The 144,179-nt window shown below is 37.3% G+C and overlaps 1 protein-coding gene across 2 annotated transcripts; it reads right to left on the bottom strand.

The window, feature by feature from the left end:
• Positions 1-10,800: 10,800 nt before the first annotated feature.
• Positions 10,801-69,173, bottom strand: GABRA1 (gamma-aminobutyric acid type A receptor alpha1 subunit). Of its 2 annotated transcripts, none has more exons than XM_027545756.1 (10): positions 68,553-69,173; positions 66,151-66,239; positions 62,705-62,817; positions 49,786-49,853; positions 41,427-41,647; positions 39,233-39,315; positions 34,244-34,387; positions 23,293-23,445; positions 17,532-17,734; positions 10,801-13,694 (listed from the first exon to the last, which is right to left on the bottom strand). In XM_027545756.1, exons 2-10 carry the CDS (start codon positions 66,222-66,224, stop codon positions 13,383-13,385), a joined length of 1,371 nt encoding a protein of 456 aa, XP_027401557.1. In that variant the 5' UTR covers positions 66,225-66,239; positions 68,553-69,173; the 3' UTR covers positions 10,801-13,382. The 2 variants fall into 2 exon arrangements, with proteins under 2 accessions (XP_027401557.1, XP_027401558.1); XM_027545757.1 differs by lacking the exon at positions 68,553-69,173 and adding an exon at positions 68,430-68,520.
• Positions 69,174-144,179: the final 75,006 nt, after the last annotated feature.

Below are 144,179 nucleotides of genomic sequence, written 5' to 3' on the forward strand. Positions count from 1 at the left end.
CTAGGTCCATGTATGTTGCTGCAAAGGGCATTATTTCATTCTTTTTTATGGATGAATAATATTCCATTATGTGTATGTATGTGTACATACATATATTTATATATCACATCTTAATCCATTCATCTAAATGGATGAACAACCTAAATGTCCAACCTCAATGGACATTTAGACTGTTTCCATTTTGTGGCTGTTGTAAATAGTGATCATTGGGGTGCATGCATCTTTCTGAATTATGGTTTGCTTCAGTTATTTGCCCAGGAGTGGGATTGCAGAATCATATAGTATCTCTATTTTTAGTTTTTTAAGAAACCTTGATACTGTTCTCCTTGATACAGAGTGGCTATACCAATTTACATTCCCACCAGCAGTGCAGGACGGTTCCTTCTTCTCCATACCCTCTCTAGCATTTATTGTTTATAGACTTTTTGATAATGGTCACTCTGACCAGTTTGAGGTCATACCTCATTGTGGTTTTCCTTTGCATTTTTCTAATATTTAGCAATGTTGAGCATCTTTTTGTGTGCCTTTTGGAGTAATGTCTATTTAGATCTTCTGCCCATTTTTTGATTGAGTTGTTTCTTTATTTGATATTGAGTTGTATGAGCTGTTTATATATTCTGGAAATTAATCTCTTGTTGGTCACATCATTTGCAAACATTTACTCCCATTCTTTAAGATGTTTCATTCTACTTCTATCTCTAGTGAGCATCACATCAAAGAGAGCCTAATAGATTCTCCAAAAATGTATTACATGACCAAAAACTTAACAGTAACAATAATTCCTGAATAATTCTATGTGCTGGGCAATGTACTTAATTTTTCCATATATTACCTCATTCAATTTTTCTAGTCAATCTGGAATTTAAATACTATATCCATCCTAAATCGGAAAACCTAGGCCTAGTGAAGATACGGAGTTTACCATTTTTCACACAGGTCATTAGTGCTGGAGGACATTCGAATTTTGGTTTCTCTAGAGTAGAGTCCATGCCCATAAGCACTTTGTTTTACTATATCCCTTCATGAATGGAAATAATACAAACATCAAGACACATGGTCTCACAATGCAGGTTTTACTCTTGCTCTCCCATTTTTCTCAATGTTCTCATAATATGCCCCAGCTGTTTCTAACTTGGTACATTTGTCCTTGTGCAGTCCTTTTTGTGATCCTCATTACTTCTGATTTACTTATTCAAACCTAACCTAGCCACTTGGGAAGAAGGAACATCCTTCCTGATGTTTTGAGCTCAAAGGGCTATACTTACCTCTGAACTCACAGTGCATTTTGTCTCTTCTATTTAGTCCTTGGAGTTTTAGTGAAATTCTGTTGAGGATACGAGCAGAGTCTTTGGGTAAATAGGAATTGAGTTTATCAGTGACTCAAATCACACTGGCTTTACCTTTAGGTTAATGTTGATTTTACATGTTGGATCCCTCCTTGGTGAGTCGCTGGGGCAGGAACAGTCTCAAGATCCTGGGATGGGGAGGAGTGAGCAAATAGTGAGGCTGTGGGTGCTGGCAAGGCACATGAAGGCTGGGTTGTCAGCAAAGAGAACAAGGAGGAAAGTGAAAGACAAACTTGCAATTACACGGGACGAAGAGTTAGAAATCTTTCTAAAACAAAATTCCTGCCGCAGAGGTTGAGGAAGAATTTCGGGTGGTTGAAGTGTAACCTTTAATTCAGATACTCATAGGAAGGCTAAGTTCAGTCCAGAGACGTAACCAAGCCCATGCAGGAGGCAGTCCTCTCCAGGGCAGGGAAATGTGTGGAAACCACACAATCTTTTTGTAAAAGCTGTAGAAAATCTTTGCCTTGTGATTCTCTGCCCTTTTCAGCTTCTGACAAACAGGCTCTTTTTGTTATTTTGCTTAATTTTCCCTTTTAGGTTTGTATTTATTTTTTTCTTACAAATACACACGTGCTCAGTTGCTCAGCAGTATCCAACTCTTTGCGACCCCATGGACTATGTAGCCTACCAGCTTTCTCTGTCCATGGAATTTTCCAGACAAGAAAACTGGAGTGGGTAGCCATTTCCTACTCCAGGGAATCTTCCCAACCCAGAGATTGAACCCACGTCTCCTGCATTGGCAGGTGGATTTTTTACCATTAAGCGACCTGAGAAGCCCCATTCTTACAAATGAAAAATGGAAGTATTCGAATTGTCCTTAAAAGCAGGTTCCCTTTGCTCCTGGGGACATTTGTATGGGATGAAAAAAGGCCAAATGGAACAGGTGGAAAGGGGATATTCACTTATTTCTCCCGTGTTATACTAGGATGCCCCAATCTCCACACCACCTGCATCGTTTAGCAGTCCTGATTAAAGAGCACAGGGCCTGGCAGTCTGTGGAAGGCTGCTCCCTGGCGCTGCCTGGACCGCCACAGGCTGCTAGCAGCCTACGGTCTCCAGACAATCTGTCATTTCTGCTTTGTCCCAATAACCTTTTGGCAACAACAAAAACAAACAGGTACCTGAAAACCAAGGATGCCAATGTAGAGAGTTTGTTCTTTATTTTAAAAAATGCAGGTGTCATTGTACCACAAGAAGTCATTAGCTCTTGAGAAAGTTCATTTAGAATCTAGATCACCTATGGGGTTGTTATATTTCTAGATACAAAATAAATAAACCAGCATATGATCACCATCTTCTTTATACTATTTACCCTCTCTTCACCAAATTCTGCAAATAGGAGCAAATATTTGGGGAGATAATAACTACCTATGTATATATGTTTGTGTGTGCTTCTCTTTTGATCTCTCTCCTTCTGTATTTATCTAGCTACAAATGGAAAGAAAGGGAGAAATACAAACAGACACACACACACTGCATGACATATGTTAAAGTACACATACATATGTATTATTTCCCCAAAATGTAAGAACGAGGAAGTTAAAAATCCCAGATAATTGAAGAGGGCAGTGCATGAGAAAGTCTAACAGCTCAGTTTCCATTGAGATGTGGAGTTTTATAGTCCAGGGGCCTCCAAGTGCCTATGCAGTTGGGAAAGATAATATCAATGAATGAAGCTGAGTCTTGATTTCCTACAACCCTCTGGTAAGCCCCACTGGTTTTCAAACCAACCATCTCATCTTCTCAGTGCCAGACCCCAAGCCTGGGGCACCCGATATGGAACTTGACCTCCTTACCTCTTAGGCAGGATTCCTTAACCTGTGATATGCTCCTTCTCTTCTGGGTCACCCAGCAAGGATGTGGGTCTAGACTAGATTGCTTCTTTCCTCCTACCAGGCTCTCTGTGGCTCTTTCTTTATAACTTTGGTTGTAGAAGAGCTGTTTTAGTTCTCAGAGAATGTGGCTCCCTATGAGATGGTAGTTTTGATATGTTTGTGGGGCAAGGTGAGCTCAGGGTTTTCTAGTCCATCATCTTGATTTCACTTCCACAACTGGCCCTTCCTAATTCACTGTTGGCAGTTTTTCTAAGAAAGACTAAGTTTATAACAAATTGAATCTGTATCTACAGTTTTCCATATATCCATTGCCCTTCTCACCACTTACACCCATCTCCTAATATTAGACAACCAATAGGAAATGAATAAAATTCACATGGTAAAACATACCTAAGCAGAAGACACTGGTTAAATTATTGTTCCAGGAAAATTAGATTTCATAGTTAGATGCAATAATCTTGGGTTTTTCAAACTGGAAAATAGGCTTGTTTTGTTTTGTTTTCTAAGGTGGCATTAAAAAATGTGCACTATAATCTTGAGTCTACCTTTAGCAGAGAGTTTATCCATTATGACTTTTATTATGTATTATTTATAAAGTAAAATAATTAATTTATATAACCTTTTAGGTCCTTTTAAGTTCATAAAAAGTGACCTAGTTTCAATCCTGTTTTGAATCCTGGTTTGGCATATTATAGCTGCACAGCAGTGGGTTAGTTCATTAATGTTTTAAAACCTCACTTTTCTCATCTGTAAAATGGGATTTTCATCACAACATCACAGAGATATGAGAATTAAATAAAATAATATATGAAAATGATATAGTGTAATTCCTCTCACTATGACAGCAGTAAGCTGCTGCCGCTGCTGCTGCTGCTAAGTCGCTTCAGTCGTGTCCGACTCTGTGCGACCCCATAGACGGCAGCCCACCAGGCTCCCCCGTCCTTGGGATTCTCCAGGCAAGAACACTGGAGTGGGTTGCCATTTCCTTCTCCAATGCATGAAAGTGAAAAGTGAAAGTGAAGTCGCTCAGTCGTGTCCGACTCTTCGCGACCCCATGGACTGCAGCCTACCAGGCTCCTCCGCCCATGGGATTTTCCAGGCAAGAGTACTGGAGTGGGGTGCCATTGCCTTCTCTGATGACAGCAGTATAGTAATTTTTAATTTTTTAATCAGAGTATAATTGCTTTACATATTGTGTTAGTTTCTGCTGTACAACAATGTGAATCAGCTATATGAATACATAATACCCTCCCTCTTAAGTCTCCCTCCCACCTCCCCCATCCCACCCCTCTAGGTCATCACAGAACACTGAACTGAGCTCACTGTGCTATGCAGTGGCTTCTCACTAGCTAGCTATTTTACACATGGTAGTGTATGAGGAAAGCTGAGCACCAAAGAATTGATGCTTTTGAACATGGTATTGGAAAAGACTCTTGACAGTCCCTTGGACCAAGGAGATCCAACCAGTCCATCCTAAAGGAGATCAGTCCTGGGTGTTCATTGGAAGGACTGATGCTAAAGCTGAAACTCCAGTACTTTGGCCAGCTCATGCAGAGTTGACTCATTGGAAAGGACCCTGATGCTGGGAGGGATTGGGGGCAGGAGGAGAAGGGGACGACAGAAGATGAGATGGCTGGATGGCATCACTGACTCAATGGATATGAGTTTGAGTGAACTCCGGCAGTTGGTGATGGACAGGGAGGCCTGGCGTGCTGCAATTCATGGGGTTGCAAAGAGTCAGACACGACTGAGAGATGAAATGAACTGAGTGTGTATATGTCAGTGAGACTCTTTCACTTCGGCCCGCCTTCTCCTTCTCCTCACTCCCTGGTGTCTGTAAGTTCATTCTCTACATCTGTTTCTTTATCCTTGCCCTGCAGAAAGGTTCATCAGTACCATTTTTCTAGATTCCATATATACTCGTTGATATACAATATTTGTTTTTCTCTTTCTGGCTTAACTTCATTATGTATGACAGACTCTAGGTTCATCCACATCACTACAAATGACTCAGTTTTGTTCCTTTTAATGACTGAGTAATATTCCATTGTATATATGTTCCATATCTTCAATTTATCTGTCAGCAATACATTATTGGGAGCTATAAATTAATTTATTTTCCTGTGGAAAGTTTTCTTTAGGATCCACAGAACACACAGATGTGACTGAATATCAAGATTTAACTTTATAGGGGCACACCAACCAAAATTTGTTGGGGAGAAAAATCCCTTTTTGGGGGGCCACATAGCATATTAGTCTTACCTTTGAATCATTCTTTACTTAAGAAAAAGTTTTTGAACCACATATGTTCTTATGAATACCTCTTTAGAATACTACTTTGGCCTTGAACTTAAAAATAGTTTTGATATTTCTGTTTCTTTCTATTTTTGTGGTGGCCATGAGAAAATAAAGCTGAATTTATGTGGACGACTGACATACAGATATGTGAGTTCAGTTTCCACATTGTTAATATATCAACTCCCAGTGGTGGTCTGTGCAGAAATGGGGTTTATGAGGAGCAGAGACTTACCAATATTAACAAAAGCAATTTTAAATACTTACCTTTTAATAATTGAATATCTTTGTTAAAGAGAAATACTCAACAATATTTTGAGTACCAGATCCTAATGAGTACTCAACTATATTTTGAGTAAGAAACCCTAATGCACCCCTCACAGTGAGATAATTGTGATGCCAGAAATCCAAATTATATTCAACAATGTAGTTTTGTAGGTATCAGTGTTATAAATGTCTAGGCAGTGTTTTTGTTATTACATGCCAGGCTCTAAAACTAGACCATTCTGAGCAGAAACTATACTTCATCTTTCAAGATGATACAAATTTATAATAATTATAATATCCACAGAGTTTTCCCTGCTCTTCTATCAGTTGGAAAACTAGAGCTGGTGGCCAAAATAAAGACAGCTACAAACAGCAGGAATGAATGTTTCTGCTTGACCTACAAATTGCTGTGCTATAATGTAGGGGGAGAGTATAGTCTCATTTATGATGTTTGAAATTGAGTTCCCTCTTTAAAGGACAAAGCAATTTAACTTTCCAAAATATTTGAGTTTTACATAAATGCAAAACACTCTGATTTAACAGGTTCATTGAATTTTGTTTTTTCATTGAACTTGTACTCACTCTTCCTTTTATGTTGGAAATTTATTATAGTTACTGGTTTTATACTGAATGAGGAAAAATCTCCAAGATTTATTTTAATGAAACTTTGAATTCCTTATCATTGTCAGTAAAATGTATAGCCTTTCCCTAGTAATGCTACAGTTACTGTGTATATCTCCAGTCTTCCCTCCTTTCCTACTCGCAAGTATTGTTACTTTAGTTTCTGAAATAAGACCAATGAATCCATAAACATATATGTGGGTAAATGAAATCTCAAGTCTGATTTTGAGCTCCTCTAGTAAAACTTAATCACTTCAATCATTCTTATTTCTAAATCCAGATTTTTCCTTTAGATTTACTTTTCTAATGATATCTATCTCTGCTGAGATTCTGTATTTAATAGAATTTTTTTTTAAAATGTATTTATCTTGGTTGCACTGGGTCTTTGCTGATGTGCTTGGGCTTTCTCTAGCTATGGCAAGCAGGGACTATTTTTCTTCAAGGCTTCTCATTGTGGTGGCTTCTCTTGTTGCAGAGCACAGGCTCTAAGATGTGTGGGCTCAGTGGTTGTGGCAAACCAGCTTAGTTGCCCTGTGGCACATGAGATCTTCCAAGACCAGGGATCAAACCCAGGTCCTCTGCCTTGGCAGGTGGATTTTTATACACTACACCACAAAGGAAGTCTGAGATTCTGTATTTAATGCATCATTGTTATAATAATTTTCTTTATTATTTGAACACCACTTTTTTCATCTTTTAACACATTTTTATACTGATTTGAAATCAACCCATTATAAATGGTCTTTTTCCCTTGTTAAATTTTCTTTTCTGGCTCTTCTGCCAGTCATTTGTTTGCTTTAATAAGGATTATTAATATTAATAATAACTTCTGGTTACCCTCAGTATTGGCCTTCCTATTCATTTGCCTACAGATTAGTACTAATTTCATGGGTATAAAACTTTTGCATACTTTGCTCCAATTTACGTAAGACCCTCACCCCACCCCTGCCCCAGTGGTGACAATGCTTAGATACACAGGTTGTCCTTCACTGGTAACATTATTGTGAAAATGGATCTAAAGAGGCCATGAGCACAATTGCAAATTTTGAAACATTACATATAAACTTTCTTACAAAAGCTTTAGTAGTTTTTTTTTTTAATAAATACTCCTTACTTTGTTATTGATTTCTAGAATCTTGCAGTTATTGCTTCAGAAAATTTGTCAAGTTTTCCTATTGATTTTAAGGAGTGGAACTGCTCAGATCCTTACTGTGCCACTCTAGAAATGTCCACATTGACTACTATTATTCCTGTTTTCTTCATAAATGAAGGTAAGAAGGAACTGTTCAATGGGTCAGGTCAGTATTTACAGTGGGATACCTGACTCCAGTGGCCATGCCTTTTCTGTTACAATGGATAACAAAGAGTCTGTTCTGACCACATTCATCACCTCTAACTTTTTTCAGATGACTTTTCCTTTGACCTGAAAGGCAAATTTTTTTTTCATGTTGTTTTTCTTTATACATTAACTTTTCAAATAAAACATAGACTACTAGTTTTACAAGGAGATTTACTAGATTTACAAGGAGATCCAATGTGAGTTTTTTAAAGATGAGTTTTGAAAATTATCTTTATAATTAAGTTCAAATTACTTTTTTAATGTGACAAAATCACTTACACAGTATTTTAAACAAATCAATTGACTTATATGAATTTCTTCTTTTGTAACTAGCCTATGGTAAGATCAAAGAAGGTAATATGTATAAGTTATATTTTGATGGACTATTAATTAGGACATCATCTTTTCTATAATATAAACATACTACATGTTATAGAGAAAGGCAGGTAAATTATCAATCAGAACAAAAAGAATCTTTATATTTTACAATCCCATGGAAACTTTGACCTCTTTTTAAACTATAAATGTTTTATTGAAAAATAATATGGCTTTGAAAATGCAGTACATCAGCATTCTTTCACATAGAGTTTTAACATTTGCTAACTAACTCTTGAGAGTCCCTTGGACAGGTAGGAGATCAAACTAGTCAATCCCAAAGGAAATCAACCTTGAATATTCATTGGAAGGACTGATGCTGGAGCTGAGGCCCCAATACTTTGGTCCCCTGGTGCAGAGAGCCAGCTCACTGATGCAAAGACCCTGATGCTGGGAGAGATTGAAGGCAGGAGGAGAAGGGAGTGACAGAGGATGAAATGGTTGGGTGGCATCACCGACTCAATGGAAATGAGTTTGAGCAAGCTCTGGGAGATAGTGAAGGATAGGGAATCCTGGCTTGCTGCAGTCCATGAGTCACAAAGAGTCGGATACAACTTAGTGACTGAACAACAACAACTAATACAGAGAAGAAAAAATGAAATGAAAAACCTTCCATTTCTCTGTGAAATAATCTTAACACCAAACATAGTATAGCTGCTTAAGAAATGATTACCAAATGAACATGTGGATTTGTACAGATACTCTGAAAAAAAGAGCTCACTATTCAGGTGAATTACAAATTCAACTGGCTGACACATTGACGTGTGACAAGCGGTAGTTTCAGAATCAGAATTAAAAGGAAATTCAAAATCAAGTGTTTGGCTTTTTGTTGTTGGTACATTGGAATATGTAGCAATATGAAGCTCCTTTCCCCACAAGGCACTGAATAGCTAGAGCTGAGGCTAAAGAAACTGTACGTGTGCTGTTTTCCGTGGTTCCCAGTGCTTCCCTTAATATGATGTTCTACTTTACACATACATGTTAGTTCCCTGGCAGTAAGCTTTGGGACTAGGTTTTAATGTGTTATCATCATTGAATAAGAAATATGTCCCTTATCACAGGCAGCCTCCCCAAGACTAAAGTGCCTGATTAGTGTTGAATTATCTTTCAAAACCTAGCTCAGCTAACACTTGCATCTGAAGACCTTCCTCATACCACTTCCCAAGTAAAAACTTCCTCTACCTGGCCCATTTTTTGGTAATTGTACATCATTTTTAGTGTTAAAACTTGCAGTTCACTTGGCTTCTCTATTAAATGATGAGCTTTCCAAGAGCATACTGTTATCTTCATCTCTGCAATCTCAGTACCTGCCATAGTAACTGAGGGATTCTAGGATGTCCCAACTGTTAGTCAGTGGTTAAATGGTTAACCACTCATAGGTTGGTATTAAGTCCCAAGGCCACTGTCTTGTAGGGCAGGGCCTCTTCAATTCCTCTTATATTTCCAGTTTCATCTTAGACATTATTAGTTCCTATAGATTCAATGAGCTAACCTTATGAAGAGTGGCAAGATACCCTTGTTATGTGTTTTATGGCATCCTTTACTTTTCTTATAATATTTTTATTATTATTTTTGCCTGATTCTTTGTTTTCTTCCCCTATCATAGCTTTTATTTCCTTTAGGATAAAGAACATTCGAGATATTTATCTCTACATCCCTATCAACTAGCACAGTACTTAACACTTAACACTGCTAAGTGTTAAGACTCAGCAAATGTTAGTAGAATTTTAGTTAAATTAACATTCAGAGTTAATTTATTTGAATAAATCATGGCTGTAATGTGATCACATCAGCTGACTGTTCTTGTTGGTCACAAGAGTGGGATGGATATTAGAAAACTCGAACAGAAGGTCTTAATGAACAGGTATAATTAAATTCAAACAGATGGTCAGTCCTAATGCCAAGTCCATTCTTATTTTGATTCCTTAGATAATTATTATGGTGAGCCTTGACATGGATGTAGTTTGATAGCCAAAATAATCATCATTCGCTACATTCATTTTTATGAGAGCTAAGAAATCAATGAATGTGATTGTTCACCTAGTTTACATGGGCAAATTTATTTGGCTTGAATAAGTCATTTCATTGAACGATTTTAAAGTATTAATTTTGCTAAGTCCTGAATCATTTTTTAAGAAGATATATGTTCCATTTGTAGAAATATAAAAAAAGATACAGAAAGATTTTGCCTCACATGATCTTGTCTGTAGGGACCAGGTGCAGTTTTATGCCTATTGTTGAAATGATTTCTCCATTGTTATTCAAGTGATTGTATTTTGTACTTTAACTTTTTGCTTATAGAAATGTTAAGGGACATAATAGCTCTGGAGGAGCTTTTAAAATTATAATGCTCAGATTCTTCCCTAAAACTATTAAACCAGTCTCCCAGGAGCAGGTCAGAAGACAAATCTACTGTATTAACAATAGATATGAACAAACTACTATTGATTCAGTATGTTGATTCTTTTCTATTTGTGTTTTATAAATTTTGAGTCTTGGTGCTACTGGTGACAACAGATATTAGGTTTTCAAGAATTTCTCTTTCTGAAAGTGATTCATTTAAAATCATAGTTTAGGATCATACCATTGACATCTCTTCAAAAGTCTTCTGAGTAGCCTAGATTCATGTTAGCACTTGGCACCTTTAGGCGCTCCTACTTGAAAATGCTTTAAAACAGGGTAATGGTACTGATAATAAGAAAAGAGAGAGAGTCAAGCATTCCATTTTGTTATTGAATAATGTTAACTTTATTATTATAATAGAATACAGTATGACATAAAATTAAGAGCTTTTGCTAAACTCTGTAAAGCAATACATGCATCTGCCATAAACAACCTTGATTCATGTTAGGTTTTATTGCCACTTCACTGCACTAAGGTGCCATAAACATTCAGTGTCATCTTTTAAAATTTTTTCCTGGGAGTTAACAGGAACTGTCCTCTATAAGAGTGTATCTTTATTTTCAAGGAAGACTTAACTAGTGTTACATGGTTTAGCAAAGCACTGTAGAAAAGCTACATAGAATCATTTGTCTTTGATAAGTTGTGCAATCAATTTATACAATAGAATACTGTCCATACATACTAACAAACTAAAAAACGATAGAAATGCAGTCATTGCATAGCATAAAGCAGACTAAGAAGAAATATACACATCTAATGAGCAAAATACAGACCAAATGTTAGCCATGAGGAGTCTGGAAGATAAAATACTCTTAATAAACACTTAGATTAACACCAAAAAGAAAAAAAAGAAAAACCAAGATTAACAGCAACACAGAAATTAGAGCCATATTTTAATTTATTTTCTATACATGATATCTACACATGATACCAAAGAATGAAATCTCCTTGGTTCAGCCTTTATTGGCCTAGCTCATTGAATTTAGGCAGGACCAAATCAAACAATAAAGCACATTTAAAAATACCAGAGTTTGTTTAGGAAAACACAAACTGTATTTTCCTGCATCACTGGATAACAGCTTTTTGAGACAAACATTGCTCAAAACTTGGGTATGGATCCCAACTGTCTTATTTGGTAATTATGACGACAGGTTTATGCCATAGTATTCTAAATGTGGTTAGCCCATGACCTGTGGATTCTGGATGCTAATTTTAAATATCTCTGAAATTCTGTCAGACAAAAGGAGACTTCAAAAATACCTTCTTCATAAATATTTATCTCTAAAATATCTGGGAAGTAATGAAAGAGACTAGAATTTTCATAGGGAGTATGAATGGACCTCTTGTCATTAAAGCCCTTACGTAGTATGCCTACAAATATATTGCTACAGTATAAATGAAATGTCATATTACTCAATAAAAGCTAGTTCCTGTACATTCTTTCATGTATTTTTATATTTAATGCTACATATGGTACAACACTTATTGAAATAGTTGGTATCAGCAAAGATAGCAGTAATATACAGTTGATTTTCTAGCTCCCACTAATGCTTTTCCATTTTCTTTTTATATTATAAGAGCCTAAAATAGGGAAAAGTGGGATGACTTGAGTGGATAACAACTGATTCACTACTGTACATGGGACAACAGTTTGAATTACAAGCTTTCCCTACATAAGTAGATTTTATACCCACATATTGTAAATTCCATCTGATTCCTTCAGACTGTTCTGGTCTTAAATGCAGGCTGTAAAAGTATTTCCATAGCATTTAACAACATTCTAACAGCTAAGAGCGGTGAGTCCTACACAATATTTTAAGAACACAACTTTTAAAAAAGTAAAAAAATGTACAATCTCATGCTACATATTTACATATATAATTTATATATTCTATATTTGTTTATTAGTCATAAATTTCAATCTAAAGCTTTTAATGTACTGTTATATAAAATAATACATTCAACAATTCTAGAGCTTGCAAAATATTTTTGCCCCTCTAAAAACATCTTCAGAATGAAAATCAAGTGATTACTGGGTGCATGTGTTATCTGGATATAGAGAGGGTGGAAAATAAATATTTTAAAACTGTTCTATCTAAATTTATTATTAATTTTTTTTTTAGTTTTATTGAGTGTATATATCTGTTAGAATGATTCCTCATTGAGTCTACTGGTAAAAGCTCAGATGACAGTAAAGCAGCCTATTTAAAGCATTTGTCTCCATTGGATTAAATGTGCTCTTACTGTGAGACACTGCACCTTTGCCTATGCAATTTCCATAAATTTTAAAATAGCATTTAACAACAAAATAATGCCCTAGGTATTTCTTAAAAGAGAAAGAATGGGGATCTTGAGCTTTGGAAACAAACTGTTAAAGCTATACATAGGTTTAAAATACAAAACAGAAATGTGAGAAACACATCATCATCTGTTCAATAAAGACATAGATTTTTTTAAATGTTTCTTCATTAAACATTATATTCTTTTAAACACCTTCACATAAAAATATTTTTGACATATACAGTATCTTTTTTTTTTTCTAGAATATTTGGAAATATATATCTACAAATGACCTGGAGTTAAGTTGGATTTTTCTTCTACTTTTCCTCCTATCTTTGGATCTACTTCCCCCTCCTTTTCTCTCTCTTCCCTTCTGTCTCCTTCTGTCATGATTTTGCTCTCTGGCTCCCTCTCTCAGAATCCCGTCTCTCAGCTGTATGCTCTGATCTGCTCCGGACGGCCAGACAGGGGTCTGTTGTTCTTATATGAATTATGGAAATAAGGAAACCTTCAAATTCTCTAAGACAGAGGCAATAAAGCAGATGGGAATTACCACGTTGAGAACAGAAAGCAATTCCCAGAGCAGAGGACTGAGCAACAGAATATGGTTGACAGGACCTATTGATGGGGGGTGGGGGCTTTTAGCTGAGGCTCTCTGTTTAAATATGTTGCCCAATAGACCAAGTTAAAGATTCCGAATAACAGCGGGAAGGCTATTCTTGACAGTCGGTCAATTTTGCTGACACTGTTAAAGGTTTTCTTCGGTTCTGGTGGTTTTGTTTCCGGCTTGACTTCTTTTGGTTCTATGGTTGCACTTTTAGCAATGGTGGCTAAGCCGGGGTCACCCCTGGCCAGATTAGGTGTGTAGCTGGTTGCTGTTGGAGCATAAGTGTTGTTTTTCTTAATAAGAGGGTCCTTCACTTTCTTTGGCTGTAAAGGAAAGAGTTAAAGTATTTTGTTTAGTAAATTGTGGGAAGCAAGTTTATAAGTTCTTGAGCAAAGTGACCTTTACTTTAGAACTCAAACAAGTGCTTTATTTAACATCTAAAGAATGGAATTTATGACAGCATTTTGGGAATAAATGTAAAACGCAGACACAAAGGTCTAATTGTAAAATTGACAAGTGACCTGGTGGGACATTTGGTCCAAAATGTCCATAAGACAGTTGGTCTTTGAGACATTTGCTTTACGTCAATGGTCCTTGCAATTTGGTCCTATCCAAAATGTCTTTGAGCATACTGGATCCATGACAAATGGTTTTGGACAGGACCACATATCAAAGTCCTTTGTTATTGTTCAATTGCTAAATTGTGTCCAACTCTTTGTGACCCCATGAACTACAGCATGCCATGCTTCCCTGTTGTTCACTATCTCCTAGAGTTTGCTCAAACTCATGTCCATTGAGTTAGTGATGCCATCCAACCATCTCACCCTCTGTCACCCCCTTCTCCTCCTGCCTCCAATCTTTTTCAACATCAGAGTCTTTTTCCAATGAGGCATCTCTTCACATAAGGTGGTCAAAGTATTGGAGCTTCAGCATCCGTCCTCCCAATGAATATTTGGGGTTGGTTTCCATGGACCAAATGTCTTTGGACATTTTGGACAGCACCTAATGTCTACTAAACCATGATGACTCTAGATAACAATACTGTATCAAATACTTTAATATTGCTGAGACTAAATCTTAAATGTTTTCACCACAGAAAGGACTTTGTGACCAGTTAGAGATAGTAGCTAATACTATGGTGGTAACCAATTCATGATATATAATATATCTAATTAATTGCATTGTACACCTTAAACTTACACAATGCTATGTGTCAAATATCTTTCAATAAGGCTAGGGAAAAATGCAGACAAATATTTTCCAGGCTTTCCAATCAAAAAATGGGGTCTATTTCCCCACTTATTACATCTAGACGTGTGACTCTGGCAGAGTGATGCTGTGCCAGCTTAAGATCCTATCCTCAGGAAGCTTTGCAACCTCACTCTTTACCCTCTGGAAACATGCCACAGAAACATGAAGCATGGATTAGACACTGAGGGACCAGAGACTATGTTCAGTGAGAGATCCAGCCAGCATGAGGCCCCATACATGGGAGAAAGGCCATTGTAGATTTTCTTGCCCTGGTGCGGGAACTACGTCAGCGAGCCCATGTTCGACTAATAGAAATAACCTCAGGTTTTTCCTAGCCTCAAATGCTTGGTTACTGTTTTAGGTCACTAAGTTTTGGGGCAGTTTGTTTTGCAGCGATAAAAAATTTATGAGCCAATTATTTTTTGCTCCTTCTCCTCAGGCTTCCAGTGCACAAATGACAAAGCAGGGTCAGTCAGGATATCCTGGATTCGATTTTTGCTCAGTGTTACCTGCTCACTAATGTTATCTGTGTGGTAATTGATAACTGCAGCTTTTCTTAGTTTCTGTCATATAGACACTTCTCAAAAATAAAGTAGGTCATTGTTCAGAGCTATGTGGTCTGATATAGTTGCATATTCTTTAAGAAGTTAGTATTTAATTTAGCAGTTAACCGTACGAGGGTGGATCTTAAGAAGGCCACTATATATTCACTTGAAAATGTGATGCCCTATTGGAATTTCCTTTTTATTTTCAAGTATACCATGTCAGACATCAAAACTTTAACTCTCCTGAAAACACTTTATCTAATTACAGAAAAAAAAAAAAATGTATCCTCTCTGAATGTCAGAGTGAGATCTGGATTACATTGTGTTCACATTCCCTGTTTTAAGCAAATCAAACTGGCAAAGCCCTGTGGAAGATTTTTACAGAGACAAAAATACATTTTAGAAAATATCCTCTTTCTTAATAAGATGCCAGATATGGGCATAAATGTATTATTTATGTATATGTAGATGCCTATGTACATATGACTATACCTATATCTATATATGTACACTGAATAATGTGAACTGTAGATTGATAGAGATTGAAATATTTTATTTGAGACAACACTTAAAGACTAGTACACAGTCAGAAAGAAATCTAAACTCAAATATGAGATCACCAACACCTCAATCCAAATTCTATGCTTTCCAGATCAAGTTCAATTCATCTAACAATTCATTAACAATTGCAACTGACAAGCTACAATCAGAAAGACACTGGCTTCTTGCAGCATGCAAAGAAAGGATTAGGATAGAAAAACAACTTTTCCCAATGTTTGCATTTCATTTTTCAGTTGCATATCACTAATGTTTGTGTATCATTAGTTCTGAAGAACTTTGGTAGAGTGTACCACTAATTCTAAGATGTGGATTTTAAAAATGTCCACAGCTATGATTTTGGGCGATGTCTCACAATTTGTAGTGTCTTATGATCACACATCTTCAGGTTCACTGCTTTCCTTTGGGGTTGTCCTTCTGTTCTAGGACAAATGGAGGCCATCAATGGCTAAAGTAAGTATTGGACAAAAACTCTGTTTCTACTCTCTCACCTCTCTCTCCATCTGGTAAGTGCAGTTTCTTTTGTCTTGTTTCCTCTCTACTGATCCTGAGACAAGATTCTTGGTTTGGAAATTCAGATATGCTTTTTATACTAAGTTGAGGATGTGTCAAGGCAAGGTGAATTTTTAGGACCTGGGTCTGGTCCATTTTGGTTGGTATAGCATACCCCACACAGAACTTCCTTTGCTTTGAGTTGAGTATTCAATAGATCCACCTGTGGCTGAATGGTAAATCTCAAAGAGTTTTTACTTGGCAGCATATGTTCTTTCTTATGTACACATAAATTAGTGGTACATCTTAGAATCAGTAACACTATAGATTCTATTAAATGTGGTAGATGTTTCTACAAAGGATCCTCTTTTCTAATATATTCATGGAGCTGTGGGAAAAACATCATTAAATGAATTTCTTTACTGTAGACCCTCTCAGACTCTCTAATATACTGTGACTCTGTGAGAGTATTCAGTATTTTTCAAGTATATTTGACAACATAACTATTTTTAGAGACTGATTCAGGACACTAGTACTCTTCATTTGCTGTAGAGAAATTCCTCCTAGGTTACTTCTAGATGCCTTAGAACCTCTGGGACTCTGACTTTGCCTTTCTTTCCACCATCCCAAGACTTTCTTGCCTTTTGACATATTTTTATTTCAAACCCCAGAATCAGAAATATCCTCCCCAACCATGCTTTAAAAGTCACTCCAAAATATGTTCTAACAGAAGAACAGTGATATTCTTGACTTGCTAATTTTCTACAATGAAGAAATTTTGTGAATTCTGTGTTGTGATTCTTAAAGCAAACCTCTCTTTTGGAAAAAGAAAATATGTTTCCTGACCTTTACTTTAGTGAAAATTAGAGATAATGCATTTTGTAAGCTCAATTCAGTTGAGTCATTAAAGTAATAACATTTAGGACCAAAGTTATTAGGACCAAACACCCAAAAAACTATGATTTTCAAGTCACAAAAATTATAATGGCATAATTGCTCCCAATATCAAGTTTGTTAAAACTGTTCTCACATTAATGGGGACCATAGGAAACCATACTTGAATACAAATGTTTACCTTTGTGTTTCTCCTTTATTTCCTTCCCTTGACTCTGCACACCTATCCACAGAAACAACCTCCTTCCTTAGCAGTGAGGAAATTCTCACAGCACTTAATCATTTATGACATAAGAAAAAAACAATCTTCTTTACCCTCTCTCTGCATCCTTCAGCCATTCCCCCAAGCTCACACATTACATCTTACAGGTTTAAAAAGACATAATGGTGCAATATCACAGGAGATATTAAAGCATTTACCTTTTCTGGAACCACACTTTTCCCATCCCATGCATAACCTCTCTTGGTGAAATAGTTTACTGTGGCAAACTCGATCAGAGCTGAGAATACAAAGGCATAGCACACTGCAATAAACCAATCCATAGCAGTTGCATAAGCCACCTTAGGGAGGGAATTTCTGGCACTGATACTCAAAGTTGTCATGGTGAGCACAGTTGTGACTCCTGCAAAGAAAGAAAGTTAATTTTTAGGTTCATACTATAAACTTTCATCACTGAAGTCACCCTACTTGTATAAAATGAAACACACACAGAGTATGTTTTCCAGTTCATCCCGTTTGGTTTGGGATGGGTGAGTTTTAATTTAATCCCAATGTAGTTTGTAGTTCATAGTATGGCAGTACTGAAGGGCAGTTCTTGGAGGGATAAACTGCTCTGCTATTGAGAAGCCATTAATAAGATCGTGAACTCCCTTAAATAGGCATCTTGAACACAGTGCCCTGGTGAGGAAAGGAAATAATATTCCTTCACTGTCCCCAACTCTAGGAAAAAGAAAGCAGAGATTGTCACTGTCCAGGATCCATAAGTAATCACTGAATCCTCAGCTCTGTTTAATATTCTACAGAGATAGTGAAGGACAGGGAAGCCTGGCATGCTGCAGTCCATGAGGTCGCAAAGGGTCAGCCACTACTGAGTGACTGAACAATCCTTGAATATATAAACCATAAAACCAATAACTTTTTGATAATTGATCATCAACAGATAACTAAATTATCTTCGGATAATGTTTTATTATGTTATTAACGCTTTGTCTTTTATACTATTTTTCCTGATTCTTGAAATAGCTGCTCTTTTGAAGAAATTATTGAAATAAGTCTCAGGTGACTTGCTTGAGGTCACATAGCTCAGAAATGGCAAAACCAAATTTGCATACATTCATCAAAGTCTTACTCTTTCTGCTAATGCTGCTATATATCTTCCCTAATCTATGAATCTATCCCAACTGATTAAAATCACCTCTATTCAAAGCCATTTTCAAGTCAGTTGCTTTCAGTTTGCTTGTGTGCTCAGTTGCTTCAGTCCTGTCTGACTCTTTGTGACCCTGTGAACTGTAGCCCACCAGACTCCTCTATTAGATTTTTCAGGCAAGCATGCTGGAGTGGGTTGTCATGCCCTCTTCCTGGGGATCTTCCCAACCCAGGGATCAAACCCATGTCTCCTGCATCTCCTGCACTGCAGGCAGATTCTTCTACCACTGAGCCCAATTATAGGAGTTTGTTTTGAAGGATGACATTCAATAATATCCATTTAACAAGTTAATATTTTCAACCTACTATATATGATGCAATCTATGAGTTAGAATACTGTAAGTCTCCTTTTAAGCCATTTGAAAATTTATGGAAAAAAAAAATCACAGGAACCCAATAACTTAGACTGCATGGTGTGGAAAAAATCTTAACCTCTTCCAGTAGCTAGTCCCTCACTATTTATTAACTCTATAGCTTTGAACAAGTGAGTTAGCTCCTAAGGACCTCAGTTTCCATAACTGTAAATGTGGTGACTTACACTTCATTCCCTTGGTCGGTGTATATCATTGTTGAAATTCCAAGAAAGGAAAACTTTTACACATTCATAGGGTTAGAGGAATAAATATAATAATATGTGAAAGCATTTTAAAGATAAGTCAATTATTGCCACAGAAGATATTGTCATCCCATCTGTCTAAAACTCATACCTATGATTCCTCTTTTGATTAATTTTAGAGAATCAGTAGGGTCATGCAGCTGGTAGGCAGCTAATTTTTCCAAGGCAGTTTAAAGCATCCAATATTCCCAGTTTTCCATGAATTTCAAGGTAATTTATCTTTACAGCTCTATTAGGAAGTGATAGGATTAAGAACACTGAGATTTTCAGTATGTCATATTTCTGATACATGGTCACAGTTGTAGGGAATAGACTTACTATGAGCTTTGGAGGTGTTGCAGGACATTTTGGGGCATTATCCATATTACATATTAGCTGGGGAAAAGCCCCCAAATTTACATATTAACTTGAGCAAAGAGCAAAGTAATTAAATGTCAGTATTTGGGGAACAGAGCAATCCAGTTTCAAGCCCCAGCTCTGTAATTGCTGAGTGACCTTGGGAAGTCTGTCTCACAAGTCTGAACTTCTGGAGTTTTTTTGTAATTATTCCCTTGTAATTTAATTTGAATAAGTCTAACTCAGAGGGCTATTGTGAGTATTTAATAAAATAATGTAATAAAGTATTGAGCCTGATACTTACTAAGGGCAAAGTTAATAACTTATTATTGACAGCTTCACTCCTTTTGGATAAATCCCTGCTAAAGTGAATTCCATTTTTTTTTTTTAAATTTTGGTTTATGTGGACAGTCAACTGCTAAAAGTAATTTGGGAATAGAAGTTCTTAAACAAAATGTATCCATAAATTAAAAACAATTAAGAATAGCATAAAGAGAGGCATGCTGTGTGTGTGTGTATGTATGTGTGTTGTCATCTTACAATTCCAGCTATAGAGAAAGGGAAAAAAGTTAAAATGTGTTGAGCATCTATTAAGTTCCAAGTACTGAGGGTGACAAAATACAAATTTTATTTTATTTTTCTCACCTAATCTTTTAAATGGCACTGTTTTATTTTAATTATACTCTCATTTTATAAGTAACCAACACTTAAAAGACAAGATTGAACCCAAAACGTGGGTGTATCTGGAATCAAAATCACATGACCACACTGTCTTCAAATAAGAAAGAGCAGGGAAGGTCAGAAGATGATGTTTTAAGACATAAAATGGTTTCAGCTTTGTTGCATTCTGGATGCCATTTAATAAACTGTTGCAAGGTATAACTTTTGCTTTTTTTTTCCTTTTGATATTTTTTTCTTTAAATACCTATGACCCTCTCAGTCATCCCCTACAGCTCAGAGGAATATGCTGAGTACAAACTAAAAAGAATAAAGACATATGTATTAAATAAATTTTAAAAGGCTAAAAGTCTTGGAAAATTGCATTTGTGATTTTATTGAGCTTAAAACATTAGAAATATATAACTTGATTCACAGAAATACTTGCCACGGTTGTATTTACAGATATGTAGTTATGTTCACCAAAGGGGCATGAGTTGGCTAGGCGAGCAGACTGTTGAAACTATTAAGAGGAAGATTTTTGATTTACAAAACATTCCAAAGTGCTTTATAGGATATCCAAAAAGAAAGAGTAGATTTGTTGGGGACAGAGGGGGTGGAAAGTGAGCCTTTAAAAAAACCATTTTTACTATAGTGCTGGGCTCATTCTATAAAAATAAATGTAAAATATAAAGGAAATATCTCATTGGTTCTAATTAAAACATTCAAGTGAATAAAGGGCTCAAACTACATATATATATATATATATATAAAGTGAGCATCTGACAAGAGTTCAATCTTCAGTTCTAATAAGTGGCTTGCTGCTGCTGCTGCTAAGTCGCTTCAGTCATGTCCGACTCTGTGCGACTCCATAGATGGCAGCCCACCAGGCTCCCCTGTCCCTGGGATTCTCCAGGCAAGAACACTGGAGTGGGTTGCCATTTCCTTCTCCAGTGCATGAAAGTGAAAAGTGAAAGTGAAGTCGCTCAGTCGTGTCCAACTCTAGCAACCCCATGGACTGCAGCCTACCAGGCTCCTCCGTCCATGGGATTTTCTAGGCAAAAGTACTGGAGTGGGGTGCCATTGCCTTCTCCAAATAAGTGGCTTAAACACTAGTTAATATTTACAAATTGTGATAAGGGAAAAAAAGAGTTTTAAATTAACTAGTCTTCTGCCTGGTGGCTGGAATCATTTTGGGTCTTGATTTAGCTGGGCTCTTAGACTGATGTCACAGCAAAGATTTGGTGGTTTCCATCCCAGAAGCAACTTGTCCAGATTCTTTTCTGGGCCCTGGTAGAAGCGTCTTACTTTTTTCCTGGGATAAAGCCATGATGCCATAAGGGTCTTTGCACAAGAAAAATCCTCAGTTTAGACTGTAAGCATCTGAAGCCTTTTGTTTTGTAGTAAAGGGTTATAAACATAGCATGTGCCTATTATATATTTGAATGAACCTTGATATTTCTGGAATGAACCTTGATAATTGTAACTTTCACCAATTGAATATGTGATGGTTATTTCCAAATGAATTACGCTGCCTAAATCAACCCCATTCTTAGCCTTGTCATGGAACAGGTAATACATGGGGAGTGGTACCTCATCATCATTAAGAACACAGCCTTTAAAGCTAAGAGGCTGGATCTTATTCCAGATTCCTTCACCTCATAGTTTCTGACCTTGGGCAAGTTATTGGATTGGCCAAAAAATTCATTCAAGCTATATGACCGTTTTGGCCAACCCAGTACTTAACATCTTGTTCCTTAGCTTTCTTGTCTAAAACATAGGGGTAATATTACAGAGAATTTTTCTAGTGTTAAATAAGAGAATAGAGAGTTATATCATAGAACAGAGCATGATATAAAAACACTCAATAAGTATTCTGCAATATTTTATTGCTATTCAAATTTTAAACTCCCAAATTCATGAGAGGAGTGGGTAATGTTATGGTGACAGCTACATTAGAACACAGTAGGCCCTCATAGTAGATTTCAAAAGACAAGTCAATGACTAAATAAGTGAATGAGTCATCAAGTTTTTGTTAATGAAATCTTGTGTTTATTATTCTTAAAAGTATACTTAAGACAGTGTACTATAATACAGGCAGGAGCTCTTTATATGAAATACACAGTTCTAAATCAATGAAGAATTGATGCTTTTGAACTGTGGTGTTGGAGAAGACTCTTGAGAGTCCCTTGGACTCCAAGGAGATCCAACCAGTCCATTCTAAAGGAGATCAGTCCTGGGTATTCTTTGGAAGGACTGATGCTACAGCTGAAACTCTAGTACTTTGGCCACCTCATGTGAAAAGTTGACTCATTGGAAAAGACTCTGATGCTGGGAGGGATTGGGGGCAGGAGGAGAAGGGGACCACAGAGGATGAGATGGCTGGATGGCATCACCAACTCGATGGATGTGAGTTTGAGTGAACTCCGGGAGTTGATGAGGGACAGGGAGGCCTGGCGTGCTGCAATTCATGGGGTCACATAGTCGGACACGACTGAGCGACTGAACTGAACTGAACTGAACTGAAATCAATGAATTAGGCATGAGTTTTCCTATTAGTAAAAAGTTATTACCCTTTAAATAATTTTCCATTAGATTGACAACTCAAAGTATCTAAGGCATTTAGAATATTTTCATAGAAAAAAATATTTGTAACTCTTCAGAAGTGCACACATTAGTAAAAATAAGATATTCCTGTACTCGTATAATGGTCATCACTAAGTTATTTCTATATAAAGAATCCCTGCTTTCATATATTAAGGAAGCAGTTCTGCTGATATTTTCTCATATTCTCAAAAGATATACTGACACTTGATTATGTATTCTAAATGTATGGTTTAGGTATAAGTGTTCCTATGTGTACATTTTAATCTATCACGAAGCACATTATGCCTGCTTCATTACATTTCTTTTCAAACAGCAAATCAAGTGTTCATTAATCCCATCAATTAACATGCACTAAAACAGCTTGCTATTTTAAAAAAGAATTTTTTACAATCATGTCATAATGAAAATGGTAATACCTTGACCCTTTCTGTTGTACTAACTCCAAACTTAGTGTATAATTATTTTTTTTCATTCTATCTGCAATGTCACAGGTATGAAGCAACTTAGTGGCCCTTGCATATGTCTTGACTGGCGCTTACCAAAGACCGTCCTCGCTGGCACAGACTCTCTGTTGAGCCAGAATGAGACTTGGGAGAGAATAACTGTCATTATGCACGGCAGGTATGTTTGAATAACAAAATATCCAATCTTTCTCTTCAGGTGGAAATGAGTTGTCATAACAACATACTCTCCTAGAGGGTAAAACAGACAATAAGGTGAGCAATTTGACCTTGAAAAGGAATCTCTCAGTTTTTCTGTCAGTAACAAGAACCTGGAGGTTAGACATAGCCTTTCTCCACATAACACCTGGTTCCTAGAGAGAAAAGCTGTTATCCAGGAAAGAAAAAAGCCATTTGCCAAACACACCGGGACTTCCCTGGTGATCCAATGGTTAAGACTTCACCTTCTACTGCAGGGCTTGTGGGTTCAATCCCTGGTCAGAGAGCTAAGATTATACATGCCTGGAGGTCAAAAAACCTAAATGTAAAATAGAAGCAATATTGTAATGAATTCGGTAAAAACTTTAACAATGGTCCACATAAAAAAAATAATAATAAATCTTAATTTTAAAAATAATTCTAGTTTAAAAATAAAACACACCAGAAAGGCACTGAGGATGATACTGAGGTGCCTGAGGTCTCATTGATCTTATGTCATAATCCTGGTGACTGATACACTGAAGAGACAAATCTGAGCATATATTTACAGATTGGCGCTCGTAACCCTGAAGGCAATGAATTAGATCCTGATGACACACACCAATGCATCAGAAGACACCAGATCCCCAGTATGTCCACTGCAGGAGAGTTGGGTTGTCTAATGAAGGAGCTTTGGTGTTCAAGTCAGGGCAGCTGAATTCCAGCTCCAGCCCTTTCTTTCCTTAGCTGTCTGACCTTGAATTTGGCTTAGTCTGACCTCTGAAATGAGGACTGTGGGACAGAATTCTCAAAATTTGTTTTAAGGAATATCTTCACTAGAATCACCTGGAAAGGTTTTGAAACATGCAATTCTTCAGGCCCCACCTAAATACACAAATCCTCCTTTACAGTGGGGGGCAGGAAAATCCATGTTTGTCACTAGCTTTTGAACTTGTCCCGACTCCCAGACCAGTCTGGGAAACAACTGGGCCAGCTAGACATCTCCATCATCTTTATATATGACAGATTCTGATTTGATTAGAGGCCCAAAGAAATGAACACACAACTCAAATTGTAGGAGGTGCTTTTTTCTAAGCTGATGCTGTAGTTTCTTAACTACAAATCTTTGAAGTTTTTAGTTTTATTCACTCTGAATATATACTCAGTTATCTATGTATGGGTAGGAGAGAACTAGGTATATTCTTACTAAGAAAACATTTCTTTGGTGTTCACATCTTTCTATCTCCCTCCTTCTCTTCAACTCAAAAATTTTCTCTCTTCATCCTATGATTTACATCTCAGCTCATGACCATTCAGCTTCAGCTGCTATAATACGGTTAAAACTGCTCATGATCTCTTAGTATCCATAACTGAGCATCTCAATCTGAAAGGATATCTCAGTCTTCAAGTCCACTACCAGCTTCTTTGTAGCATTAAAAATTGAGCAATGCTGAATGTGCCTACCATCTTGACAGTACTCTGTAGAGTCACATTCTCCTTTTCTCTCTCATTTTCAGTTTCTTTTGCTAACTCACTGGTTTTTCAGCCATAGAGTACTGAGTTCCTCCTGTCTCTCTGGCACTGGTCTTCATCTTTCTGCAAAGCAAATGAAGAAGTTCCTGGTACAGTTCTGTCTTCAGCTGTCATTTCCACCTTTTTCTTAACTCTAATAAGAAATTTTCTTTCTCACCCCTGCTCCTAATGTCATTTTGATCCAGATGGCTGTGGGAATCTACATCTCTAAGTGACACTGCTTTCAAAATCACTGCATTTCCAAATATCTACTAGATGACTCATAGATAGTGATTTTTCATTGCTATACCAACTAAATATGTTCCAAAGTGATATTATTTAAACCTTTTCATAAAAAATAATGATTAGTATATAGCAGGGCTTCTTTTCCACTGAGCATCCATTTCTAAATTCATGGCACACTCATCTGTCTATCCACTCAGTCTAAAAATCTGGAATTAATCCTTGTGTGTTAAGTAAGGCTTCCAAAAGAGAGAGAAACAAATCAATTGATCATCACAATTTTAATTTCACCTGTGCACTATCTCTCAGTCTATCTCTTATCTCATGGTCAACACTTATCTCTTTAGAGATTTGTAATATAAATCTACAGTAATCTGTGAACTGCCTTGTTGGTTTCAAGTCCTAACTCCAATTTTCCCTAAGTTTTGGGGTCAGTATGATCATTTTAAACTATATATAAATATCTTAAAATACCGTAATGGATTCCCATTACCTACATCAGGGTTTCTCAACCTCAGCTCTTTTCAGAACATTTCAGAAGAGATAACTATATATTGCGGGCACTGTCTTGTATAAAGTAGGACATTTAGTCACATACCTTGCCTCTTAGCCCCTAGATGCCATTACAATTCTCTCTCCCCTCAATGTGACAATCAATGTCTCCAGTGTTACATACTAACAAGCAACTCCCTAACCAGTATTAAGACTCTCCACATCCTAACTCTGATAGCATTTCAGTACTCCATCTTGTGTCTCACCACACATTTTTAGATCTCAGTATTTTGACCTAAAAAATTCTCATTTTGACCTCTTCTATAGCTGAATATTTTGTTTATCTATGGGTGGGATTCAGTCCATAGTAGAATAGGAAGAAAGTTACTGTAGAGGAGAGTTTGTTAGCTTTGGAAGCAAATGAATTTGGGTTCAAAACCCAGATATACTACTTTCCTGTTGTGTAGCCTTAAACTCTCTGATCCTCAATTTCTCTGTTTATAAAATAGTGATAAGTATATTGCGGGGAGAATAAAGAATGAGGGCTGTAGTGAAGATCATGCTACATTAGAGTTTAAAAACACTTTGAGTTCCTTTCTCCAGTTTTTTCTCCCATTTCTCCAGTTGGAATTGGTGGAAGTATTGGTAGAAGAAATGCTCCCTACACTCTCTATAGTAGGAAATCAGCTGTGCATTCATTTGTGCTTTCATGATTGCTATTAAGGATAACACCTGCCATTTACTGATCAATATTAAGTAACTTCAAATTTATTTACAGTTTCTGTTTACACTTATATTGTATACTTTTTATTTTAGTTACTTATGTGCTTATGCTCCTCCACCAAACTGAAAGATAGTTAAGATGAGAGACAGTTCTTTACATATAGCATGGCTTTTGGAAAAAATTTATTTATTGGAAAAGTAGACCTTAGTTGTATCCTGCGAACTCTGAGCTGTGGCATGTGGGATCCAGTTTCCTGACCAGGGATCAAACCCAGGTGCCCTGCATTGGGAGCACAGAGTTTTAGCCACTAGACCACCAGGAAAGTCCCTACAGCATGGCTATACATATCCCAAATATTCAACACTTGCCTATGATGAAAAGGGATGCATGAGTTTCAAGAACACTCACTCTAGTTAACACCTACTAGCATCTCTTTTTTGAAAGGTAAATAAAATGCTATCTAATTTATTTCTATTTTTCTGTAGATAACTTGGATAATGTCTCCAAGGTCATCTGAAAGAAATAAGTGATTCAAATTTAAGAAAAAGAGCAAAAAACCAAAAAACTTTTTTTTCCTGAGATTCTGATAAACTGTAGTCTTGGATAGACACAGTCAGGTAACACCTTACCTCCTAGGAGTAGGCATTATTATTCCTAATCATTCATTCAGTTGTAGCCTGAAAAATGTCACCAGCTCAAAGAAAAAAAAAATCCCTCTCTCATGTAATGCCATAAATATGAGTGTCTGTATATTCCATTATCATCTTTTGTTGTTCACAGTGTGACATTTTGGGAAGATTCTGCAAAGAATATTTCGTGGATGAGCTGTTATTTGACTTTGTATTTATTTTATAAACCACTTCCTCTCTAACAAACTAGAGAAAGTAGAGGAAAACTTCAAATCTTTTGAAATCACCTTCCTAAATTAAATAAACTTTAAGAAGTTTTGGTATAACATGTTGATGGAAGAAATTTTCACATATTGAGGTATGGGGAAGTCATTCTGGCTTATACATGATTTGGTTTATACATGATGCTAATTAGAACAGCCTACCTTGTGGCCTATCAAACATACATTGTATATCTACTTTAACCATTAAAGAAAAGAATACATTTAAAAATTTAAATGGAATAACTGAGGTTCATACAACCGAAATGGATCTGGTTGGCTACTGTGGATGTGGTTTTACATACATTCTCATATCATTGAGAACCTGAATTTTCTGAAGTCTATCATACTTAAGGACACCACCTTGCTATTCTCAAAACAATATCTGCCAGCAGTCGCCAGCTGCAACACTATAGTCTCAAGTTCTCCCCATGTAACATTTCAGACCCCAACCAACACTAGCTTAACAGGCACCCTTACTTCTTGCCAGCTCCAACTATAATTTTTGAAAACAACTTATGTAATATTGTGGTTCTTGTCTTTATAAGCATCTCCCATTTTGCAGCCTGGCAAAACACAATTTAAGTACTTCTTGGATCTGTGTCTCCCAGGCTGTAGTCCTGGTTTGGTTCAGATAAACTCTTCTCTATCCCTATTGCAGATTGTTACTCATTATTTCCATCAGAAACATTTAAATAAGAAAAGGAAAAGTGACAAAATCAGAATCACACTGTAATAGTTTAAAACTGAAAGAAAAATACAACAAAAAAGTCACCTAAATTGGATTGAAAGAGTATCTCTAGACATCAAGTACTTATGCACGAAGCATGTCAAATTATTTCCCTCTGATTCAACAGTCAAGAAGAATTTTAATTCAAATATCCTTGCACATCATGTAACCCCAAGGGAAGCTTGTAAATTAGATGAGACAACATTTTTGATACATTACAATATAAAATTAAGGAGAGAGAAGAAAAGAAGCAGGAATGTAATTTTGTAAAGCAACACTGCAGGTTTCTTTTATATCTGGCTTCCAGCTTTTATTTTCCCAAATGTGGATCCCTTGCTTAACTTTATTTGACTTTAGTTTTCTCACTTGTTGAGTAAAAATGATAGTGTGCTAGTTGTTCCTTGGGATGCTCTAAGGATGATATGAAATAACAGATGTGAAAATTATTCTAAAAAATTCTGAATCACAGGCAGGTTTATAGTGTAAAGGTAAATCAGATAGAAATATATTCTCTCTCTAGCTGAAGAAATCCGCCATTCATTTAACAAAATTGTAGTGGACACTGATTCCTTGTAAAACTTTTCAAGTATTCTAAACTTTTGTGTTTTCCAAAGTGCTACTTTTTTCAAAGGAATGAGGAATCAAAAATATCATTGAGGGAGGGGCCCATAGTTTAATATCTGCTTCAGAGAATACTTAAATAGCAATAATGAAACCACGGTTATAGTTCTAGGCCACTTATATCTCTAGACCTGTTTCCTCATCTGAAATTAGATTAGGTTGACCAAACGACTGTATAAGTCTTCTCCCTCTCCACCTTCCCATCTGTGAATTTGTTCTCACATTTTACAGTTACATTATTTCTCTGGAGATCATGTACTAAGCTGCAGAAATAGGGGCCCTGAGGCCCCTCTGCTGAAAGTCCATCACCACTTTTGCTCCATGGTCAGGGAAAACAGTTGCTTTCCTCATTCATTTTGACCCTGCCGAGGCATCCTTAACTCATCCAGTCAAGACTGTCTCTAGGAAATAGGATCCTACAGTTTCTCTTAGTCATCTGTTCTAAGTATAAATAATAGTCATTCACAAATAAGAGACATTCTTATTAAGCAAATCTAACCTATGCTTCCTTTGATCACGTATGTGTATTGACTTAGGTAAATATGACTTTCTAGTCATCATTGTTGCGTTTTGAAAAAGCATTTTTACATCTTCTTATTTTATAGCTGTGATATTATTCTTATACCTAATGACTAATTAACAATTTTGCTTCTCTGTATAAGTTACATTGCCATGCCCTTTAATTACAATTATAATTTTTATGTGGGCTTTCCTTAAAGAATTACTTAGGAAGCAAAACATGGTGTAGTAGAATGAGATAGGGGGCCATGCATGGGGTCTAGTTTCAAACTACCTTCCCTGACATTTCAAGCAGAAATGACTTCTTAAGTGTCATCATGTAGACTTCTTATATTAACTTCATCATTATTAATAGTAATAGCTAATATTTATTATGAGTTGTGCATGTCAGAAACTCTGCTAATCAGTTTACATCCATTTTTCTCATTTCAATCTCATAATACCCCATGAAGTAGATCCTCTGATTATCTCCAAAATACAAGAGAAAAGATGAACAGAGGTCATGCAGTTAATTTGTTGTAAAACCAGCATTCAAAACCTCCCCATATACTCCAGAATCCATCTCTTATGCTCCATGATATACCATATCGTTGCATTTTCATACTTGTCTATCCTGCCTGTTACTAGTGTTTCATATGGTTGAGAACATACATGCTATAGTGAGACTTCCCGAGTTCAAATCCCAGTTCTGCCACTCCCTGGCTGTGTGACCTTGGAAAAATTATTATACCATCTTCAAAATGGAGAAAATGGTAATACATACATCCTAGGACTGTTGTGAGGATTAGACCAATTCAATGAATGTTAGCTACTTAAACCACTCAACCCTGAGCTTCATTTTTTTCCTAATTATTTATTCATTTATTCATTCGTTTATTTAACTTGGGTATGCTGGGTCTTTGTTGCTATGCACAGGCTTTCTTTAGCTGTGGAGAGCAGGGGCTGCTCTCTAGTTGCGGTGGCTTCTCTAGCTGTGGAACACAGGCTTTAGAACACAGGTTCAGCAGTTGTGGGCATGGGTTAGTTGCCCCAAGGCATGTAGGATCTTCCTGGACCAGGGATTAAACCTGTGTTCTCTGCATTGGCAGGTGGATTCTTATCCACTTGACCATCAAAGAAGTCTCAACCATGAGTTTCTTGAGAGCAGGAAGTATGTGTCCCTCGTCTCTTTCCTCTAGGTCATTCACAGTGTTAAACACAGTAAAGGAGCACATTGTTGAAGGAATAAATGAGTGGATAACAGAGAACTGCATCAGATTTGAAAGTTGACTAGACTCATCCTTCTATGTCCTTGTAACAATTTTGTTCTGCCAGGTGAATAAGTGCACTTCAAACTAAGTCTCCGACTCATTTCCCTCCACAAACTGATGGCAGATGCCAATGAAGGGACTGTCTTTCTAATATGTTTGCACTGAAACAAATACACGTGTTAGACTGAGCCTCGTATTTTCCCTCCTATGGCGCTGAAGCGATCTAGAGGCATTTGACATGAAAGAGGTCAGTAGTAGTGTTGTGAGTGTGTGTTCATGTGTGTGCTGGTTGCGCAACACCTTCTAGAACGTGACCTGAATTGCTTCTGTCCTCACAGAGAATTTTAAGGTCGCAGAAGCTGCTCTTTACTTAATGATTCTCATTGTATGTGTACTTATCTGTCACCCTTCCTCATCTTCTGGCAGAAACAGGGAGACAATAACACTCCATGTCTTTTATCTTAATGTTTTCAAGGCTCCATGTTGTAGTTGTTTAGTTGCTTATTCATGTCTGCCTTTTTGTGACCCCATGGACTGTAGCCCATCAGGCTCCTCTGTCTATGGGATTTCCCAGGCAAGAATACTAGAGTGGGTTGCCATCTCCTTCTCCAGGGGATCTTCCCAACTCAGGGATTGAATCCATGTCTCCTGCATTGGCTGGGCAGAGTCTTTACCACTGAGTCACCTGAGAAGCCCAGTAGCAGTGGATACTGTGACAAAAATTGAAATCATGTCAAGGATGCAACATTCATAGCTGTGTGCAACATGGCAAGTATCAGCTCCCTGCTCTTTCTCTTAGTAAAAAACTGACTGCTGCCCTAATGACACTTTTATTAATGGACATTCAAATTGGTCCATTTTGCTAAATACAATCAATTATGAAAAGGACTAGTGGGAAGAAACTAAGCTACTGGATTATCTGTGCATTTGGTTTGCCATGATCTTTGCATTCTCTAGGCTTCAAGTTCACAGCTGATCATATCCAGGGAACTTTGTGTTTAGCCCGCTTCCACTGTGTGGGTGACTGTGTCTGGTCTCCTATTACAAGGACATGAGAGCCCAAACAGACCTCTCCAAGTATGCTGTCATCCATGTTTTATGATACCAAGCTCAAAGCCGTAAGCTGCCTCATAGTAGACGTGAATGTGGGATTGAAGGCCTCACAAAAGATCTTTGTTTCTTCCCATGGAAATCTTTTAAGGTGGATTTTTGGGGAGCAAACGTAGAAGCAAAGGAAGTGTAGTTCAGGATTTTATTGTGGAGTGGAAAACATACATCAAACTCAGTTTGAATGTGCTCATTATTCTCCTGCCCCTCCCTCCATATGCTATAGAAATGACAAGGACAAGCTCTTACTTTGTACAGATAAACCTGCTGCTCCAACACGCAATGATGACTTTTAACGGACCTAACTTATGAGGTCCAGCAGCTTGGTGGTGGTGAATTGGACCCTTCTTTCTCCCCTGGTGTCCTTTTGTGACTCTTTATCTTTTCTGAGTAAGAAGAATGTAGGTAGGCTGGCTTAGAAAACCAGAAGGGGAAAGGTCTCCAAGTTCATCGGACTAAGCCATTTATTTTGCAGATATAGAACTAGAACATGAAGAGAGATCCTATGCTGTGTTAAGGTGATTAGCGCTAGAATAGAGTGGAAGCAGCCCTTCCTCCCAACAACCTTCATATATACTTGTCCTATTGCTACTGCACTTGAAATACTATTTCCTGGACATCATCCAACCTCCATTGTAATAACAGTAGGGAGAGAATTTCTTGAGGGGAAGTTCTAGGTCTATTATTCTGAATGCCTTGGCTTAGAACAGCGATTATTTGACTCCCAACAAATGCATAATAACAAAATGAAAGTCAACCCCTGAAGCAATCCTTCCTTGATCATCCCAGGCTGGATTCACTAATTTTTTATTCATTAGTTCAAAAATATTTACTTGGTACCTCTTCTGTTTCAGCTACTATAGTAAATCATAGGGACACAGAAGACAGGCAGGGACTTGCCCTCCCAAAAATGTTAATCACAGCACTTAACACCCATTTTGATAATTATAGTTTATGTGTTTGTCTTCCCTTAGACTTCAGATTTTATGAAAGCAAGATATGTGTCTTGTCTATCATTGACTGTAGTGCCTGTCACAATATCCAGGCAATTACAGCATTCAATGTTTAAAAGTAAACACTGCTCATTTTAGTATCTTTTCCAATATAATTTGGTGAGAAAAAAATAATTTTCACTATTTTGCACGTTCTGGGATATCTTCAGGACAATAACAACAATGACAGCATACCATTTTGAGCATCTACTGTATAATGTTCTGCTTAACATTTTATATTATCTTATCTTTAATACAAAATTAGAGGCTCCCCATCCTTAGAAGAGAACAGTTTCTAATTAGATAAATGAACTTCTCAGTGCCACCAGGCTTCTGAGTGGCAGGACTAGGACTCGAGCCCACACCTTTCTCACTGCAAAGCCTGACACATTCCCATTATGCCGAGCGCATTTCTCAGGTAGGTAAAGCACAGTGGAGAACAATCTTCTCATTTTCCAAAACAAGAAACATAAACATTTCAACTTCTAGAGTAACCAAGGATGCTATAACGTGAGCAAAAGATTAAGTCCTGTTAAGCAGCAGTTATCCAATAATCAGAGTAAGATATATTGACCTATCACTTGAATTTAGAATGATCAGATTATGACCATGGTCCTAATATAAAGTTTGAAATTTAAGAGAAAAATTTTTCTGAGATAAAGAGCAATTCTACCCTTACTTATCATTTTTTTTTTTTTAGAAATTACAAACCAAAGTTAATGAATGAATTTCAAAATTAAGACAGTTGTAAAATTGTTGACCCTTGCTAAGCTTTTAGTAATTGAACATAATTTAAAATATTGGGATTGAGGGAGTAAGTTTTCCTAATTTTCAGGATACAAATTTTATCAGTAATTATCTGGCCCTATGTTTGAGTGAACTCCTGGAGTTGGTGATGGACAGGGAGGCCTGGCGTGCTGCGATTCATGGGGTTGCAAAGAGTTGGACACGACTGAGTGACTGAACTGAACTGAACTGATGATCACATATCAGTTAGTCACAAAAGGGATACCTGAATAACTAAACTCATTATTTCTTGAAACTTCAAAAGTTTAAAATTTTGGATTTGACTACTTGATAGAAAATCTGATCTAATTATGAGTATTTCATTGGTAAAACAGTTACAACACCGAGAAAGATGGCGGTCCATCCACTTTTAATTCCAAAATAGAGTGATCAGTATAGGGTTTAGCTGGGGAAGTTTCCTGGCTAGAGTTACAAATGAAGTTAGGTGTGGAGGAAGTGAGGTGGGGAAGGTGTTTTGGCATCCTATGTGTAATGACTGCTGCTATAAATTTACCAAGATTTATTGAATCATGACAATAAAAGGGTCCTAGATGATATTAATAGCTAACATTTATTAAGAGTTTTTTTATGTGCCCAAAGTGTGATAATTTACTCTTTATGGATATAATTTATTCCTTCCAACAACCCTATGAGGTGACCACAATTAACTGGCAACTTGGAGAAGTATTCAACCCATATATTCTTCTCTAAGAGTTCACATATCTAAATACTGTGCTACCCTGATCACACAGAACCACTTCTTTATTTTGTAAACAAACAAACAAACAGATGAAAAACCAGAGATCAAAATTCAAGATCACAGGTCTATAGAGGTTACACTAGTTCCCAGCATAACTGTTCCCCAGTTTAGTGTAATTTTTCACTCTCCTTACTTCTGTTATTGAAGGACTTAACTGAATTTGCAAGTTTCTACAAAAAGTTTTTCGGCTCCTTCTTCCCAATCTAAAGTTCCCAAATAGCACTTACCTGTACTAGACTGAACAATTCCAGAATCTACTGTTTGTCCAAGAAGATCGTACTGGTTCAGGCGTGACCCATCTTCGGCTACAACCACTGAGCGTGCTGGCTCTCTGGTCCACTCATAAACAACTTCTGCTCTTGTATAAGCATCTAAAAGGGAAGAATGGAAAATGGTCCATATGTTTTGGCACACTTTTGACAAACTCTTGTTTGTCAAATGGAAGGGTCTTACCAAAGAGGACATACTGGGCTTATGGTACCTGGAATCATTGAATGTTTATGTGGAAAAACTGTAGAGTCACATTGTTTATATCCTTTTGTTTAAGTGGCTCAGTGATAAAGAATCTGCCTGCCAAGCAGAAGACACAGGAGACTTGGGTTCAATCCCTGGGTCAGGAAGATCCCATGCAGAAGGAAATGGCAACCCACTCCAGTATTCTTGTCTGGGAAACCCCATGGACAGAGGAGCCTGGTGGGCTATAGTCCATGGCATTGCAGAGTAGGACACAACTTAAGAGACTAAATCACTACCACAGTTAATTTCTGGGAAAACCAGACTAAACCACCACAGTTACTTAGTGGGATAACCAATATAAGAATATAGAACGCTATTCATTCTACTCCACTGCTGTCAATAATTTTCTAGAGAAAAAATCTCTACTATCTGCTCAAAAGCTAAGCAAAGACAATTGGTGGTCATGTAAGTAATGATGAAGCCTATTCTAGACCTGTGTCCTTTCTTGACGAATTAGAGCTCTTGTGACTTTATTGCACTATCGTTAGCAACAGTGCCTAGATCTATCTTTTTATACTTTGCCATGTGTTGCCAATGGGCTGCTACTATAGTTGCAAAGGGAAATAAAAAGTGTCACTATCAACTTATATCAAATGATTCAGTATCTCATTCCTTGCAATTTCTTAGAAACTCCACTGTGTATGAAATCCACCACAAATATGCTATTGTTGTGAAAGTGGTGGTTACTCATTGCGTTTATCTCTCAATAGAAATCTTCCAAACTGTAGAGTAAATTCACATGATGAAATTTCTTGTTTTAAATATAGAAGACAGATACACCTAAAGCCTCAACCGAAAGCTCCACAGTAGGTGATACATCTTATTAATCCTTTGTGTCAGTATCTGAGAAGTAGGACCTATAAAAACTTTTTTGAGTTGACACTCTTCAGCCTAAAGAAAAGATTAGAAAGTCTTCAACCACTTAGTCAGAACTGTTAAGCTCACATTTCAAATAAATCAGTAGATAAGAAAAAAAAATTTTTTAATGATAGGAGAAGGGACTACCGTGGTGGGTCCAGTGGTTCAGACTTCGCCTTCCAATGCATGGGGTGCGGGTTTGATCCCTGATCAGGGAGCTAAGACTCTGCATGCCTCAAGGGCGAAAAACCAAAAGGTAAAACAAAAGCTACAGTTTTTCCAGTAGTCATGTATGGATGTGAGAGTTGGACCATAAAGAAAGTGAGTGCAGAAGAATTAATGCTTTTGAACTGTGGTGCTGGGGAAGACTCTTGAGAGTCCCTTAGACAGCAAGGAGATCAAGCTAGTCAATCTTACAGGAAATTGACCCTAAATATCCATTGTAAGGACTGGTGCTGAAGCTGGAGCCCCAGTACTTTGGTCACCTAATGCAAAGAGCTGACTCATTGGAAAAGACCCTGATATTGGGAAGGATTGAGGGCAGGAGGATGAGATGATTGGATGGCATCACTGATTCAATGGACATGAGTTTGAGCAAAGTCAGGGAGATAGTGAAGGACAGGGAAGCCTTGCATGCTGCAGTACATAGGATAGCAAAGAGTCAGACATGACTTACCAACTGAACAACAACAAAAACAGAAGCAATGTTGTAACAAATTCAATAAACACTTTTTAAAAAACTGAAAAAAAAAAAAAAAAAAACAAAGACAGCATAGACAGTAACAAAAGGGCATCTGCTAATTGACACTGTCACTTAGGTTTTATGGGCCTTTGTTTTTTCATTTGCATGAGGCAGGTCCACTAAATAATTTCTAAAATTATTTATTATTCATAATTCTTTCCCTCTCTTCTTATTTATAAAACACTGCTTGGTAGTCAGTCAGGAAACGATCATTTATTAAATCTTGACTACATCTAGCACTTGCCTAGATCTTATTATCCACATATAATCTGAATCACTTTTTCTAGAATCAAAGCATTATACTGTATATTCCTCAGAAAGCAGTTAAAAGATGTCAGCTGCCTCTGTATACTATCTTCGAGTTATCTGGCCTTATACAAAGGGTGTTATCCCTAACAAGCAGAAAGTGTAAGGTAGCACTGACATTCAGAATCTCATGGAGAGTAGTAAAGAAGACATCTGCGTTTCCAAGTTTGGTTCTTATCAACATATGCATGAAGCTACTTCAGATACTTTAAAAACATTTACTACATAGTGCTTTAATAAATTATCACAAAATCATCTTGCTTATCTCTTCCTTATTCTCTTCTCTCAGATTTTGGCAAGATGTTTCCTTTAAAAGTTGAGTCAAACATTTCCAGATCACTTTTGCTTTAACTTCTTCATTTCTGAAATAAGCTGGTTAGTTCAGGTTAGAGAAATGACTATACAATAAGTGTATAACCATTGCCATTTCCCACACCACTGGCAGGTACAGCAATTCACCGTGGTCCTCTTTCGCACCAAGCATATGCCATCTGAGCCTGCTCTTCAATGTATGTCTTCTCTCTTGAGGTTTAAAGCCCCACAGTCCCTAAACTCTCTTTTTTTTGAGGCTTAAATACTGAATAGATACTTAAAACCTGATTATATTCTGTACCCATTCAATAAATACTTCCTGAGCACCTACATTATATTAGGCTCTGTGCTAGAAAATGCAGAACAAAATAGATTTTGCCCTTAAAGAGTTTACAGTCTCCAGATAACAACAATGTTAAAACTAACAATTATCTTGGTGATAAACGGTATAAAATAAATGTGTATTATGATCAGAAGACTGATGGGACCATATACACATTTTGAAAAGGACTTCACAGAAGGCCCTAGAAACTAATATTTACACTGAGATGTAAGGGATAAATAAAACCAACCATGCTAAGAAACAAGGGAAAAGTACCATGACAGAGAAAAGAGCATATGCCAAGGCTCTGAGGTAGAAAACAGCTTACTTATGTGCCTTTAAATTTCAGTTTTCTTATATAAGACACTATTTGTGTTCCACTCACTATCCATTTTCTTCAGGATGACAATGTGCCTAATTAAATGTGCCTTGTTTCTCCAGCCTCCGTTGTATTTAGCATTGGTCATGTGACACAGCTTTGATTAATGAGATGTGAGAAGATGTCTGTTAGGATTTTAGGGAAAGTTTTTTTTGATACAGGCACTACTCCTTTCTTCTCTGCTCCCTATTTTTCTTTATTTTGAAAGTGGAGGCAATGGCTGGAATAGCAGCAAACATTTTGTCTTCAGGAAGAACATCTAAGAATATCTTAAAACATCATCCTTGTTAAGATGCTAAATTAACCAGCAATTAACCAATAATCACTTACCTTCATATATCTTGTATGAAAATTTAGACTCCTTTTTTTAAGCTATGCTCACTGCTTAAAAGTATTCCTGATTAATATACTAAACATATAGTTAAATGTCTAAAACAAGATATCTCTGAAGGCAAAAGGGGATACTATTTAGTAGTTATACTAGGATTTTAGATATAAATCAGAACCATTTTAGGCAAAAAGAGTACTGATTTTGTATGATACCTTGAACTATAAGGTTATTTTGTGGATTAGCTGAGTTGATTCATATACAAATATTTAATACATCGCCTGGCATATAAGTAACACATAATACAAAATAGTATCATTAAAAATGGAACTGGTAATCAGAAAAAAAATGTAATAGGTCATGGCATAGAACATACATTACATTCGGAAAAGGATTGAGGGGGAATAGTTTTCACCAATGGGCTGTGTAGCTGACAGTTTTTGAAGTAGGTAGTTTATCCTTGGGTTTTAGTATAGAATGAGATATATAAATAGAGAAAGTTGTCTCTCCATGATTAGTACTGTTAGGAGCCTGAAGGCCCTTTGCTATTTTCTTTGCTAGCTGTCTTCCTACACTACCACTATTTTTCTTCTATGAATCATATCTTCACCAAAATAGTTGCTCAGATTGCCTGACTAGTGAGAACAGAAAGCTGGTTAGGTTAGTCCAGAAGTTGAGTCAGTCCTTATATGTAACTCCCCTGCAGAAACCAGGAATACATAATTCCTCCTCACTTTATGCATGCACGCTAATCAAAAGCAGGAAAACGGGAAGACCAGAGAGCCTAACCAGCTGGCCACTGTTCTCCAGGCTTCTCTAATGTGTGCCTGCATATTTTAAAGATGTAGAAACCTTGAAAGTTATTACAAAGTGAATTTATCTAAGATGTCTTCAGAAGCAATAATATGTAAGTACATTTCATGAGCTATCCAAACAGAGCTAAAACTGTTTTAAGACTATAATTAACTTCTTTTCTGGCATCATCCTTAGGTTAAGGCTTCATTATTAAGAAAATCTAATTATTGTCCTTTACTATCTACCAATATTTCCATCTGATAAACAAGTCGAATTATTAGGACTAAACAAATGTCAGTAATGATATAAAATAAACACAATGACCAACATTTTTTGGAAAGAAGATGATATCTATGAGGCATAAACATCCATACTTCATTTGGTTTTCTATGAATATAACTTGAAAAAAAATGGAAATTTTTCCACTAAATAGTAAAATTTATTCTTTCTAGTCTAGAGGATGGGGAATAACCCCTTCCTGAAAGGATATTAAAAAGTGAAGTAAAAGATGGTTACTTATAGAAAACACTTGCAATAAATCACTATTTAAGTTTTCTTGATACTCTTTATCTGTCTCTCTAATGTTCATAATGAATTGGAGGTTGCTTGCTTAAAGACATGCTCTCATAAGAATCAAAAATAAAATAAATTTACTCACAGCTTCCAAATTTTAGAGGGCAGGCATGGGCATCCATAGGGAAATCCTCCAAATGCATTGGACATTCGGCTCTCACCGTCAGTCTTAGAAATTAACAGAAATATAGGGTAGATCAGATACTTTCTGATAAATATGACTGGGATGTTATTAACTAGAGCAAATATATTAAGAAAGCAAGAAAGAAGAGCACAAACAGCAGTGTCATACTGAGCTGTTAATAATCAAAGGATCTGAAAAGAATTACACAGAGCACTGGGGCTTGAGCTCCCTGCATCATACAGGAAATTCCCACGGGCTATCTATTTTACATGTGGTAATGTCTATGTTTCAACACTGTTCTCTGTGGCCATCTAGTTCCCCACTCCATTCCCTAAAATAGCACCAAATGCATTAAACAACAAAGGGATATGTGAGGGAGGAACTGTCCTCAGACTTTGGGAAGCTTAGAGTCATTTAGACTCCTTTATATGTCATTTCACTCTATTCCAACTGTTTAGTTTTATTTACAAATCCACTGCCTAACGGAAGCCAGGACTCTGCAGAACTTCTTTTTAGTCCCTATGTTCTGGGAACATGAATTCTATTTATGTTTTAAAAGGGTAGTCAAGAAAGGAATTCACTGAAATATATTTGATCTCATTTGCTGGAACTATGGAAAATTTGTACCCAAATTCCTCACATAAGTTTCAGAAAATATATTTATCTATATTATTAGGTAACTCAAGAAATGTGATAAGGTGTCTTTGTAACCAGTAAAATCATGAAGTCATTATAATATTAATTAAAGTAAATATGAAACATGTAAATTAATAACTAAACTCATATCCTTAGGACAAACTATTAGGAAAGTGGTAACAAATTAGCAAAGGTGGTGAGACATTTCAGAGAAGGGTATTATGTTAGTTCCTGATGAAGAATGTTAGATACATTGGGAACCTTTAATAGATAAACTTCTTAGTCTGTGCAAATCCCTCCTCAGGTAACTGCCAGCTAGTAGAAATACACGCTAGATTTAGGCTCAAAAACAAGTGTAGGATATTTTACAAGGGAAAATATTTCAAAGTTCAAATATAAACAGATCCTGCTTGGATGATCTGGAAAGTTCTCAACATACCTGTCCACTGATTCTCTATTTTCTTTCTCTCTTTTCTGAATTTTCATTCTTTCAGTCCCATTACACGTTTACTAGTTGAGTCCAACATCTATCTCCAGTGGCACCTGAAGCATGTTTTCTTTGTTTCTTATTTGGATATTTGGGTATAAAAAGCTAGGAATTTTGGAAGCTTTCTCTAAAGGCAAAGTATCACTCTACTTTCATTCTAAACAGAATCCTCCAAGTTGAGGCATTCCCTTCATTACCTTTTCATACCAAAGGAATAACTGAATGGCCTAAATTAGCAAGTTCTGGCCAGATCTACAGAAACAACATTTCAACAAGTCATTTGGATATGAAATAACAGCTGCCTTTAAGAATAAGTACTTATTTATTAGTCCTCAATGAGTTTCTCATAAATAAAAAAAAATTTTATCTAAAAATATTCAAAAATTTTTTTGATTCATACTTCTTTCATCTAACCATAAATGAATGATTGGTTCAGATGCTGAGCTGTCCAGTAATCTCAAAATGGGGGAAATATTTATAAAGTAAAAATATACATGTAGTCTTCAGTTTAAGCAAAATTAGTAATATTTATATTCTTTCTCATTAACAACATCATTGTGAATTCATACACTTCTTCAATATGTATACTGCCACATGAATTTATGTTTAAAAATTTTGAACTTTTTCTATTTTCTGTTTTTTTCCCCACTTCTTTTTAAATAGAAACATTTTCAGATACATATAGAAGATAGCTTCTAGAAATTTAATCTACACCTTACTGTAAGGCAGGAAGTCATGAAGTAATAGTAGAGAGAAGTCCCTCTATTGAATTAGAATATGTTGGAGCTATATATTGCATTAGTTAATATACATTGTAAACATTTTCTTCATTTTTGTCTAATCATTTTACTTAACACTTTGACTTGCATAATATTTCAGCCTGTTTAGTTTTCATAGTAGAGTAAGTATTAAACTTGAAAAACAGGGAGGACAGGAAACCAGATGCTCTACACTGGCCCATCAGCTTGATGTTAATCTACACGTGGAAGAGAAGGTCTAGAAAAGTTCATGGGGAAAGCGAGTCCTCCTTACCTCATGGTGTACAGCAAAGTGCCGTCCTCTGTGATGCGCAGGAGCTTGTTCGGCATGGTCATGTTGTGTGCCACTGACTTCTTTCCATTGTGGAAAAAGGTATCCGGAGTCCAGATTTTACTTGCCATTAGGTTATTTAATCGGAGTACTGTCATAGGTCCTTTAAATTTTAACCTTTCATCCTTCCAGCTTTGACGGAAAAATACATCTATTGTGTATTCCTAGGTAATTTGGGAAAATGGCAAAGAGTTCACTGTGCTGTTTTTGTAATGCAAATGTCTTATAACGGCAATGCATCCTTTTTGAAACTTTAGAAGCAAAACACGAGCTGGATGATATTTCTACAAGTAAATTTGTGGTGGCCTGAACCTATCGGTGTCAGGTGAATCCTTGGTTGGCATAATCACTTTAAAAATAACTAAAATTTCAAACACTATTTTGTCAGAAAAATTCTGCTGAATATCTTCTCAGATATGTGAAAGGAACTTAGCACCTTACTTCCACCCCACCTCCATCATATCAGTACTCAAAGGGACAGAATATATTGCAAATAAAAACAGAACTCATGTTACAGGTTATTACATACATGAAAATGTTTAAATTAGACAATTTTAGTTCTAAAAATAGAGTATAACATTCTAGGGACCCTCTTATGGTCTCTGAAAACCCCAATCCCAAGACATCCATGATGCTAATGCTGAAATAATCTTCTTTTTGGCTAAGTAAACATTTTCCCCCACAAATAATGTATACAGACTTTCAGTTCTACACAATGAACAAGATTATGAAAATAAGAAATCCATTTCAATGGTAATTTGCATCTTTTCCAAAAAAGAGAGAGAGAAAAGAATTCCGAGTATGCAGGTGTGTGAGTGTGTTTTTGTGAGTATATATGTGTATGAGTTTCAGCTGAAACTCCAATACTTTGGCCACCTGATGGGAAGAACTGAATCATTTGAAAAGACCCTGATGCTGGAAAAGATTGAAGGCAGGAGAAGAAGGGGACAACCGAGGATGAGATGGTTGGATGGCATCACTGACTCAATGGACATGAGTTTGAGTAAACTCCAGGAGTGGGCGATGGACAGGGAGGGCTGGCGTGCTGTAGTCCATGGGGTCGCAAAGAGTTGGGCACGACTGAGCAACTGAACTAAACTGATGTGTATGAGACACATGAGAAATGGTGTGAAGCTCTTCATCATTCATAGCCAGGGAATCTATTTATTTGAATAAACACAGCATTCCTCATGGCAATACCCTGAGACAAACGTCTTCTAATCTGAAAACAAGCAATGAGATTTACCAGCTCCTAAAACTGAAAGGGGTAATAATATCAATCTTTCTTACAGGACTTGCTACACACACTAAAATTGGAACTCAGTGGTTTGAAATAAAGACTACCATATTCTCCATTAATCTTAGAATGCTCCAAACTGGAAGGAAAACTAACTTAAAAACATCATGCTCCATTTTCCTAAACCCCTAAACCCTGATGTATCAGAAAGCTGCTGTTTTTTTTTTCTTTTTTTAAATCTTATACATGTTGTCTTTAGGGCATGTAAAATAAACAGTGTCTACCTTCAGGCTTTTTGTGCATGAATTTTACTACGTCTTTTTTTCCGAGGGTTAATGCAAAATTGGGTAAAGTTTGAATGAAAATTTTCAGAGCACTAGTTGGCATTGCTGATCAAGTAAAAATTATTATTGGTTAGTCTATAATGAGGGGCTTTCCTGGTGGCTCAGTGGTAAAGGATCCACCTGCCAATGCAGGAGACACAGTTCGATCCCTGGGTTAGGAAGATCCCCTGGAGAAGAAAATGGCAACCCACTTCAGTATTCTTGCCTGGAAAGTCCCATGACTTTCCAAAGGAGTCTGGTGAGTTACAGTCCATGCGGTCCCAAAAGAGTTGGACATGACTTAGGCACTAAAGAACAACAACAAAGTCTATAATGCATCAGGCATAGTGGTAAATGCTGATTGAAATAGAAATTAAAAAAATGTAACATGACACCAGTCTGTCTTTGCACGCAAGAGAAGTTACTCTGTTTTTTCTGTCTGGAAGTGTCAGATGAAAAGCACTGGGACATGTGACGTAGGAATTTACTTAGAAACATGTGTTAAGCATCTGTTAAATTTGACAGAGGAAGAAACTGTTTAGACTCGGAAGCTATAGGAGAAACTCGTGGAGGAGTAGGATGGGCTTAGAATAGTGTTTTTCATGCGGAGAGAAATGAGGAGAGTGCCTGTGGATTGCATCAGGAAGGGATCCAGAGTAGGAGTGCTTGCCAGGGAAGCAGAATGGATGGGTTTAGTCTGGGCTGTGCATGTTCTCGTCTCTAGACAACAGACAAACTTGTAAGTCAGGGCTATGACAATGATGCTATCTATGTCTATTACTCAGGAGTCAGTCACATGAGCTCTATACTTTATTAGGCTGCAAAATTTTAGCCTGGTCAACAGTGGAGGCAAGGGTCATTTGTAAATCAAGGCTCCAAGGATGTCTAAGCTGACCATATTACTATGAATCTAAAACATTTGTTCACTTGTTTGCTTGCTCCAAGGAGATTTTTGAATATAAAATAAATGTTACCTATAAGATAAAATATATTTATCAAGTCTTTGACAAGATATATCCCAAAAGCTAAGATTAAAAAAAATGTCAAAACCTGCCAAGCTCCTAAGGCTTACAGTTTAACATATTTAAAGCTAGCTTTATTTCCCTGTGTTAATGATGGACAATGACATCCAAATTCCTTTAAGATACTCTCTCTTCAAATATTGTTCTGGTTACGCAAGCGTGCATGTACACACACATGCATACACATGCACAAAGAGCAAAATTAAATAAGCTTTAATTTTTATGTTTCCCTTTGTTAGACATAGAAAGCCAGTCCAGGTTCGATTCATGATACTGGATGCTTGGGGCTGGTGCACTGGGACGACCCAGAGGGATGGTATGGGGAGGGAGGAGGGATAAGGGTTCAGGATGGGGAACACATATATACCTGTGGCAGATTCATTTTGATATATGGCAAAACCAATACAATATTGTAAAGTTAAAAAATAAAATAAAAAAATAAAACTGATATGAAAGCAGTTGATCGTGAACACTTCTTGCCTAATCAAGGATGAAATATTTGTTTTCCCATGTTTTGGGAATGGCCCCTGCAATATTGCCATGGTAGCTGCAGGCAGCTCCCAGTCGCTACTTGTACAGCCCGACCTCTCCCCCTGGTCGAAATTCACTAGACCAAGATGTGCCAGAGCTCCTTCTTTAGGAAGTCAGAACAAGAAGGAGAGAGAAGAGCCATGGCATAAAGCGTACAAATGTAAATTATAAATCTGCTAACTAGAACTGAATTGTCCTTCTTCCAGATGAATGGCCTTAGGCAATTTTCTTATTTACTCTAACGCCCTTGGCTGCCAATAAAGTAGGGATCATTGCAATACTCATTCCATTTGCCTGTGGTCAGAAGTGAGCCAACACAAGTGAAAAACTTGCAAGAAGATCTAAAGCACAGAAGTTCTCAGTAAAAGTTAAAAGTTACTATTGGTCTCCCATTTTGTTTTTCTTTCAACACAAATTTGTATTAGATTTCAAGGTATCAGGGAATAAAAAAGTGCTATTTCTTTGGAAGGGTGGTAGGACAGGAAATGAAGAAAGTGAGAAAGTGGTCATAACTAAGTAAAACAAAAACAGAAGGCAAAAGAGAAGACTCCACAGAAGTGTGTCTGAACAAATAAGAAGTGTTGGTGAATACTTCCTTCGGGGTTCAGTGTTCCAGCCTCCACCACTCAAGCAAAAATTCTCTCCCAGTTCCCCTTTTCAATACAGCAGGTCCCTGGAGAATATGAGCCTTATTCTGAAGACAGGGACACAACATCCGTTATGTTTCTAAATAAATATTGTACTGAAGTGTTCCCACTTGCACAATTTATTACCATCTGTGTGTGCTGTGATTTAATACATTTTAAGCACTATGGAAAACAGGGCTTTCTGATTGTGCTGCCTGGATATTTTTGTCAGAACCTAGTGCCCTGGGAATGTGCAGTTTGATTGCCAATTAATGGTTTTTAAAATAAAGTTAAGGAGTTGTCCTAATTTTGTTTTCTATTCCAGATGAAGTCAGATACTTTGGGATCTGTGGAATCTCTAAGGACAGACAGCCTGAGTTTAAGTTGCTACCTAGCTGGGTTACTTTTCTACTCTGGAAAATGTGGATAATAATAACATGTAGCAAAAATTTTGGCATGGGGATTAAAAGATATATGATCTAGAAAACCCTTAGCACAGTGCCTAACATAAGCATTCGATAGTGTTTAATGTTGTTATGGTTATTATTATTTAGTTCTTTAGTAGTACTCAGTTTAAAAACTATATTTCCTGTCTTGAAAAATAGCTTTGTCATTCTGCCTTTTAATTTTGCTACCCTGTAAATCATTCCACTCTTTCTTATGGATAATTCTCCCATAATGTAGTTTAAATATTAATCTTCTCAAAGTGGTTAGGTACAGTTTCCACTAGTCACTTAGGAAATCAGTTGCATACTTATGGCTAATTTGCTTCTGTGACAGAACAATTCAAATGTTGGCTTATTTAAGAGTTTTAGGCAAAACAGTGTCACTGGTTTAGACTCTGGTCCCTTCTTCTGACCTGATTATTGACCAAAGACCATTTGTAAAAAGTAATTTATGGTAATCTTAGGGTTAATAGTGTATCCAAAATCCTAGTGAGAATCTTTTGTCTAAGAGAAAAGACATCACTGTTCATGCAAAATATTTTCCAAGAGAAAAGTGCTTGACTGTATATGGCTTTATTTGGGCACTGTCCCTTAATAATTTCTACTGAGCATCTACTCTTCCTGAGACATCATGCTAGGTGCCAGTGATAGAGAATAGTCATATTATTATTGGGCTTCCCTGATGGCTCAAACAGTAAAGAATCCACCTGCAATGTGAGAGACCTGGGTTCAATCCCTGGGTCAGGAAGATCCTCTGGAGGAAGGCATGGCAACCCACTCCAGTATTTTTGCCTGGAAAATCCCATGGACAGAGGAGCCTGGTGAGCCACAGTCCATGAGGTCACCAAGAGTCAGACACGACTGAGAAACTAAGCACATAGCCTTATTATTATTAGGAGGAGGAGTAATATCTTTATTAGTGTGAACTATTTGTAATCCTTTATCCCCTCTCTTGGTGTTCCATCTATGAGAAGAAAGCTTCACCAGTGCAAAACTTCTGAAAGTTCTCCTGTCTCTCACACTGTTCTATTCAGAGAGGGGAGAGAGGACAAGTAATTTAACTCGACAGAAGAATTTGGAAAGAGAAATTAATCTTGTCTATCTCAGCAACTTCCTCTTGTCTTCTCCATTTTTGATGGAGAAGACATCAAAAATGCGAGTCTCCATTTTAGACTCGCAAATGCTACTGTGTTCCTCCATGCTACACGTTTTACGTGGTCAGTCCCCACTCTTACAGAGGGAAGCCAACACTGCCTGCTGATTGGGTGGGTTACTCTGGCTGACCCTGGTGTTTACTCTGGAAACCACTTGTCTACAGATATAAGCCACCTTCTAAAATATCAACATTATTAGTAATAAAGATGATATCCTCCTTTTTCATGTCCTTTGCTATCTTATTTATCAAAACAATCAGAACTCAGGTAGGAAAGAGGGTGTTATTTACTGAGTCCCAGAAGACCTTAATTTTTAAAAGTTAATGTAGACTCATAAACCTTTTACCAAGTAAGTAGAAATTAAACACTTACTGTAAAACAGCAATGCTTTGATAGTATAAGAGATGTGAAACATGCTTGCCTTTATGTCATTTGGCATCACTTTAGGAAAATAAGATACTAATATAAGTAACTTAACAAAACAATGTTATATATGAGACCAAAAGCTAAATTGTATTTTACAGTCAATAAATATGATTGAATGCAGAAAGGGAAAGTTAATTTGTTATTGGGTGAATAAAAGAAAAGTTTTCATCAAGCATTTGGGTCTTGATTTGGATTTTGGGGGAAATACAAAATTTAAATGGATAGAGGTTAGAGGAAATTTCTACAAAGGGTGCATGCCATCATAAGGGGTTCAGAGACAAAAAATAATAATAGTTACTATTTATTGAGCACTGTCGATAGACCCTTATTTATGTATCTCATTTAAAATTCCTAACAGTCCTACAAGGATGCTGTTGTTGTTGAAGTCTTACAAGGATTGAGCCTTACAAGATTGATTTGCTCCAATGTCACTCTGCTGTCAGTGATGAATTTGAATTCAGCAAGGCTGAATCCTAGAATCAGAAGTTCTAGCCCCCAAGGGTATGCCTCACAGAAAGTAATACTTATGCAAATCACTAAGTAGTCCGTGGGAACAAGTGAGGACGAGTGGTAAAATCATGTATGGTTATTATGGGATATAGGCAGAGGAGCTTACATTTGACCTTAAACTGAACTGGGATATATTAAAGTTTCTTAATTAGAAAAGTAGCATGAGAGAATAATAGTTTTGTGGGAAGATTGAGTTGCAATGTGGGAGAATCACAATAGTTTTCAGACCACAATCAAGTTTGTAAAAATTATTGTATTGCACAGTATTTCAATAAAGTGGTCTACGGACTGACCACAATGGCAAAATGAATTACCAGAGGAAGAAATCCACCATTCTGGCTAACTTTGATATTTCTTTTTCTTACATAGTGATAGTGGTTGACATTTATTGAGTGCTTAGGATATGCCAATGATTTTTAAGTGCTTTTCATGTATTAGTTCATTTAATACTTGTGATAACTCCATGATGTATTATTATTATTACTCCCATTTCACACATGAATAAGCTGAGGCAAGAGACATATTAAGTAATTTCCCCAAGGACAGATACACTCTTATATAGTAAAAAGACTGGTATTATAAACCCAGGCATTCTGGTTCAGAAATTTGTATTCTTACCTACCACTCTGCTATCTCTTCTATGCTCCACTGACTCTAATCTGTACAGGTTACATTCATAACCTGTCTTAAGTGTAAAGCATCTAATTATCCTGGGGCTTCACTGGTGGCTCAGTGGTAAAGAATCCACTTGTCAATGCTGGAGATGTGGGTTCCATCCCTGGGTTGGAAAGATCCCCTGGAGAAGGAAATGGCAATCTACTCCAGTATTCTTGCTTGGGAAGTCCCATGGCCAGAGATGCCTGGTGGTCTACAGTCCATGGAGTAGCAAGAGAGTTGGGCATGACTCAGAGACTAAACAAAAACAACAAAATCTAATTATCCTAAGTCAGCATTTCCCAATGTTTGAGTTACAGAATGTCAACAAGCATCACTTGAAGAAAAGGGTTTGGGGCAAATATGATTGGAACACACTAGATTAAATGCAGTTCAGCAGTTTACCTTACCTCGGGACTGGTCAGAGCTCTAACCCTGCCATTCTGGGTGCCTTGTGAATTTCCACACTTTGGGAAATGCTGGTATAAACTGTTATTTTCTCTAACATTTATTCTGAATCATCTGAGCTATTAGGAAATCAGAAGACTTTTAAGATGGTGTAAACAAAAAGATATTTCAAAAAATAGTATTTAATTAATGTATCTTCAAAATAACTGTAATGATGTGTCTCATGGCCTCTTTATGCTTTTTTGCTTCTATAGGAGTTTGGCTGTCAAGAGTTCAGAAATATTATATAATATCTGCAGAGCTCTACAGACTTACCAATTCCCATCAGATAGAAGAGAAAATCATGTTCATTTGGATTGGGAAAAGAGAGAGCAGGTATGTATTCATTTTATTCTCACTCTTGGTAATAATTTAATGATTGCCTTTTGCAGTGAAGCCGAACCTTTCCCACAGGTGTTATTTCATCCTCAGTCTAATTCTGGTCAAGTATTTGCTCAGCTTTTATACACATTTCTCCTTTTTAACCAAAAATAATTCAGAAATTGCAGTGTTTACAGCTATTCTATGACAGTCCTGGCGATCCAGAAAGCGAACATTCTTCAATCAATATGTCCTCCTAACTGAAATATAAGGTAATTCACACTATTTGAATCACAAAACATAGACCAAGGCAAAGGAATAATTTCAGTGATGGAACAAAAGAAGACTGCAGTCGTTGATAACTATAAACAGGCCTGGCCTGAAAAGTAAATGGGTATTTTCCATTATGTAAATATTATATATACATATATTACATATATATATATTACATATGTATGATATATTGCTTATTATGCACATAGAGAAACACAAAGATATACCCAGGGCACTGCAAATTACTTCCTAAAAACCTAATCCATATTTTTCCTTTCAAAAGTTAAATTTAGAGAATACTCCAGAAAAACCAAAATTGCAGAGTCACTTACCATATCATGGTCTGAAACGGGTCCGAAACTGGTGACGAAGATGTCAGTCTTCACTTCAGTTACACGCTCTGATGAAGCAGGAAATTGGGACAGTGAATGTCTATCAACAGCCCTTATTAGATCTCACAACCATATACTCACACCCAAATGGGAAATTTATTGGCTTTGATTAGCTATTTCTAAAATTGCTCCACTGTGTAGTCCTGATAATTTACTGCTTACACATGAAATTTCACAGTGAATATTTTTCAATGGAGAAGGGAGCCTAAATATGCCACTCTGGGAGACAGATTTTATGGAGAGGTCAGATGATTCTTAATGGATTCTGTAAGAATGGACACACTTTCCTGAATGATACCAAACCATTTCATGTTGTAATAAAAAATATGTTAGCATATGGGTATGATTTAAGCTTAACTATTCTTATACAGCCTGCCAGATTCTCCAGGTATTTAGGCTACACTTGGGATGTATATAGTGTACTGTAGCAAGCTTTATTATGGCTTAAGCACTCAAGGGTGTGTTTTATAAACGATTTCTTTCTGGAATTAAATCGTAAGTGGATTATCCAAATTACTCCCTGGGAAAAAAATCTGACAACCTATGCAAGTATCTTCAATTTTGAGGACAAGAAGCACATATTATGCTACAGCAAAGTTCATTTAATAGATTCCATTTCAAGCTCAATGTAATTTTATATTAGTGGCTCTGAGGCACATATATCAACCAATAAAATGTATGTAGTTTGGTGACAACCCAACATAGATTTTTTTTTTTTAATGTTGCTTGTATAAAAGGAAACCTTTGTTGAGAGGTGAGAATGAAAAAGATGACTTTTTAATTTTCAACTTTAGCTCTGAGAAATAACAGTCCAGTATTTTAAACAATTCATTTCATTGATCAGGATATTTGTATCTTTGGTATAGTATATTAAAAAGTTGACCCAATACATGCAATAATAAGTTCATTTGAAAATCAAAAATCTGATCCCCTAGCAATTCACTTGTAAAGAGTTAAACGTTCAGTATAAATTTGGCTTGTGGAAGTCATGTTATACACATAATGTGTATCTCAAATGATAGAATAATTTTGAGGTGGAGATAGTCCCCTCCATAAACAATCCATTATTTTTTAGGTTTTGTTCCCTACCCCCCAAAATTTCATTGGCTCCAAAATGCTTAAATGAGCCTGCTGACATAATAATTATGTGGGGTTTACTGATCAGTGTTTCAAAATAAAGAACATAGCTTGAGACAAAGAGAATAGAGTTGTGGTTTTAGAACTCATTTCCAACCTCAACTTTAACATCCAACGTCCTGCAGCAACCGCGGAGCTTAAGAGAATAGCTGTCAGCACTAAGTCTGATGGACTAGCCACTTGCCTCCCACACCACGTTACTCTTCTCACCTTTTCCAGCAGTCATTCCCCAATGCATACATCTCTCTCTCTACTGCACACTTTATTTCCATATATACATATATGGAAATATATATTTGTATATCTGTTATTTCTTAAGAGTCCAGCAAGAGCTCACACTTTATTAGAATGTCAGAATGACTTTCAATTAAAAATCATAATACAATGAAAACATGCTATCTAGTCACAAAAGCTGGAATTCATCTATTCATTGGGCTCATTTTCGTCCTTTCTCTTTCAAGATTTCCCTTTCTAGATCAAGTAAAACAACTCATTTTGTTCTTGAAGTTGAATTTCAGTTCTTTCCAGATTACAAGCTATAAGGTTTATGATGAATATCTTATGGCTTTGAGTGACACTTATGGAAGTAAGATTATTTCCTTTCTTTCATTTTATTTTTATGGCAGGGACCTATCATTAAATGCACACTTACTTGGGGAAATACGTGTCCCTGTTTTCAGACTTGCAAGTGCTACGTGGCATGGGACAATTCTTTTGGACTCTTTTATCAGTATTATCTATTTCGGGAGTGTTAGGAGAAAATGAATACTCCCCGAGGTAGCTAGCTTTTCAAATCTTGGCTTACCAGATGTTTTAGGGGCAACCAATATGCTTTTTTATTAAATGCTGAGGAGGATGTGGAGAAAAGGGAACCCTCCCACCTACACGATTGGTGGGAACATAAATTAGTGCAGCCACTATGGAGAACAGTATGGATATTCTGTAAAAAAACTAAAAATAGAACTACCATATGATCCAGCAATCCAACTCTTGGGCATATATCCAGAGAAAATCATCATTTGAAAAAGATATATGCACCCCAATGTTCACTGTAGCACTATGTACAATAGCCAGAACATGGAAGCAACCTAAATGTCCATCAACAGAGGAATGGATAGAAAAGAAGTGGTACATATATACAATGGAATATTAGCCATAGAAAGAACAAAATAATGCCATTCACAGCAACACGGATGGAGCCAGAAATAATTATGCTGAGTGAAGTCAGTCAGAGAAAGACAAATATCACATGATACCGCTTATATTGGAATCTAAAAAAAGAATACAAATGAACTGATCTACAAAACATAAATAAAGTTACAGATGTAGAAAACAAACATGGTTACCAGGGGGTAAGGAGTTATGGGCTGAATTGGGGGATTGGGATTGACATATACACACTACTATATATAAAACAGATAACTAATAAGATAACTGAGAAGTTATTATATAGTATAGGGAACTCTACTCAATAGTCTGTAATGGCCTATATGAGAAAATAATCTAAAAAGAATGGTATATGTCTATGCACAACTGATTCACTTTGCTGTATATTGGAAACTAACATAACATTATAAATCAACTATATGCCAATAAAATTTTTCTAAAACTCTGTTCTATCATAAAATGCTCTGAAGAAGTGAACTTGCCAACTATACAGAATATTTCTCTCTGTTGTTTTTAGATTGTTAGCAGATGATTCCATCTGCAACCTAGGGGAAGCAAGATAATCAGAAGACTCACTTTCTATACTTTCCCTTCTAATATAGCTCCCTTGTCACATGTTAAAGTAGTTTTCTTTTATTTGTCATCAGTGAAAATATAGTGGGAAAAGAAATTACCATTGCTGTCAAACTGCTTATTATGTATGCTGCTGAAAGATATGTCTTGGACATTACCATGCTAATTTCTCTAAGAAACCATGTTTTAAATGAATGTGGTCAACGTCATCTACCCCTGTGTTTCCAAAACTCACTTGGGAATGCTACTGTAAAACATTACAAAAGCTTTAGAGTACGCATAAGCCCAATATAACATATTATGTCATTTACAAAAAAAAAAAAAACACTTAATAAAAAATATAAGTCCATAATTTAAGTTGAGACGCTTCAGTAAAATATTTTTAAAATTTAAATACCCTGAAATATCACCATCCACATAAATTCACTGTTAATATCTTGATGCATTCCCTTACATAGTTTTTTCTATTCAAATATATACTTAATGATTATCCTCAAACCACATTCTCACTCAGTTGAGTACAATTTCAGTGGCAAAGAATAGAATCCTTTGACCAAAAGCGTCCTTCATTTCAGCTCACCAGGGAGTCCTTAAGTGGCATGTGAAGTCATTCTGCTTTAAGATAAACATTTTATAATCTGGAGTGCAAAGGTTCAAGCTAGAGGGTCATTGTGAAGGAACTTCAGCCAAATTATAAATAGTGCCATGCTTAACTTGCTTTTTGACAAAATAATGGTGGTTTGAAATCCAGTCCTCTTCAGATCAACCAGGCTTAAATGGAAGATGCACTCATACTCATGTGTTTTGGCTGAGAGCTAAGGCAATTGTTGAGGAACCTTCTTTTTCCCAATTCTAGAAAAACTTTGTCATCTCCCCCCCTCCCCTCCAGTAAGAATTTTATATTTATACATATATATAAAATTTATTATTTAAGGAACAATAGAATTTAAATCACATGCTCTAATACCAGACTTTATTGACTTAGCATTAGACTCTGAAGTTATTAGAAATATCTAGAAAGTATTCAAGGCCTTTCTATGGATCACATGGGAAAAGTAAAGAATTTTATGCTTGAAATATTCTATTTGAGAGCATACAACATGAGGCAGGAACTTCTAATGAAGTTTAGCTAGGAAGATTACACACCTAACCAAAGTTATACGTGAATGAACCTCTTATGTAATGAGGAGACTGTCTGCAAGTGGAAATCAATTAAAATAACTTAGTTGGAAGAAATGTTCAGAGACTAGATTAATCAGCAAGTAATTTTTTTTCCAATCCAGTATTTTTGTCACAATAATCCTCTGTCCAGTGTAAAATAATCAACAGATTCTTTAGAATTAGTATAACTGTATAACAGTGTTCAAGTTTTCAAAGGATAAAGATGGAATAGAGTTATATAAAATGAAATTATGATGGTGGTTATTGTTACAGTGATTAAGGATATCTAAGACAGTACATCAGTGTAAATTGTTTATGATGATTAAAATCATTCTTTAAACAAGCACCCCTTTCAAAGATATGTTTCACATACAACATATACATATTATTTATATTACATATATGTGCACACATATATTCACAAACACACATATATGCATACACATATGCACATACACGGTTATAACCTCTGTAACAGCTAGACAGCAGTAGATCTGTTTTTACTAGGGATTTCCTACAATGTTGATATCCCGCTGATAAGTATTGAAGTAACAGATGTTTTGAAGTGATAATTCAAAAAGATGATTAGCGCTTGAGGCAAAAATCAGAAAAGCAGTGTAGTATAGTAAGTAGTAAGCACATTGGATTAAGAGTCAAAACACTTGGATTTTAACTCAGATTTTCCTAGAGAACAAGCTATGTGATTTTAGGCAATCCCTTAAGGTCTCTTAGACTATTTTATTACTTCTTCAGTGAAGAAATAATACGTGCACAGTCAACTCCATTCTATTGGAGTGAAAGTCAAATAGATGTATTTTCTGGGTACGTTAATTTAGTCAACAAATGTTTATTGAGAGTTTTCTATGTGCTAGGAAGGCACTTTTCTAGATAACAGTTAATACACTGGTTAACAAAAGTGCAGTTGTTCCTGTTCTTCTGCAGCATATCTCATAGTCTTAGGTAGCACATATTTTAGGTAAATAGGTTAGAAACATAGACAGATAAACAGGTAGGTAGGTAGATAGAATTATACATAGTTGTGTATAAGCATATATGCATGAATTACACTAGTTAATGTCAGATCATTATAAATGCTCTGAAAGAAGAGATGGCATTTGACTTGTGACCTAGAAGGTGAGAAAAATTCAAGGATGAACAGATCCAGGCAAAGACATTTCAAGGAGAGGGAAGAATAAAGCAAAGATCTAAAGCATAAAAGAAAGAATAAAGCAAAGATCTAAAGCATAAAAGAAAGAATAAAGCAAAGATGAGAATAAATGCTCTTTGTTTAAGAAAGTCCATGCATCTGGAACTTGGTGATGCTGATGATCATGGTATAAGATGGCACTCTAGAGGTAAGAGGGTCCACACTTAAAGAGCTCTTTATAAAAGCAGGTGACCTTTGTTCTAATGTAATAAGAAGCTTTGGGATAATGAAGTGAAATAATGTTACTTGTGGTTTAAGAAGACAACTGATACTTTGTAAAGAGTGGATTGTAAGAGTGACTAATTTTTTTTTTTAAATGGAAGAGGGAATCAATAGTGAAGAATTGTAGGTGGTATTTTGTTAGGGATTCCTATTACAACAATTTGTTTAATATGGCACTGCCCATATTTTCAATGGAAATGCTGTCTACAAAACCCATACAATATTGTAAAGTTAAAAAAAAATAAAATAAAAATAAAACCAAATGAAAGATTTTAAGACCAGATGGTGCACAAAACCATTAGCTACGCAGAACTCTAAAGGAACTAGACCTTCAGAAAAAATATACACATTGCAAGGAGGTGTACTGTAGCATTTATCGCCTTGTAGACAATACTATGGCACCCACTCCAGTACTCTTGCCTGGAAAATCCCATGGACAGAGGAGCCTGGTAGGCTGCACTCCATGGGAAAAAAAAAGAAATGCTGTCTACTAAGGAACTCAGAATAATAGGAACTCAGAATAATATTCACTGGACCCAGTTCTGTGTGCTTGTAACTTATGAAGGAGGTTTATTGCCTCCTTCAAGCTACTTTGCTGCTATTAATCCACAGAGGCAGTCACTATATGGGGTCTGAATTGGCTAGCATTAGTCATTATAATAAAGTATTTCTTAAAACCCCACTTTGAAATGGTCCTGTTTAGAAATTGAAAATATTTTGAGCTCACTACATAACCATCAATTTATATTCCTGCTGTCTATGGGGTCGCGCAGGTTCGGACACGACTGAAGCGACTTAGCAGCAGCAGCAGCAGCATTGGACAATGTTTCAGCTCCCTGCCAATCTGCCTGGAGCAGCGTTTTTACTCCTTGTCCTTCGTTTCCATTCCCTTAACTCTTTACCATTTTCCCCTACCTGCTACTGTAGAGCCACTTAAAGTTGGTGATGCAACTGCTAAATCTGGATATGGAGTAGAAAATCCCATTTTGAAATGTCTAGCCAATACCTGGTCCTTTTGTGTTTTCAGATTTCCCGAACTCAGATGATATAAGCATCTCCCAGGGAATAAAGGTAAAGCATATTACAGCAGACATTCATCTCTCCTCCACTGAGAATGTCCCTCCTTAGCTCCTCATATCATGGCATTTCTATTGGGAGAGGGCAAAGCTTTAGAAAAGGATGTGATTGCTGTATTGGAGAAATGGGTTTCTTTCAGTCTGTATAAGTCTTGATCAAAATTGCCTAATATGCAATAGCTTTGAGGCATCATACTTTCTGTTCCCATTATAGAATTTTAATTATATGAGGATAATAATCTTGGAGGGATATGCCATCCACTTAGGACTCAGTTTTAAGTTTTTCAAAATGGCAGAGTCCGTGACTATGAACAAGAAGATTCTCAACTCAGAAACACTGCAAGCACAATTTTTCAAATTCAGAACTCAAATTCAAGCTGTAAAACACCGACCATCTAAAGAATATATTTATACACACACACACACACATATATATATATTGAATAGTTCACATTCATTCTAGTATCAAGAGAGGAAATGTTAAGTATATAAAAAGGTCAAAAGTAACTGCACAAAATATAAACTGCAGTCGTTTACTAATAGTTTGGCCTTTATAACCTGAGCATAGTCTCATAGGCTACATTTTATCTTAGGAAGTGCTTGGCACAATGATCTGTACACAAAAAGGAAAAATGGAAACAGGGAGTTTTAAAACATGCTAAAACATTCCTCTGGGCATCTCATTTGGATTCATTAGACAAGCTGGCTTCATGAGCTGACTGGATCTCTTAGCCAGTAAAGGTTAAAAGGTGTTCTCTGTTCATTTTAGCAGTTCTTCTTGTGTCTTTGGTAACTGCTCTTCCTCTAAAGTTCAATTGAATTATGGACTGTCTAGATATAGTATTTTAGTGGAAATAGACTGCATTAAGCCAAAGTCTGATCATCTGCTCCACACCTTGCATTAAAAGCACCAGACAAAGCTATAGCAAATTCAAGAAGAAGAATTCTAGAGTGGAATTTCAAAAGTGAATAAGAAAAGCTATTAATTGGTAAAGTAAATGTATCAACAGCAATAACAAATACTGGAGAAGTCTAATATTTTAAATTGTTTTGGGGGTACTGTCAGTAGTTTACGATCTTTTTTTATTGAAAGTGAATATATTGTGACATAATATCTTGTCCTCTAAACTTTTGAAATTCTGGCTTTTTAATATAAATACAAAATGTATGCTTTAAGTTAGGTAAACATGGATAAAATGGTTGCCTCTGATTTCAACATCACACAGCATATAAAAGCATAAAAAAGATGATATGAATATCAGATTTCACCTTGAGATAAAGTCTAGTTACCTAAAGTTTATAAAGTTGCACAAAATTTCACAGAAGTTAATCTGATTTTTTTCCCCTTAGAGCACACTTTAGTGTTCCACCTTGAATTATTTTGACATAAAGAAACATAACCCAAGATGCCAAGTTAATTCCCCAAGGAGCCAATACCGCTTTGCCAGCAGCACTCATATCCAGTCCGGTCTCCTTGCCTGGTGGGAGACACTTATTATCTTAAAGCTGAGATCTCTTGCAATAATTAGGCTAGAGGAAGTCTAAAAGGTCTCATACAGGCATAAAAAAATCAAAAATTGGGAAAATCAAGAAGATAAGGAGTATGCTTTGAGGCATAGATTGTTTATCAAATAGTATATCAGTGCTCAAATACCTTGAGAGGAAATCCCAGCCACATTCCAGTTATAAATACTTATCTAACTGATAGCTTCAATTAAGTAAAATCTAAAACAACAACAACAACCCAATTCTGTAACACAGGAAAAAGAAGAAAATCTTAACTAAATATGTTAAGTTTATAGTAGGAATAAATAAGTAGTTTTGCTGGTGGCTCAGTGGTAAAGAACCCGCCTATAACGCAGGAGACGTGGTAGGAGCCTCAGGTTTGATTCCTAGATCAGGAAGATCCCCTCGAGTGGAAAATAGCAACCCACTTCAGTATTCTTGCCTGGAAAATTCCATGGACAGCCCATGGGGTTGCAAAAGAGTCAGACACGACTCAGTGATTAAACAACATCAGGAATAAAGTCAATTCTCTACCTACATCCCTACCTACCAATTTACTTCTCCCATCCATCTGGGTTTGTCACGTGATGAGTACACATGGGTATTCTTTCACTGCAAAGAGAGACGCAGCCTGTCTAAATGGTGGGGCAGAGAGGGCGGGAAAGATGTTACTGGAAGGACACTGCTTCTCCTTAAAAACCTGAAAACTTTCTTCAGAATGCAGTTTTGGATCTTGGTTTCTTACCCCTACTCCTAGAGTGCAGGGAAAGCCAATGTGATAGTGGCTGAAATTGTACCCAGATAGGTGTAATTGGTGGGGGGGAGCATCGTTTAATTTTTTAGAAAGTTGGAGAAAATTTAGGCTTCTTTAGTTTTAGATTCACAGCCAATAAGGAGAAACCTTGAGAAAGATTTCCTCAGAAGGTGTTTGGTTTGGTCTTGATTTAAAATGAAAAGAGGGATCTTGATTAATCAAGGAACACCTTAGCCTAGCCATACTTGGAACACAGACGCCTCTCCCGTACCAGTTTCTCTAGCTGTTCTCCTCTGCCTCTCCAGCTCTCTCACTTTTCTCTATTCTTTCTCCTTATTTTCAATACCCTCTTTCAATACCCTCCTGCTCTCCTTTCTGCTCTAACCTTTCCTTTCTTATTTTGCTTTTTTTTTTTTTTCTGGATTTTATGTCCTCTCCTTTCTCAACCATTTTATTCTTTTGTGGTAACCATGCTTTAGGCACAAGCCTTTCAAAAACATTCTTCGGTCCCTGGTTGCAAGGAAGAAGGAGCCCTCTCTACACCTTGCCCTCAAAGAAGGCAGTATTAGATGAGAATGAACTCAACAATCACTGACAATTTTGATTTTATTCTCTGGCTACAGACTATTTCAATTCAAGTTTATTTAAAGACTTCCTTTCTTAATTTTGTACTTAAAATATGAATTTGCCAAATGTTTTTCTCTTTATGTCCCTGAATAGAGGATATTACTAGAATTCCACACACTATCCTTTTTAGTGTTTTCTTTTTTAAATTAGCCTTCCAGGATATAATTTTTCATGTTGTCCTTAATTTTTTTTTCCCCCTAAGGATTGCTTTTGACCCTGAAAAGATAGTCTTTTTTAAACAGTATTACAATAATTGCAACCTCCTATCATCTGGATGAACCATGTTATATATTTGTTTCTTAATTTTTGGATCTAGGGTGTACATTTCCAAAGAGTAACGTTAAACCTTTGGATGCTGTATGTGTTTCTAAAAAACAGGTCAAGATGAAGCTGCACGTACTAGAGTTTCTTACATTAGTCTCAAGTCTTAGCTGATCACGTTTCTATATTTTATCAAGACATTCAGAACAAGATATCTCTGCCTTCTGCACAATGTTGTTATTTTTATAAAACCAGACTTTTATCATAATAAAGAAGACAGTGGGCTCCTTTCTCTTGCAAGAAAAGATTATTCCAGCTGTGATCATGAACCTACTATGAGGAAATTTTTACCCCATTTATAAGCTAATGATAATCTTTCAAGTATTGCCTCTACATAGTTTTTGCATTGAAAAGCAAATGAATCATGTAAAAAATTGATTTTTATAATGGAGAGCTACTACAATGCATGTTAAATTTAGCTTACCAGAAATCTATGGTAAAGACATAGAATTAAATAATTCTGTAGAAATGTATGTAATAGATAATTTCAATTTGTAGCATCCAAATATCATGCATGATGTTAACATTTTTTCTCTAATTCTATAGCTGATTATGTTTATAAAATATCTAAAAACCGTGTTTAATATTTAAGGTTGTATTTTTCTAAAGACAGATGAACATTCTCAAAATGTACTTAAACAAGTAAATGGCTCTGGAGATAGGGTAATAAACACTTAAAACTGAAAAGGCACTCCAAAAAATGACAAAAATTAAGTTAGTATTAAAACTTCTTCATAAATCTCAAATCCATCAGATTGAATTGCAGTATGTTCTAGAATGACACATAAAACAGAAACAGAGGAATTATTTAGGCTACTTTTAAATTTGTTTTCATGTCTAGCATAAGCTCAAAATCACCGTTTCCAGAAATCACAAATATCAGAAAATCCTTTTTAAAAAGAATAAAGCAGCCCCATTTTAAAACTTTTTCCTGAGCCCTTGAATCCTCTACTATGGTAGAGGACATTATATTCACTTCAATTAAAAAGAATATATCTTATCTATATTTAGCCTACCATTACTCTGTTCTTTACATAACTATTTTTGTTATTCTGAGGGGGTTAAATAGATAATATATTAGATTCCATGAAAATTGCTGCCTGAATTAATGTAATTGCTTCTGTATCATAAATTCACTACTATCTTGAGTCTTGAAAGAGTAGCTTTTCAACTCATTCTGAGTCTGTATTATATATTTTCCAGGTTTGTGGCTCTCCAAGATTTAGGTATACATATGAGGAGTAGGTGAAATGCTTCCTACTTACATGATATTTGATTAAAGAATTAACATACACATTTATTAAAGTTATTATACATAATTAAATTTAAATGAGCAGTCATGGGTGTGTTATCTGTACTCCAAATAACAATACGACCACATAGCTGATTATTAAAGAAGGTGTGTGTGTGTGTGTGTGTATGTGTGTGTGTAAAATTGTTTAACAAACTTAAAACTATGCACAGAACTTAAAAGAGGATACGCATATTCACGTTAAAGTATTAAACGCAATTTCCTAAACTAGAATGAAGATAAGATTTTCTAGATATATTATAAAATTCTAAAGATTTTCTATGGATTGATATGGAGAAGGAAGATGAATAAGTAAAGAAATCAGATGCATGCCCATTTGTAAAAGTTATTATCACTATTCTGACTTTCTTTTTGTCTGTTCCTCCCCTACCTGCAGTCTTTGCAATTTATTTCAAATTTTATAAACTAAGAACAATTTTCCTGAAACCACTCTAGACGTTTAGATATACACAGATTTTATATTAATACAGCACACAGACATTTATGCACTCTATTTTGTGACTGATACATTTTATTCCTTAATACTTTTTCAAAGAACTTCGTAAGGGGAAACCAAGTGGAATACAACAAACCTGGAGGAATTTGTATAGCATGTCCTAGAACGAATGCTTGAGATTGATAGGAAAGGACATCTGGTAAGACCTTTGACATATTTCTGAATTGCGCCTTTGACAAAGGAGTTTCCGTTAAACCTCTGAGACATTAATGGCATTTGGCGGCCTCAAAGCAGACCTACGACCCATACCCCTGTGATCACACTACCTAAAGTATTAAAACGAAGATTCTAAATCCATGATACCATTCTGTTTTAAAATCACAAATTGAATTCTTAAGCTTCTTATTCTTTGCATATCTTTGCTGTCTAGATGGAGAAGAGATGAATTTCTTAAAACTGCCATTTCATAGTAACTTAAATATTGCTATTCAATAGTTTCAACAAATGCTCTGGAGAAAGTACAGCATAAGTTATAGTTGGGAGTCATACATTCTAACCTTTGTTTCTTATGTGACTTTGAACAATAATTCATTTCTTTGCCTCATTTGTTTTACTCTGAGATCAATATTTTGTTTTGACTTCATTATTCTTTGCTTAACTAAATAAGATAGGTTGGTTATCTTATTCAAAGGCTATTTAAATACATGTGTAATGTCTTGTACTATTTGCTTTTGTTGTTATAAATATTGTATTATTAAGCGCTATCTTCTTCCTGAGTAGAAATTCATTAGTAAACCAATTAACTGGTATACAAAGAAAAATAAATTTTTACTATAGAAAATTACAGTTTAAATGCACCGAGATAAAAAATACTACCATCTATCTCATTCACCTTTCATCCCAGAGATGGGGTTAATCTAACACAAAATAGTGGATCCGTCTGTAATATTCCACAAGAAATGTTTACAGCAACAGATTCAGAGATATTTTAATTGAATCCAATGCAAACAAAGCAAGGTGGAATGAAATAGCAGTGCAGTCTTTGGGTTGGAAGGGAGACTATTACCTGCCTTTCTCCCTTGTAAAATCAAATCATACTTGCAAACGATTATGAATGTCAAGTAAATGTAACATTACTTTCATGACATTATGAGAAGTTTGAATTGCCTTTTATCACATTGAGTATGTGCATGGGATGACCATGGAAAATTGAATTAACATTGGGCAATCTATTGAAAATAGGATGAGTCATTACACTACATGCTGTCTCTCTTCTTACTTTACCATGTAGAGGGAAGCAATGCTTTAATAGTAAAGCTTAGTATTGTTCTCTAAAATAAAACACAATGATGCTACTCACCTCCTAATCCCGGTCTCAGGCGATTGTCATAACCATCTAGGAGTCGGTCCAAAATCCTGGTGAAGACAGTGGTGTTGTCTTTAAGTTCATCTTGTAATGAGGGTTGTCCATAGCTGAAATATTAGAGGCAATAGCTAAATTATACATTTCGACTAAAACCTTTTTCCAAATAAAGCCTTCTGCAATTTTTTCAACTTCCTTTCTATTGAGTCTTAATTTGAAAATTCCTTCTGGTAAAGTAAAAAAAAAAAAAAATCATAGCTTAATTCTTAACATTTTCTTATATTTGTTCTCATAGATGATATGCTCTATATTCTAATATTCTAACTATGGCAGGAAAATTAGAGGACCTGAGTTGTCTCTTTACCTTTATAATGCTCATTGTGTGTACAGAGTTGTAATGCATGTTTTCTCTGGGCAAGCAAGAACATTAATGCACACTACTGAAAAACCGAAATCTGGGAAACTTCTTCCCAAATTAAAAAAATGTATTTATGAGCTACCAAAATAATTAATAGCTCTGTTTTCATTTAATATGTAGCATAATCCTAAAGTTGCATCTACCAACATCCCTCCCTTCGTCCACTTCCTATGTTTCTTTTGTGGTTTTTTACATTCTTTAAGGTGTTTAAATGAGAAAAATAGATAGAACGTGTTACTTATGATAATAATTTGTTCACATCAGTGTGTAATTTCTATTTCCATTAAGGTTTATGAACCAATAAACCAAAACTTTTTATAATTTGTCTATTCAAACCTCTAATTAATTGAATTTTTGTCCTTGTTGGTCTTAGAAGTAAAATATACCTTGGAAAAGGTAAGAGCCAATATTCTTAACTTATGGTTTTACTAAGCAATAATGCAGGATTACTGTTTTAAGAAAGCACAGCTATTTGTGAGCAGAGTTTGAACTAGAATCCAGTTTTCTTTAACTTTTAGTCTAAAACATTATTTTCATTCTTCTATATCAGAGTAATTATTTCGGTTTAATTCTTTCTATGTGAATGTCTAGTTTTTAATCCCTTATCATTACTAGTCTTTGAATTTTGATCATGTAATAATCACAGTTCAAATATGCTATATTTATTGTATCAATCACATTATTATCTATGCTCCTTAAGTCACATTTTATGTAATGATTAAGATGACACTTCCAAAATACTTTGGGAGAAGAGTCTTCTATTTTAGGATAGATCACACTTACGGATACATTTCATTGATAGCTCTGACCTTGAGAAAAAATGAATATAGAGTATAAACTAAAAAACTGACATAAAAATATCACTCTCATACTTTCTACGTAATATGCTTTTGGTTTCTTACTTGTGTGTTTATATTACTGATCAATCTAAGAAAAATAATAACAGTTGAAACCAAAATTCACTTATTTGACAAAAGCAAGAAATATAATCAAGTATCAATTAAAAAACAAACACTGTTGTTTAGGTAATTAATGTTATATTGGTAAAATGCAAAACTTTTCTGATAAAATTTTAATTAGCTATTATAATTAAAATCTATTCATGAATATGAAATATATTAAATGTGCCTCTTTGAACAGTTTTACAGTATCACAAATTCAACATTAATACCATGTAGATTGAGGGTTTACTCTCTTTTTGCAAAGTTAAAGATCTTCCTGGTTTCTGAAATCAAATTTTCAACAAGCTCTGTGTCTTCTAGGATGTTTCATAGCAGATGACAGCAGTAAAGCAAAAATAGTTTTCTGAAGGCAATTATTTTTAAAAACTCATTGTCACAAAACCTACTGCCATGCATGCATCTTTCAAGGATACTAGAAGGTCATCTTGATAAAGGTAGAGAAGAAATGCTAGCACACTTTGAGTTGTGAATAGGGCCTGATCAAGTATTCTAAGGAAGAAGCACTAAAATAAGAAGGGGGGAAATGATGAGGTGAAGTGACATGACAGAGCATATTAGATTATTGCTAATATGATTCCCCTAAAATGGAGTGGTCTATTACCTTTACCTGCATTTCCTTTGTTTTTATAGCGTATCTCAAATTCAGGAAAGGCTTTTCTCCCCCTGGTTTGATTTGATAAATGTTGTTCTCACCAGTTGTTTGCATTGGAATACAAATGCCAAAAGAGTCTTTCCCCTCCCTCCCAGCAAACCATTTCTGCTCTGCCAACTGGAATGATAATCATTCTTTTATGAGATTTTCTTAAGCAGGTTATACTTCATCTTTAATTCTCATTTACTATGTAATTGTCAGAGAATAAGCCTAAGATAAAGATCAAGATTATGTATTTGCTATTAAACACTCATGCCAATGTAATGTCTCCTAAACTGAATATATAATTTATAATTTGTAGAGAAATGTCAGATACAGTACTTGATTTTGATTCCGTATGAGCCACTATATAATAAAAAACTGTGCACTAACTCCATCTACAGGTCATCACAATAGTAACACTTCATATAATTTTTCAAAAGCAGTGAGGAACCTTTTACTCCTCAGATTAAGAGTATCTGACAATAATACATTTCCTGTTCATCTGGCAGTCATTATTCACCATGCACAATAACAAACATTAAAAATGGACAACTCAATTGAAAAAAATCCTCCTAAGTCCTTATATTTCCAGACTATTCCATCTCTCTGCCTTAACTTGTAAGGATTCACTTTTCATTACATTATGGAGAATCTTGCATTTTTATAGTATGGCTAAGACTTTGGCCACAGGAATAGATTACACTAGAAATATAAAAGCAGATAAAGGAGAATCTGAAATACTTGGTCATTTATATCTTTGCTATTATAATGTATCTATATGCTCGATGGGATCATTAGCTAATATTTTGAATATAGTTAATCATATTATTACATTTTTCTCATAACTTGTATCCACAGTAAACTTAAATAGAGAAGTTCAGTTTTATCTTCTGTTCTTAAATGTGTCTAGTATACTCTACTTCTATTAGTTATACAAGTAATAGATTCAAAACAAAATGCACATGCATTTATAAAGAATTATAACATTCAAATTAAAAATATTATTCTAAAGTTTCTCCTTGCACATAGTCAGAAGTTACTCTATGATCTTGGCAACTAGTTAGAAATTTTCTTGTTGGAAAACCAACTTACATAGTATGCAGATATTAATTGGGGTAACTTTTTTTATCAATTAGGAAACTGCATGTTTTGTTCAGTTACAACTGAGCAGTGAAAAGTTCAATTTAAGAATTAAATGGTGAATTAACACATTCCTTAACAAAAGCGTGTTAAGTGTATTCTGACTAACATGCAAATAAGATGATTATTTTTTCATACTGTTCCACTTTATTAGCTGGAATTTTATTGCAGTTAAGTTTTTTTAATTCCCTTAGTCATGAATTTATCCAAGGTTAATTTTCTTCACTCTGAAAGAATAAATGAAAAGTTACAGAAATTCTCATGCAGATTTAAAATAAAGGGTCCCCACCTTCTTCCAGTCAATGTGCTCAGAAAGAGGGTCCAGGCCCAAAGGTAGTCAGAGAGACCCGGACTTTTCTTCATTGCGGGCTTGTGCAGCTGAAAAGTAGAACAAGTAGAGATCAATGTCTCTTGCAAGAAACATCAGGTTATAACCACTAGGGCTGACTGAGGCAGTTCAGATAAATGCTTTGAAGTCAGGAAATGACCTCACTGGGATATGACACCTCATTGGAAGCAATGGAAACCTGGACCATCCATTCTCCACTTTCCCTTCCATTTCTCCATTCAGAAATATAAGTGTCTTAATTTCTCCTGTAAAAGAATACAAGTTGAAATGTTCTCAGGTGATAATATTGCTCAACATAAAATTGGGTTGTTTTTTTCTATAGGCTTTATATTTCCAGTATAGTTTGAATTACTTTCCTCTTGTTTATCATCTGATAAATTTGACCTTTCTGATTTGAGTTCCCACAACTGCACTGTGCATTAAAAATCTTCAGCTGGTGTCTGCAACAGAGAGAGCATGTCTGGGGGCTGTGATGGGGTAGGTTAGTATGCTTTGATGACTGAATTCATCTTGAGGTTCTGGATACACCTTGATTTCAGAAGCAACTGCTATTTATCTTAAAAAAAAAAAAAAATCATGAGATACACTGTTGAATCCTGAAGTCGTGCTTGTAATTCTCTGCCTGTGATTGCCTTGTTAAATATGCTCACTAATGCTTCTGTGGGGCTAAAGGACACACTTTATAGTCAGTCCATGTGCTGGTCTCTCACACACAAACCACACTCACATAAATGCACACAAACATGCCTACACATATCTTTTAAGCCCTCTTGGATTCTGCCGGGTTGCTGCTAGAAAATGTTTTATCTCAAACAGATGGAAACTGGAGTGCTTTGCTTTGCATGAATAAGGGAATCTTTTTTTCCCTCTTAGGTAAAGTGCAATCAATCACCGTCTGATTGCTGAATTTAGACTTGGTAGTGGGATGCTGGAAGAATGGAGGAGTCTGGAAAGCTTAGAGAATTTTTAAAATTATAATCTATTTGTGCAGTTAGTTTTTAAAAATAAGTGCACTACCTGGAGAAGGAGAAGATATGGTAAGACTTTACTTGAATGTGCTATAATTGATTCCAGTTATGAAAATGTTCAAGATAAAATTTGTTAGCACTTCCCTGAATCCCTCAGGAGGGTCCGTGATTAATGGATTGCAAGTCTTTTAAAGCATATTTTTTATGAGACACTCTATAGTTTAATGGGGTATGCCTTTAAATACATCTACACAAATGCTTTCCGCACTCTCTGGGATCATTTATATTAGTAAAAATAATTCCAAATGGCAATGTAAGCAATGAAACATAAGTAAGGTGCTTAAAGTGGACAGTCTAGATCTAGAGATAAGAACTGTGAGATTCATAGTTTTTCCCTAAACTAGTGACTGCTTTTAACATAGAAGAGCTGAATAGGACAAGGAATATTGGATAAATATCCTCATGTTAAAATATTGCATCAAAATTGCATAATTATATTAATCTTTTATTAATCTTCAACATGTTATGAAGGAAAAACAACTTCCCCTACCCTATTAATATTTGTTGATCTTTATTAAAAAAAGAGTAATTCCCGAAGGAATAAATGAAACAAAACAAAAACCCCAAAGCAAGATACCATTGCTTTCTGTCCTCTTCTGACATTTTAAAAAGAGGAAAACAAACCTATCATGGCACTTGAGTTGTTGAGTAAGAAAGTTTCTTGCAAATACAAACATAATAGTTTAAAAGAAACGCTAAGCTGTCTCCTAACCCTTTTCCACCTTCAACCTCCTCTCATCAAACACACTCCAAACACCCATATCCCATGCCACCCACATCAAATGAGAACTTGAGTTTTTTCGTGTTCAGAATGGGAGAGACCCCTACACCAGAGGGCATTTCAGCAGCGTCCACCGGAAAGGAGAAAAGACGCTTTTTTTTTTTTTTTTTTTTTGCAGCCAAGAGCGTGCCTTCCCTAAGATATGCAACGTTGAGACAGGTTTTCTATACCAGCGTCTTAACTTTAGAGGATGCCCCCACAACGCCCCTCCCCACTTCACCTCAGCTCCCTTTTGCCAAAAAAAAAAAAAAGACCAAAACAACATGTCACCACCCACCCCGCGAAATACATTCAAATCTGCCTGCCAAAGGAAGGAAAGAAAAGAAGACGGAGAAAATAAAAATAATGACGATAATGCTCCTAGACCGCTGCGGTTTTAACCCTGAAAGAAAAACATTCGTTGTGTCTACCTGCTATGTGATCAGGTTCTTGTCCTGTTCCCTCTTTCTCTTTTCCCTATTGCATTCTGGTCTCTCCAGCAAGGAAAAGGCACGTTCAAAGCTCTGCGTGCTGCGGTCCGAAGCCGCACTTACCTCGGGCCCCCTCTGGGCACAGGATCGCTCCAGACCCGGGAAAAGTCTGCGAGAGAAAATCGTGTAGAGCTGGAAGCCGGCGCGAGTCCGCGAGTCCGGGCGCGCCGGCAGCGGAGGGGCGTCCTCGCTCCGCCGCTCACTCACTCGGTCTGAGCGGGCTGAGCCATCATGGACTCTGCGTGCTCCTTTGCTGAAGATTTCACACCCGAATATGCTTCCCTATATTCCAATCTGCAGCTATACAACAAAAGATTTTTCTTTACCAAGACAGTAGTAATACGTCCCAGGGCAAACCGGATGTGAAATAGGCGGTGACTTCATGCCAGAGAGATTTTATTTTAGAAAGGAAGGTGGTACCAGCCTCTGGATCTGGAGACCAATCCGCCCATTTTTTATTTGCAGCACAATTTAACTTGCACCGCTCTGGCCCTAATCCCCTTCTCTGAGCTGCAGGCTCAAATCCTTCTACAATCTGCTGCAAGCTTTCCCTTTTTGGGGGGGAGTAGAGACGGGGGAGGGAAGAGTAGAAAGGGTTAGAGGCACAGGGACTATCCTCAGAATCTCTTCACACTTGCAATGTACGAACCCTCTATTTTAAGGTTTACCTATTAAAAATACAACCGATCAGTATAACTATTCCACCTTTGATCAAATATTTAACCACTGCATGCATATGAATGGATGCAAGCTATGAGACAGGGAGGTGGAGGGTTCCACATGTGGAAAGCGCACTCTCTTCTCGCCTGTCTCGCTCACACGCACTCCCACACGTCTGGGTCCTTGTGTCTTGCAGAGTCACGAATGATGAGGGCTAGGAGGGAAGAGCTCTGGCCGGTGGGGAATTGGCCACCCGCGTGAGAGAGTCTTTCGCACTTTCACAGGTTATCAGCGCTTTCACCTCTCCTCAGTCTGCAGGTTAGAGGACAGCAAGAACGCGCTCTGGAACCGGGTTTTTAATCTTTGGAGGAAACTGTTTATGTCATGATTGAGAAAAGATAACCTCCTTTAAATATGAATTATGCTGTCTTCCTAGGACCAGGAGTATTTAACTTTAAATAATTCGCCCAGATCATTTCTAGGCAAGCGTCGTATCTCTATTTCCGGATTCATTCCCTTGCCTTGTAACTCCATCATTCTCTGGATTAGAAAAATGAGAGAGAGGGGACGAGAAAAGATGAACAGAAAGATTTTTAGAAGTCAGGTCAAACAAAGCCTGCTTCTAGTTTTTTTTTTTTTTTTCTTTTCTCTTTCCTCTTCTATTACCCTCCCTGGTGGCTCTCCACCCACGAATAATTATACACTGAGGGAAGGAGGGTATGTTTGAACATCAGTCTAACTACATTTCCAGGGAACCAGGGACGACTTGTAGTTCTCTCCTCGGATTTTGTGAATGGGAGTTTGTAGCAGAGAGGAGGTGGGTGCTGTGTTTCTGGAAGCATTTACTGAAATGACCTGATGCTGTGGGAATTGTCCCTTCAGCACTTTCTTTCCCCTGGACTAGGTAGCAGCAGGTGCTGAAAAGAAAAGATGGGACTCCTCTATGCAGTTCTTCTGGTGAACAAGGTGTGAACTTTGGTGAGCTTCCTAGCCATTTTCCCAGGAGGATTTCTAGCAGAGGAGACATTTCTGATACGGTTGTATCTCTGGTAAGGAAAGAGAAAAATCTACATGGCCAGTTTATACCACTCATGCATTTTTGATTCTACAAGTGTTCCTTGACTGTGCTTGCAACACAATTAGCTTATATGATTGAAACTTAAAACAAGTGATTGAAATAATAAGAAATATATAATTGAAGATCACATTCAGAGTTGGGCTTGGTTTCTTCTGAATTTTGAAGGAGAAGTGTTACTGGGAAGTTATTTTAGAAATGAATCTTCAAGGAAGGGAGACTTCAAGATTATTTCATAATACCTTTGTTTCTGGGCAGTAATTGCTTACTCTGTTCAGACACAACAAATGTAATGTATTCTTAACAATAGCCGCTGAAGGAGCATCAAGAGTTTCCCTGTGTGACATTACCCTTTATTTTATTTATCCATTAATTTATTTATTAAGCAGTTCTGAGAATAAACTTCACATTTGTAAGGTTTCAAAACCCCAGGTTAACAATTAGAAAACATTATTTTCTTACCTGACAATATAAAATGCAATTTCATAGTTCTGTTTTGACTTAAGAGACTGATACTCCTAAACATGACGCAATTTAGATTTTTTTCCTGCCTTTGGCTTTATAGTCACAGCTCCTTTTATTTCTCTTTACAAATTGAGAATGAGTTTATGACTAATGACATACAACCAAATCACTCTGCTGATTGTTTTTTTGAGCATAAACACTGAACTTTATCATTTGAGCAATGATCTCTGAAAACAATGCCAATCACATCTTACTTGAGACTAAAAGTGTTATGTGACTCTCCAGCAAGCTACAACTGCACATTTCCATAACTTTCAAAACAAATGAATATTTATGAATAATTAACGAATTTATCTGAAAACTATGGTAAAAATATGAAAATGGAAATACCCATATGATGATTCTCTATTTAAGATACAGTATTTACAAGATAGGTTTTGCTAGATGATGTATATATAATTTCTTTTGGGACATGTATGTTTTTAATGAATAAATTGTGGATGTTTAAAATATTGATAGTTTGACTATTCCAAAAAAAGCATTGGAATTCTAAATTATGAGTGTGGTTATTATTTGCCATCTAAGGTGTCATTAACAGGTGCACATAAAACCAGGGAATAAACCATAAGAAATTAATGGCAAAGCAGTCATTTATTTTATATGGTCTGGTTACATTGACTCTTTTAGATAGGTGTTGACATTTTTGTTTTTTTTTCTTTTACCTGGTTGTGGGGGGGGGGGAACCCTTTAAAGTGATTGTGCCTCTGATTGAATTAAGTTCCTGAAATCACAATGACCATGATGTTTAATATTCTTAAAATGTTTAATTATTGCCAAATAATGTGCTAATCAATGTGCATAAATCATTCCATTTATTCTCAGATCTGTGAGAGATAGTCTTATATCCCTCTTTTACAAATCATTCAATAAATTATGGATTAGAGAGAGCTAGAGATTTGCCCAAGGTCACACAGCTAGTGAATGTTTGTGTTAGAATGCAAACTCAGATCTTCTAACTTCAAAGCTTATCCTCTTAACTACATCTCTACATGACTTTATTTCCTTAAGATGTGGTTGTGAGTTCATGTTTAGATCTGTTTTATTCTTATGTCTATGTTTGACCATCTTCAGAGCAGTCACATAAAACCTACCTCTGAGTATTTAAAAAAGGTGTTTATTCATGATGAGCTTCTTTCTTTTGATGATATAATGCATCCAATTGCACCATGGTGTCAGGCTCACTTTAGTATTTGGAAGTTTTCTGCTATTTTCCTTCTATCTCATGAGGCTAGTGGTGAAATCCCTTTGAAACAGTCACTAGTTCTGGGCAGAAGGGACTTGAGGTCAAACCTAGGACCAGAGATCCTGGGGAGGCCTAATAGCTCTATTTCCAGTGTTGCAGTCTGGTACATTTTGCTTTTTCTGTCAATTTTAAATGGCAGGAAGCCCTGACCTAATTGAAGAAGTATACTGATTCTTTTCAACAGAAATGTTTTCACTTTATCCAACTAAATGTGAAACAAATGAGAAAAGTAATATCGAGCATGTTCTCATTAATTCAGGGTGGCTTTTCATCATTTACAAAATAATTTTGGGTGAGGGAGAAGAGTTAAGTAAAATGATAAAATATCAAATAAGCTTCAGCTGAGATCTTGGGTGAAGTGTTAGTCATGTCCAACTCTTTGCAATCCCATGGACGGGTAGCCCGCCAGGCTCCTCTGTTCATGGAATTCTCCAGGCAAGAATACTAGAGTGGGTTGCCATTCCCTTTTCCAGAGTATCTTCCTGACGCAGGGATCAAACCCAGGTCTCCTGCATTGCAGGCAGATTCTTTACCATCTGAGCCACCAAGGAAGCCCAGAGGGTAAAGTGGTCTTTTAAAATGTATTTGAATGGCTCAAATATATACATTGGAAATATATTTTAATGTTAATATTTTAATGGTCATCTGTCTGTAATAAGAAATATACAGGTGGCAGTTAAATAGGATTTCATCCTCATTTATATATATCCACATATATATAATTTATAATATTTGGATATTTATATGGAATCATTTCACTCATTAAACCTGCTCCCCAGTTTCTAATTTGCTGTATATAATACTGACCATATTGTTAATGAACTATATACATATCCAGAGGGCTAGCCCTTCTGCTATAATTGATATTGAACTAATAGTTCAGTTCAGAAAAAGAAAAGAACTGTGCTTTAAGGTAATAGAGTAATTCTGTACCTTAAGCTAGACATATTTGATATCATGTTAGTTAGACAATTTTTCCCAGGCCTGAAGGCTAGTTTGACATCTCAGCATTGGTAAGTACAGTAAAAAGAAAACCAAAAGTTTCTCATACTTAAGTCATAAATGTTTGACATTCTAAAGGCATGTAGAAATTGTTTGCTCCAATCACTCGGACAAATAAAAAGGATTATGTAATTTTTTCAGTGATTTTTGCAGGTTAGCATGGCGCAGGAGCCACGTGGGGCTAGTGATAAAGAACCACCTGTCATTGCAGGAGACAAAACAGACATGGGTTCAATCCCTGAGTTGGGAAGATCCCCTGGAGGAGGGCAAGGCAGCCCACTCCAGTATTCTTGCCTGGAGAATCCCACGGACAGAAGAACCTGGCAGGCTACAGTCCATGGGGTCACGAAGAGTCTGACACAACTGAAGCAACTTAGCATACAACACAGGGCAGAATGACTGCTCATATATGGAGACAGCTCTTTAGTCACTGACACCTAATAGACTTGTGACCATTGGTATTCACTCAACTTTTCTGAACCTCATTTTCTGAAGTTTTAAAATGAGGTACTATCATCTCATTAGCTGGTTGTGGCATTATATGGGAAAACAAATGCAAAATACATAAGCCTCTTGTGTAACACCTGGTAGATATCCAGCGAATGCCAGTTTCCTTATCTTTGATCTCAACACAAATTTATTATTTATCTAACATTTTAGTCCATTATCTTCTGCATGTTCATAAAATTCACAATACTGATTAATTTATCCATGTTTTCCATAAGCTTTAACTGAACCATAAAACTGTTAGTTATCAGACACGGACTATAACAAGCAAGCTCACCTACCACCTTAAATCCTGAGCCCATATTCTAAGGTATTCTGAGGGAAAAAAAAAAAAAAAAGTTTTTTTTCCTTACACCTGCCTTAGGTGTAGAGTACTTTACATACAATCCAAATCATACATCTCTATTTGGTTGTTCTTTATATTTTCTAGGGTTAGTCCCTCAGTTGTGTCCAATTCGTTTAGACCCCATGGACAGACCCGCCAGGCTCCTCTGTCCAAGGAACTCTCTGTTGAAAACTTCTAACTTCCTGCTCCCTGCATCCATTCCCCTCCTGAGTTCTTTGATCATCTTCGCCATCATTACTCTGAACTCTTTCTCTAGCAGATTTCCTGTCTCCAGGTCACTAGTTCTTCTAGGGTTTTATCTTATCCCTTTGTCTAGAACATGTTCCTCTGCCACATCTTTTGTCTAAGTTGCTATTTGTATTTTTATGTCTGTTATATAGGTTAATTACATATCTCGACCTTGGAGAAGTGGCTCTCTGCAGGAGGCATTTTATGCATCCCAGCAGTGCACTCTCTCCTCATCACCCAAACTGTATGTGTCTGGGTGGTAGGGTAGGCAGAGTTGGTCTGTAGTCTGGTTGGTTGCCAGGCCCTACCTTGTGTGGATGCTGCTGGCTGTGGTTTAGTGGAGCCTAGTCAAGAGGTGGCTGGTTGAGAAACCCTATGGGGCCCCAGAGGGTAGTGCTGGCTCACTGCTGGGCAGACTCAGGGTCCCAAAGACTCTGGGCTGCTGCCCACCCACTGGGAGGTGAAGCCAGGTCCTGGGGTTAGTGCAAGACCACTGGCAGCAGAGCTGTTTCCTGGAGTCTGGCTGCAGATCAGGGAGCCCAGAACCCTTTTCGGATTTTTCCTTGGGTCAGAGTGGGGAAGGTGGGATGCGGATAGGGGGAGAATATTTGCTGATACAGTTGAGTAAAGGGTATGGGGGGGGGGGTCCCAAAGCTTGGGTTGGCCTGCTAGTGGGCATGGTCAGGGCCCAGCAGGTCCCAGGTTAAGGTGTGACCTGCTTGGTAGATCCTAGTTTTTTGCTTCTGGTACCTGTCCCTGGTGGGTGGAGCTGGAGCTTGGCCCACACATGGAGCCCTCATGTGTCTAGGGGCGTGTCTGCTGATGGGCGGGGCTGTGTTTGGCCCTTTAAGTTGTTTGGCTTGAGTCCCAGCACCAGCGCGTAGACTGCTCGGCAGGACCAGGTGTGGTGTTGATGCTAATGAGTCAATATGGCCATTGCCGCTTTCCCGTAATTAAATGTCCCCAGAGTGAGTGACAGCCTCCAGCCTCTCCAGGAGACTCTCCAAGACCAGCAGGTAAGTCTGGCCCAGTTCAGTTCAGTCACTCAGGCGTGTGGGACTCTTTGCGACCCCATGGACTGCAGTATGCCAGGCCTCCCTGTCCATCACCAACTCCTGGAGTTTACTCACTCATGTCCATTGAGTCGGTGATACCATCCAACCATCTTATCCTTGGTCGTCCCCTTCTCCTCCTGCCTTCAATCTTTCTCAGCATCAAGGTCTTTTCAAATGAGTCAGCTCTTCGCATGAGGTGGCCAAAGTATTGGAGTTTCAGCTTTAGCATCAGTCCTTCCAATGAACAGTCAGGACTGATTTCCTTTAGGATGGACTGGTTGGATCTCCTTGCAGTCCCAGGGACTCTCAAAAGTCTTCTCCAACACCACAGTTCAAAAGCATCAATTCTTTGGTGCTCAGGTTTTTTTATAATCCAACTCTCACATCCAGACATGACCACTGGAAAAACCATAGCCTTGACTAGACAGACCTTTGTTGGCAAAATAATGTCTCTATTTTTAATATGCTGTCTGGGTTGGTCATAACTTTCCTTCCAAGGAGTCTGGCCCAAGCACCTGTCAAATGACGGCTTTTGCCCTGTCAAATGACGGCTTTTGCCCTGGTATTTTGTGTTCCCCGTTAAAAGTGAAGTCTCTGTTTCCCTCAGTCCTGTGAAGCTCTGACAGTTAAGCTCAGCTGGCCTTCAAAGCCAAATGCTCTGGGGGCTTATCTTCCTGGTGCTGGACCCCTGGGCCGGGGAGCCTGACAGAGGGCTCAGAGTTCTCAGTCCTGAGGGGGAAACCTCTGCGGTAGAATTATTCTCCAGTGTGTATGTTGCCCGCCTAGTGTGGGGGTGGGATTGATTACATTGCGCATCGACTCGTCCTACTGTCTCCTCGTGGTTCCTTTTTTATGTTGGACAAGGTTTTCTTCCGTGGGTTCCAGTCTTTTCCACTGATGGTTGTTCTCAATATAGTTGTGATTTTGGTATGCTCCTGAGAGGAAGTGAGCTCAGATATTCTCACATCATCCTGTCTGCTCTCCCCGAAACCAAAAAGACTTTAAGAGAATGTCCCAAGAGAGAACCCATCAGATACATTCTAAGCACAGCTACTACAGTCGGCAGTAGTTTTCCCCAAAGCTACAGTTTATGCTATTTTTCCATAAGATTTAAGAAGAAGCCAAGCAATAACAATCAGGAATAGAATACACATGTGAGAGCCAGACTGTCCTTAATAGTCACATAAGTAGGACACTATCCAGTTTTCATCTGTGGCAGTTTTCGGTTATAAGAAACTCATGTGTAACCTGGATTCACCCATTTTCTTTCAAAGTCTTTTCTTTGCACAGATGTCAATCCCATCAACCCAAGCAGAAAACTGCAGTTTTATTCAGAGTTAAGAGGAATTATAATATGCTGATAGTTGAAAGAAACTGTTTTCAAATGTCAAATAAAATATCAATGATTCCTAAAACTTTGAACAAGGGTTTTGGACTCTGTAGATTCTGTTTGCAAATTGAAGACTAAGGTGTAAGCCAGGAGAGAGGTAAGAAAACACAAACAGTTTGTTAAAATGCTGTCACAAGCCTAGAATAGATGTTTTAAAATGCTATATTCTGTATGACTTGATTCAGGAAACAGATAGTCTCTATTTTTATGGCAAAATTAAGACATTCAGGATGCGTATGTGCTTTCATCAGTGAAGCTTTGAATGTGTGCATGTGTATGTATGGTCTCTGTGTAAAGTCCTTTAAACCATAAGTATGTTTATATACCTCTATTTTTCTTTGTTAAGATAAACATAATGAATAGATATTCAATCAGTATCATTTCTTAAGTATCTGACATGCAACATGGAAAAATAAAAATCTCAGGAATCAATTTACAGAGTTTATTTATCAGAAATAATAAAAAAATATTAGGCATCTTTGTATCAAGAAACTGTGTTATTATAGTATATGCAGAATCTTCTGGCATGATTAGGATATGCCTAGTTTACATTATTTGAATATTTTAATATGATCTCATTATCCTGCTTGGGCACCTGAGTCTACATGTTTGTTTGAAATTGTAAAACACAAAAAGTGACATGAACATTAAAGCAGCATTTAAAAAATCATTCATCGTGCCCTGAATGGCTGTAGGATTTGTGGAAAGGATATGAAACGGAAGGATTTACTAGAACAAAGATCAAGAATTAAGACACTAATGCCCCATCTGTTCAATAGCTCCCAATTCTTGATGTTTACAATAATTGTGTTCAGTGCAATGAAATGAAAACGAGTTTGTGGATGTGGATGCATTTTTATTAGGTTGTTCATAAATATATCCAAATGTAACTAACGTCTTTGTGTTAAATGTAGAAAAAAGAACTAATGGATTTTTAAACTATCATTTACAACTAAAGAATCTTATCCTAACACATTTCCATTTTGCTTATAGTAACATTCATTAAGATTTTTATTGGAGAATATTTCAAAACCTCCATTATATTTAATATAATATATATTCAGTTATATGTATTATATATATGTATATATACATGTATATATATGAACTTGTGCAGGGGTAGAGAAGAACTAAAGAGTTTTAAAGGTGAATGATAATCACTCTTGAGTAATTGTATTTATGAAACAAAAAACCCATGCAAACGTCGTAAATGTAGGCTATTCACTATGAGAACTGGAGATCTGGCCCAGAAAGCATTTCTCTTAGTAAGTAAAAGGATACAATGTATAGTCTGTTACCAAGTTAACATAAAGAATCAAGATGACAAATAAAGATATATTTATTTGTCCTACATTTTAACTGGTTGTAAAGATGACAGCTCCTAATTGCCTTTGAAAGCTGTAAAGTGCGACTCTGAAAGCAGTTGAGTGGGCTTACTGTCTGTCACTACACATACTCACTGTTAGAATTTCAGCAGAAAGTAGACCATTCATAAATTTCATTTGGGGGATGAGAGAATGAACCCCAAAATACTATTCCCTCCCCTCGTAAAAGAGATTATCTCCTATTTAATAACTGTAATATACCAGACACTGTTCTAGTTTCTCCCTCCTCGACATGAACTTTGCAATCACATTCTTATAATTATGCCATTTACAGATAGAGAACCTAGGTTCAGAAAGAATAAGGGACTTCCTCTGAGACACATGGGGTATAAATCAGAACTTGGATTTGACCACAGGCACAGATTTCGTGGCTTCCAAAAATTCATGATTATTAAGCAGTGAAGGTAGTTCCCTTCCGTGTATTCTGGGAGTAGAACTGACATGAGAGGCTAATGAAAATATTTCTGATCACAAATGTTTGTGACAGTGAAATGTAAAATACAGGTTTAAATGTTTGATATAAGGAAGAAGAGCTTCTCTGATGGTTCAGTGGAAAGGAATCTGCCTGCTAATGCAGGAGATGTGGGTTCGATCACTGTGTCGGGAAGATCCCCTGGAAAAGGAAATGGCAACTCATTATTCTTTCCTGAGAAATCCCATGGACAGAAGAGCCTGGAGGGCTATAGTCCTTGGGGTCACAAAGAGTCGGACACAACTTAATGACTAAACAACAACAAATAGAGAATAAGAATAACCTATGTAAGAAAGTAGAATTTAGAGTTAGACACTTTCTTTCTCAGTAAGTGACTTACTGTTTGGTCACCTGGCTTCTCTAAACTTCAGTTTCTTTATTTGTATTGTATTAGATGAGTAATAACTTTATTTTACATGGAATATCTATGATATACCTACAAAATATTTTCAAGAATCAGCAGTTATAGTTAACACAATCTTTATAATGTAATAATTTGTGATAATATATGACTTTTCCAATAACTTAACTTTTCAAATATTGAAATTGAGGTTTTACACATGTCCACCAATTAAGCTGAAACTTCGCAGTTAAACCAACACAGTCAAATTTTATCAAATACCAGGTTGACCATTTGGGCTTTTTCTTCATATAATTTGAGCTTGTAGCAAGAAAACATTGGTCTTTGCAGGGAAAGCAAATTCATTATTTCAGAAAAATTTGACTCAGCAGGTGGTAGCACAAAAGACATAAAATGCTTAAGGCTGAAGCATCTGCAAGGCTCAACTATAACCACACAACAGAAGATAAAAAATTCTTCTTCATCCAACCTCTTCTGCTTAACTCTTTCACCAATAAGACAACTCACATTGAGTGAAAATATGATAGCTTAATATTGAAAATAGAAAAAATGGAATATAAAATATATGACATGAAAATGAAGGAATAAGTAAGAGGTTGAGGAAAATTATCTACTCTTGCTATGTCTTACTCTTTTCTGATAATTGGTATTATTGTTGTTGAAGTAGGAAGCAGTCCAAAAACTCTAGAAAGCAACTTTGAAAGACAAGTCATTTATTATTGATTTGGCAAATTCTGGAATTGATGATAAATCAAAGAAAGCTTTGCTAGACAAATAAAGTATCAGGGAAACTCTGATGAGATCCATTTTTATACCATGCTTTTCCTATTTTTAATGTGTTGGGGAATCTTTCAGAAGGGAAGTTTAGCAGGGAAGTTCCTTGATGAACCAAGTGAATAATATCAATGTTCAGAAATTCAAATTAAACACAAATATCAACTATTATCAATTGAAAATTGTAAAACAAAACATTTTTTGTTTTGCAGTTTTCAATAGATAAATTCAAATTAAAAGATGCTTATATTTCTTTTAAAGATCCAAGTGGAATGCAGCCAGAACTTAGAAACAGTATCTGAAAAGCAGCTTAGCTAGGCTGATGTTCTGTTCTTACCCTTCTTTATTAAATAGTTTGGTGAACCATGTTAAAATACTGTAGTTACTCTTTAGGTGACCTTGAGAGACTCCATACCTCTAGGAAAACTAGCTATTTCAGGGATTGAACTGTCCTAAGTTAGTCTGACAGCCATATGTTTAAATCATGATTTCAGTGCCTGGAGAAATTTTTGTCAGGCTCGCAAACAAGTCAGTGAATTCAGGAGAACTGCCCTGTGGCTTTGGAAGAACATGGTCGGGGAAGGTCAGTCAAGGTTTGGAAAGCCTTTGTCAAAGGCTTAAGGAGGACACAAATACAAGCCCTGCTCTCAGACAGAGCAGCAGCTACTGCCCACGTACACGCTCATGGGAGGCCCCATAAATTATGAAAAAAATCCATTACAAACTGTGGCCTCCATCCCCCACATTTCCCAAAATCAAGGTGTAATTTGGCTCGGAGCAATATATAAGAACAAAGGAAAATTTTAAAAAAATTAAAATAGAAGGCAGACTAATACCACCTTCGTTGAGAAGAGCTTGTGAGGCACCAGGAAAATGTGAGAGGGAAAAAACCCAAACATTTTAGGACTAAATTAGTTTAAACCTTACAGTAACCCCTCTACTATAATGTAGGGATACAGGTAGAGCAAGTGTTTGTAAAATTTGAAATTGTAGTCCCAAATTTTCTTATCATTCTTTCCCTTTCAAATATCATTCTTACTCTAAAGTTGCTAACATTCCTTCTTTTTTGAAACATTGATTAAGAAATAAAGATAAACATAATCTTCAGAGCTCAATGTATAGAAAAATAAAATTTTATTTAAAATCTGAAAAGATGATGCCTGGGCAATATTAAGTAGTTACTTGTTCATATCACTTGTATTTGCAGAGCCCTCAGTGACCAGAAATTATCATAATTTCTATTTGGTTTCCAAATTCATATTCAAATTTGGTATTTATTTATTTAACAGCATAGTGCTCTATTGAAGGACACGCCTGCTTAGAACTACTAGTTTCGCTTTCTAATTCCCATTTGCAGAATTCATATCTATGTGTACATTACTGCTTGGAGTTCCAAGAATTTATTTTATTCAAAATCTTTACAAATGTACTAAATAGTCAGGTTATCCTTAGAACTGGAAAAGTCAATTCACAAGTCCTTGTGAAGAAGCATATGATAACAAAATCATCAAAAATCTTTTAGAGGAAAGAAAGTCTAGGCATAGACATTGTTCTACCAGATAGAAAAATGCATATGAAAAAGTATAGTAAATAAACTCAAGATTTCTGGCCCTGAACGATCTATATAGCTATTTTAAAATAATGAAAAACCCAGAAACATTCATGAACATATGATAAATTTTATATGAAAAAGTAATATTCCAAATATTTGAAGTAATTTATTATTTAATACATTTGGCAACATTTTGAAGCATACATTAAAGTCAAACAGAAACTTTGATTTGCACCTCCAACTGTAAATAAAAATGGATTCTTTGTGAAGTAAGAAATTTACAAAAATCGTATAGATCAGTTAAATAAATAATAAAAGACAACTCACGGAAAACAAATGAGTACAGAAGATGAAATGTTACATCAGTAAGATAATTCTACTAACAGAAATATAAGAGCAGATATCTAACTACAGTTGTGATCAAGAAAATACAGACTAAAACAAGATAATGTCATGGTTATCAGATTGTTACAAATATTTTAAAGACTTTAATGTTCTGATTTAATGTTCATCTGAAAAATTGCTGGTAATAAAAGCAATGTTAGTATATATCAAATGATAAATACATATATACAAAATTTCTATCAGTAATACTATTTCTAGGAATGCATTCTTTAGATATTTTAGTACAAGAGGGAAAGTGTGTATATGCTGCCAAGTAGCTTCAGTCATGTCCAACTCTGTTCGACCCCATAGACGGCAGCCCACCAGGCTCCTCTGTCCATGGGATTCTCCAGGCAAGAACACTGGAGTGGGTTGCCATTTCCTCCTCCAATGCATGAAAAGTGAAAAGTCAAAGTGAGGTCGCTCAGTCGTGTCTGACTCTTAGCGACCCCATGGACTGCAGCCCACCAGGCTCCTCCATCCATGGGATTTTCCAGGCAAGAGTACTGGAGTGGGGTGCCATTGCCTTCTCCAAAGTGTGTATATAGATGGAAATTTAATGTAGAATCATCAGTAAATGCCTCTGAAATTAGAAGCATAAAAGTTCAAATATAAGGGAATGGTTGAATAAATTTTGATATATTCACATCATGAAATTATATGCAATGCTTAAAAATAAAACAAGTAAATCTTTACTCATTGACACAAAAAGATGCTTGCAATGTATTGCTGAATCAAAAAGCAAATGTAAATAGTATGATTTCTGTTTTGCAAAATACATATAAAAACAAGGTAAAATATAGGTCTGATATGGTACACATTTCAGACAATAAAACTACCTGTAGATATCACACCTTTTTAATTTGTCATTTCCACATAGTACAACTTTTAAATGTATATACATATTTTGTAAAAACTTTAATAAAACAATAACAGGAAGAAAAAGTAAAAGGTTGTGATATCAATTTCCTGACACAGAAGAAATCAGTGACACCTGAGTTCACTTAAAACCACAGAAGTCTGACTCTTAAGTGTTTGCAGAGACAAGTTTGTATTATAATTATCACCCAAATTCTCAAAATTGCTGAGATTTCATTCACTTCTTCTAGAAGTTGAAGAGGAAGTGGCAGCCTAGTGCTAGAAACTCATACTCACTTTCTCTGTTCTCCTAATTACATAGTCATCCAGGAGTAACACTTCAGAAATAAGATAACTTAGTTCAGAATCTCAAGTTCTGCTTCAAATAATGTGCTTATAAGTTTACTATAAACTCAGTAACAGATGATTGAAAAGCAGAGGCTGTCAATCAGCTGAACAGACATGGTTGAGTAGGAAGGGCTCACTGGGTGCATGCTATAAACACCAGAACAGTTTACAGTGTCACCGGTGTGGAGACTTACAGCCCCTGCCCGTATTCGGTGAGTTTGTTTCAGGGTTTCAGGCAGAATTTGTTTTGTGCTTGCTAGCTAGCCTACAGAGTATACGTTTAAATTTGTTAGCATCACATTGATGGGAACCAGAGTTCTTTGCCTAGTTCTGTCTGCAGACGTTGGAACGCCACTAGCCCTTTAATTCTCATGGGCCAATTGTTAAATAAGTCCCTTTGTTTCCCTGACTTGAAAAGATACGTAAGTTTGGTTCTGTGATTTTGCACAACAGGTATCTAAGTAAACAGCTCCCAATTCCTATCAAGCATGCTCTTTTCTCTCATATGGAAGGTTTTACTGTTATTTTTTTTTTTTAATTTTCACATAGCCTCAACAAAGAGAGGCTGTTTTAAAATAGAGTAAGTTTAAAACCCTGCTTTAAAACAGAGTAAGTTTAAATGTCCCAAATGTCTTTTTTTCACTCCTAAAAAATGTACCATCATAAGTCCATTGTTTATGGAGATTTAAAAAAGTTAACCTCATGGTCAAGAGAAAAGTATAATTCTGCTTTGCATCCTTGTACAAAGAAAGAAAACAATTCTTCCTTAATAAATATAATACACTTTGGGCATTTATTTTCTCTGGCTTGAAAGCATGGCTTTCTGTCTAAAGGATGAAAAGGTCAGGATTAATCATTGATAAATATATCTGCAGGATTTTATTGCAACACTTCTAATTTTAAAACTCTGATTATTACATTTTACTACTGCATCTTGGTAGATGAGAGTAGCATTTTCTTATTTCCAACTCAGCTTAAATAGGTTTGCATTTCAAAAGAGTAAGTGAGTAAAAATTAGCGTGATAGTCAAGGTGGCATCATCCAGGGAAGTAAGGCATGCATCAGTCTCTAGGGCTTCCCTGATGGGCTTCCCTGGTGGCTCAGAGGGTAAAGAATCTCTCTTCAATGCAGGAGACACAGGTGACATGGGTTTGATCCCTGGGTCGGGAAGATCCCCTGGAGAAGGAAATGGCAACTTGCTCCAGTGTTCTTGCCTGAGAAATTACATGGACAGCGGCATCTGATGGGCTACAGTTCATGGGTTTGCAAAAAGTCAGACATGACTGAATGACTAAGCAGACTGGTTGCAAAGAGAAGGACTTTCCTTGTGCTTTTGAGATGAAGTGAGAGTAGAGGTTGGAGGGAGGGGTTAGATGTCCAATCTTGGATGGGCATAGAAGTGGCAGAGGTTTTGTTCAAAGCAGACTCCATGAAGTAGATATCCAAGTAGAGGGACAGCAGAGCATTTTCACAGAAACAGGGGTCATGTCCTGGCTCACATAATTAGTGAGCAGAGACAAATTACTTAACCTTTCTATGTCTCTGATTATTTGCCAAATAATTAGGAGTAAGAGCCACTTCAGATTTTTCCTGTGAGTCCTAAATTAAGTTCTTAGCACAGTGCTTATATGTGCTAAGTCACTTCAGTCATGTCTGACTCTTTGTGACCCTATGGACCCTATGCATTCTCCAGGCAAGAATACTGAAGTGGGTTGCTATTCCCTCCTCCAGGGGATCTTTCTGACCCAGGGATCGAACCTGAGTCTCCTGTATTGCAGGAAGATTCTTTATCATCTGAGTTACCAGGGAAGCCCAGTGCTTAGCACATGATAAATACTCAGTAAATATTTTTTAAAGTAACTGATATTATTTCTATTCTTAATACTATTATTATCACTACTGTAATAAATCTTTCTGAGACTCAGTTTCTCTACAGATTGAGATTAATATTTGTTCCTCACAGTGAGGTTCAGTTCAGTTTAGTTCAGACACTCAGTCATATTCGACTCTTCGCGACCCCATTGACCACAGCACGACAGGCCTCCCTGTCCATCACCAACTCCCGGAATCTACTCAAACTCATCTCCATTGAGTTGGTGATGCCATCCAACTGTCTCATCCTCTGCCGTCCCCTTCTCCTCCTGCCTTCAATCTTTCCCAGCATCAGGGTCTTTTCTAATGAGTCAGCTCTTCGCATCAGGTGGCCAAAGTATTGAAGTTTCGGCTTCAACATCAGTCCTTCCAGTGAACACTCAGGACTGAAGTGAAGTTAGAAATCAATTATCTGAGGGAAATTTCACCGTAGGTATCATTACTGGAGACAGTGACACTGTAAGATTTTATTTTTCTTTAAGGAACACAGCTGTGGTCATCATCACTTGAGAATTTACAAAACAGGCATGCTAATGCTACACATCGAGCAACACATGTCTTCCTGGATACGCTGTACAATTTAGGATTTAATGGATGAACTTAAGATTCCTAGAAGTGATGGCAATGTCTATCACTGTGGGCAGTCATTATAGGCTTTAGATAATCCTACCTGAAAGACTGTAGTCTAGTTATAAATGTTCTGAAAGATTGAGATCATACAAACACTGAAGTTAGATCAATCCGAATGTACAATTACTTCTCCTCCTTGACTCCATGAACCTCTGCACAGGTAAAAACAAAAAATGTTAATGTTGCAGTTTGCAAATTGTATAATATAACCTCTACACCCTTCTCTATTTCTTTTTGAATATATGTCTCTTACTGCAGTTATTAATTGAGAAAATTGTTTTCCTATATATCAGTTTGCTGAATATTTTCAAAAACTTGGCACTCAGATATTGGTGCCTAGGCTTCTATTGGACTAAAAACTTCCCTCCTCTAATCCAGTCCTTACAAATACAGACTGATTACATTGCAAACTATGACAGGCACATTTCCATCTCCAAAGTATTGGAGCCCTGCTGGTTAGGGATCTTCTGATTATTACGAATACCAACAATAGTAAATCATATAAGGGGATTTTTCTCAGTGCAATCATTCTTAAACTTCTCCTACTGAGTTTAATATTTCTAAGTGCTTCAGAAGATATCCAGCCTTCTGTTCTCACTGGAAAGCATTACTACTTCTTGTCTAATATACCTAGAGAGATGTCACTGAGAAACAGTGGCTGCCACTTCAAGTATTTAGGGGCCTGTACTCACAGGTTGGGGCAGGTAATTCTGGTTTGGGAGCTGGAAAAGGGGTTTCCTTACTCGCTGATATTAAGACTATAAGCTTCCTGAGAACCAGGAGCATTCAGAGTGGACAAATGTATTGAACACATCATAGAAGATAGAAGAGCAAAATAGACCCTGGGGTGAAATGTGAGTAAGAATTAGAGGGACTTATTGGGAGATAGAAAAATGCATTTTCTGGCATTTCTGCACATCTTATGAGCAGGAAACAATTGTTGCTTTCTTCCAGATTATTTTTTCATAGATGTTTCTTTAGTAAACATCCTTATAAGAGAGTATGTCTCTTTAGAGCAAAAAGCAATTTTTCTTATAGCCTTGGAAGGTAGAGATAATGTTTCCATCTGGAACAAAGCACAAGCATGCTTATTTCTCATAGTAAGACATGTGGGTCCCCTAAATTGGAATCTCCTCTACTATAATGCACCCCATTCAATTTGCAGATGTCACCTGGCCCTCTTCATGTCACCCTGTGAAGATCAGGGCATGGGACACTGATGCAAATGTGATGCTCGTGCTGCATGCCTTGTGCTGCGTGCTTGGAATAATAAAGTCCTTTGTTTTTGACATGGGGATCTTATGTCTTTTACTAGCATTCTTGAAATGGCAAAGTATTAGCTTACAAGTAAATAAATATTAGATACTTTATAGGTCTTGAGAGACTCTAAGGAAAAAAAAATTTGCAGCATATAAAAGAAGTGTAGAAAGATAAAAGACTAAAAATATCCTGTGATTCCCTTCCTTCATATTTAGTAAAGGTTTGTGCTGTGCTGTCTAAGTGGCTTCAATTGTGTTCAACTCTTTGATCCTATGGACTGTAACCCACCAGGCTCCTCTGTCCATGGAGTTTTTCAAGAAGAATACTAGAGTGGGTTGCCATGTCCTCCTCTAGGGGATCTTCCTGACCCAGGGATTGAACCTGTGTCTCTTGCATCTCCTGCATTGGCAGGTGGGTTCTTTACCACTAGTACCACCTGGGAATCCCAATAAAGGTTTCAGATCAGATCAGATCAGATCAGTCACTCAGTCATGTCTGACTCTTTGTGACCCCATGAACCGCAGCACGCCAGGCCTCCCTGTCCATCACCAACTCCTGGAGTTCACTCAGACTCACGTCCATCGAGTCAGTGACGCCATCCAGCCATCTCATCCTCTGTCGTCCCCTTCTCCTCCTGCCCCCAATCCCTCCCAGCATCAGAGTCTTTTCCAATGAGTCTTAGCATGAATTCATTGATTCAGGTATATATCAAGCACCTTCCAGATGGCAGGGATTATTCCAGATACAAGGGATAGAACACTAACTATGACCAACAATTTCCTTCCTCTCTTGCTGCACACCTACTGGTGAGCAAGGACAAATATAAAAAGGTGAATACATAGATTTTAAAATCTCAAATGGTTATAAATATTATGAAGCTCAATGAAAAGAATAATATCATTACAAAAGCTTCTTTAAATAGGGTGGTCTGGAAAGGCCTGCCTGAAGTGACAGCATTTAAGATAAAGGTCTGCCATGTAGACTTTGGGGGGAAGAATATTCCAGGAGGACAGGGAAAAGGAGAAGGAGAGAAAGTGAAATGGAGGGGAAAAGAGAGGAAGAGAGAGAAAAGCCACATGAGTAGAGACACTGAAGCTTGAAAAAGAGAAAGAAAAGCTGTGTGGCTGGAACATAATGAGTGAGAGGAAAAGGAAAACTGGCTGAATTTAGCCATTTGTGCAGGAGCCAGATCGTGTTGAAAATTATAGACTACAGTAGGCAATCAGATGGGATAGATGCTGTCTCTGTTCCTTTGTGAATTAAACTGGCTCACATTCCTCATTATTTTAAAAAAAGACACAAAGTCTATTGATGCTATGAGTCTTCTGAAAATAAGGAATACATTTGCACAATGGAAGGCAGGTGTATGAATTGCAAAGGAAAAAGAAATGCCTTCACCTTAAAGTGTTTGGAAAACAGAATAAGGTATATTTACAACTAGCTGTTACTATTCGGAGAAGGCAATGGCACCCCACTCCAGTACTCTTGCCTGGAAAATCCCATGGATGGAGGAGCCTGGAAGGCTGCAGTCCATGGGGTCGCTAAGAGTCGGACACGACTGAGTGACTTCACTTTCACTTTTCACTTTCATGCATTGGAGAAGGAAATGGCAACCCACTCCAGTGTTCTTGGCTGGAGAATCCCGGGGACGGGGGAGCCTGGTGGACTGTCATCTATGGGGTTGCACAGAGTTGGACACGACTGAAGTGACTTAGCAGCAGCAGCAGCAGCAGCTATTATACTGTATTATACTATTACTACTAGAACATTAATACTTCTACAGCCACTAAAAATAACAATCTAAAGATGAGGAAAAGGATGAGGAGGGGTGGGGAAGAAATAAGAAGACAAAGAAGATAACAAATTATGGAGGAGTGCATGTGCCAGGAACTATGCTCAATGCTTTACTGGCTTTTTTCTAAACCTCAAGATTATTCTGCAACATGCTTTGATGCTCCTTTCAGAAATGGGAGTTCAGGCTCAGAGAGGCAAAGCTCTTTTTGGTGGAAAATACAAAGATTTTCCATCCAGCCAATGCCTGAGCCAAGATTTGAACCTTGGAACTGTCTGGCTCCAGAGCCAGGATCTTTGCAGAATATATAGCCTGTATTTTAATGCAGCATCTTTTATGTTGCAGATGTTTCTTCCCTTATAAAGCAGGCAGCTTTGTCATCATTTGATAGAGAATTGTCGTATCCCAAAGATTGGTAGGTTCAGTAATGGTACAAAATGATTGGTGGTTTTTATCTTCACTATTTGAAAAGCCTGGCTCTAGACAGCAGCTGAAATACAGCACATAACATTTTTTCTTTCAGTGGACGCCATAGGAGACAATAGACTGTCTACACAATAAGATGGGTAGAAGCACCTGAATCAGTCTTCTAGCATAAAAATATAGCTGACCCATCTTTATTCTAGGTGCTTCTAAACTTTCGGAAGAAAAAATGACGGGTTTCTGGAAAAAATCTCTAAGAGAAAGGATCATTACCATCCTAGAGAAAATGTTTCATAAATGTACAGAGCCAAAGGGAACACAAAAAAGGTATTTGAACTAAACATGCAGGTTTTGATCTAATAGAATAGTAGAATATCAGATCTGAGAGGATCTGAAATTCACGCCTGGGGTAACTAGTAATTAATGATGTGTTTTTACTTTTACTGGGAAAAATGTTTCAAAGAGATTGCCTACCCCTTTGTTTCCAAAACTGTATTCCAAAGAATGCACGTTTCTAGCAACGATCTTGTTTTATGAAGTAAGGATTTCATAGTTTGAAATTCCTCCAGCAGAATTTATTTATCCATATCTCTTCCTTCTTAGTAACAGAACACCAATTTAAAAAATCTTTTTATTTGGAGATGGAGTAGACCCAGGGTGATATATACATTATAACCAGGTGGATATATTTCCCAGTCTATATTTCACTGAGGAGGCCAATGAAATATAAATCTAATTTTAGATTGTGTGAGAAAAGTTCTTTAGAGAGGGCTGTGAGTTAAGATTGGAGTGGATCTATTTTGCCACTTTTCTGTTTTACTCTTTGGCCATATATGATGGCTGGAGTTCCAGTAGTCCATACTCTTCGGGCATTGGGTTGTTTTTAGGATAAAATCCCCAAAGTTGACATGACAGCCCTGCTCTGTGCCAGTCTCAGTCTACTGGTAACCAGTGTCTTGGCTGGGCTGGCCCTTATGCTTCTTACTATGACTGGAAGTATGGGAGAGAAAAGAACTTCCCTTTTCCCTTCTAGGTTCTTCTGGTTGGTCTAATAAATAATTGACATGAGACAGCTTAACTGGAGTAAATTAAACAAAAATATTTAATAGCAGGTACACATGGAAGAGACCCAGGAAAACTGAGTAATTCATTAAAGTATCCAAAGCCCTCACCTTAAACACCCTCAACAGCAAAAGACCAAAGAGAACATTGAAGGTATTGGGTTGGGACTTCAAAAGGAAGGAAGGTGATTCACATGGAGATGGGAAAGCAAATGTTTTATAAACATATGTTTTCTGGGGATGCAGAGGCGATGGGATACAGACAGGACTTTGGTCTCCAGGCCCTGCCAAAGTCCTTCCTCCACACCTAACCCAGTAGTAGATATCTTTGGTGATAGTTCCATTGTTGTTGTAGGGCTTCCATCGTGGCTCAGATGGTAAAGAATCTGCCAGCAATGAGGCAGACCCCAGTTCAATCTCTGGGTCAGAAAGATCCCCTGGAAAAGAAAATGGCTACCCACTCCATTATTCTTGCCTAGAAAATCCCATGAACAGAGGAGCCTGTTGGGCTGCAGTCCATGGGATTGTGGAGTTGGATAGGGCTGAGAGACTAACCTTTTCTTTCTTTCCGTTCTTGTTATAGGCCCTTTTAACTAATTTATTAGGTAGCTAAGGGTGAAATAAAAACAATTCCTGAGTCTTCTTTTACTTAAAAATAATCCTCTTGTCACATTGTTTTGTAATTTTTTAAGTGTTTATACTTCTTGGCTGTGCCATGTGGCGTGTGGCATCTTAGCTTCCCCCTCAGGAATCAAACCTGAGCCCCCTGCATGGGAAGTACAGAATCTTAACCACTGGACCACCAGTGAAGTCCTGGGGTGCAAATTTTTATTCCACACACAGAACACCCTCAGCAATAACCATTAAGAAATTTTAGGGGAAAGAAAATGGGTACCTACAAGTCTTAGAAATTACATGACACATCTAGGGACAAACAGCAGGTCTCAAAGACAGAGAGAGAGTGTGCAAGAGGCCCGGAGTTCTGCTTTTTTGAGGTCTAGGATGAGGGCCTATAGTTTCAAAGGTTCATTCTGTACTGGTGAATTTAAACACCGATGGAAATTTAAAGCACACGAAGGGGAAATCTTTGTCCCAAATACTTGGTTATTGAAATTAACCAAGGTTTCTCAAACAAAGTAGGTGGGGCATGGCCTGACTCTTTAACTGGCCTTGTGGTTGGCACTGTATTCATTCCAGATAGCCATCATTGAAGTGGATGCTTAGACAGATTTTAAATTAGGCACTTGCATTACAAAAACTGTCAGAGCTTATACTACAACACCCTATAGATTAAACTTTAATTTACTTTGTAGTACTGCCACATCAGCCCTCGTGTGTCTACCTCTTATCTTGATTTTGGTGAAGATATAAAATCCTAATGTTTTTAAGCCATTCCAACCAGGTCTCTGTCGCCAGCAATTGGGTGTGATTCCTGATACACCTTGTACATTCCACACTCCTCTTAAAGGTTTACAGGTACTTTTTTTCCATTCAAGATCCAGAGAATTACAGTCATAAGCATGACATATTTACATAAAAGCAACTATTAAGAAATTAGCATGTGCCAGCAACTGTGCAAATACTGAGGATGTAGAAAAAATAAAAGAGAAAATGATTAATTCCGAGTATTTCGTGGAAGTTTTTCCAAAAAACGTTGCTTAGGTTTTGAAAGTTAAAGGGAATTTTGCAAGTAGAGAAGAAATGAAAATACAAGATGGGTTCAGTTCAGTTCAATTCAGTCGCTCAGTCATGTCTGACTCTTTGCGATCCCATGAATTGCAGCATGCCAGGCCTCCCTGTCCATCACCATCTCCCAGAGTTCACTCAGACTCCCGTCCATCGAGTCGGTGATGCCATCCAGCCATCTCATCCTCTGTCATCCCCTTCTCCTCCTGCCCCCAATCCCTCCCAACATGAGAGTCTTTTCCAATGAGTCAACTCTTTGCATGAGGTGGCCAAAGTCCTGGAGTTTCAGCTTTAGCATCATTCCTTCTAAAGAACACCCAGGACTGATCTCCTTTAGAATGGACTGGTTGGATCTCCTTGCAGTCCAAGGGACTCTCAAGAGTCTTCTCCAACACCACAGTTCAAAAGCATCAATTCTTCGGCGCTCAGCTTTCTTCACAGTCCAACTCTCACATCCATACTTGACTACTGGGAAAACCATAGCCTTAACTAGATGGACCTTTGTTGGCAAAGTAATGTCTCTGCTTTTGAATATAGAGAATGTAATGAAAAGAGAGCAATGTGATGTTTCCCAAGAACTTCAGCATCTTTGGTCTTGTTGTTGTTCAGTTGCTCAGTCAAGTCAGACTCTGCAATCCCATGAACCGCAGCACACCAGGCTTCCCTGTCCTTCACCATCTCCCATGGTCTGCTCAAACTCATGTCCGATGAGTCAGTGATGCCATCCAACCATCTCATCCTCTGTCGTCCCCTTCTCCTCCCACCTTTAATCTTTCCCAGCATCAGGGTCTTTTCCAATGAGTCAGCTCTTTGCATGAGGTGCCCAAAGTATTGGAGCTTCAGCATCAGTCCTTCCAATGAATATTCAGGGTTGGTTTCCTTTAGGATGGACTGGTTGGGTCTCCTTGCAGTCCAAAGGACTCTCAAGAGTCTTCTCCAACACCACAGATTGAAAGCATCAATTTTTTGGTCCTCAGCCTTCTTCATGGTCCAACTCTCTTGATCCAAATCTTTGCTATAGCTAGAGGATAAAACTGAGGTAGTCTTTAAGTGGATACATGGGCCTGAGACAGAAAAATTACAGATTTAGAGAAGTAGACAAAGGCAAATATGAAGGACTTTCAAGTCTAATTTAAGGGTCTTAGGCATTATACTCTAGGTAATATGGCACTATTAAGCAATTTTAGGCAAAAAGAAACAGGATTAAACATGTGTTCTTGAAAACCCTCTCTGTGGAGAATGGAAAAGAAAGGCTGATTTGGGGAGGTAGGGGAGGTGGGGCATGAAACTAGATATGAGGAAGCAAAATTGGAGTTGCTGGAGTGGTCCAGAGCAGATATCAAGAGAGCAGATATCAAACCACTGCAGTAGTAACATGTTCAATTGGCTAGTAATGGGTCACTAATATTTACTCATGAAGTAATGTCAATTCCATGAACCTAACCAACAGTCATAGGAGAAAAAGGAATGGTGACTTTTTTATCAATAGAAAGCCCATATTTGAGGAAAATGATTGTATAAAATGAGAGTTTAGCAGTTATATTCTCCATTTTTTTTTAAAGAACAACTTTTTTTTAAGAGCATGTAATTCTGATACTTATTTGATCTAATCTGATTCTCTACTAACATTTGGCTTTCTCCATGCTTAAAATGGTTTTGATTTCTCTGCCATTTTGGAAACATCTCATCATCCCAGGATAGGAGCACAGAATCTACTCATCTCTTCACATTTGTAGTCAAGGAGACTTTCATTTTCCCAAGGCTCACGGTTCCTGGTATTGAGAAGATGCTAACAAACAGTCCACTGTGGTATTTAGCCCTGTGCTTTCTTTGAGCATTCTGACTGAAGCAAGGTTTTTTTTTTTTTTTTTTTTTCCCCATTGAAGTAGTACCATTTAAACTAAAGAACCAGTGACTACAGCATCCACAAAAATCTGCACAGCACGAATTCCAGAAGAAATGATCATACCCTTGAGAGACAATAACATTTTTAGGATCCCTTAGCCTTTCTAAAATTAAAGTAGCAACAATGTTGTGATTGTTTATATCCCATCTACAACTCTCATCACCTCCACCCAGTCAACTCCATTTCTGGGAGAAATCAGTCAGTTTATGAAATAGAACTCAAGTTCATCATACTGCTCTCATCTACCATCTATATCCCTTTATAAAGATTTCTGCCTCTGGCATTATTCCCTTAAGAAATTTTTTACTTTTAAGTTCAGGAAACACATACCCTCATGCAAGAGAATATATCTAAGAACCACTATTCACAAAGCTTTTGTCAGAAAGCATCACTATCTCCACCAGATTATGGCAGAGCCTGAGTGGGTGGTGGTGGGGTTGGAGGGTTGGGAGGTTGGGAAATTGTATCATGGTATTGCATACCCAGTTGACTTAATAAATAAGCAGTTTAGAACACAATGATTAGGTAGATTAGACACATATAATTAATACAAGAAAGCAGCCTACTTATGGAACATAATATAAAAACATGCCTACTTTTGTTTATTTTTATTTGGACTCCATCTAGTTCTCAAAGAGAATAATATGGCATGCCTTGCAGTATTCACTACCTCTGTGTTACTATCATTATTCTAGTAAAAGTTTTACTGATGTCCTAGAGCACAGATTCAGAAGAGGACATTATTGCACACAGTAGAACTTTCTCTTTGTATAAATTAAATCCATCTCTTTATTTCCATGAGAGCAGTATATTCAATGAGACAAAAAGGCAGGAATAGATATTTTGAGAATTAGGAAAATAAAGAGTCAGGACGCTTAGTCTTTGTGTTTTTTCACAAATGGAGAAGGAAACAGTGAGATAAAAATCATGGAACTGGAGGATTCGGGTTGTTATACAGCAGAAACTAACAGCATTGTAAAGCAATTATCCAATTTAAAAAAAAAAATAAATCATAGAACTGAACCTTTAAAACATTAATAAAACAAAACTTTTCAAGGACTAAAGGCATTTCCTTAAGTCTAGAGAACATCCTGACTACAGCCCTATAAAACTAGTAAAAATCATGAAATCTCACAGATCTTGAGATGAATCAGTTTATGGAATGATGATTCTTAGCATTAACCCAATGCCTGAACTTCACAATAAGGAAACAAAGATCCCAAGGCAGTTAAGCAGCTTTTCCAATGTCACACAGTAATAGAGGCTAACTGGGACTTCCTGAACCTTACTGCAAAATTATTACTATGTGACGTGCTCCCAAGCAACTTATTCTAGACGGAAAGCCTGGTCCAGGACTCTAGCTTTTCCCCCTCCACCATGTAGACAGGTATATGTATGAACTAGGATTTATCTTTCAGAATTTTTGATAGAAAGTACATTCCTGATTAAAAAAAAAAAAAAAAAACAACTAACAAAAACCAACTAAAGAAACAACATTTGACCCAGTATAAGAGGTCAAAGTTTGAAGAGTCCTCTGTTTCAAAACTAAATGTGACATATTTCAAATCAGATTTTAAAAACTAGGTAGAGCACTTCATGTAATTACTTCCCTTAAGGAAGGGAGACCAGAGAACACATTCTTTCAAAAAAGAGGCCTTTGTTATATTCTACCAGTTAAAAGATGAAAGATTCTTTCCTAGGTTACTAGAAATGCTTGGTAACCCAGTTTCCTGAGATTCCATTACATCACAGCAGCGTTGTATGTTTGAGAGTTCTTAGATATAAAAGTTTAACCTAGAGGAAAATAAAAGCCAATCTAGTGGAAAGGAAGTACTCTCTTTTTTTGAGTTTCACCTTTAGTAATTAAATTAATCAAACAGATATTTTTCACTTTCCTTCCATGAAATACATATTTAGAGACCATTCAAATATAAATTGCTCTCATAATCATGCTAATTGGCTCTCTGGAAATTCAAGAGATGACTTCTTGATGAAGATGATAATGATAAACTCTCAAGGGAATTTAAGAAAATTTAATTTTGAAGAGCAATCCTATTCACATTTTTTCAAGTTATAAATAAGAAGAAACATTTTAGAAGATGGAGAGCATTCCTTAAAGGGATAGTAATGTTGTTGTTCACTGTCTCTAAACCTCATGGTGAAAAGAAGGATTTCTTTAAATTACAATCTCATAACCTGAGTAAGAACCACAAACTCTCAGACAATAGAATGAAGCTGTATATTCTACTTAGCTTCACCATTAGGATTTTCCCAATAGGTAAAATGTTTGCAATTACTTGTATTTTATTATTTTAATACAAGTCATTTACATCTTTGTGCTGGAAAAAAAAAATGTTTAAAATTTATAGACCAGAGAAGTAGAAATATTCCTGGAGTAGGAGCCTAGCAGTCTCAATTGGTTTCCCCATCTGCCTGTTTCTTTGCTATAGAATCTCCATTTGTTTGGATCCTCCCCTTCATATGATACAGGAAAGAAAATAGAAAGGAAGAATTATGATAGGTCTTCTCCTCCTCAGCAGCCATTAATTAGGCATGAATGACTCAATCTTTACAAAAAGAAAGGCTTCCCTTATGGATCAGCTGGCAAAGAATTCACCTGCAATGCAGGAGACCTGCGTTCGATCCCTGAGTTGGGAAGATTCCCTGGAAAAGGGAAAGACTACCCACTCCAATATTATGGCCTGGAGAATTCCATGGACTGTAGTCCATGGGGTTGCAAAGAGTCAAACACTTTTACTTTTACTTTACCAAAAGAAGTGAAAATCACTCAGTTTTGTCTGACTCTTTGCAACCCCATGGATTGTAGCCCACCAGGCTCCTCTGTCCATGGAATTCTCCAGGCAAGAATACTGGAGTGGGTCACCACTCCCTTCTCCAGGGGATCTTCCCTATCCAGGGATTGAACCCAGGTCTCCTGCATTGCAGGCAGATTTTTTACCCTCTAAGCTGAGAACAGGCAGGTAAATCTGTTAGTGTGGCTGCACCAATAAAGGAGAAGCAAGAGTAGAAACATCCCTTTTTCACTAGATTAAGGTGCATATGTGAGTATGATATATGAGTTTGAGCAAGCTCCAGGAGTTGGTGACGGACAGGGTAGCCTATCGTGTTGCAGTCGATGGGGTCACAAAGAGTTGGACATGATTGAGTCACTGAACAGAACTGATACAGATGAGTCATTTTAGTTTTATGTAGAGTCATATACATATACTTCTAAGCTTTGCCCATTTATAGGACACAGTCTTGTAACAATGAGTTCCAAGACACTTAAATGATGTCTTCACCCAAAGGAGCCAGGGTTTCTTGGAGAAAAATTTCTAGGACTAGGCAGATAAAGTATGAGACAAGCCTTGAACATCATATTGTATCTGAAATTACTGTAATGCCCAGTGAATGTTGCATGCTAAGTTGCTTAGCCCTTAGCAATCAAGTCTGTGCTGCATCTTTATCATACTGAGAAGTATACAAACCAGCTCTGTTGCAGAAGGAGAATCAATCTCTTCCAAGCCTTTTCAATAGACAAATATCCTTAGTTAAATTGGAAGTGGTCAAACAGGAGGTGGCAAGAGTGAACATTGACATTTTAGGAATCAGTGAACTAAAATGGACTGGAATGGGCAAATTAAACTCAGATGACCATTATAACTACTACTGCAATCAGGAATCCCTTAGAAGAAATGTTGTAGCCCTCATAGTCAAAAGAAGAGTCTGAAATGGAACACTTGGGTGCAATCTTAAAAACTACATAATGATCTCTGTTTGTTTCCAAGGCAAGCCATTCAATATTACGGAAATCCAAGTCTATGCTCCAACCAGTAATGCTGAAGAAGCTGAAGTCGAACAGTTCTTTGAAGACCTATAAGACCTTTTAGAACTAACACCCCAAAAATATGTCCTTTTCATTATAGGGGACTGGAATGTAAAAGTAGGAAATCAAGAAATACCAGAGTAACAGGCAAATTTGGCCTTGGAGTACAAAATAAGCAGGTCAAAGGCTGACAGAGTTTTTCCGCGAGAAAACACTGGTCATAGCAAACACCCTCTTCCAACAACACAGGAGAAGACTCTACACATAGACATCACCAGATGGTCAATACTGAAATCAGATTGATTACATTCTTTGCAGCCAAAGATGGAGAAATTCTATACAGTCAGCAAAAACAAGACCAGGAGCTGACTGTTGCTCAGATCATGAACTCCTTATTGCCAAATTCACACTTAAATTGAAGAAAGTGGGAAAAATCACTAGACCATGCAGGTATGACCTAAACCAAATCCCTGACAATTATACAGTGGAAGTGAGAAATAGATTTAAGAGACTAGATCTGATAGACAGAGTGCCTGATGAACTATGGATAGAGGTTCGTGACATTGTACAGGAGACAGGGAGCAAGACCATCCCCAAGAAAAAGGAATGCAAAAAGACAAAATGGCTGTCTGAGGAGGCCTTTCAAATAGCTGTGAAAAGAACAGAACTGAAAAGCAAAGGAGAAAAGGAATGATATACCCATTTGAATCCAGAATTCCAAAGAATAGCAAGGAGAGATAAGAAAGCCTTCCTCAGCGATCAATGCAAAGACATAGAGGGAAACAATAGAATGGGAAAGACTAGAGATTTATTCAAGAAAATTAGAGATACCAAGGGAACATTTCATGAAAAGATGGGCTCAATAAAGCACAGAGATGATAGAGATCTAACAGAAGCAGAAGATGTTAAGAAGAGGTGGCAAGAATACACAGAAGAACTGTACAAAAAAGATCTTCATGAACCAGATGATCATGATGGTGTGATCACTGACACTCACCTAGAGCCAGATATCTTGGAATGTGAAGTCAAGTGGGCCTTAGGAAGCATCACTATAACAAAGCTAGTGGAAGTGATAGAATTCCAGTTGAGCTATTTCAAATCCTAAAAGATGATGCTGTGAAAGTGCTGCACTCAATATGTCAGTGGCCACCAAACTGGAAAAGGTCAGTTTTCATTCCAATCCCAAAGAAAGGCAATGCCAAAGAATGCTCAAACTATTGCACAACTGCACTCATCTCAAACGCTGGTAAAGTAATGCTCAAAATTCTCCAAGCCAGCCTTCAACAATATGTGAAGCATGAACTTCCAGATGTTCAAGTTGGACTAGAAAAGTCAGAGAAACTAGATATCAATTTGCCAACATCCACTGGATCATCGAAAGAACAAGAGAGTTCCAGAAAAACATCTGCTTCATTGACTAGGCCAAAGCCTTTGACTGAATGGATCACAACAAACTGTTGAAAATTCTTCAAGAGATGGGAATACCAGACTACCTGATCTGCCTCTTGAGAAATCTGTATGCAGGTCAAGAAGCACCAGTTAGAACTGGACACGGAACAAAAGACTGGTTCCAAATCAGGAAAGGAGTATGTAAAGGCTGTATATTGTCACCCTGCTTGTTTAATTTATATGCAGAACACATCTTTCAAAATGCCAGACTGTATGAAGCACAAGCTGGAACCAAGGTTGCTGGGAAAAATATCAATAACCTTAGATATGCAGATGACACCACCCTTATGGCAGAAAGCAAAGAACTAAAGAGCCTCTTGATGAAAGAGAAGAATGAAAAAGTTGACTTAAAACTCAACTTTCAGAAAACTAAGATCATGGCATCTGGTCCCATCACTTCATGGCAAATAGATGGGGGGAAAATAGAAACAGTGACAGACTTTATTCTGGGAGCTCCAAAATCACTGGAGATTGTGACTGCATCCATCAAATTAAAAGACGCTTGCTCCTTGGAAGAAAACTGTGACCAACCTAGACAGCATATTAAAAAGCAGAGACATTACTTTACCAACAAGGATCCATCTGTTCAAAGCTATGATTTTCCCAGTAGTCATGTATGGATGTGAGAGTTGGACTATAAAGAAGGCTGAGTGCTGAAGAATTGATGCTTTTGAACTATGGTATTGGAGAAGACTCTTGAGAGTTCCTTGAACTACAAGAAGATCCAACCAGTCCATCCTAAAGGAAATCAGTCCTGAATATTCATTGGAAGGATTGATGCTGAAGCTGAAACTCCAATACTTTGGCCACCTTATGTGAAGAGCCTACTCATTGGAAAAGACCCTGATGCTGGGCAAGCTTGAAGACAGGAGGAGAAGGGGATGACAGAGGATGAGAGAGTTGTATGGCATCACTGACTCGATGGATATGAGTTTAAGTTCCAGGAGTAAGTGATGGACAGGGAAACCTGTTGTGTTGCAGCCCATGGGGTCACAAAGAGTTGGACACGACTGAGCAGCTGAACTGAACTGAACTGAATTGCTTCAGTGTGTCCCAACAGACAATGACAACACGACAGACAATGAATGTTGGGACATGTCTAAAGCACATAGGTGGGAGCCAGTTTGAATGAGATGATTTTGTCATCAAAATAAATGACAATAACAATGGATTGAAACCCCATTGGATAAGATAGTAATCCATGGTATTATAGTGATATAATATATGAATGAATAGAATTGAGTTGTGTTATAGATAGTGTGTGGTTATACACATATATTCTATTATAGCTATATAATTACATATAGGTAGAGATAAAATTATTCCTCATAGTAGAATACCAGCAACTTTTGAAGGAATAATGGAAACAGAGAATTGACATTTGGCAGCCATCAAAGATCATGATGAGGAAGGGCGGCGGTAAGGAGATACCCGTTGTCCAAGGTAAGGAGCAATGGCTGCGCTTTGCTGGAGCAGCCGTGAGGAGATAACCCACGTCCAAGAAAATAGAAATCCAAGTAAGATGGTAGGTGTTGCAAGAGGGCATCAGAGGGCAAACACACTGAAACCATACTCACAGAAAACTAGTCAATCTAATCACACTAGGACCACAGCCTTGTCTAACTCAATGAAAGTAAGCCATCCCCGTGGGGCAACCCAAGATGGGCGAGTCATGGTGGAGAGATCTGACAGAATATGGTCCACTGGAGAAGGGAATGACAAACCACTTCAGTATTTTTGCCTTGAGAACCCCATGAACAGTATGAAAAGGCAAAATGATAGGATACTGAAAGAGAAACTCCCCAGGTCAGTAGGTGCCTAATATGCTACTGGAGATCAGTGGAGAAATAACTCCAGAAAGAATGAAGGGATGGAGCCAAAGCAAAAAGAATACCCAGCTGTGGATGTGACTGGTGATAGAAGCAAGGTCTGATGCTGTAAAGAGCAATATTGCATAGGAACCTGGAATGTCAGGTCCATGAATCAAGGCAAATTGGAAGTGGTCAAACAAGAAATGGCAAGAGTGAATGTTGACATTCTAGGAATCAGTGAACTGAAATGGACTGGAATGGGTGAATTTAACTCAGATGACCATTATATCTACTACTGTGGGCAGGAATCCCTCAGAAGAAATGAAGTGGCCATCATGGTCAACAAAAGAGTCCGAAATGCAGTACTTGGATGCAATCTCAAAAACGACAGATTGATCTCTGTTCGTTTCCAAGGCAAACCATTCAATATCACAGTAATCCAAGTCTATGCCCCAACCAGTAACGCTGAAGAAGCTGAAGTTGAACAGTTCTATGAAGACCTACAAGACCTTTTAGAACTAACACTCAAAAAAGATGTCCTTCTCATTATAGGGGACTGGAATGCAAAAGTAGGAAGTCAAGAAACATCTGGAGTAACAGGCAAATTTGGCCTTGGAATATGGAATGAAGCAGGGCAAAGAATAATAGAGTTTTGCCAAGAAAATGCACTGGTCATAACAAACACCCTCTTCCAACAACACAAGAGAAGACTCTATACGTGGACATCAACAGATGGTCAACACCAAAATCAGATTGATTATATTCTTGCAGCCAAAGATGGAGAAGTTCTATACAGTCAGCAAAAACAAGACCAGGAGCTAACTGTGGCTGAGACCATGAACACCTTATTGCCAAATTCAGACTTAAATTGGAGAAAGTAGGGAAAACCATTCAGGTATGACCTAAATCAAATCCCTTATGATTATACACTGGAAGTGAGAAATAGATTTAAGGGCCTAGATCTGATAGATAGAGTGCCTGATGAACTATGGAATGAGGTTCATGACATTGTACAGGAGACAGGGCTCAAGACCATCCCCATGGAAAAGAAATGCAAAAAAGCAAAATGGCTGTCTGGGGAGGCCTTACAAATAGCTGTGAAAAGAATAGACGCGAAAAGCAAAGGAGGAAAGGAAAGATATAAACATCTGAATGCAGAGTTCCAAAGAATAGCAAGAAGAGATAAGAAAGCCTTCTTCAGCGATCAATGCAAAGAAATAGAGGAAAACAACAGAATGCTAAAGACTGGGGACCTCTTCAAGAAAATCAGAGATACCAAAGGAACATTTCATGCAAAGATGGGCTCGATAAAGGACAGAAATGGTACGGACCTAACAGAAGCAGAAGATATTAAGAAGAGATGGCAAAAATACACAGGAGAACTGTACAAAAAAGATCTTCACAACCCAGATAATCACGATGGTATGATCACTGACCTAGAGCCAGACACCCTGGAATGTGAAGTCAAGTGGGCCTTAGAAAGCATCACTATGAACAAAGCTAGTGGAGGTGATGGCATTCCAGTTGAGCTATTCCAAATCCTGAAAAATGATGCTGTGAAAGTGCTGCACTCAATATGCCAGCAAATTTGGAAAACTCAGCAGTGGCCACAGGACTAGATAAGGTCAGTTTTTATTCCAATCCCAAAGAAAGGCAATGCCAAAGAATGCTCAAACTACCACACAATTGCACTCATCTCACACGCTAGTAAAGTAATGCTCAAAATTCTCCAGGCCAGGCTTCAGCAGTATGTGAACCGTGAACTTCCAGATGTTCAAGTTGGTTTTAGAAAAGGCAGAGGAACCAGAGATCAAATTGCCAACATCCGCCAGATCATGGAAAAAGCAAGAGAGTTCCAGAAAAGCATCTATTTCTGCTTTATTGACTATGCCAAAGCCTTTGACTGTGTGGATCACAATAAACTGTGGAAAATTCTGAAAGAGATGGGAATACCAGACCACCTGATCTGCCTCTTGAGAAATTTGTATGCAGGTCAGGAAGCAACAGTTAGAACTGGACATGGAACAACAGACTGGTTCCAAATAGGAAAAGGAGTTCATCAAGGCTGTATATTGTCACCCTGTTTATTTAACTTCTATGCAGAGTACATCATGAGAAACGCTGGACTGGAAGAAACACAAGCTGGAATCAAGATTGCTGGGAGAAATATCAATAACCTCAGATATGCAGATGACACCATGCTTATGGCAGAAAGTGAAGAGGAACTCAAAAGCCTCTTGATGAAAGTGAAAGTGGAGAGTGAAAAAGTTGGCTTAAAGCTCAACATTCAGAAAACGAAGATCATGACATCTGGTCCCATCACTTCATGGGAAATAGATGGGGAAACAGTGGAAACAGTGTCAGACTTCATTTTTCTGGGCTCCAAAATCACTACAAGATGGTGACTGCAGCCATGAAATTGAAAGACGCTTACTCCTTGGAAGGAAAGTTATGACCAACCTAGATAACATATTCAAAAGCAGAGACATTACTTTGCCAACAAAGCTTCATCTAGTCAAGGCTCTGGTTTTTCCTGTGGTCATGTATGGATGTGACAGTTGGACTGTGAAGAAGGCTGAGTGCCGAAGAATTGATGCTTTTGAACTGTGGTGTTGGAGAAGACTCTTGAGAGTCCCTTGGACTGCAAGGAGATCCAACCAGTCCATTGTGAAGGAGATCAGCCCTGGGATTTCTTTGGAAGGAATGATGCTAAAGCTGAAACTCCAGTACTTTGGCCACCTCATATGAAGAGTTGACTCATTGGAAAAGACTCTGATGCTGGGAGGGATTGGGGGTGAGAGGAGAAGGGGATGACAGAGGATGAGATGGCTGGATGGCATCACTGACTCGATGGGCTTGAGTCTCAGTGAACTCCCGGAGTTGGTGCTGGACAGGGAGGCCTGGCATGCTGCGATTCATGGGGTCACAAAGAGTCGCACACGACTGAACGACTGATCTGATCTGATCTGAAAGATCATGGTTAATTAAGTAGATATTGTCAGTGGATATTAAAATTATTTAGTGGTGGTTTGGTGAGGAATGAGTTGATGGCTTCTCTTTGAAATACTTTCCTACAATATATTAATAATTTTAACTGGAGAAATAGTGACTGTATAGTTGAAGACTTGACAGAGCCCAGTATTACCGAGTGGTTAAATTTAAAGTGACCAGAGGAAGAATTGTTCCATATCAAGTGTCTCTGGAAATGATGTACCAAGAAGTGTGTAATATCATTTCTGTGGAATTTCTACGAAAAGTGCATGACCTGAGTCAGGACATGAAGAATCATCAGATGGATCCTGTTCGAGGCTCCTGCTATAGGGTTTAAGGCCTGTCTACTTTAAACTACTGGAATAAGAAAAGGGAACCCATTCCAGTATTGCATGGAAAATTCCATGGACAGAGGAGCCCTGTGGGCCCCAGTCCATGGGGTCTCAAAGAGATGGACATGACTGAGTGATTGAGCACAAGCACCTTTAAACCTATCAAAAACACAAAAGACAGGAAAACACTGAGGAACTTATTCAGGATGGAAGAATTAGAAGAGAGCTGACAGCTAAACTCACCATGGTGTCTTAGATAAGGATCAGAACTAGAATGGGAAAGGTATCATTTTTGTGGCAGCTGACAAAATTTGAATGGGAACATGGGCTTGAACGATGATGTACTGATTTTAGGTTCCTGATTGAGGAACTTAAATTGAGGAAGGGTTATATGATTTTTATTCCTGAAAGTATTCTTGTTTAGGGAACATAAATATTGTATTTTTGGAGTGAGAGGATATTCTGCCTACATCTTACTCTTGGAAAGTTTAGGAAAAGATGAAAGATAATGACTATATATTTATGTATAGATTGGGCAATAGAACAAATGAGGCAAAATTTCACAATCGGAGGATTGAGTAAGAGAAATATCAGAGCTCTTTTTCACAAAATATCTTTAGGGGACTTCCCTGGTGGTCCAGTGATTAAGACTCCACGCTCCCAATGCAGAGGGCACAGGTCTGGTCCCTGGTTGGGGAACTATGATCTCACATGCTGCAAAAAAAAAAAAAAGACTTAAAAAAATATGCATATGTATATATATTTATATGACCATTGGAAAGAATAGTTGTTTCCATTTATATTTAAGTTGATATGCAATATGTCATTCATTAGTCCAACAAATACTGAGATCTCACCATGTTTGTTCCACTATTTTAGGTATTTATTCTAAAGAGGGAACAAGATAAAGATCCCAGTCACAAATACCCAGACTCTAGCGAAATTAACCTAACCATGTGAGATCTGTAATTCTCTTCCTGAAGTAATTAATTCATCAGAGCATTATTTTTATTTATATTATTTTTAGACATTCCAGTGGCCTTGTGAAAGGAGGTGAGGAAATCTAAGGAGGAAATAACATTCATCAGAAAAATATATCCACTGACACCTCTTTTTTATGGCAAACATTTTCTTTCTTAATTTCTGGGATCTTGAATCTAAAAAGTGTGTTATAGTCCATTACTATTACCTGGATTACAGATGGATGGAGTTTTTTGTTTGGTTGGTGTTTAACTTTTTCCCATACCTTCACAAGCTCTGATCTCCTTTGTCAGAGCTGAGAGAGGCCTGGTTGTGCACTACCACCTCAAATAATAAATACTGATTCTCTTCCTTCCAGCTCCCAGCTCCTTGAATTTCAAAGGTCAGCAGCATTCTGAACAAAAGAATAAAGACCAAAAACCATTATAAATTGTGGTAGAGGCCTTTAGTGGAAATATTATTTTTAAAGTCCTTTAAATCAAAACCATAAAAAGGTGGTATCCACAGTATATTGATGTATTTCTTCCAAGTTCAGTTTTTTAAAACAAGCTTGTCATGGGCTTTTAATTTATCCTTTTATTCTACATTATATCTTCATAAATATAGACTTCCAAAACTACAAAGGAAATAATTAAAATTCTAAAGAATGTTTGCAATTTCGCTAAGAAATTATGTTTCCTTTTGTCAAGTTGCAATACATTTTGCAAGGAGGACTAGACAAATTAATAATAATTATCCTGGTTTCCACTTTTACTTCATAATCCGAATTTATGTTATTTGCACCGGAATAGTAGTTATTCAGAATATCTGTGTAGATGAAAAGTAGAATTCAACGCAGAACATATTCCTTGAATGGCCGAACCGTCTCAAGCCAAATGCTGCTAGACACAAGAAACATAAAACAAATGACAAGAAATCCCTTAACAGGAAACTCATTCTGGTAATAAGTAAATAGCAATTTGATAAAGAAATTCATTCATATATACATAAATAAAGTATAGAGAAAATTTAGGAAAAAGTATAACTGCCTCCATTTAATAGAATACCAGGGATAGCTCTCTGGGGAAGATGACAGCAACTGAGGTCTTAAGATTGAGAACAAGTTTGTCAGATTAAAAAGTCAAACATCCCAAAAGATATAAAAGCCTGGAAAAAATCATAGGATGCAATGACTATATTCATTAATGTTTCAGCACGAAGTATGTGTGTGTGTGTGTGTGTTTGTGGATATGTGATGGATGAGTGGAAATTGCTTATAAAGGTGAGAATAGAGAGAAGTAGGGACCAGATCATGAAGAATGTTTTCAAATTTTACTTCGTTGAAGTATAATTGATTTATAATGTTATAGTGTTAATTTTTGCTGTATAAAGAAGTGATTAAGTTATATGTGTATAAATATATTTTTTCATAAGTTTACACTATGGTTTATCATAGAATATTGAATATAGTTCCCTGTGCTATACAGTAGAACATTTTTGTTTACCTATTCTATATATTACAGTTTGTATCTGCTAAGCTCAAACTCCCAGTCCTCGTCTTCCCTAACTCCCCCTGCCTCAGCAGCCACAAGGCTGTTCTCTTCCCCTGTGAATCTGTTTCTGTTTCATAGATAAGTTTATTTGTATTATATTTTAGGTTCCACATTTAAGTGATATCATATGATATTTGATATTTTGTTTTTGTTATTTGTTTTTTTTACCTAAATTACTTCACTTAGTATGATAATCGCTAGGTTCATCCATGTAGCTGTAAATGACATTATTTCATTATTTTTATGGTAAGTAGTATTCTGTTGCATACATGTGCACAACTTCTTTATCCATTCGTCTGTCATTGGACATTTATGTTGCTTCCATGTCCCAGGAGTGGGATTGCTGGATCATATGGCAACTCTATTTTTAGTGTTTAGTGAGGAATCCCTAAACTATATTCCATAGTAGCTGCACAAATTTACATTCCCACCAACAGTATAGGAAGGCTTCCTTTTCCAAGGGGATCTCTAAATGCCTGAATTTTATCCTAGGAAATAAAAGAAAACAGAGCTGGTTAAAAAAAAAAAAAAGATGTAAGAATCACATGGCCAAGAAAAAAAGAAAACTATAGTTAGCAATTGGATAGCATTCAGGAATAAAATACACTTTAACAGAAAATATATGTTACATACGGAATGTTTTACATATGAAATTATATCTCGTTTAGTGTTCCATTCATATCAGAGTCGCAATCTGTAGGGCAAGGCCTTATTCTGTGTTAGGTTGCTCATACTGCTGCGAGGGCAGGCAGCTTGGACAGAGAAAGAGGGAGACATACCTGTGTCTGGTGTTCAGAGACTGTCATAAACTCCGCTGTTACCATGTGTCTGATCTGTACAGAATACTCTCTTCCCCCATCCTTTATACCTCTCCAGAGGTAACAAGTGGGGTGTGAAGGTATAGAGCGTGTATACATATTTCACAATTTCTTTGTTTTCCACACAACAACCAGAGTGACCATTTAGAAGCTCAGAGCATGTCACTCTTTAAACTTGAAACCTTCAGTGTCTTCCTATTGTACTTAGAATAAAATCTGAACTCCTTTGCATAACTTACAGGACTATGTAGGATCTGGAATTTGCCCACCCTCCAAACTCATTTCAAACACATTTCTTGTCAATCACTTACTAAATTCCAGCTATATTGGCCTTTTGTCAGTTTATAGAATAATCCATGTTCTTCCCTGATATATAAGCCCTTGAACTTACTGCCTCTTCTGCATCAGATATCCTTCCTAGTAGCAGAGTGGCTTCTTTATATATTTCATGTTATAGATTAACTAGCACTCAACCTAGGAAGAAAATTCCATATGGTTCAAATTCCTATTACATTATGCTGCTCTCCATGGCCACAGTGACATTAACGGTTGGGAGCAAGATGGAAACCATTGGCATGGTGAGATGCCCATAGGGTTTGGACTCAAATCTGCAATTAAAATTTCATTTGTACAGCCTACCAATTGTGAACATTTGGATAAATTCCTTAAACATAAGTTTCTATTAGCCTCATTTATTCTGTTTTCCATTCACAGGTTCACTCATTCATTCATTCAGGCATTGGGGTTTAAGTGGTGACCAAGACAGACAATACCTCCATGTGATTGGATGTATTTATAAACTGCATGTTTACAAATACATGTTACAATTTATAAATACATGTTACAATTTCATAGAGTAATGAGTGATAGGAATTTGGGTGGAATCTCTCTCCCTCAGTGTAATCAGGAAAGTCTGTCTTTCTTAAGAAATGGCATTTTCACAAGGTCACAATGGCATTTTTCACATCCTGTGGCAGAATGTCAGCAAATACCAATCCAGAAACAATACTAGAGTACTCCCAGATTAAAATGTATGGTTACTGAGATCATTTTACAGGGTTGCTGTTCTGGGAATCAGTGAAGTGTATCACTAAGTCTGCTATTCATTCCTTCCAGTATGTTTTTTCATTTCAGCTATTGAATTCTTTGTTTGCTGATTGGGTCTTTTTATTTTCTTGTTTCTTGCTAAAGTGTCCACTGTTTACACCACTTGTGTTCCCTAATTCAGTTAACATTTTAATTCCCAATGCTTTGACTTATTTATCTGTTAAATTGTTTATTTCGGTTTCATTATTTATTTTTCCAGGAGTTTTCTCTTGCTCTTTCAATTGAGAGTAGTTCCTCTGCCTTTTCATTCTGCTTGACTTTCTCTGTATCTATGAATTTGGGTGAAATAGTTACTTTGTGCAGTCTTGAATGAATGTCTTTGTGTGGGAGCATCCCTGTACAAACTGTGTCCGCCCAATGCCTTTGGCAGGGCTGGGGCTGGATTTGATGTGGATGCAAGTCACATCATTCATCTGGGTGTGCTGGAGTATCACCTTGCCCGGGGGTGGATTGGAAGTGAAGGGGCCAGAGCTGTCACACACAGCATGACATGGGACTTCCTCTCTGCTCAGTGACCATCACTACCCTATCTGGGGGTCTGATCCCAAGTGGCTGGAGTAGAAGCCCAGAGGGTCGGGCCCAAACTAGCTATGTTCCCTCAGAGTGTGTGTGTGTTTTTTCCCCTACATTGCCCTGGAGGAGGCAGTGCCCTGGAGGAGGGAAGTGAGGCCCCTGAAGGTTCTAAGCTCGAGTGCAGGCCCCAGCGGCTCTTCTGAGACACATCCTTGAGTGCAAGTCTCCTTTGTCCATCACAGCTGATCCCTGACCCTAGCCTCTGCTCCCCCTGCTCTGTTATGGAGCTGCTTTGCAGGGTGGGCGCGGCCCATGTGGATTCTTGGCATGTCTCAGGAGGTGAGCTGTGGTTGTGCCGCTGCTGTCAGGGATCTGAGTTATTTCTGAGAAACTTCCTGAATAAGCACCAACTGGAATACTACCCAACCTGTCCCAGGATTGAGTCACTCTGTGTCCCATGGTCCAGTCTTTGCCCCAGTCATAGTCACCACAGATCCAGTGCCGCAATGTGACGTGGAGTGAGTGGGGTTTAAGTGTTTGCAAAGTTTAGACTGAGATTCACAGCAAGGTGGTAGCTGGAGATCCAGCAGCCTTTAGAACAACCTCTCTCCACCCTGCCTCTGAGGCAAACCAGCTGTGTGCTCCTCTTGGGTGGAATTCAGGCTTCCCACAGCCATTGTTAGGCCCAGTGGTCCTCCAGCCAGCCAATGGGCTTATCTCCCTCTCAAAGGACCCCAGGAACAGGTAACCCATCTGTGGCTCTAACTGCTCACTACCCAGGCAGGGTGTCCTCCTGTGTAATATCTATTTTTACCCCTGAGACCCCTCACAAGGGCACAGGTCTTGATCCAATCACTTTTCTTCCTTTCCTACCCAGTATATTTTTAATATAGCTTTGGTTTTTCAGGAGTCCTTCTGACAGTCTCCGGGTAGACTTCAGTGAGGACCATTCCACCTGTAGATGCGTTTTTGGTGTGTTGATGGGGGAGGTGAGCTCCATGCTCCTCTTATACCACCGTCCTGATTTGAACTGCCTACTACAGGTTTATAGTAAACCTTGAGACCCGCTAGTGTCAGTTCTCCAATTTGGTGTTGACAATTCTGGGTCTTTGCCTTTCTATATAAAGTTGAGAGGGCTTCCCAGGTGGTGCTGCTGGTAAAGAACCTGCCTGCATGTCTCTTATGTGCAGGAGACATAAGAGATGTGGTTTTGATCCCTGGATCAGGAAAATCCCCTGGGAGGGGGGCAAGGCAACCAACTTCATTATCCTTGCCTGGAGAAGGTCATGGACAGAGGAGCCTAGTGGGCTACAGTCTATAGGGTTTCAAAGAGTCGGACACGACTGAATGAACACACACATAAAGTTTAGAATTGAGTTTATTGATATCTACAAAACGACTTGCTGAGCTTTTGGTGGGGAATGCATTGATCCATTTAGTATTATGATAAATCATTTTTACAGGTTTCTCAGTGCTATTTCTATACTGAGGTGTGAAACACACATCTTTAGACTTGGTTTTAGTCTCAACCTAAGGACAGGAGTGCCATCTGCTGAGTTATTGCCTATGTTTCATTAGCTGGCCCAGAATATGGACATGGTGAACCCTAGAATAAGACCAAGTGGTATATCCATAGTCCATATAACTCAAAGACATGGTGGATTATTGCCATTTTTTCAGTTCACATAAAACCACTAAATCAGTCATCGTCAATAAATGTTTCAATAATTATGGATTTTTAATTATTTTGTGGTATATTTTCTTGCAAATTTTTCTGAAGCCCTTTCTATATGGCTCTATTTTCAGTTCATATCAGTCACACTGTCTTGTCTGACTCTGCGATCCAATGGATTGCAGCACACCAGGCTTCCCTGTCCATCACCAACTCCCAGAACTTACTCAAACTCATGTCCATTGAGTCAGTGATGCCATCCAACCATCTCATCCTCTGTCATCCCCTTCTATTCCCGCCTTCAATATTTCCCAACATCAGGGTCTTTTCTTCACATCAAGTGGCCAAAGTATTGGCATTTCAGCTTCAACATCAGTCCTTCCAGTGAGTATTCAGGACTGATTTCCTTTAGGATGGACTGGTTGGATCTCTGTGCATTCCAAGGGACTCTCGAGAGTCTTCTCCACACCACAGTTCAAAAGCATCAATTCTTTGGTGCTCAGCCTTCTTTATAGTCCAACTCTCACATCCATATATGACTACTGGAAGAACCATAGCTTTAACTAGTTGGACATTTGTTGGCAAAGTAATGTCTCTGCTTTTTAATATGCTGTTTCAGTTGGTCACAGCTTTTCTTCCAAGGAGCAAGCATCTTTTAATTTCATGGCTGCAGTCATCATCTGCAGTGATTTTGAAGCACCCCAAAATAAAGTCAGCCACTGTTTCCATTGTTTCCCCATCTATTTGCCATGAAGTGATTGGACCAGATGCCATGATCTTAGTTTTCTGCCAACTTTTTCACTCTCCTCTTTCACTTTCATCAAGAGGCTCTTTAGTTCTTCTTCACTTTCTGCCATAAGGGTGGTGTCATCTGCATATATGACGTTGCTTATATTTCTCCCGGCAATCTTGATTCTAGCTTGTGCTTCATCCAGCCTGGCATTTCGCAGTATATACTCTGCATATCAGTTAAATAAGCAGGGTGACAATATACAGCCTTGACACACTCCTTTCCCAATTTGGAACCAGTCTGTCATTTCATGTCTGGTTCTAACTGTAGCTTCTGGACTTGCATACAGATTTCTCAGAAGGCAGTTCAGGTGGTCTGGTCTGGTATTCCCATCTCTTGAAGAATTTTCTGCAGTGTATTGTGATCCACACAGTCAAAGGCTTTGGCATAGTCAATAAAGCAGGAGTAGATGTTTTTCTGGCTCTCTTGTTCTTTCAATGATCCAACAGATGTTGGCTCTGGATTTTACTTACAGGTTCAATGATCCAACAGATGTTGGCTCTGTTTTACTTATAGGTAAAAAATATATATATACCAAGGAATCTTATGAGAAAATACTTGTTTTGGTTTTGTTGCTGTTTTGCCTATTTTAAAGTCATGGTTGTTTTTCCAAGTGATAGATATAGCACATACTAAACCTAAAATAGTAAAAGATTTAGAAATTTAAAACATGGAAAAATGCAACAATAATCTCATTGTTCAAGTATGTTTATCATTAATAGTTTATTTCTCATTCTCTTTAACTTTTGCCCTACATGGGAAAATAAATACCCACACATAGAAATTATTCTCTTTTCCTGTTCATAAATGCTGTAAAATAATGAGCACTTTTAGAAATCCAGATTAAAGTTAGTGAACAGTATTAACATGGCCCTAAAGTTAATCCTGCATTCCATAAATGGGATGGATTTATATTTAGGCTGGCAGCAATTTAAATAATTTATTTAATTAATATTTTCATAATGCCTCTATACTTTAAGGATACTTTACCAGAACTAGAATCTTTCAAAAATTTAGTTACTCTCATTCTTATTCCCAGTGCATAACATTTTTCCATGTATGTAAATGTATTAATCAACCTTCCCATTTAATACTCTTCAAAGGGCATTTTCAATTTAGTTTAAACAATAATTTCTAATGATTTGCCAAGAAGATACAAAGCATTAAGTACAGAACATTGTTTTTTAAAATTTTTGTATGCCTATCACATTGTGGCTAAAATATATATGTATATATATATGTATATATATATGTATGCTGCTGCTGCTAAGTCGCTTCAGTCGTGTATGACTCTGTGCGACCCCATAGACGGCAGCCCAGCAGGCTCCCCCATCCCTGGGATTCTCCAGGCAAGAACACTGGAGTGGGTTGCCATTTCCTTCTCCAATGCATGAAAGTGAAAAGTGAAAGTGAAGTCGCTCAGTTGTGTCCGACTCTTAGCGACCCCATGTACTGCAGCCCACCAGGCTCCTCTGTCCATGGGACTCTCCAGGCAAGAGTACTGGAGTGGGGTGCCATTGCCTTCTCCAATATATATGTGTATATAAATATATATGTATATATATATTACCTACATATATATATGCTTTATATATGTGTGTATAAAATATACTTGTAAATATGTATGAATATGTATTTTTATATATGTGCATATATGTATATATATATAAAGGGTATATAATGGTATACCATTGCCATTAAATTCCTATGCCTATAGAATATGAGCACTCTTGACTTTTACATATATAGGTAAATGTAAATTCAAGATTTGGTGGCTAATTTTCTAAGGCTTTAGAACAATTTTTTAATTGAAAAAATAAATTGTTTTTAATTTTACAAATATTTCTTCAGTTTTAAGTAAATAGTATTTAAATGAAATATTTTTTCCCAATAGAGCCATCATGAAAGAAAAAAGGTGGGAGTGAAATCAGAAATAGAACCCACACCAAGGCCATACACTTTCTGATTTATACTCTCCTGAGGGAACTTTTCCAAGTCTAATTCTTTTAGTCACAGTAGACTTAAAGGATTTAAAGAAATGCTTAGCTTTGTTAGAAATAGTTTTCCACATCTCTAAATAACATATTAATCCCCTTCACTATTGCTATAACATGTTATTTTTGCTATAGTCATTTTTTTTTTAGCCTGAGAAAAAACTGAAAAGTATGGAATCATAAGTTTGGTTCATTTAGTTAAAAAAAAACAGCACAAAAATTTTTTTACAAAATAATTTTCTTGCCTGAAGCAGGTTTTTAACACATGATGTTATCTAAAAAAGTTTTCATACAGTATCACCTTATAATTCTCTTAGCATTTAATAAGAGACCACTTGAATAATCAAGAGATTAAGAGAAAGATTAGCTTCATTGAAAAAAGTAAAGAAAAAACTCTAGATTGCAAATAATATCAAATAGTAAGTAATAACTAATAAATGAGATTAGAATTTCATACTGCATTTAACTAACTCTGTAACTTTGGACATACCACTTTCTCTGAGCTTCAGTTTCTGGATCAATAAAACAAAGATATTGAAGTATAAATTATCTGTAAGATGTTTTCTTTTTTTTTGTATGTTTAATTACTCTAAAAGTCTGAAGAAAGTGAAAGTGAGAGTCTACTTAAGCCAAATAACCTTCCTAGCTTTGGAAAAAAATTCACATTACACCACTTGCAGTTCCTGTCACCCCTTTCCCACCCTCCAGTCTTTGAATTAGAATTAATTACTCTCACAACACATTGATTACACCTCCTGAATAGCACCTATACTCTCCTGCCTTATTTGATAAAATTGCCTCCATCACAGCCTATACTTCCTGACCTGATGATTTGTGCTCTTCACAGCTCTTCACTTGTGCTATAGAGATCCTCATGGAGGGAGCAATACTATGAAGGCCCCCATGGGAGTTTTCATGGTATCACCACACGTAGCTTGGATTTTCCAGTTGTTCTCTCCCATAGCATGCACGCTGCCTGAAGGCCAAGATTGTGTTTTGTTATTCTTGCAGGTAGCACAAAGCCTAATGTTTTTACATAGTGGGCTTTTGCTAAATATATACACACATACATACATGCTGAATGAATAAATGAATGATGAATTAATATGCAATCCTTTATTTGGCAATTAATTCCTAGTCAGTTTTAACATGGAAAACTAACTTATACATCAGGTCGCTAATGTCTCTTTGAAAACAGATCTTATGAAGCTTGATCCACTGCCAGTAAACACAGGTGGGAAAGACAGTGCTAAGGGGGAAAAAAAAGTCCATCGTATCTTAGATTGCAATGCTGTTATTCTTCTTAGGGTGTAATTTTTGTTTTTGTTTTGGTCCTGGCCTTTCTTGTTTTAGGACTTCCCTGGTGGCTCAGCTGGTCTTGCTTACAATGCAGGAGACCTGGGTTCGATCCCTGGGTCGGGAAGATCCTCTGGAGAAGGAAATGGCAACCCACTCCAGTACTCTTGCCTGGAAAATCTCATGAACAGAGGAGGATTGTGGGTTACAGTCCACGGGGTCGCAAAGAGTCGGACACAACTGAGCGACTTCACTTTCACTTTCTTGTTTTAGGAGTTTTCACTTAATGAATGGAATCAAGTAAATCTCTATTATAATTTCTTATGGACTCTTCTTAAATGTAAGCAAATTTTTTTTCTCTTGTTATTGGGAAAATATTTTGAAAGCAGTAATATCGTTTAGGCTAAAATACACCTTGCAAAACAAATTTTGAAAAATTTCAGTAACTGATGTCTAAAGCCATGATAAATTATTCCATTTAAAAGTAATACAGCCTTTTTTATTTTTAAATAATTATCTAAATGTGGAATTATAAATATTTAGACAAGTATCCTTGGTTATTGCTACTATAGTCCCTAATTATGTGTAGTTTACAAAAATGGATCTAAGATATACATAGTTGTATTTATATATTGCTAATTTTTTTGTATTAATAGTTTTCAACCAATGCTATATTTGTATATATACAAATATATATATATATATATTGGGTGTAAAATAGTGTTCTAAGCTGGTTAGTTTTAGTACAAAAGCAGCTGAAAACCTCTGCCCACATGGAGCTTTCATCTTTGTGAATGGAGGTCATATAAGCAAGGTAAAATTATATACTTTTCTAAAAGGTGTTAAATCCTGGAGAGAAAAATAAAGCTTGGAAGGAACATAGGAAGTATAAATATGGAGGTGCCATTTTGAATAGAGTGACCGTAGAAGACCTCACTGAGCAGATGATATCTGAGCAGCATTGTGACATGAGGGAGAAGGACCTGTGCTGTTTGAGGAGCCGTTCTGAATGAAAGGAACAGCAGGGGTCAAGTTCAAGTATATGGTGCCTCACAGGTTGAAGATGCCAGGCTGATATATGAGGAATAAGTGCCTTTAAATAGAATTTTAAAGATTACTTATGAATAAGGAAAGATTTTTCAGTTAAAAATCTCAAAAACCATCACAATATTGTAATCATCCTGCAATTAAATAATTTTTGAAAGTCTCATATATTGCACAAATATAAAATTAATAAAGCATGTGTCTCTCCCAAATTTTATATCAGAATACCATAGGAACGGGTAACAGTTACTTTCTAATTATAACTACTAATGAAGCAGAGCTTGGATAAAGTCCACAGAACCTGCTTGAATACAAAGTCTTGTAAATCAAAGATCAATAAGTTTTTGGCCTCAGTCTTCCTCTCCCTCCATCTAGACTGCAGAAAATAATGTCTCTGTATTATCAACATAGAAATCAGCCACAGAAATCATATTCAATACCATATTTTTTCCCGAAACTTCCCCAAAGGCAGTATCCCTGCTTGAAAAACAAAGCAGACCCTTATGATGTGATGGGGTTCTGGTTGCCCCCAAATGTCTCACTTTTGGCAACTGGGTTATTTCTAATTGGGGCCCAACAGACTCAAGAAGAGGCTAGATCTTATGGCAAAGTGCTCTTAACACAAAAAGGAAAACCATAAAACCAACCAAACAATAACAACAAAATAACAGATTGGGGGAAGAGGAAACTTATGTAAGTGATGGATAACTATGGCATTAATAGTGCTTATGGTTTCAAGAGTATATGGTGATGGTGTTCAGTTGCTCAGTCATGTCTGACTCTTGTGACCCCATAAGGCTCCTTTGTGCGTGGGATTTCCCAGGCAAGAAAACTGGAGTGGGTTTCCTTCTCTGGGAGATCTTCCTGACCCAGGGATTGAACTGGTGTCTCCTGCACCATTAAAGGTGGATTCTTTACCACTGAGCCACCTGGGAAGCCCTTCAAGAGTGTATAGCTACCTTGAAATATCAAGTTGTATAAATTAAATTTTTACAACTTTTTATTTGTTAATCATACTTCAATAAAGCAGTTAAAATTGTCATTGTTTGCAATTCAAATCTTACAATTAGGGAAAATGATATTTTAATTGATACATTATACTATCTACACATATTTTTAAAAGCATATCTTGCTTTTGCCCTCAACAGAGAACAAAATGGATGACTTAAAAATGAACAGCTCTTAAAGGTACAAATCACTAAAATGGAAAAAAAAATCTTATCATCACATAGATTTTTTTCAGCCTCTACAGCACCAACTAGAGAGATGCAGAAGTTGCTAAGGTCAGGAAGCATGTGAAATCTTTTGTGTGTGGACTTGTCCCCAAGGAGGTTATTCAGAGGACACTCAGCCTGGTGAACGTGGCACACATATGTCCTGTTTTCTTAGACTGTTGCAACACTTAAATGCATTTGGCAGTCTAAGCACATCAGTTCTTTCTGAAGGAGGTTTTCTGATGAAGGTTATGCCAGGCTTTCCCCTAAAACATAAATCCGTTAGCTGTTTGTTAAGCCTCGTGTTCAATGAAATCATAGCAATCGTCAATGGATATGGTTCACTGGAAAATGTAAACTGGCTTCTCTACCCAAGAAAAATGGATTAAGCAATGCAGGAGGTTTTGCAGACATTCTCTACACACAGCATCTCTCTTTGTAAGGGAATTTTTACTGCAGTACTTCTCGCTGCACCTGCCATCTCTCTTCTGGAAACACAAATTCCCATTCCACATCGAAGAATGAGTAATGTGCCTCTAAGTGCCCAAAATCTGTTTTGCAATAATTGATATTTCATTCTTTGGTGCCAGGTCTAGACAAATGAAGTGCTTTATGTAAAAACTAAGAAATGTGTTTTTGTCCCTTTGGTTTCCTGCCCAGATTAAGTGTGCCCATAATCCACTCGGGGCTAATGGGATGAAGCACACAAGGGATCGCGCCTCACAAAAACAGGAGCCTGGACGTGTGCGTTATATATCAGAGATATCACAGTTCTCTTTGGGACCATAAAATATAATTCAAGAAAATATTATATAGTAAAACAAGCACCCGGGTTTTCTAAGGAAGTCAGATCCATATTTATAGGGATAACATGGCAAGAAATTTAGACTCCAAAGCTTATTGTACTGTTAAACTTTGATTAGATTAAATGTTGTTATTTATTGTTATAAATTGTCTCTGCTCTTTATTCAAGGAAAAACATTTACTGCCACACCAATTTCATCTATTATCTTAGGAATGTAGTCTTAATTAATTTGAATACATTTTACTCAGTCATTTAAATTTTTCCTGAATATTCCTTTCTTTCACTGAAGTATATACTTGATGTACATTGTGCCAGTCTTTGCTCTACAGCAAAGTCACTCAGTCATAGACATATATAATTCTTTTTTTTTACTTTTAATTAATTAATTTATTTTTGTTTGTTTCTTTATTTTATTTTTTAACTTTACAATATTGCATTTGTTTTGCCATACATCAACCATACATGAATCCACCACAGGTATACACGTGTTCCCCATCCTGAACCTTCCTCCCTCGTCCCTTCCCCTACCATCCCTCTGGGTCATCCCAGTGCACCAGCCCCAAGCATCCAGTATCGTGCATCGAACCTGGACTGGTGACTCATTTCATATATGATATTATACATGTTTCAATGCCATTCTCCCAAATCCCATACTTGCCCTCTCCCACAGAGTCCAAAAGACTGTTCTATACATCTGTGTCTCTTTTGCTGTCTTGCATACAGGGTTATCATTACCATCTTTCTAAATTCCATATATATGTGTTAGTATACTGTATTGGTGTTTTTCTTTCTGGCTTACTTCACTCTGTATAATAGGCTCCAGTTTCATCCACCTCATTAGAACTGATTCAAATGTATTCTTTTTAATGGCTGAGTAATACTCCATCATGTATATGTAAATTCTTTTTTAAATATTCTTTTCCATTATGATTTATCCCAGGAGACTGCATATAGTTTTGTGTGCTCTACAGTATAACCTGGTCATTTGTCCATACTAAACATAAAAATTTATATCTACCAACCCCAAATTCCCAGTCCATCCCTCTCCACTTTCCCCTTGGCAACTACAAGTCTGTTCTCTGTAACTCATGGATATTCTTGACTGTAAAATATAAAATATAATAATTTGAGAACAGAAACTGACATCTACTTCTGAAAAATCTTAAAAAAATACAGTTTTTTGATCAATTAGCTACTATGCTAATCTGGTCCCAACACTTCATGGCAAATATATGGGGAAACAGGGACAGACTTTATTTTGGGGGGTTCCAAAATCACTGCAGATGGTGACTGCTGCCTCGAAATTAAAAGACGCTTGCTCCTTCGAAGAAAAGCTATGACCAACCTAGACAGCATATTAAAAAGCAGAGGCATTACTTTGCCAACACAGGTCCTTATAGTCAAAGGTATGGTTTTTCCAGTAGTCATGTATGGATGTGAGAGTTGGACTATAAAGAAACCAGAGTGACAAAGAATTGATGCTTTTGAACTGTGGTGTTGAAGAAGACTCTTGAGAGTCCTTGGACAGCAAGGAGATCCAACCAGTCCATCCTAAAGGAAATCAGTCCTGAATATTCACTGGAAGGACTGATGTTGAAGCTGAAACTCCAATACTTTGGCCACCTGATGCAAAGAACTGACTCATTGGAAAAGATCCTGATGCTGGGAAAGATTGAAGGTAGGAAAAGAAGGAGACAACAGAGGATGAGATGGTTGGAGGGCATCACCGATTCTATAGACATGAGTTTGAGCAAGCTCTGGGAGTCGGTGATGGACAGGGAAGCCTGACGTGCTGCAGTCCATGGGGTTGCCAAGAGTCGGACATGACTGAGCGACTGAACTGAACTGGACTGAGCGACTGAACTGAACTGAACTGAACTGAGCTATTATGCGTTATCATTTAATTAATGGATCAATACATTGTTACCATTTTTCTACCTCCTAAACATTTTTGCCTTGCCTGTCCCTTCCCATCCTCACGCATTCATAATGTAATAAATTTTTGACAAATTAAGGAAAGGTAATCTACAAAATTATTATCCCCAAATACCATCAATTGAAAATCAAAGTGCCTGTTTCTTGTCCCTTTTAGATATCTCCAGATATCATCTCTGTAGAGTTCAAAAACACTCATTGGCAAAGAAAGTGAACAAAAACAACAAACCTGACTTGTTAAGTGTTTATTATGTTTGTTTATCTTGTAATAAAACATGCACATGTTTTTATCTAACCGCCACTGAGATATTTCCAAGTTTCTCAGTCTCAAGGGCTTGCAGACCAAGGTTTTCAAAAAGAACTTCTAAGAATTAAAATCACTCGATAATATGTATGCTTTAACTTAAACACAGTTAAATACTAACAGTGAAATATCTGAAAAAGAAGTAAAGAAAACAATCCCATTTAAAATAGTTTAAAAAATGTAGAATACTTAGGAGTAAAGTTAACCAAGGAGATTAAAGATTTGTACACTGAAAACTATATGACTTTGTTGAAGGAAGAAGACACAAATAAATGTAAAACTATCCCAAGCTTAGGGATCAGAAGAATTAATGTTGTAAAAATGTCCATAATACCCAAAGCCTTCTGTAGATTCCGTAAAATCCCTATCAAAATTCCTATGGCATTTTTCACCAAAATAGAGAATAAAAAACTAAAATTTGTATGGAACCACAGAAGGCCTCTCCTAGCCAAAGCAGTCTTAAGAAAGGAGAATAAAACTGGAATTATCATACTTCCTGATTTCAGACTTATTACAAAGTTACAGTAATTTAGAAACATGATACTAGCAAAAAAAAAAAAAAAATACACACATAAACCAATGGAGTAGAATAGAGAGCTTAAAAACAAACCCTTCCATTAGCAGTCAATTAATTTTTGACAAAGAAGCCAAAAATACTTAATGGAGAAATGATAGTCTATTCAATAAATGTTGCTGGCAAAACTGGATTACCACTTGCAAAAAATAAATTGGACTCCTACCTTACACCACTCACAAAAATTATCTCAAAATGAATTAAAGACTTAAACATAAGATTTGAAACTCTACACCTAGAAGAAAACAGAAAAAAAACAAACTTGACATTGGTCCTGGCAGCAATTTTCTGGATATGACACAAAAAGTACAAGCAATAAAAGCAAAAATCAATAAGCAGGACTACATCAAACTGAGAAGCTTCTGCACTTTTCAGTTCTGTAAAGTAAAAAGTAAAAAAAAAAAAAAATCAGTACAATATAAAGGCAACATAAAGAATAGGAGAAATATTTGCAAACTTCCTCCCTAATTACAGGTTAATACCCCAAATATATAAGGAACACATACGACTCAATAGCAACAAGTTAAACAATCCAAATAAAAATTGGCAGAGGACTTGAATGGACATTTTTCCAAAAATGGCATGCAAATAGCCAATAAGTATATGAAAAGGTGTGCAATATCACTAATCATCAGGGAAATGGAAATCAAAACCACAATGAGATACCACCTCATACCTGTTTGTTATCAAAAAGGGTTGGTAAGGATACGGGGGGAAAAGGGCCCTCTTGGAAGGAGTGTTAATTGGTATAGCCACTATGTAAACCAGTATGAGGTTTCTCAAAAAAATTAAAGATAGAACTGCCATGTGACCCAGCAGTCCTGCTTCTGTATATATGTAAATCCAAAAGAAAAGGAATCAGGATTTCAAAGAGCTGTCTGCTCTCTCATGTTGATTGCAGAATTATTAACAACAGACCAGTGTTTCACTGGTTCAGTGGCTCACACATACCTCGCAATACCAAGGGTCTTGCTGCCAGCCCTGTTCTCATGGAGTGCTCATCCTACCTTCCAAAGGTCTAACTTCACTAAGCCTTACACTTGTATCCCAGTCTTTTCTCCCAGGTTACTCATCTACATCAGAGTCCAATTTAATTTACCAGTCCAGTCATGTATCTTATGCCATACAATCTAATTTTTGAATTTCAAGCCTCTGTGAAAGGACATTGCCTGGTACACAATGTTGAAATGGAAAGCAAAGTACCTAAAAAATAGAGACCTGTTCTCAGAGATGGATGGACATGAAGTTGCAGTCACATCAGATGTTACAAAAATGGTGGCCAACGTGGGGTACTAGGCAATGTCTTCTAAGAGAGGCAGAAAGGGGCGGTGAAAGAATATGAAAACAGGAATTATATAGACATTAGGACTGACTTTATTCATCATAAAATTAAATAATTAGATGGGTCATTGTTGAAGTATTTTTTTGAGAAACATAAAAACAAATGCCAACCTTCCCATATTTCACACAATTGTGGCCTTTGTAATAGCAGCAGTGCAATCTACCACAGGAAATCTTTTCCTGCAAATTTCATCCAAAAAAAATATGGTTTTTCCATCAGTATAGATTTTATATAATTTCAGTGGACAAAGCTGGAATTGCTTGAAATATTGCTCGTCTTACAAGTAATTTAAAATATTAATAGTATTTACCATTTCTTCTTTTCAATACAGTGACTGATGTTAGCTTTGGGCTATTATTTTTATTCATTAATTTTTAAAAATTCATTATAGAACAAATATTTGTCAGGTGCTCATTATGTGCCAAGTTTATGCTATTCACTAGTGAGATAAAAGTGAATCAAGTTGGTGAGGTTTCTGCTCTCAGGATTCAAACAGTCTAATAGGGGAAACAGACTTTAATCAAATAATCATAGAGAATTTATGATTGAAAAATTTGCTAAGTCCTATGAATACTAATAATTGACACTTGTTCAGGGCTTGTTCTGTTCTAGGCACAGGTGTAATATTTAATTTGGAGAAGGTAATATTGATACATGGGGAAACAGTGGCTGACTTTATTTTTCTGGGCTCCAAAATCACGGCAGATGGCGACTGCAGCAATGAAATTAAAAGACGCTTACTCCTTGGAAGGAAAGTTATGACCAACCTAGACAGCATAGTAAAAATTATAGACATTACTTTTCCAACAAAGATCCGTCTAGTCAAGGCTATGGTTTTTCCAGTGGTCATGTATGGATGAGAGAGTTGGACTTTAAAGAAAGCTGAGCACCGAAGAATTGATGCTTTTGAACTGTGGTGTTGGAGAAGAGTCTTGAGAGTCCCTTGGATTGCAAGGAAATCCAACCAGTCCATCCTAAAGGAGATCAGTCCTGGGTGTTCATCGGAAGGGCTGATGTTGAAGCTGAAACTCTAATACTCTGGCCACCTGATGCGAAGAGCTGACTCATTGGAAAAGACCCTGATGCTGGGAAAGATTGAGGGCAGGAGGAAAAGGGGATGACAGAGGATGAGATGTTTGGATGGCATCACCGACTCGATGGGCATGGGTTTGGGTGAACTCAGGGAGCTGGTGATGGACAGGGAGGCCTGGAGTGCTGTAGTCCATGGGGTAACAAAGAGTCGGACACGATTGAGTGACTGAACTGAACTGAACTGAACCTTAATATTAATTAATTTTATCCTGACTACCACCTTATGAAGTATATACTAGTATCATCTCCATTTCACAAGTAAAGTAACAGAGGCCAAAGACGTTAATTGTGATGTCTAAAAACACAAAGCATCAAGTGGCAGAATGGACATTGAATATAGTAGTTTGAATTTACAGCCTGTTTAATACTACTTTGCTATGCTTCCTCTTATTTAAAAAAAAGTGAAATATGACAGTGCATTAGTCAGCTTTTGCTACATTTTCTTCAAATAACAGACATATTCCAAGTCTCTGTGACTTACACAATGATAAAGGTTTAATTAGTTATTGCTAATGTGGGATTTCTTTGGAGGGAATGATGCTAAAACTGAAACTCCAGTACTTTGGCCACCTCATGCGAAGAGTTGACTCATTGGAAAAGACTCTGATACTGGGAGGGATTGGGGGCAGGAGGAGAAGGGTACAACAGAGATTGAGATGGCTGGAGGGCATCACTGACTCTATGGATGTGAGTTTGGGTGAACTCCAGGAGTTGGTGATGGACAGGGAGGCCTGGCGTGCTGCAATTCATGGGGTCGCAAAGAGTTGGACACGACTCAGCCACTGAACTCAACGGAACTGAAAGTTAATATTCCTTATGGGTCAGTTGCAACCCTCCTCCACATATTCTGGAATCCAGGAGAAAGAAGGACACGACTGAAGCAACTCAGCAGCAGCAGCAGCAAGAATTTAACCATTTATCCCAACATCAGTTCAATTCAGTTCAGTCGCTCAGTCATGTCCAACTCTTTGTGACCCCATGGATTGCAGCACACCAGGCTTCCCTGTCTTTCACCAACTCCCAGAGCTTTCCCACACTCATGTTCATCGAGTCAGTGATGCCATCCAACCAACCCATCCTCTGTCATCCCCTTCTCCTCCTGCCTTCAATCTTTCCCAGCATCAGGCTCATTTCCAGTAAGTCAGTTCTTCACATCAGGAGGTATTGAGGGTTCATTTCCTTTAGGATTGACTGGTTTGATTTCCTTGGAGCCCAGGGCACTCTCAAGAGTCTTCTCCAACACCATAGTTCAAAAGCAACAGTTCTTCAGTGCTCAGTCTTCTTTATGGTCCAACTCTCACATCCATACATGACTATTGGAAAAACCACAGCTTTGACTAGATGGACCTTTGTCAGCAAAGTAATGTCTGTTTTTTAATATACTGTCTAGGTTGGTCATAGCTTTTCTTCCAAGGAGCAAGTGTCATTTAATTTCATGGCTGATGTCACCATCTACAGTGATTTTGGAGCCCCCCATAATAAAGTCTGTCACTGTTTCCATTGTTTCCCTATCTATTTGCCATAAAGTGATGGAACTAGAAGCCATGATCTTAGTTTTTTGAATGTTGAGTTTTAAGCCAGCTTTTTCACTCTCTGTCATTTTCATCAGGAGGCTTTTTAGTTCCTCTTTGCTTTCTGCCATAAGGGTGATGTTATTTGTGTATCTGAGGTTATTGTTATTTCTCCCAGCCATCTTGATTCCAGCTTGTGCTTCATCCAGCCTGGCATTTCACATGATATACTCTGCATACAACTTAAATAAGCAGGGTGACAATATATAGCCCTGACATACTCCTTTCCCAATTTGGAACCAGTTTGTTGTTCCATGTCTGGTATCCCAACATGGAGCCACTGACATATTTTAAACAAGAGAGTAATTTCTCTGCTAATCTGGCTGCTTTTACAAGTCATTTTAGGTGAGCTTCATTAATCCAGAGATCTCCCCATCCCCCAGATCTTCCTAAGAGTATTGTTTTAACTCTTTAAGAAGAGAAAGTAGAACTATATTGTCTGTTAAGTTACTCTAGCAGGCCTCACTGTCAGACACATCCATATGTAGTGATTAAGAAGGAAGTCCTTCCTCCTTCTCACAGGGAACAGTTTATACCTTATCACCTTTATGGTTCATATCCTCCCCAGTCAAAGGAATCCTTCTGTATTCCCCTCTAGTCTTTCTGATAAGCTGAAAGTGGAGTGAACAGTCACATATTGGAACAGCACATATTGGAAATATGTGCTGAGGCCCTTTGCCCTTTATAGTAAGGAGTGGAGTTCAACAGGGAATCGTAGCAGTTTAGGATAGAGAATCTGGGCAAATGACTTCTAAGTAGAGCATTTGATTTGGAAAAGGTGCATCATGTGCTTCAGATGTTTTCAACAGAAATAAATGCTACCACCCCATTGCTGTGGCAACCATCATTACATTCTGATGCGAACTCAGGTCGGCCTCAGGCGTTCTGTAGGGAATTATGCCATCCCCTAAAGGATGTGCTGCTCATCCCAGCCTTTCTTCCTGCTATTAGTAATATAGGGTCGTTTTACTTGTCTCCTCAACTGCTACCATCAATTTCCAGAAACTAGTCAATTAAGAGGAAAGCAAACAAAAGAAAAGGCAGCCCTTATATGTTTTGCTAGTTCAATACCTGGAAAGTCTAGCAGTCCATATTTGTACCTGCTATGGAGAGCGCATAGTATTTGTTAGGATAATACTGGATTCTATATCTGTGACCATCAAAATTCCTAATTCCACACCACATTAAGTGATGGCATTAAATGCTCCATTGTGTCAGTTCACCTTCCAAGTGATCATTGAGGAAACCAGCATCTTTTCCTCTTGTGAGTTTACTCTCCTCTATGGCCTTTCAGTCCTGTCATTCAACCACTAGATGAGCAAAAAGCATGGAGGAACTCTCGATGGAAGTATTTTATAGAGCAAGTGTGGATGGGGAGAATGTTAACTTCTGCTCATACCTCATTCCAAGAGCTACAATCGAGCCATATGGCCACACCAAACTAATAGCACAGCTGAAAATAAAGGACAGCTATAAGTACAAGGATAGAAAACACAGCTCTGGAGAACAGCAAAGTAGCCTCTGCCATGTATATTACATCTTTATTTAACCTTAACATTTGAGGATAAAATGATAAATTTTATTTTGCATATATTTTGCCACAACCACAACAAAAAATATTGGGAGAGAAGTATCTTCAAAAATAGTTGATTTCTGGTTCATTGGTATTTACCAAAAAATTCTTCTGTTGGTCCTACTCTCATTGTTAAAAGTAACATTCAATTGCTTTATTTTCGTGATTAGTATAACATGGTTTGCAGTTTCTGACATACAGACTGTGGGCCCAGAGGCTGATTAAAACTTTTAGTCATCAAAAAATAAATAATTACAGGTAACTAACAAGGACCTACTGTATAATACAGAGAACTATACTCAGTGTTTTTAAATAACCTAGATGGAAAAGGGAGAAGGCAATGGCCCCCCATTCCGGTACTCTTGCCTGGCAAACCCTGTGGACAGAGGAGCCTGGTAGGCTGCAGCCCATGGGGTCGCTAAGAGTCGGACACGACTGAGTGAATTCGCTTTCGCTTTTCACTTTCATGCATTGGAGAAGGAAATGGCAACCCACTCCAGTGTTCTTGCCTGGAGAATCCCAGGGACGGGGGAGCCTGATGGGCTGCTGTCTATGGGGTCGCACAGAGTGGGAAATGACTGAAGCGACTTAGCAACAGCAGCAGCATGACGGAAAAGAATCTGAAAAAGATATCTGAGTTACTTTGTTATACACATGAAACTAACACAAACATTGGAAATAAACTATACTTCAGTAAAAATGAACAATAAATTAAAGGAAAATCAGGAAAAAATAAATTATTATTCAGTATCAAAATTGTGAATTTGTAAATATTTAATTCTGGGAATTTATGCTAGATTATATAAGCTATATAATACAGTGGAAAAAACCTGTGATTGTTTTACATTAAATGGAGAAAGATGCCAATATTGAGTTAAAATTTGTTCTTTAATTAACATAAACCCTTAAAAGATCATTAACTTGAGAACATTAAGAACTTAAGTTAATCATATTCATAACTTTCTCACCACAATATGGACCATTAGACTTGCATGTGTGGAAGACTGAAAAAGAATTGGATTTTTCCTCTGTATTATGGCCCCAGATACTTATCCTTAAAAATCACTTTAAAATTGTACTAATTGTGAGAGATAATTAACATTTTTTTCTCAATATTAATCATTTCATTTATTTTTCCAATTATATTCAGTGAGTGTATCAGACAATGGGAACATATATATAAACAAATGGATAAATCTCTGACTTCGTGGAATATATATTCTTTAGAGAAAGAAAGGAGGGAAAAGTTTATTAACAACTATATGATGTTTGTTACAAAGAACACAGCCTGTCCTGAACAAGTTGAACTAGGAAAACAGCTGTGATTTTTGTAGCCAGCACCAGCTAGTTGCAAGAAAAGGGGAAGTGTGTTGGAAAGATCATTTCTGGCACTGCTGGCCCAAAGTCTCTAGTTGGGAAGAGATATAGCAACAGTAGAACAACACAGTGAGGGAGAGAGAACGGGACGTGAGCTAATAACTAGGAGTTAGGGATGGCCAGGTTAAGCATGGACTTAAAAAACCTCATAGAATTTTGGACTTGTTTCTGGGAGCAATATGGAGCCATCACATTTTAGAGCAGGACATCAGTTTCAATTTGGAAAGATGACACTAGTAGTTCTTTAGATATTACAGTAGAAGGGCACCAGTTAGGAGGCTATTACTTTCCTTCAGGTAAAAATAGCCAAAAATAAATGCCAAGAGTTCACCAGTAAGGAAAGAAGGAAGACAAATAGGGAGAGAAAACAAGGGGTAATAGATTTATGATTATAGAACATGTAGGAAGCACATATAGAAAAGCAGAGGAAACACATGAGTGATTATACATATGAAAAGATTATCTTTTCTCCAGTATCAATTTGCTTTTGGAAATCAAATATAGAGTCAAGACTTTTAAATGTCTTGTCTGGTTCTCTGCTAAGTTGCACAAACAGATAATAAAATAAATCAGTTTTCCATGATTTTGATAATCTCCGCAGTCTGATGCTCCTAAAACTCACCTACACAATGCACTCGATTATGTTTAGTATGTACTAGGAATTGTGTGAGGTCCTGGAGATAAAATAATGAAGAAGATAGAGTTTCTCCACTCATAGATTTAACAGTCTATTGGGTTTCCAGGCTGCAACTGTGTAGACAATTTTATCCAACCAAGTATTGTGTCTTTTTATGTTTTATTTATTTACCAATTTGTTTATTGTTGAAATGTCTTTCTACATTTTTTCTAGGCCATGGCCATGTTATTTGAAATTAACAAAGTGCATATTAATGGAATCGGTCAAATGGTTTGGACATATTGACTCTGGTCACAAGTTGAAATCCAGAGGTTTATATCTTTGAATTAGGAATACTCATTTTATAAACCTAGTACACTGTATAAGCACTTAATCTCAATTATGTAAAATTTTAAACACATATAGCTGCCAAGAGACAGAAGTAATGTAAATCTCCATCAATATATGAATGGATAAAGAAGATGTGTGTGTATATATATATATGTGTGTTGTGTGTGTGTGTGTGTCTGTGTGTGTGTATAGGTATATATTACATATACATACATACATATATATATATTTATATATACACATACACACACACACTCACACAAAATGTAATACTCCTCAGCCACAAAAAGACACACAATTTTGCCATTTGCAGCAACATGGATGGACTTGGAGGCCATTATGCCAAATGAAATTAGTCAGAGAAAGACAAATACTGTATGATATCACTTATATATGGAATCTAAAAAATGCAACACACTAGTGAATATAACTGGAGAAGGCAATGGCACCCCACTCCAGTACTCTTGCCTGAAAAATCCCATGGACGGAGGAGCCTGGTGGGCTGCAGTCCATGGGGTCACTACAAGTCGGACACGACTGAGAGACTTCACTTTCACTTTTCACTTTCATGCATTGGAGAAGGAAATGGCAGCCCACTCCAGTGTTCTTGCCTGGAGAATCCCAGGGACGGGGGAGCCTGGTGGGCTGCCGTCTATGGGGTCGCACAGAGTCAGACACGACTGAAGCGACTTAGCAGCAGCAGCAGCAGTGAATATAACAAAAAAGAAATGGATTCACATAAATAGAGAACAAACTAGTAGTTATCTGTGGGGAAACAGGGATTGAGGTCAGGGCATGGGCGATACAAACTGTTGAATATAAGATAGGCTCAAGAAGTATTGTACAACATAAGGAATATAGCCAATATTTTATAATAATTGTAAATGAAAAGTAATCTTTAAAAGTTATATAAAAATTTTAAAAGTGATTGAAAACATAGCTTCAATGTTGAATCAAAATATACTCTTACTTTTGTCATTTTAAGTTAAATCAGTGGGTCATCAGGCTCTTTCTAGTCTATTTCTTATCACTAAATATCCTCTTCCTTTATCTTCAAACTCTCCATTCTCAGAGACTTTGCTATTCGTAACTTCATTCCACTATGAAATCCCTTATGATTATGATTATGTATAGTCTTTACATCACTATTGAATTCTTAAGATAGTAGTCTATATTTTAGCTAATTCCCAACTACCATTCTCTGCTTTTTATACCACAATATGATTTATAGCTCCACAAAAGCCACTGTAAATGGCCCAGGTCTATGGTGACCTCCAGTTACAAAGTCCTCTGGGCAATTTTAGCCTTTATTTTACCTGATCTCTCTGCTGTGTTTGACAAAGTTGTCCATTCCTTCTCTTCTGAGCTTCTAAAGCACTTACTCTTTTCTTGAATAGCACTGAGCCTTTAGAAACACGGATTTGGTCTCCTTTAGTTGCCCTTTTCTCACATACAATTCTAAAAACAATCACTGTTCCTAGGGTTCCATTTTATACCCTATATTCTTCTTACCTTTTATACTCTCCCCTGTTGATAATTTCAAATATGGCTTATGACCTATTTATATGCTCTTAACTCTCAAATTTTAATCATCAGTTTCCACTTATTTATAGAATTCCAATTTTATGTATGCAAATTCATATTTTTCATTCTTTTCAAACTTAATAGAGCTCAAACTGACTCTAACTCTGACATATATATCCACAGATCCACCATGTACTAAAAATTCCACTGAAACAACTCAGCTTCCATTTCTCTGGAATCCACATCTAATTGGTTGATAAACATCGTTGACTTTCTCTCTCAAATATCAACAAGTTCTCTACACTGCTCCCCAGGGACTCAGCATTATCAGCAACTCTTCATCTTTCCCCGGATCACTCCAATGACCTCTAATTTGCTCTAGCCTTCAGTGGCTTGTTTTTGCTTTCAAGGTAAATTCCGAACTACATGAAAGAAGCTTCACTACCCCAATCTATCTCCTTTTTTTTTCTCTTCTCCAACTGTAAGCTTAACTGGTTCATGGTTTGCCTAGTATTTCGGTGTTAATATCAAAGTATTATCATTTCCCCTGTGAAACCTCCCTTGCTTGTTTCTTGTTGCAGAGTTAGCCGCCTCTTCCTTGTGGAACCCACAGCTCTGTGTATTTTCTTCTTTCATATCGTTAAAATATTACATTGTAATAGATTGTTTCCATGTCTTTCTACCATATTGGGGTTTGGGGGTATGAAAAGACCTTTTTGTCCCTAGTGCCTAGCACATTTTTTTTTTTTTTTGTCCCTAGTGCCTAGCACAACCTAAGCTTAAAGTTGATATCTGATATTTTTGAGAACAAACAAATAACAGAACAACTAGAAAGAAAGGGAAGTTGCTCAGTTGTGTCCAACTCTTTGCAATCCCATGGGCGGTAGCCTACCAGGCTTCTCCATCCATGGAATTTTCCAGGCAAGAGTACTGAGTGGGTTGCCATTTCCTTCTCCAGGGGATCTTCCCGATGCAGGGATCAAACCCGGGTCTCCCACATTGCAGGCAGGTGCTTTGCCATCCGAGCCACCAGACGCTTTACCATCAGAGCCATCTGAGCACAACCTAAGCTTACAATTGACATCTGATATTTTTGAGAACAAAAAAATAACCGAACAAATAAATGAATTAATTTTAAAATGTGGGGAATTATACTGATGGTTTATGGTCCAATATCCTATGCTTTTAAAACTGTAACACGATTTAGTTTATGTCGTTTGCCTCCTGCTGCTACTGCTGCTGCTAAGTCGCTTCAGTCATGTCCAACTCTGTGCAACCCCATAGACGGCAGCCCACTAGCCTCCCCCATCCCTGGGATTCTCCGGGCAAGAACACTGGAGTGGGTTGCCATTTCCTTCTCCAATGCATGAAAGTGAAAAGTGAAAGTGAAGTCACTCAGTCTAGACTATTACAAATCAGAAAACAGCTCCGTAAGAGGAAATATATACTCATTTGATTCTAGATTTCAATACTTCAAGCATTAACAGCCCACTCTTCTATTATTTAGAAATCCTGTCTTTTCAGCTTCATAGGAACAGTCATTAGCCCCACGCTAGGGATAATTAATGAGAAATAAATGATAGCTTCTTATACAATTACTGAGAGTAAAAGTAAACACAAACTTTTAAAAGCAATTTGGCAATAAATTTCAGTAACTTTTTAAATGTTCAAGTCAATTTATCCAGTAATTTCATTTCTAGGAATCTAACCCAAGGACCTAATCAGAATATGAAGAGATATTTAGGTAAAAGGATATTTGCTGCAGTATCATTAGGTCTACAGATCTCTTGGCTGGAATTGAGAGCAGGGGGAGTAAATAAAGATGATGAATTCTAAAAAAGAATATTATATAGTCATTTAAATCAATGTTGTTTTCAAAGAGAGTAAGTAGTATAAATAATCAAGGAAAATGGGAGATCTATCAAAATACAGAGTGAGATCCCATCTCTTCCCACCACCACCAAAAAAAAAAAGGTAAACATTACACAGTATTGGAAATATATGCAGAAAAATAGACTGAGGAAAACACCAGGATACATGGAATGATTCAGTGTTATAAAGATAAAATACATTATCTTTAATCCTGTATTTATTTTTTAATCTGAAAAAGATAGCTGATAAGTATTAATAAACTTTATTTAATTAATAAATATCTAATAAAATAATAGATCTATTTTGTGCCTGTCCACTTTTCCATGGTTTCCTCTCAGAAATCTGTAATTATTTACACCCCTGCTGCAAGGTCACATGCCACATGACCCTGAGCCACAAATTGCCCTCAATTTAGTCTATCTTGGGTGACTAGTTACTTATTGTCTGAACAGAAGACAGAAACTTGACAAAGGAGATATTTCATTTGATATTTAAAAAATAAGATATCTGGGTGTGAATCAGTTAGCACTTGGAACCAAAGATTCAATACAAGTGGTATAGTCAATAAAGAGACAATGGAACCCTAGGAGGTAGAAGGAAACTGCAGTTATGATACACTAAGAACACAAAGAAGCAGAGGCCGAGCTTTGAGAGAAAACCAGGCTGGTCCAGATTAACAAGACTGGACCACACATCATGTTCAGTTCCTGAGAAGGACAGAAAGAGCAAGGTCTAGTTCTAGCGGTTTTCCTGTTCCTATGCTTCCCAGCTAATATTTGTAGTCATTTCTGTACCTCAGTACTCCATGAAATACATGTCAAATTAAATAAATCTCCTCTTCTTTCTTCCTTGAAATCACTAATATCACAGCTCCTTGCAACTAAAATGATCCTAAATAACATGAGGCTTTTCATATTCATGTAGGAAGGATATATAAGACTGTTGGTCATTAAAAGATTTAATAAGTCATCATTTCTATTGAGGAGAAGGCAATGGAAAGTGACTCCAGTACTCTTGCCTGGCAAATCCCATGAACGGAGGAGCCTGGTGGGCTGCAGTCCATAGGGTCACTAGGAGTCAGACACGACTGAGCGACTTCACTTTCACTTTTCACTTTCATGCCTTGGAGAAGGAAATGGCAACACACTCCAGTGTTCTTGCCTGGAGAATCCCAGGGATGGGGGGAGGCTGGTGGGCTGCCGTCTATGGGGTCACACAGAGTTGGACACGACTGAAGCGACTTAGCAGCAACAGCAGCATTTCTATTGACCTCACCTATTGTTATTAATTTCACTTGTCATATAGGACTAATCATTTCTTACAGCACTTAGGATATTTGATCTTGCAATGCAACTGTTTCTATACCATCAGTCCCAATAAAAGGCAAGCTCCATGCCATTTTTTTACTGCTGTTTATTTTATTCATTTATTTATTCAGTCAACAATTATTTATCCAGTGCCTCCTTTTTTCCAACATTGTACTAAGTTCTGGGGATGCAATAATAAGAAAAATATTGTTTTTGATCTTATGAATTTGCAGTCCAGTGCAGGAAGCTAAATTCTAAGTATTACATTGAATGAAGATTAAATTAAACATCACTCAGTTAATTTGGGAAGTTAGATATTCTTCAAATGTTTAAGATCCAATTCCACCATATTTTAATTAAAAAAAATTACTGGGAAGAAATTCTGGTCTCAGTTGGAACTTTAACTCTTTCAAATAAAATATTTTGCCACTCTCAGTTTCCTTTTTGCCACAACTGAAGAATTTCCATTTTGTAGTTCATAAGGAACAGAGAAACATGGTGTAAGAAACTTCATTAACTACTATTTGGTTACATGCAAAGCACATGGGGCCAGGCATATAGTGCTACTCCCTAAGGTAATTTCACATGAATACCTAACCTAGGAATGTGCTTTTTGTTTGGCTTTAGCTTTGTGATAAAAGTTAGTTAAAAATTTCTCACTCAAGCCTCATCCAAATTTAGGAAATACAGTTGATAACTTAAAAATATCACTAGGGTATCAGTTAAATATTATAATACTATAGTACTATGAGCTATTATGAAGCAGTGAAAGAGAATAAGGCGGAGCTGTGTGATGGCATAAAAGATGTTCAAGGTATGTATGTTTGTATATGTATATTATGTTTATACATTCAGAGAGATATTTATCTGTATGTGTGTAATAAACATTGTAAAATATCTACTTAGTGTCTGTACTCTCCTTTCTTCTTACCAGAATACGAACTGTCTTCAGAAATTTGTTCCATGCATCCTAAATGTCTCCATGGACCTTAGGTCCTCCATATCCTCCCTCTTTACTAGTGATTAGTTCAAGAATATGACCCAATAGAGCCAGCCCTATGAGAGGAAGTTTGCTGGGAACCTTTTAGGAAAACTCTTCTTCCCTAGGAAGACAATCCCTATGGGGTCTTTTCGAAGAGCAGCTCTGTCTTTATTAGGATGTTCTTGTATGCAGGTGTAAGTCTCAGAACTGCTGAACCTATCCAACTAAAAGTCAGTGCACAGAGGAGGTAGAGTTCAACAAGGAATCACAGGAAATGTAGCCAGAGACACTTAATTGTCAACTTGGAAATTTACATTTATCTAGACTTTTGGTAACGTGAGTCAATAAGTGTCCTTAGTGCTCAAGTTGGATTCTTTTGTACATTTAGCTTATTGCGCACAAAATCGTTTTGAGATTTTACATGTTTGTGTATGTCTATGAGCCTATCAGGGCTTCCCTGGTGGCTCAGCGGTAAAGAATCTGCCTACCATGTAGGAGCCACAGGAGACATGGGTTCAGTCCCTGGGTCAGGAAGTTCCCCTGGAGGAGAGCATCGCAACCCACTCCAGTATTCCTTCCTGGAGAATCCCATGGGCAGAGGAGCCTGATACAGTCTATAGAGTCACACAGAGTTGTACATGACTGAACCGACTGATCACACACTGTCACGTGAGGACATCAATTCATTGAAAAAAGATAGGACAATGCATATCAATTAACAAAGAAAAATAATGGGAAACGTGGGTTTAGGAAAAGAGAAAGGAGTTTTCCACTTTTACTTTATATATTTTTGTAGTTAAATAATGGATATTTAATGAAGTATTTAAAACATAAAATAGAAATATTATTTTAAGAAGTACTAATAATGTGCTCTTTCACTGTTCCCTGAGAAAACTACCTTTTAATTTCCAGTAAAATCACCAATGAATCCATTAAAGAGTTCATTGATGAATATTTCAAGTTTTAAATGTTGGCAGCATGGTATATTGGAAGGGAGACAGGAGCCAGTGTCAGAAGACATAGTTTTCTTTTTTCTGCTTCTAATGTAGGTATCTGACCTCAGGTAAAGCTTAGAACCATTCTGGGTCTTGTTTCTATCATCAGCAGAGTGATAAGAAAGAACTAAGACATCCATTCTAAAATTTTTTCATACTTCTCTGATTGTTTTGGTTCTAACTTTTATCCACATATGAGATAGTTTAGATTGGATAATAGCTAAAGTCAAAGAAAGAAGCCAGATAAATAGGCAACATTTATGGTTTTTCCAGTGGTCATGTATGGATGTGAGAGTTGGACTGTGAAGAAAGCTGAGTGCCAAAGAATTGATGCTTTTGAACTGTGGTGTTGGAGAAGACTCTTGAGAGTCTCTTGGATGGCAAGGAGATCCAACCAGTCCATTCTAAAGGAGATCAGTCCTGGGTGTTCTTTGGAAGGAATGATGCTAAAGCTGTACTTTACTTTGACCACCTCATGCAACGAGTTGACTCATTGGAAGACTCTGATGCTGGGAGGGATTGGGGGCAGGAGGAGAAGGGGATGACAGAGGATGAGATGGCTGGATGGCATCACTGACTCGATGGACGTGAGTTTGAGTGAACTCCGGGAGTTGGTGATGGACAGGGAGGCCTGGCATACTGTGATTCATGGGGTTGCAAAGAGTTGCACACGACTGAGTAACTGAACTGAACTGATTTCCAATGATTCCAAAATTGTTGTATCTTGTGATATTCAAGAGATGAAGAGCAAAAGCACATAAAAATACCATTCATTTATTTATTTTAGTCTCAGGTTAATATTTTGTAGTGGTCTTTAAAATAAAAAATGCAAAAGTAACTGCGATGTTTTATCAATTAACTCATTTTTCTATTGTTTTGTAATTTTATAATTTCTTTTAAATAAAGATGATTTTTTTAATCAGGTCAAAAATGTATTCCTTTTATTCTTAAGCATTAGCCCATTTTTTCTTTCTTTTGTTTTTTCCCCTCTTTTATTTCAGGTCCATTAACAAAACAGAGGATAGGTCTTTGGAATGACAAAATTAACCCTCTGGCAATCTACAAAGTTATTCAGTTGCTTTCTTATCATGTTCTTGTTCAGGACAAGTTTAGCTAAAAAAAATTGTTGAGAAAAAGTATTAAAATGTTCTAAATATATTTTCTTCTCCTTTGTTTTTTCCTGTACAAATAAGTGCATTTATATTAGATTAATTATCCAAAAAATTTTCTGAGCATAATGTAACTAACTTCTTTGTTGGCTACTCATTCTTAGTTTTTAAACAAGTAATTGGTGCTAATAGTTTCTTATAAGATGATATTTTATAGCCCTCAAGTGTGGTTTAATACACTTTTTCTTAGGAATCGAAAACTCTCGACAAATCGTTCCAGAGAAGTAAAGTCTCCAAAGTACAAATGATGAAGTAAAAGTCTTAAGATGCTAATTATTTTTCTAATTAGTTAGCTAATTATATGGCTAGTCAGCCCAGATTTTAAAATGAAATGAGATTTAGGTTCATTCTCCCTCCTTTTTTGGCCTTATGTTTTCTAAAGCATCAACCAATTTACTTTCTGGCAGAAAAGTTATAAAGTTAAGTTTGTCCATTTAAATATTTGCAAGTGTTATTAAAATATGCTTTGGTTGAGAAAATATAACCATTTCAGCTTATAATATTCCTGTATTCACAATTAACACTTGTCTCATAATAGTGAAGTTGCCAGGCCTGTGAGATGAGAGGAGAACAGTACAATATCTGGACCCCAACAAATTCCCCAGATAATGCACAAATAACTGTTCCATGCACTGGTGAGAGTGATTGATGGAAAGATGCCATAGACCTGAAAAGTGTACTGAAAATGTTAGTTGCTCAGTCATGTCCAACTGTACAACCCCAAGGACTATAGCCCAGCAGGTTCCTCTATCCATGGGATTCTCTAGGCAAGAATACTGGAGTGGGTAGCCATTCCCTTCTCCAGGGGATCTTCCTGACCCAATGATCAAACCTGGGTCTCCTGGTTTGCAGAAAGATATTTTACCTTCTGAGCCACTAGGGAAACCCATAAATGTAGGGAAATGATTTGATGTCCTTTGAGGTGGGTGCAATTCCAACCTGGCTCAAAGAGGGCAGGCAAGAGCTGCACTGGAGAAGAAGGGCAAATTGCCCATGTTTTCACATGTACATAACGATGCCCAGCTGTCAGTTATCCACCATACAATGTAAAGATCCTCTCAAGCTTGGTCTTATCATTATCAAATTGACTGGCACAGGATGAAGAAGGATTGCACTATTCTGGATATTCCCTAATGGATTTTGAGACATTTGCCTAAATGCTCACTGGATCAAATAACAGCAAACCATGTATATTACTGTAAATAATGAATTTCTAAAGCATTCCATCCTCAGAAAGCTGAGACTTCAGTCTATCTGTGGTCTTTTCCAATGCAAATTAACCAGATTGACATTTCTGGGCTATCATGCTACTAACAGCAAGTAAAAATACAGTTGAAACTTGTAAGGTTCAGTTCAGCTCAGTTCAGTCGCTCAGTTGTGTCCGACTCTTTGCGACCCCATGAATCGTAGCATGCCAGGCTTACCTGTCCATCACCAACTCCCAGAGTTCACTCAGACTCACGTCCATCGAGCTGGTGATGCCATCCAGCCATCTCATCCTCTGTCGTCCCCTTTTCCTCCTGCCCCCAATCCCTCCCAGCATCAGAGTCTTTTCCAATGAGTCAACTCTTCACATGAGGTGGCCAAAGTACTGGTGTTTCAGCTTTAGCATCCTTCCAAACACCCAGGGCTGGTCTCCTTTAGAATGGACTGGTTGGGTCTCCTTGCAGTCCAAGGGACTCTCAAGAGTCTTCTCCAACACCACAGTTCAAAAGCATCAATTCTTCGGTGCTCAGCTTTCTTCAGTCCAACTCTCACATCCATACATGACCACTGGAAAAACCATAGCCTTGACTAGACAGACCTTTGTTGGCAAAGTAATGTCTCTGCTTTTGAATATGCTATCTAGGTTGCTCATAACTTTCCTTCCAAAGAGTAAGCATCTTTTAATTTCATGGCTGCAGTCACCATCTGCAGTGATTTTGGAGCCCCCAAAAATAAAGTCTGACACTGTTTCCACTGTTTAAGGTAGTTGTGTAGTTTAAGGACACTTTCACATATGATTCGATTTTCTAAGCCAGGAAAATTTGCCACCTTGATTTCAGTTCAGTTCAGTTCAATTCAGTCACTCAGTCATCTCTGACTCTTTCCAACCCCATGGACTGCAGCATGCCAGGTCTCCCTGTCCATCACCAACTCCCAGAGCTTGATCAAATTCATGTCCATTGAGTTGGTGATGCAACCCATTCATCTTATCCTCTGTTGTCCCTTTCTCCTCCCACCTTTGTTCTTTCCTGGCATCAGGGTCTTTTCCAATGAGTCAGTTCTTTGCATCAGATGTCCAAAGTATTGGAGTTTCAGCATCAGTCCTTCCAATGAATATTCAGGACTGATTTCCTTTAGGATTGACTGGTTTCACCTCCTTGCAGTCCAAGGGACTCTCAAGAGTCTTGTCCAACACCACAGTTCAAAAGTATAAATTCTTCAGGGCTCAGCTTTCTTTCAGAAAAGGCAATGGCAACCCACTCCAGTACTGTTGCCTGGAAACTCCCATGGACAGAGGAGCCTGGTAGGCTACAGTCCATGGAGTCGCTAAGAGTTGGATGTGACTAAGCGACTTCTCTTTCACTTTCACTTTCATTCATTGGAGAAGGAAATGGCAATCCACTCCAGAGTTCTTGCCTGGAGAATCCCAGGGATGGCAGAGACTGGTGGGCTGCCGTCTATGGGGTCGCACAGAGTCGGACACGACTGAAGTTTCTTAGCAGCAGCAGCAGCTTTCTTTATAGTCCAGCTCTCACATCCATACAAGACTACTGGAAAAAGCATGGCATTGACTAGACAGACTGGGTCAGCAAAGTAACATCCCTGTTTTTTAATATGCTGTCTAGATTGATCATAGCTCTTCTTCCAAGGAGCAAGCCTCTTTTAATTTCATGGCTGCAGTCACCATCTCCAGTGACTTTGGAGCCCAATAAAATAAAGTCTGTCACTATTTCCATCATTTCCCCATCTATTTGCCATGAAGTGATGAGACTGGATGCCATGATCTTAGCTTTTTGAATGTTGAGTTTTAAGCCAACGTTTTCACTCTCCTCTTTCACTTTCATCAAGAGGCTCTTTAGTTCCTCTTCAGTGTCTGCCATAAGGATGATGTCATCTGCATATTTGATATTATTGATATTTTTACCAGCAATCTTGATTCCAAGTTGTGCTTCATCCAGCCTGGCATTTTGCACGATATACTCTGCGTATAAATTAAATAAGCAGGATAACAATATACAGCCTTGATGTACTCCTTTCCCTATTTGGAACCAGTCTGTTTTTCCATGTCCGATTCTAACTGTTGCTTCTTAACCTGCATACAGATTTCTCAGGAGGCAGGTAAAGTTGTCTGGTATTCCCACCTCTTGAAGAATTTTCGACAGTTTGTTGTGATCCACACAGTCAAAGGCTTTTGTGTAGTCAATAAAGCAGAAGTAGGTTTTTCTCTGGCACTCTCTTGCTTTTTCGATGGTCCAACAGATGTTGGCAAGTTGATCTCTTGTTCCTCTACCTTTTCTAAATCCAACGTAAACATCTGGAAATTCACAGCTAACGTACTCTTGAAGCCTTGATTGGAGAATTTTGAGCATTACTTTGCTAGTGTGTGAGATGAGTGCAATTGTGCAGTAGTTTGAACATTCTTTGGCATTGCCCTTCTTTGGGATTAGAATATCCTGTGGCCATTGCTGAGTGTTCCAAGTTTCCTGGCATGTTGAGTGTAGCACTTTAACAACATCGTGTTTTAGGATTTGAAATAGTTCAACTGGAATTCCATCACCTCTACTAGCTTTGTTCACAGTGATGCTCCCTGAGGCCCACTTGTCTCCACATTCTAGGATGTCTGGCTCTAGGTGAGTGATCACACCATTGTAGTTATCTGGGTCATGAAGATCTTTTTTGTATAGTTCTTCTGTGTATTCTTGCCACTCTTCTTAATATCTTCTGCTTCTGTTAGGTCCATACCATTTCTGCCCTTTATTGTGCCCATTTTTGCATGAAATGTTCCATTGATAGCTCTGATTTTCTTGAGGAGATCTCTAGTCTTTCCCATTCTATTGTTTTGCTCTATTTCTTTGTATTGATTGCTGAGGAAAGCTTTCTTATGTCTCCTTGCTATTCTTTGGAGCTCTGCATTCAAATGGGTATATCTTTCCTTTTCTCCTTTGCCTTTAGCTTCTCTTCTTTTGTCAGCTATTTGTAAGTCCTCCTCAGACAACCTTTCTGCCTTTTTGCATTTCTTTTTCTTGGAGACAGTCTTGATCACTGCCTCCTGTACCATGTCAGGCACTCTGTCTATCAGATCTAATCCCTTGAATCTACTTGTCACTTCCACTGTATAATCATAAGTGATTTGATTCAGGTCATACCTGATTGGTCTAGTGGTTTTCCCTACTTTCTTCGATTTAAGTCTGAATTTGGCAATAAGGAGTTCACGCTGTCAGACATAGGCAGTTCCCAGCCTTGTTTTTGCTGACTGTATAGAGGTTCTCCATCTTTGGCTGCAAAGAATGTAATCAATCTGATTTTGGTATTGACCACGTGGTGATGTCCATGTTTAGAGACTTCTCTTGTGTTGTTCAAGAGGGTGTTTGCTATGAATAGTGCATTCTCTTGGCAAAACTCTGTTAGCCTTTGTGCTACTTCATTCTGTACTCCAAGGCCAAATTTGCCTGTTACTGCAGATATCTCTTGACTTCCCACTTTTAAATTCCAGTCCCCTATGATGAAAAGGACATCTTTTTGGGGTTTTAGTTCTAGAAGGTCTTGTAGGTCTTTATAGAACCATTCAACTTCAGCTTCTTCAGCTTTACTGGTTTGGGCATAGTCTTGGATTATTGTGATATTGAATGATTTATCTTGGAACGAACAGAGATCATTCTGTCATTTTTGAGATTCACCCAAGTACTGCCTTTTGGATTCTTTTGTTGACTATAACGGCTACTCCATTTCTTCTAAAGGATTCTTGCCCACAGTAGTCATCTGAATTAAATTTGCCCATTCAAGTCCATTTTAGTTCACTGATTCCTAAAATGTCAATGTTCACTCTTGCCATCTCCTATTTGACCACTTCTAATTTACCTTGATTTATGGATCTGACATTCCAGGTTCCTATATAATATTGTTCTTTACAGCATCGGACTTTACTTCCATCACCAGTCACATCCACAACTGGGTGTTGTTTTCACTTTGGCTCTGTTTTTCATTCTTTCTGGATTTATTTGTCCACTCTTCTCCAGTAGTATATTGGGCATCTACCAACTTGGGGGGTTTATCTTTCCGTGTCATATCTTTTTGCCTTTTCATACTGTTCATGAGGTTCTCAAGGCAAGAATACTGAAGTGGTGTGCCATTGCCTTCTCCCTTCTCCACCTTACTTTGGTGACAGGTAACTAAGATTTATGCTGCTGCTATTGCGGCTAACTCTGTTAAATAGAAATTTAAATAACCAGATACCTACTTTCAGCATTGTTCAAATATTCGTGACAAAGCCTACACCAGTCTATGTTCATAAACCAGGACTCCTCAAGATGCAGATTCTCAATCTTTTGTTTGCTCTCCTGGTTCTGGTGAGAGTTAGTGGGGGTAGATTTTCAAACACCATGTTCTGTGTGGAGGAAATTCTTAAATAGTAATGCTATGTGCAATGCTAATTCTTTGGAAGGTTAAAAAAAACTCAATGTGCCTTATATAACATGATCTATTTATACTCTGTCACTAAGGAGAGTCAGCTGCATTTATGTTTGGGGCGAACAGAACAATTTATTTGTACGTTCCCATCTAATTGGTCACTTCTGGTTTACCCAACTCACTGATAGCACTTAAGAATTTTTCAGATGTATTGATATGTTTGGAATGAAAGTATTTAACATAAGAATTAACATAAGGATTCCATAAACTGAGAAATTTAAGCACCGGGATTTCTGTACCTTCGTCTAGTATCAGTTAAAATAATAAATACCATTGGTGGATTTTATGCGTGACAGTTACTAAGAGACTGTTACAGTCTTCATCCCAAATCAGTGCTTTGAAACCTCCTCAGTATTTCCAACTGGTAGTGACGAGTAACACCCATGTGAATTTTTAAACCAATAAAATGCTCTTTAAGTGACTATAAAGCAAATTCATGTATTATGACTATAATGTAAAATTCAGGAATCAAAGGAGGCAGATTCAGGATTACCTGGCTTCTAAACCAACATCTGACTATAATTCCTAAGACTGTTGGTGGTGTCACCTTCATTTACGTGTGAAACTCCCGTGCATTGCACATCAGTGCTACTGTATTTACAGCCCTCTTTTCTCTGAGCTTCTCTTTATGCTTATATCTACTTCCAGTCCTTATCCAGTGTTTACTATATACTTTCTTCTGTTTTAATTTTCCTCATAATTATGAGCTTGTTATATGCTGCACTGTCTAGAGCATGTAAGGCTACATTTCATTGTCTTTACAACAATCTTCTCTGGTAGGACTATTATTATACCATTTCACAGATTTAGAAACTGAGGTTTGGAAAGTGAAGTAACTTGCCTGAAATGATGCCACTTGTATGGGATACGTGACTACCTGACTTAAGCTTCCATAGTCATCTTAACCTTCTTCCTTCCCTCTGCTTCCCGCCCACCACCATGTAACAGCAGAACTCAGGTATTGGGAGCTGGAGATAAGAACCAAGAGAAGCCAGTGTCTACATAATGGAAGTCACTTACAGAATTAACAATAAGCTATTGTAGAATTAGACTTGATTTCAATGGTTCAGAACTTTTAACTTCTTTCTCAAAGATGCAAGTGAGGCACTGTTGTGTACACAGACAACGTGGTTCTTCTCCTCTTAGCTGCAGTGCATCACTTGGCACGTGCAAGGACCCTTGGAGGAGGCTTCTCACCACAATCAGCCATTTATCGCACAAAGGAACATCCTTGCAGATTTGCTGCTAAATCCTTCCAGTCCCTTTTCGTGTTGTTTCATAACTCACTAATGGGCTTCAATTTAAACCAGTTTTATTTATCCTTGCTGATTTTATTACAGTTAAGAGATGTCATTTATAACCTCCCAAATTACATCCCTCTTTATATTCCTGTTGTTGGGAGATTTTTGTAAACCTTACAAAGCAAGGTGTAATGAAAAGCAGTCCACAATTCAAAAAAAAAATTAATTCAAAGAAAAAAGTCACTTTGAAGAATGGAAACAAACAAATGCAGAAAGAAATCAGCAAAGTCTACTGTCATCACCACACATTTTTAATTTGGGAGAATGACATTGTAACATGTAAAATATCATGTAAGAAACGAGTTGCCAGTCCAGCTTCGATGCACGATACTGGATGCTTGGGGCTGGTGCACTGGGACGACCCAGAGGGATGGTATGGGGAGGGAGGAGGGAGGAGGGTTCAGGATGGGGAACACATGTATACCTGTGGTGGATTCACTTTGATGTTTGGCAAAACTAATACAATTATGTAAAGTTTAAAAATAAAATAAAATTTAAAAAAAAAAAAAAGATATTGAATTATACATTATTTTGAATCTTCAGATTAGTAACCTAGGGGTAGCAGATAATTTTAAATTTACTGTATGTTTTTCAAGATAGAATAACACTCAGGTTTATGTTTTTCTTATTGTTTCCTTTCATACTTTTTTCTCCAAGCATATTTCTATGTTTTTTTGTAATACATACTTGCACCTCTCCTAGTTAGAGAAATGAAATAAAGTAAGAAATAAAATAAATTAGACATGAACTAAATACTGCAAAGTTATTTAAATCACAATTAAATATAACCCAGACATTTTATCAGACTAAAAGAATAAATTTGCTAAAATAAATATATTCACCTTTTAAAACAGTCTGAAAAGTGGCAGATTTATAAGGTTGCAAAGACAAAAAGCCAGTTCTAAACTTTTTCAGCATGTCAAATCCCATGCAGTCTTAAGACTTTCTCTATAGTATAAACATTATTTTAACTGCAGTGAGCCCAATAAGGAAATTATATGAAAAGGGGTGTGAAGAGTCAGGATATAAAGTATTTGCATAAATTTGCATCACTTACACATCCAGAAAAAATTCACTCACCAGCCAAATTTAGTTTAACAGATGAGAGCATTTTGATTCAATCTCAAATTTCTGACTGCATTTGCTAAGGAGAATCCTGTAT

The sequence above is a fragment of the Bos indicus x Bos taurus genome, chromosome 7, assembly GCF_003369695.1.
Source record: "Bos indicus x Bos taurus breed Angus x Brahman F1 hybrid chromosome 7, Bos_hybrid_MaternalHap_v2.0, whole genome shotgun sequence".
NCBI lineage: Eukaryota > Metazoa > Chordata > Mammalia > Artiodactyla > Bovidae > Bos > Bos indicus x Bos taurus.

What these genes read in the sequence shown, in the direction of transcription:
- GABRA1 (XM_027545756.1), bottom strand. Translation starts at nt 66,224, where the DNA reads ATGAAGAAAAGTCCGGGTCTCTCTGACTACCTTTGGGCCTGGACCCTC. An exon ending in ACTTTGCTGTACACCATGAG is followed by an intron (nt 39,316 to 41,426) that starts GTAAGGAGGACT and finishes TTAATTTCTAAG; the next exon opens with ACTGACGGTGAGAGCCGAAT. An exon ending in CCCTCTAAAATTTGGAAGCT is followed by an intron (nt 34,388 to 39,232) that starts GTGAGTAAATTT and finishes CTTCCCTTTTAG; the next exon opens with ATGCTTATACAAGAGCAGAA.